The 144,179-nt window shown below is 47.0% G+C and overlaps 1 protein-coding gene and 1 pseudogene across 1 annotated transcript; one reads left to right on the top strand and one right to left on the bottom strand.

Moving 5' to 3' along the window:
- LOC142559341 (uncharacterized) overlaps positions 1-9,600 on the top strand; it is a 15,765-nt pseudogene extending 6,165 nt beyond the window's left edge.
- A 79,769-nt stretch (positions 9,601-89,369) lies between these two features.
- Prp38 (pre-mRNA processing factor 38) lies at positions 89,370-127,789 on the bottom strand. Its single transcript, XM_075673203.1, has 6 exons — positions 127,633-127,789; positions 127,412-127,571; positions 122,317-122,438; positions 111,893-111,978; positions 98,896-99,006; positions 89,370-90,094 (listed from the first exon to the last, which is right to left on the bottom strand). Exons 1-6 carry the CDS (start codon positions 127,760-127,762, stop codon positions 89,441-89,443), a joined length of 1,263 nt encoding a protein of 420 aa, XP_075529318.1. The 5' UTR covers positions 127,763-127,789; the 3' UTR covers positions 89,370-89,440.
- Positions 127,790-144,179: the final 16,390 nt, after the last annotated feature.

The following is a 144,179-nucleotide window of genomic DNA, read 5'->3' as shown; positions in this document are numbered from 1 at the left end:
GATTGCTTTTTCGAGCTGTTACAGGGGCTCCTGTCCGCCCACTATAAATATGCCTAATATGCACTAAGTTTCACACAAGAAAAGCGACGCCTTTTACAGTTGTGAACGCAGCTGTATTCACCTCTTTTATAATATTTCGTTGGACGTTATATTTTTATGATCTCCTTTGGCCGACAGCGCGAATCTGATACTTCATACGAGTTTTTTAAAGAAATGAAGCATTTTATTAAGCATGAATAAACTTGCTCGAGTTCATCATTCAATTAGACTACATGATAGAGAAACAAAATTCACACGAAAAAATGCTGGGTACATCCACCTAGAAGAAGCACCAAAAGTCACAAGAACTGAAATAGCCATCCTTTGTGCGCGATACCCAAATTGCCGCGATAATCCGTTTTCTACCGACCATCTTGATGTACCGCCTTCTTGTCTTATTGCGAAAATGGGCTGAGCAAAACATCACAGTGTTTTGTGGAGCAATTAGTAAGGAGATCCCTCTATATCAGTGTTAGTTTCCGAATTCCTGAAACTACTGGTTGCAGATCCAGCACTGTCATTTCAAAGTGTTCCTTGAAGCAGCTATTAAAAAAATATTTTGCGTCGCTGTATAAAGAAATTTCACTTTCTCAGTGTTTTTCATATTCTAAATGTCTTCTGTTCCTGGCAGCTCCAAGTGCAATGTATTTTGAGTTGTCACGAAAAGAAGCGGTAAAACTTTTTTGCATATAAATTAACAAATACGAAACGTTCATCAACAAAGCCAATGTTAATTTCGCTGACGTTGTATAAATACAAAATGCGTGCTGCATTACCAGTCCAATAAGTGCTAGGAATACGATTTCAGTGAGGGCGGTCCGCAGTGTTCGAAATATGTAAAGGCTTGTAAAGACTGTGGGTCATGACATTGTGATACCGGGGACCGCATGACTCGGGAAGTGGCTGCAGGCAGCAGTGAAGTGCCAGCATAAGCAAGGCCACCAAAATGCTCCGCAAAATTACGCATTTGGCGCTTTCGACCCTTCATCGTTGACAATGCTCGTGCGGCCTGTCTAGAAATGTCCTGAAGCGGCATGCTGTCCTCATTATAGACAGGCTCACTAAACAAGTCAGCATTGCTCCAAACTTTTGAATTGCTGCTTCGGACCAACAATCGCACCAAGTGGTTTTAGTGGCGGATATGCACGTGCACATGGAAGATCTAGACGAACATACGGATTACAACGATTCTCTAGTGTTGGATGTGTGCGATGAACAGAACCTTATGGTAGTTGACAGGGACAATAAGTGTCATCGACAGATACGTGGCAACGTGCGCATAGGTAATCATGTATCGATCACGCCTTATTCTCGCGCATGCGGCCATGAGCGACTATACAAAATGATGATTGATGAACACGGAAAAGATAGCTTTGGTAGCGACCATAAACGTTTAACCTTCAAATTTAGGAGAGATACTGAAGCAAAACACGAACTAGTAGCATCAGTGTTTCGAAAAATGAATGAAAAGCAAATAACAGAGATCGCAAAAAGAAAACGTAGAGAATAAAATGGAGACGTTTCCTACAACAGTCAGTGAATATCAGAGTTATGCAGATGGAGATAAAATAGATAAGGGAGAAAAATTATTCGATTAGAAAGAGGAAACCACATAAGTGGTGGAAGAATGAAATATGGCAAGCTATAGAATAAGGGCTACAGGAGTAGGTGTCAGGGGACCGTCGAGAAGCCAAAAAGCTGGTATTACAAGTAGAAGAGGGGCTCCTTATATGAAACAAATAATGGAAAAATAAAAGGGTGGCAGGTGAGCTCGTGCAAGGGAAAATTAAATGCACAGTTCAGCGTTGGGTGCATGACATACGCAAAAAAAGACAAAGGTGCAACAAAAAGATTATAAAACCATGTAAGATGACGCAGAGCTCCAACCAAAGATTTTCAAACGGCTGCAAAGGAGGAAGAAGATAATATCTTCGAAGAAGACGATGTGCTGCGATACATCAGCAACGTCATTACGGATTACTTCGGCACAATAGGAAGGATGGCTCAGTCTCAAAGAGATGCAGCAACAGCAGAGAAGCTCAATAGATCAAAATTTAGCATATTAAGTATTAAGCAAGAATGCGGTAGAAAAGGTCCCTAATAACATGACCGGAGGACCCGATAACGCAGTACAGGTAATCAAAAACATCGGTCTAAATAGCTACGCGCTGCTGACTACTGCCACTGAGCAAGTGATTTAAGAAACGAAATTCCTGTTGGATGGTATGAAACCAAGATAAACCTGGTCCACAAAGGCAAAAGTAATAATGATAGGACGAGCTCATGGAGGCCAGTTAAATTCGTGTCGGTCGTAAATATAATGGCAATGGAAGCCATAAAATTAGAACTGTGGAAATGGGTGGAAAAAATTGTGCACTAGGGGAACTATAGAATCCGTTCATACTACGCAGATACGAAGAGCGTAAGATGATTGCACTAACTCAGTGCATAGTTATTTCAGTAGCTCAGAAGTGACCTTTACTGATAGCATTTCTACATATTAAGGGAAACAACACTACGACAGCGTAGACAGCGTATTGTTATTGGATATCCTCAAGCACAAAGACATATATGACGAGTTTGTGCAGCTGTTGAGCGAGGTATACAGAGACAACCGAGTAGAAGTATGGGAAGATCAAAAGGTAATGAAGTCGTGGAAATTCACGAAGGACTGAAGCAATGACGTCCTCTTTCTCCACTGCGGTTCACGCTTCGTGTTAAGGGCATAGAAAGACAACTGGAAAACAGTCAATTAGGATTTGCTTTATCATGTATGCGTAACGCACAAATGGCGCATCAGCAGTTCCCCAGATGATGTATGACGGCAACATAGTGCTACTGGCGGACAATGTGGGAGACTTACAGGCACTTGCGAATAAGTGTGGCAACGCAGCGACAAATCTAGTTTAGCATAGAGAAATTGATCCTTGATGAAGGAACGAGTACCTACGTGGTTTTGATTCAACAGTAAGTCGTACCCATAGCCAAACAATATAAATACCAGGGCGTATTAACGAAAGAAACATGTACTGAAGCACCCACCAAGATAATATGAAAATAAAGGGAAGCGGAATTCAGCAATTATGAAACATAGCGCACTTTAGGGCCACAATAAGTATGAGGTGGTGCATGGAAGCTCTAAAGGAGTCCTGGTGCCAGCGCTAACGTGCGAAAATGCATTTCTGTGCTTGAAATTCGATACCTTCTCGTGGCTGGAAATAAACCAAAGATCGGTAGGCCGGTTGGCTACGGGAACCCACGGCAGAACCACAAATGAGGCAGTGCAGGGTGGCGTGGGTTGGGCCTCGTTTTAAGTCAGGGAAGCGCAGAGCAAAATTAGTTTTGAAGGAAGACTCGGGAACATAGATCGAAATAAATGGGCACCTAAAAGACGCAAGCATCTCTACGTCAAAAGCGTGGACACAGAATGAAGGAATAGCTCAGGAACACTCGCGCCCAATCACAAGGTAATTTAAAGTGTAAATAGACAACCAGGAGTCACCAGAAAGAAAGTGAGAGAAACAGAAACAATGAACTGGATGCAAGGAGTGGAAACAAAAAGACCGTGGAGATTCACAAGAATGAGAAGAAAGAAATGAGAAATGTAAATCTGTACGATAACACGAAGGAAAGTGCTTTGCCACGTGAGGCTGGAGCTGGTTGGCTAAGTACAAAGACATACCGGAGCACACATTCGCAACTAGATGAGGCATGTGTATGCTGCAGCAAAAATCCGGAGACAACTCAGCGCATCCTAATGAAATGCGAAGGCATTTACCCAGTGAGACCCGTTGATTAGGCTCACCTTCCCCAAAAGCTTAGATGAAAGTGAACGGAAGCCTCTTCCTGCCAGCAGTCGAGCTAAGCAAGAGACGCTTAGAGTGTTGGTGCAAAAAAAAGGTAGGGAAGAGATACGACCGGATCTGTTACACGAATGCGTAGCGGTACGAGGCAGATAGAGAACTTTTGAGAGGGAAAGAAAAAAAGTAAAGGAATGTATACAAAAAAGCTAGAATGAAAAGCCCATATAATAGACCTGAGTAACTCAAGCAGGCTAGGTGATTATTTGTCACCACCCATTTCAAAGGGGGCGCCAATAAATGTAGTAGTAGTAGTAATCATCATAATAATAATTATTATTATAACAATAATTCCGAATATAAGCACTCATACGTATTATGCAAGAGCTGAAAATCAGATGAGTACTCGTACACTGCAGCGAGGTTTCAGCGCTTACTTTTCGCACCATGCAGCTTTTAGATGTCTCAACAAATGTGTGTCATAAGCGTGAAGGAGAGAAAATTCTTCAGTACTGTAAACATGTTTGCTAACTCTGTTTACTAAATGAGCCATTTATTATGCGATGCTTATTTTTTTACTTTTTACAGATAGTAAAACAGAATGCGAACTGCGCTTGTGGGGCAATCAAGTTGAGGGACCCCAAGAGCGGGCCTGCGAAAGAAAGTACGACGAATACTGCGACTATAAACACAAGGTTTGCGAAAGTTATTGCAGGTCTGCAAGCAGTTAGATGGTGCATTATATTCTTTATTCGTCTTTCAGCTAAATGAACGAATTTTTAAATGCGGTCCGACGTTTCTATGTCGCTCGCTGTTGCGCTTGGGCTCGTCTAATGCCACTCAAACAATTCACGGGAGCGAACGCTTCGGGCGAAGAATCACACGAGGAACGGCACGTTGGGTTGTGCCACCTAGCTTTTGCTATTATACTGCCTAATGTCCTACCTGGGTTAAGAAAAAAAGAAAAAGAAGAAAAACCATGATGAGTTCGAATAACCAAGTTTTCTAACCCCCTATTGTGAACTTTGTTTTTGTTCGTCTCCGTTGTTGGTCGTTTCTCTACTTTACTTTCTCTACTTTACATTTCCCTATCTTCTGCTGCACAGCAGAAGCAGCACCCTCGCAGGCATAGGTGACGAGGAGCGCCAGAAGCGACGTAGCAGGCGTCGTACCTCAGCAGATTAGATAGATAGATAGATAGATAGATAGATAGATAGATAGATAGATAGATAGATAGATAGATAGATAGATAGATAGATAGATAGATAGATAGATAGATAGATAGATAGATAGATAGATAGATAGATAGATAGATAGATAGATAGATAGATAGATAGATAGATAGATAGATAGATAGATAGATAGACAGACAGATAGACAGACAGACAGACAGACAGACAGACAGACAGACAGACAGACAGACAGACAGACAGACAGGCAGGCAGGCAGGCAGGCAGGCAGGCAGGCAGGCAGACAGGCAGACAGACAGACAGACAGACAGACAGACAGATAGATAGATAGATAGATAGATAGATAGATAGATAGATAGATAGATAGATAGATAGATAGATAGATAGATAGATAGATAGATAGATAGACAGATAGACAGACAGACAGACAGACAGACAGACAGACAGACAGACAGACAGACAGACAGACAGACAGATAGATAGATAGATAGATAGATAGATAGATAGATAGATAGATAGATAGATAGATAGATAGATAGATAGATAGATAGATAGATAGATAGATAGATAGATAGATAGATAGATAGATAGATAGATAGATAGATAGATAGATAATCAGAAGAATCGCTAATGAACGGTGACCCAAGTCGTGGGCTCCGCTGGCTCTTGCCATCTTCTCAGCTCTCTGGATCAGCTCGAGCTGGTCGTCGAAGGCCGAGCTGGACAGCAGTGCCTCCCATTGTTCCCTCGTGGTGTTCGTTGCAGGTTTTCTATGCGTGCACTCCCACGTAATGGGCCACACCGTGGTGCACTTCCACGCTGTGGCCCCGCACCACGGGAATTTGTCCCGGTAGGCTGTGGAGTGCAAGCGATGTAATGTGTAGGTTCGTGTAAGTGCCCGTCTGGAGCCTACGCCAGGCAGTGGTCTCGCCTTCATCACTCAAACCACGTTAACCGAACGGCTCAACACACTCGAAAACTTAGGCAGCGATCACTATATAATAAACATAACACTACAGACTCGACGCCTGCGCACATAGATCGGCACAGCTAAAAACACTGACTGGAGAAAAATCAGGGAAGCCCAAGAACACAACGCCGACCCAATCACGAACCTGGAAGACTGGCGCGACAACCTCCGTCGACATAAACAACACCACACGAAGGAAATCGCCAGAACGGAAGAGACCCCAGAGGTGGATCCCCACTTACTACACCTGTGGAATGCCTCACCCGCAGCTGGAAAAAACAACAACAACAGGAAACAGAAGACACGCATAGCACAAATAACAGCGAAAGCAGAAGAATATACCATGCAACTGGTTCCACAATGGCGCACGCAGTGAAACCAGCAAGAAAGCCGACGGCGTTTGTCCGCCCCCATGCAAACATTAGATAGCCTTACGTTGTAATTTACTGTCAGTTTTGCTCAGACCACAGAGTAAGAAAATAGTTGAGGTCTTCGGGCTCCGACCGAAAACATGACCACATACTGCTTGGTGGAAGCCTTAATAGGAAATTATGTTCGCCGCTCGCCCTGCGTTCCTTCCTGCCAGGACAGCTGGCGCCACTACAAGGAGTCCCATCATGATCATCATCAGCCTCTTTATGTACACTGCAGGAGGAAGCCTGCTACATCGTAATGACGTCACGCCAGCTTACGGCAACAGTTATTGCCGCTGTTCCGCCTCCTCACACTCCTTCTCTAACCGTCTCGCACAACGCCTTTATTAACACGCATCAAAGCAATAAACGTTGTCTTGGCCCAGCCACCGCCCTGTATGGTGCGGATTCTTTAGTGGCGACGAGGGTGGGATGACAACGGGCCGCCCTCTTATTACGCCGCAGCCTTCGCTACCATGGGAGGATATGCCAGCCGCCGCAGTTTGACGAGACGATCGACAAGTGGCCAGCTTACCAAGTTCGACTGGAGGCCTTCTGTGAAGGCAATGGCGTCACGGACGACAAGAAGAAGCGGGCCCTGTTGGTTGCAGCACTGGCGACCCACACCGTGGATGCACTTAGTGGTCGATGTGTGCCAGACTAGGTGATGGAACATTCTTACGCCCAAGTGGTAGCTTTGTTGCAGCAGCACTATTCGCCGCAACTAAACGAAATAGCACAGTCTTACAAGTTCTTTACACGCGAACACTGCCAGGCGAACCGGTCAAATATTTCATAGTTGCCATTCGTCAAATAACGGACGCATGCAATTTTGGTGTAACATTGGATCGAATGCTGCGAGATCGCATCGTTTGTGGGCTGCAAAGCGCAGGAGTGTGTCGACAGTTGCTTGCGAAGCCTCAGCTGACGAGGAGGGAAGCAGAAGAAATCGTGCTATCAGCAGAATGGTAGAAGCGAGTGCGCAGCAGATGAGCCACGCCGCTGAAGGAAGCGTACATGCGATGGGAGGACAGTCTTATCGCCCAAGAAACTGGTCACGGACTAATTCGTGCTACCGCTGTGGAGCGAAAGGGCACGAACCAGAGGATTGCCGGTTCCGTTCGGCAACATGCTTCACGTGCCAACAGCGGGGTCATATCGCCCGAGCCTGTTTCCGTCGAGAGAGAGAGTTCACTGAAGGGTCACCAGGGCTGCCGTGTCAGGTAAATACCCTATCTCCTCGGGAGGAGAGCACATCTGTGGGCACGGAGGGTATATTTGCGTTGGAAGCAGCAGACATTCATTTCAGCCACGTCGGCATCACGCAACTCATTGTACGCACATTGAGTTGTGGGGACGTTCCAGTGGACATGCAGGTCGATACAGGGTCACCAGTGTCGGTCATCACGTGGCCCACCTGTGTGCAAACAAAGCAACGTGGCCCAATATGCGTGATTCGCCATTGAAACAGACTTGCTTCCTGGCACGGCTTCCCGTTCGGAGACAACTCAAGTTCAAGGTTTCGTGCGGAAACCGGTCGGAGGACGGTTCCCTAACAGTCCTCGGTTGCTCCGGCCCCAACCTGTGCGGACGCGACCTGATCCAAACGTTCAACATGCTGGAGGCGCCAGTAATGAACATGAACACGACAGGTGAGGGCATGCCTTTCGTCGGGACGGAAGATGTTAACGTGAACCGTTTGGTAACAGAATTCACTGACGTGTTCGCGCCAGGCCTAGGTCTCATCAGGGGTCCGCCGGTACACTTTGAGATGCAGGACAACGTGGTACCGAAATTCTGGAAAGCACGCGAAGTTCCGTACGCCTTTCCTGCAAGGATAGACGCTGACCTTGAGCGCCTTTTGGCCGCGGGCATTATTGTCCCTGTGCCTCGTTCTCAGTGGGCCGCACAGGTGGTACCGGTAGTAAAGCGTAACGGCCACAGCCGCCTCTGCGGTTATTTCAAACACACGGTAAACAAAGCTTGTCACACTGAGCAATATTCTTTGCCTCAGATAGAAGATATCCTGGCAACGTTGAACGGTGGTCAAGTTTTCACCACGATAAATTTGCGGGAGGCTTACAATCAGCTACCGTTAGACGACGAAGCCATGCTACTTAGGGCCATAAACACTCATAACGGACTGTTTAGCTTCACTCGCCTACCATTTGAAGTGGCTTCCGCACCAGCAGGGTTCCAACGCCACATGGAGACCATCTTGCAAGGACTTCCTGGGGTTCAGGTCTACTTAGACGACGTGATTATCGCAGAGAAACACAATGACTGCACCACACTGCACGAAAGTATTGCAGTGGTTTCGGGAAAATGGCGTGCGCTTAAATGCGGACAAGTGCAAGTTCCGTCGAGCACAGGTAGATTACCTTGCACATCAAATTAGTGCTCAGGGATGGCAACCAATATAGGAAAACGTGGAGGCCATTCTTCAGATGCCGGGGCCGCGAAACCTCACAGAATTAGGGTCGTATCTGGGCATGGTAACATACTACCACAAGTTTCTTCCCATTGCATCGACGGCCATGGCACCACTGTATCATCTGCTCCGCAAGGAAGCTAAGTGGCAGTAGGGTCCCAGTCAACAACAGACGTTCAGCAAGGTGAAGGACCTCCTCAAGTCCGCTCATTTCCTGGTGAATTTTGACCCATGCAAGCCTCTTGCCCTAGAATGCGATGCCTCCCTGGATGGGATCGGTGCAGTGCTTTCTCACGATGTCGGGGACGGGGTGCGTCGGCCCATAGGCTTTCGTTTTCGGGTACTGACTCAAGCCGAGTGAAATAATTCACAGCTGGAGCACGAAGCTCTGGCTCTAGTTTTTGGGGTTTCGAAATTCCGAGAGTACCTACTCGGTAAGCCATTCACACTGCTGACTGACCATAAGCCACTTGTGGAACTTTTTCATCCAGATCGGGCTGTACCTGTGATGGCCGCCGCCCGAATCCAGCAATGGGCCCTGCTGCTGAGTGCATACGACTACGTCATCAAACACCAGCCGGGAAAGGACAACGTTCCAGCATATGCCCGCAGCCTACTCCCGACGTCCGCAACGTCTCAGCCAGAGACCCTGGAAGAAACCGGGGACGGCGAGTATGTGTTGCTGACTGAAAACCTCAATGACAGTGTTATGACCGCAAAACAACTGGCCGCTCTCACCTCACACGATGACGACTGAGCAAAGCTGCAAAAATAGATGCGGGAAGAATGGCCAAGAAACTTGGGGCCCAAGGACCTGCATTTGCGACCATACTTCAATCGGAAGGCTGAAATAACGTGGAGCCATGGGCTTCTATACTGGGGCCATCGCGTAATCGTGCCTAACAGCGCAAAAGCGGGAATGTTACGCCTGCTGCATGATACTCATCAAGATATTTGCTCAACGAAGCAGCTAGGCCGTTTCCTGCTTTGGTATCCCGGGATTGATAACGAGATTGAGAACATGGTTAAGTCGTGCCCAGTTGAGTACAACCAGCGCCTCTGGCCCCCAAGAAAATCCCGGTCACATGGCCAGAAACGGGCGAGCGTTGGTCCAGGATGCATATTGACTTTGCGGGGCCGATCGATGGACACATGCTAGTGATCGTTGTGGATTCGCATAGTAAATGGATCGAAGCAGTACCCTTGAAAAGCACCACAGCCCACGCCACCATAGAAACCCTGCGCACCTTGTTCGGCCCGTTCGGATTGCCCCGGACGCTGGTTTCTGATAATGGCCCACAATTTACAAGTGCTGAATTTTGAGAGTTTATGAAGCTGAATAACATAACACATCTCCGGACACTACCGTATCATTAGCATTCCAACGGGCTGGCGGAACGCGCAGTGCGAACTGTTAATGAGTTTTTGAAGAATGTCCATGGACCCTTGAAAACACGTTTGGCAAGGATTCTGCACAGGTACCGAAGGACGCCGCAAGCTGGGAGCAGTACCCCAGCGAAACTCCTTATGGACTACGAGCTCCGTTCCAGACTTGGCAGCGCAGTGGCACCACCTGGGCCTCTCGCCCCGCAGTCTCCAGTTGACCGCCACGTTCCTGGTGTGTTGCAGCCGGGGGAACCTGTCTGGGTAAAGAACTTCGGGCAAGCCGAGCCATGGATACCCGCCCGAATCACGTCATCGGACGGCACTCGCATGGTGAATGCCGATGGTCCAGAGGGGAGAACATTCGTCGACACTGCGACTAGATCAAGCAATGAGTGGGGGAGCGCGACATAGACGACGGAGCCCGTGACCCTGATCGCCAAGAAGGAACCGCCAGTCCCCAGGTAGTTGGGACACCAGGGCAGGGGCCAGGAATACGCGAGGCCGCCCCGAGCACCTCGATGCCAGCGCTGCGCCGGTTGGGCCGGACACGATAACCCCCAGACCACTATGTACCGTAGGGTGAACGAGATGCTACATCGTAATGCCGTCAGGCCAGCTTACAGCAACAGTTATCGCCACTGTTCCCCCTCCTCACACTCCTCTAACCGTCTCGTACAACGCCTATATTAACACGCATCAAAGCAATAAACATTGTCTTGGCCCAGCCACCGCCGTGTATGGTGCAGATTCTTCAAAGGTCTCCCCCTGCGATCTCCAATTACCCCAGTCATCCGCCAAACGATATCGTCTAGCGCATGCAAATTTCCTAACGTCATCGCTCCGCATAGCCTTCTGCCGTCCTCGACTGCGTTTCCGTTCTCTTGGTACCCATTCTGCAACCCTAATGGTCCACCGGTTATCTAACCGGCACATTGCATGACCTGCCCAGCTCCATTTTTTTCTCTTAATTTCATTTAGAATACCGTCTATACCTCTTTGATCTCTGATCCAAAGTGCTCTCTTTCTGTCTCAACGTTACGCCAGCAAGCTTCGTTCCATCGCTCTTTGCGTGGTCCTTAACTTGTCATCAAGCTTGTTTGTCAGTCTCCAAGTCTCTGCCCCATAAGTCAGCTCTGGTAAAATGCAGTGATTGTACACCTTCCTTTTCAATTATAATGGTAAGCTTCCAGTCGCGAGCTGACAACGTCTGCCGTATGCGATCCAATGCATTTTTATTTTTCTATGAAATTCCCTCTCATGATCAGGGTTCCCTGTCATTAATTGACGTAGGTTAATGTACTCCTTCCGAGACTCTAGAGGCTGACTGGCGATTCTGAACTCTTGTTCCTTTGCCCGGCTATTCATCATTATCTTTGTCTTCTGCATATTAATCTTCAACCCCACTCTTACACTCTCTCTGTTAAGGTCCTCAATCATTTGTTGCAAGTCGTCTGCATTGCTGCTGAATAGAACAATGTCCTCGGCAAACCAAAGGTTGCCGAGATATTCGCCGTCGATCCTTACTCCTAATTCTTCCCAGTTTAATAGCTTGAATACTTCTTCCAAGCACGCAGTGAATAGCATTGGAGAGATTGTGTCTCCTTGTCTGGCCCCTTTCTTTATAGGTATCTTCCTGCTTTTCTTGTATAGAATTAAGGTAGCTGTAGAACTTCTGTAGATATTTTCCGAGGTATTTATGTAAGCGTTCTGTACTGATTTATTACGTAATGCCTCTATGACTACTGGTATCTCTACTGAATGAAATGTTTTTCGTAATCTGTGAAAGCCATATAGAGAGGCCCATTGTACTCTGCGGATTTCTTGATGACCTGATTATAGACATGGATGTGATCCATTGTAGAGTATCCCTTCCTGAAGCCAGCCTGTTCCTTTGGTTGACTAAAGTCCAGAGTTGCCCTTATTCTATTGGAGATTATTTTGGTAAATGATTTATATAATAAGGGGAGTAAGGTAACGGGCCTATAATTTTTCAATGCTATAACGTCTACCGTTATGTGGACTAGTATAATGTTTGCATTCTTCCAGTTTCCTGGGACCCTTGCAGTCCATAGACACTTCGTATAGTGAGCCGCCACTTTTGAAAGCAGTATGTCTCCTCCATCTCTGATTAAATCGACTGTTATTCCATCTTATCCTGCCGCTCTTCCTCGTATCCTGTCTTGCAAGGCCCTTCTGACCTCATCACTAGTTATGGATAGCAGTTTCTGTATCCTTTTCATTACTCTTTATAATGGAGATATCCTGACTCCTCTGGATATTGTACAGGTCAGCATAGAATTCTTCCGTTTCTTTTACTATATCTTCGAGATTGCTGCTGATATTACCCTGCTTATATTTCAGTGCACATATCTTGGTTTGTCCTATGTCAAGTTTCTTTTTCACTGATTTCAGGTTGCGTCCATATTTTACGACTTCTTCAGTCTTCCTCACGTTATAGTTTCCAGTATCAATTATTTCCGCTTTCTTGATCAGTTTTCACAATTCCGAGAGTTTTATATTATCTCTTGAGTTGGACCCTTTCACATTTTGTCATATTTTTAACTATATTTCTTTCCAAGCACCAGCCTGAATTTGTGTGCTTTTACCCTTACTGCCTTTAGGTTGACCTGTTTCTTCTTGACCAATTTTGCTCTTTCTCTCTTCAAATTGAGGTGAATCCTATCCCTCATTAACCTATCATCACTGCACTTTACCCTACCTATCGCTTCTACACCCTGCACTATGCCGGGATCCGCAGAAAGTTTGAAGTCAATTTCATTTCTTGTTGCACCATTAGGGCTTTTGCAGGTCCACTATGTTTTGCTACGCTTCCTGAAAAAGGTGTTCAACATTCGAAGCTTATTCCTTTCTGCGAATTCTACCAGCATTTCTCCTCTAGCGTTCGTAGAATGAACGCCATAGTTACCGACTGCTTGTTCACCAGCCTGCTTTTTCCCCACTTTTGTATTTAAGTCGCCCATTACTACAGTATGCTGAGTTTGCACTTTTCTCATCGTTAATTCGACATCTTCATAAAACTGATCTACTTCCCGATCATCGTGACTGGACGTTGGAGCGTAGGCTTGTACTACCTTTAACGTATACCTCTTGTTAAGTTTGATTACGACCTCAGCTACCCTTTCATTAATGCTGTAGAAATCATCAATGTTGCCCGCTATGTCCTTATGAATTAGGCATCCTACCCCGTATTGCTTCTTATCTGGGAGACCTCTAAAGCAGAGGACGTGTCCGTTATTAAGCAATGTATAAGGCTCACCAGTTCTAATCTCACTAAGGCCAATGATATCCCTAACAATGTCTGATATTTGTTTAGAGTCCTGTTAAGCTAGCCTCACTCGAGAGGGTTCGGGTGTTAAACGTTGCAAGGGTCAGTTTCCATTGGTAGCCTGTCCGGATCCAGAGATTCTTAGCACCCTCTGGTGCGTTACAGGTCTGCCGTCGCCTCGGTGAGGTGCTCCGCAGTTGCTGGGCACTGAAGGTCATCGGGTAATTGAGTGTGTCATTTGGGAGGGAGTGGCCGAATACTGCACCAGGGAGGCGAATTGCTGTTCTGGTGAGGGAGTGTCTTGATGAAGATTAGTGGGACTTCTTAATTTGGTTGTACCTGGATTACTATAGCTCCACTCGCTCTCGGCATCTTTTGCCGGTGACAGGTGTCACTCCCAGTCTGCAGATGTTGTGCACTGGAGGAGGCGAATTACCGCACCGATCTTTGCGTCACTTGGCATCACCCCCCTTCCCCAACTGCATGAAAATTTACTGTTAAGGCGGTATAAAACAAGTTTAAGACAGAATAATACATTCATCTTAGACCTGGGAATCTTGAAATGCAAGGAACTCAAGTATGCTACCCGCACTGGCTTCACGTGGTTTGTGCCTAAAACGCGAACGAATTATGGTCGCCAAATGCTTAGCTACATTCTTCCACAGACGTTAAATAACGCGCTGTGAATTGATGTTAATTTATGTACTGCTGACACTTATGTCATAGTGCTTTGTGCTTGCTTTTGTTTTTGCCTGTAATGTTCAAATACCGTTTCATTTGTGTCAATGTTGTTATTGCGAATGCTTTACACATGCTGTATGATACACTGCGATACTGTTGCCAAGTCATTGTAGGGTGCGTCGCTCTCTGTCAAGCCTTTCTTATGGCTTTTTGTCGATGCACCCAACATCTTCATGACGATGTTGAATAAAGAATTGAAGAATGTTCAAAAAAAGCTCATCATCGTAAAAAAAATCTTATAGAGCGATTCGAATTTCCGACTATGGTAACCGAGCATTCGACATAGCTCAGTCAGGTAATCCGATAGGGGGCGAGGCTACCTTATCGCCGACAACTACAGCCCAGAGGGCCCTGCATGCCTAAAAACTTCTTTGATTTATCCGCGATACAAATGTTTAAGCACTTAAAAGTGGAAAAGAAGTGTGGGGAATGAATAAAATTACAAAACGAAAGAACTTTCAGCGCTTACCGCAAATTTACTAGTCGCGTCTGGAGGGACGTGCATGAAACAGTTGACAGTTTCGTCTATCTGTCTCATGCATTGCAGAAGTCTTTCCAAACGAGAGGGCACTCGTAAGGCAGAGACGTCGGCGGATACTTTCGCTAAAAGGCAAATTCTCAGTTGCGAGACGGGCCGCCAAACTATAATCTATGAAGTATTAACCGGACATCAGTTGAGATAAGCAAGAGATGTTTAGAGTATTTGTAAAAAAAAAGCAGAGGAGACACTGTTCAGACCCCATTCCTTACAAGCATAGGTAACTCTACAAAGCAGACATAGAAGTATAAAAAGACGTTAAGAAAAGGAAGACGAAATATCAGACTAAAAAGCCAGCAAAGCATACCTGATTAGATGAAGCAGGACACGTGACTATTTCTCGCCGCCACGTTGGAAAGTGAATACCACTAAACATCATCATCATCGACAAATGCTAAAGCCACCATTATCCCCCGTAATCGATATTTCGCTACAGCACCGCCGCGGTATCTGTTGCGCGGTACACGTACGGTATTTTTCCCTAAAAGCGTGGACACAAAATGGTGGAGAGAACGAGAAAGTGGACAACCAGGTACGGGGCAATTGAAAAGTGAACATAGAAAACCAGTCGCCATCAAAATTAAAGTGATCGAAACTGAGATATAGTACAGTGGACGTAAATGATGGGAACAAACACCACGGAGATCTACAAATGTGGCCAGAAAGAAACTAAAAAAGAGAATATCTGAACGATAATACAAAGGACAGTGTCTTGCTACTGGAGCCCCGAGGCAGATGCCTAATGACAAAAACATACCAAATCAGATATTCAGAAGGGTGGGTCTAAAAATTAATCTGCAGAAAACTAAAGTAATGTTTCACAGTCTCGGAAGAGAACAGCAGTTTACGATAGGTAGCGAGGCACTGGAAGTGGTAAGGGAATACAATACTTAGGGCAGGTAGTGACGGCGGATCCGGATTATGAGGCTGAAATAATCAGAAGAATAAGAATGGGCTGGGGTGCGTTTGGCAGGCATTCTCAGATCATGAACAGCAGGTTGCCATTATACCTCAAGAGAAAAGTGTATAACAGCTGCGTCTTACCAGTATTCACGTACGGGGCAGAAACCTGGAGGCTTACGAAAAGGGTTCTACTTAAATTGAGAACGACGCAACGAGCTATGCAAAAAAGAATGATGGGTGTAACGTTAAGGGATAAGAAAAGAGCACATTGGGTGAAGGAACAAACGCGAGTTAACGACGTTTTAGTTGAAAGCAAAAAAAAAAAGAAATGGGCATGGGCAGTACACGTAATGAGGAGGGAAGATAACCGATGGTCATTAAGGGTTACGAACTGGATTCCAAGGGAAGGGAAGCGTAGCAGGAAGCGGCAGAAAGTAAGGTGGGCGGACGAGATTTAGAAGTTTGCAGGGATGACATGGCCACAATGAGTACATGACCGCGGTAGTTGGAGAAGTATGGGAGAGGCCTTTGCCCGGCAGTGGGCGCAACCAGGTTGATTATTATTATTATTATTATTAGTAGTAGTAGTAGTAGTAGTAGTAGTAGTAGTAGTATTACGATGATGATGATGGTGGTGGTGGTGGTGGTGGACCGATATGACGCAGTGCCTGCAGTATCTAAAAGCATGAAGAGTGCATTTCAGGTGGACAGTTGAAGAGGAACAAAATGTGAATTTGATTTGATTGTGGTGTAGCTGTTCATTTTTGTGGTTCAGAATAACACGGTGTCCATATCGCCATTTTGTCAATGTAGGAGACATCACATCAATATTATTACAACGTTTATGAATATAAGCACAGACTAATTACCGAGTAGGTTAATCAAATACTTCTTCCGCACCTAAGTTCTTCGAGGGAAGCGATCTGGTGCAATTCCAACAGACAGGCACTGTATCTATCAATGCTTTTAGGTCTGCCACAAGCCTTACTGTGCGACACAGACGTTAATTTGTTCAAAACTGGTCCTTCCAAGACCCATATCCTGCACCAGAATGCCAAAAATATTATGCACACAGGGCGTTCCCGTGCTAAGTCAGTGTACCTAAGCAACGGAAATAAAAAGACGCATCACAACTAAAAATTGTTACCATTGCGTGAACTTGAAAGCACAGCTTATGGAACGTGCATCACATGCTACCACAATTCATAATAAAAAAGGTAAGGCGAAAAACACAAATGTTGGAAGTGAATTTTGAGAAGAATAAACACTGCGTAGCCTATATGTGAAGTGAGGAAGCACTGGAAATGCAGGCACCAATGCTGGTTCATGGATAATATGTGCTAATTTGAACAAACCGGCTAACTACCACGGCTTCTAAAACAGATTACAGGACTCGAAAACGCTTTTCTTCAACCTGCCGGTGCTACGCACTCAACGATATGCCATTCTGCCACATGTATACTATAACTGCTTCTCCTCTATGGCAGATTTCATACGCGATACTGGAATGATCTGAAGAAGAACGGCAGATTGGGCGAGTTGGTGGTTTTCCATAACGTTTAAATAACAGCGCTAAAAACGTACACGGCACAACAGAATAGAGGATGGGAAACACACGGCGTTATTCTTGTATGGCAAGATACGACCTAAAGGGTGCAATATTACTTAACAGTATACACTAGCTCTTAAACAAAATTATACCCTTTAGGTCGTATCTTGCCAAACAACAATAATCGTCATCTGTCCTGTCCACATTTCCTTTCTTTAATGCTGAGAACCCTGTACTTCCAAGTCACGGACGGCATGCGCGTTATCAGCATGACAGCGCATTCTCGACAAGCAGCAAGCGCCGAGTTTTCAAGAAAGGAAACGAAAGCAAGGTCGATGACGATTATTCTTCCATGGCAAACATACACCCCAAAGGGTGCACATTTGTCTAAGAGTGTACACTCTTCACTCTTAAAACAGTTGCACCCTTTGGGGTGTGTATTTGTCCCACAACAATAATCGTCATCTGCCTTGCTCGCGTTTCCTTTCTTGAAAACTCGGCTCTGGCTACTTTCCTGTCGAGAATGCTGCGTCACACTGATAGCGCGCATGCCGTTCGTGACTGGGAAGTACCGGGCTCGCAGCGTTAAAGAAAGGAAACGCGGGCAAGACAGATGACGATTATTGTTGTGGGACAAGATACGCCTCAAAGGGTGTAGCTTTGCCTAATTAGGCAAAGCTAAACCCTTTGGGATGCATCTCGGCCACACAACGATAATCGTCATCTGCCTTGCTTGCGTTTTTTTTTTCGTCAAAACGCCGCGCCTGCTACTTTCCTGTCGGCAGTGCTATTTCATGCTGATAACGCGCATGCCGTTCGTTACTGGAAAGTACCGGGCTCGCCACGTTAAGGAAAGGAAATGCGGACAAGACAGATGACGATTTTTGTTGTGTGGCAAGATACGACTCACATGGTGTAAACTTTTATTAGAGTGTAAGAGTGTAGAGTGTTCTCTGGCATGCTGCAGATATGCGGTGACGTCGAGATTCTCTTTGTCAGTGACGTGGGGCAGCATGGCGTCGAGAGTTGTCTTCGGATTCCTGCCGTAAACCAGTTTGAACGGCGTGATTTGTTATTATTATTATTTATTATACCTCACGGGTCCCATGAGGGACATTACATGAGGGGTGGGTACAGGAGATATAATTACAGTAAAAATAGGTAAATACAGGTCAAATTAGTACAAGTCACTTAGTGAATACAAGGCGTGGTAAAGTAATAATGATGCGTAGCAGTATGCACGATAATCCTATGGTTTAACGTGAATAAATGTGATTTATTCGACGGTAAATTTTAATTCTGCAAGGTCGGTGTCACGCGCAGTACGAATTAAAAATAATTGACGAAATGTTGAGGTGTAGGACGCGTGGAGGGACGACGGCGTTTAGATGGGTCTTGCGTGACGTGCGATGGACGGGAATGATAAGTTCATTTTTAGGAAACAAATAGTGAAAGAAGTTGTGATAATGAGTTCGTCGAGAAATTTTGCGGCTATAAGCCAGGGCTTGTAGATCAAGTTGCGATTTTAGTGCTGTGATGCTAGGAGTTGTAAGAATAACCACTCAAGATGAATCTGGCAGCTTGGTTCTGTACTGCTTCGAGGGTTTTAAGTAACTTCAATTGCAAAGGGTCATATATTGCACTAGCATAATCTAGTTTTGAAAGGACTAGTGTGCTGTATGCCAAGAGCTTAACAGAGAAAGGCGGAAGGGTGAGATCGCGGTGGGTGTAGCCCAAGACACGGTTTACAGAATTAGTAACTTGATTAGCACTATTGTTCCAAGTTAGGTCGTGGGAGATGTGAACACCGAGGTATTTGAATGAGTTATCGGGAATTATAGAACAATTGTCAATGGTTCATTCCGGAGTCGGAAAGTTGCGAAGGTGAAATGAAATCAGTACAGATTTATTAACCTTGAGAGACACTAGCCAAGTTTTAAACCACTCTTCTATGTGATGAAGATTGTTATGGAGGATAGAAACATCGGACGAGTCTGTTATAAGGCGGTAGATAATACAATCATCGGGGAAGTGGCGCATTTTCGATGACATATGAATGTATAAGTGGTTAATTTATATTAAAACAGAAGAGGCCCGAGAACCATGCCTTGGGGGACAGCGGATAACGCTTGTGGGGGTGATGATGAATAGGTATTAACATAGACGAACTGATGACGGTCCGTTAAGAATGCTTGAATCTAATTAAGAACTGATTTATTTAGATTAAAACATGGGAGTTTGAGCAGTAAACGAGCATGACGTACTTTATCGAACGCCTTTTCGATGTCAAGGCCAAATGCATGGATAGATAAGTTACTATTAAGGGATAAGTTGATGTCGTGCAAGAATAACGCGAGCTGCGCCTCGCAGGAATGCCCTTTACGGAAACCGTGTTGGTTAGGATAAAAAAAGTTGATAGATGATAGAAATTTCGCTAGAGAAATGACATATTCTATTAATTTGGAGCTGATGCATGTGATTGAAATAGAGGGGTAGTTTTTGCGACAAGACTCCGTATCTTTTTTAATATCTACGAATACTTTTCCAACATGCCAATCAACCGGTATAGTACCCCTATTAAGAGATTGCTGGAAAATTTTGGCAAGAATGATGCTGGAATGGTGCTTAGTATTTTTTGCTACCTTGGCATTGATTCCATCGGTTCCGGTTGACGACGAATTTTTTAGTGAATAACTTTAACGGTACCAGGCGAGTCAAACGTAATGTTATTCATATGGGTATCAGTGTATGGTAAAATATCGGGCATGTTGTCAGTGGATTCATTAGTAAAAACCGAAGAGAAAGTCATGTTTAGGACATTAGCGACCTCGCTTTCCGGTATAATACTGCCCATTTTATCAGAAAGTGAGATTATACTCTCACAATGAGGGTTGATGGTTCCCTAGAAACTTTTTAAATGTTTTCGATAACTGGGGGGTGTAGCATCGACGAGAGTCTAAAGGAAAATAAATTACGTTTGCTTGCAGTTTTAGGTGAGTTATAATGCTTTGTTGCAGCGTGATATTTTCCCATGCTAATTAGGATCCCATGGTAGAACCCAAGGCCTTAGCTGAGCAAAGTATACACTGTTTCTTATTTCGTAAGTTTCTCAAATTTGTATTTAACCGTGGAGAGTTTGCGCGTTCAGTTATATTTATAGTTGTAATATGTAATTTTATTAAACGCAGCATTTCAAATTTGAATAGTTGACAATTTGACTCGAGGATCCGTGAGTGAAAAACTGATGTAAAATGACCACACAACTTTGCCAGTTCATTATTTATGCTCACGTATTCACCTTTATTGTAAAAGGTGGATGTTTTTTCAGCTCCTTTACTCATGAGATTACAAAGGAACATGCTGTGGATGACTACATGAACGCTAACGTCTGGCTAGTATGTGATATCGGAGAAGTTATCGGGATGTCTCGTTAATATAAGGTCGAGAGGGTTATCAGAGTGGGGAGTTGTTTGAGTTGATTTACTCATTGTTTGAGATAAGTCGAAATTTAGACATACACTTGCAAACTCGCTAACCAAGTTGCTCTTGACAATGTGATTGCTATATCAGGCCACTCTAGGGAATGAAAATTAAAATCGCCGAAAATCAGAATGGGCAAACTTGGATAGGCAGTGGTAATGGTGCACATAGAATCATGAAACACTGATATAAACGACTAGTCAGAGCTGGACCGATGATGGCAGCACCGAGTAGTACATGTGGAATGGTAGCTTTACGACACACCCAGAACATTTCTAATGGATTTGTTAATTCAACGGGAGAGCAAAGTAATTGGTGATAGGCTGCGATAAGAACACCACCACCACGTATATTGCTCTTGTATTTGCGAAAGGTGCCGCAAAACGGTGTAGCGGTTGTGTAGAGGTAGAACACCCGCCTCGCGTGCAAGATCCATGATTCGAATCCCGGTGCCGCGCAATTTTCCACCGGATTAAAAAAAAGAAAAGAAAAATCCGCGTGTTGACAAAATTGCATAAATAGGCCTGGAGTGTGGCCTGATCCCGGTGACTAAAACCGGTAACGCACTCCCTCACAAGAGCAGGATTGGCCACCCTGATGCAGTACTTGGCCACAACCTCCTATATAAACACAACAATCAAACCCCGGCCCTCAGTCCCCAGATGCCGCGAAGCATCTGACCACGGCGGCGGTCAGACCTGCGACGCAGCAGAGACTGCTAAGAATCCCTGGCTCCGGACAAGCCGCCTTTGGAATATGAACCTGGCAACGTTTAACGCTAGAACGTTATCTAGTGAGGCGACTCTCGCAGTGCTATTGGAGGAATTAGAAGGCAGTAAATGGGATATAATAGGGCTAAGTGAAGTTAGGAGGCCAAAAGAAGCATGTACAGTGCTAAAAGAAAGCGCGCACGTCCTGTACTACCGGGGCTTAGAGGAGAGACGAGAACGAGGAGTCGGATTCCTGATTAATAAGAACATAGCTGGTAACATACAGGAATTCTATAGCATTAACGAGAGGGTGGCACGTCTTGTTGTGAAACTTAATAAGAGGTACAAAATGAAGGTTGTACAGGTCTACGCCCCCACATCCAGTCATGATGACCAGGAGGGCGAAAGCTTCTATGAAGACGTGGAATCGGCGATGGGTAGAGTGAAAACAAAATACACTATACTGATAGGCGACTTCAATGCAAAGGTAGGCAAGAAGCAGGCTGGAGACAAGGCAGTGGGGGAATATGGCATAGGCACTACGAATAGCAGGGGATAGTCATTAGTAGAATTTGCGGAACAGAATAATATGCGGACAATGAATACCTTCTTGCGTAAGCGGGATAGCCGAAAGTGGACGTGGAGGAGCCCGAACGGCGAGACTAGAAATGAAATAGACCTCATACTCTGCGCTAACCCTGGCATCGTACAAGATGTGGACGTGCTCGGCAAGGTGCGCTGCAGTGACCATAGGATGGTAAGAACTCGAATTAGCCTAGACTTGAGGAGGGAACGGAAGAAACTGGTACATAAGAAACCGATAAATGAGTCAGCGGTAAGAGGGAAAATAGAGGAATTCCAGATCAAGCTACAGAACAGGTATTCGGTTTTAACTCAGGAAGAGGACTTTAGTGTTGAAGCAATGAACGACAATCCTGTGGGCATCATTAAGAAGTGTGCAATAGAAGTAGGTAGTAACTCCGTTAGACAGGATACCAGTAAGCTATCGCAGGAGACGAAAGATCTCATCAAGAAACGCCAATGTATGAAAACCTCTAACCCTACAGCTAGATTAGAACTGCCAGAACGTTCGAAGTTAGTCAACAAGCGTAAGACAGCTGACATAAGGAAGTATAATACGGATAGAATTGAACATGCTCTCAGGAACGGAGGAAGCCTAAAAGCAGTTAAGAAGAAACTAGGAATTGGCAAGAATCAGATGTATGCGTTAAGAGACAAAGCCGACAATAGTATTACTAATATGGATGAGATAGTTCAAGTGGCTGAGAAGTTCTATAGAGATTTATAAAGTACCAGTGGCACCCACGACGATACCGGTAGACAGAATAGTCTACAGGAATTCGAAATCCCACAGGTAACGCTGGCAGAAGTAAAGAAAGCCTTGGGACCTATGCAAAGGATGAAGGCAGCTGGGGAGGATCAGGTAACAGCAGATTTGTTGAAGGACGGTGGGCAGGTCGTTCTACAGAAACTGGCCACCCTGTATACGTAATGCCTCATGACCTCGAGCGTACCGGAATCTTGGAAGAACGCTAACATAATCCTAATCCATAAGAAAAAGGACGCCAAAGACTTGAAAAATTATAGACCGATCAGCTTACTGTCTGTTGCCTACAAACTATTTACTAAGGTAATCGCAAATAGAATCAGGAACACCTTAGACTTCTGTCAAGCAAAGGACCAGGCAGGATTCCGTAAAGGCTACTCAACAATGGACCATATTCACGCTATCAATCAGGTGATAGAGAAATGTGCGGAATATACCCAACCCTTATATGTAGCTTTCATTGATTAAGAGAAAAGGTTTGATTCGGTCGAAACCTCAGCAGCCATGGAGGCATTACGGAATCAGAGTGTAGACGAGCCGTATGTAAAAATACTGAAACATATCTATAGCGGCTCCACTCCCACCATTGTCCTCCATAAAGAAAGCAACAAAATCCCAATAAAGAAAGGCGTCAGACAGGGAGATACGATTTCTCCAGTGCTATCCACAGGGTGTTTACAGGAGGTATTCAGAGACCTGGATTGGGAAGAATTGGGGATAAAATTTAATGGAGAATACCTTAGTAACTTGCGATTCGCTGACGATATTGCCTTGTTTAGTAACTCAGGGGACCAATTGCAATGCATGCTCACTGACCTGGAGAGGCAAAGCAGAAGGGTGGGTCTAAAAATTAATCTGCAAGAAACTAAAGTAATGTTTAAAAGTCTCGGAAGAGAACAGCAATTTACAATAGGTAGCGAGGCACTGGAAGTGGTAAGGGAATACATCTACTTAGGGCAGGTAGTGACGGCGGATCCGGATCATGAGATGGAAATAATCAGAAGGATAAGAATGGGCTAGGGTGCGTTTGGCAGGCATTCTCAGATCATGAACAGCAGGTTGCCATTATTCCTCAAGAGAAAAGTGTATAATAGCTGTGTCTTACAATTACTCGCCTATGGGGCAGAAACCTGGAGGCTTACGAAAAGGGTTCTACTTAAATTGAGGACTTAAATTGAGAATAATGATGGCTGTAACGTTAAGGTATAAGAAAAGAGCAGATTGGGTGAGGGAACAAACGCGAGTTAATGACATCTTAATTGAAATCAAGAAAAAGGTATGGGGGCATGGGCAGGACATGTAATGAGAAGGGAAGATAACCGATGGTCATTAAGCGTTACGGAATGGATTCCAAGGGAAGGGAAGCGTAGCTGGGGGCGGCAGAAATTTAGGTGGGCGGATGAGATTAAGAAGTTTGCAGGCACGACATGGCCACAATTAGTACATGACCGGGGTTGTTGGAGAAGTATGGGAGAGGCCTTTGCCCTGCAGTGGGCGTAACCAGGCTGATGATGATGATGATGATGATGATGATGATGATGATGATGATGATGATGATGATGATGATGATGATGATGATGATGATGATGATGATGATGATGATTTAGGAAAGATCACATAATTATTGAAGGCAGGTCGGATTTCTGAATAGTTAACTGACGAGTTGAGCCGTTTCAGTTAGCGAAACTAAGGTAGAACTATATGAATGGGTTAGATCACATGAGATCAAGCTTATGAATGACGCTGCGTATCTTGGTCCAAAATAAAGATAGGAGAACGTGGTTCGGTTGAGGGCAATGGTTGAGTGTCGATTGTTTGAGAGTCGTAGGTAATTGAAAGTTTGATTCTTCAACAACTTTTTCTGCAGCAGGGTCAAATATATAGGTTGTGTTACCGCATAGAAGCTTGTTGAAGCGCAGCTCGAAAGGGGCTTGCATGGATTTACCGAACTGAACCAACTGCCTTAGACTGAGACGGACACGAGGCGAGAAATCTTCGCTGATGCCATTAAGTTGTGCCCTCTAGCTTACTTCCGAAAGACAGCAAGCGTTATTTTTCTTTGGAATGGGCAGGATTAGCAATATATGGTCTTGACTACTCCTGGCAAAATGTGCCTAGTCTGTGAGAGCGCTCGAAGTCACGTGGTTGCACAACAGCCCCAAGGTGCAACTTGCAATTTTCGATTAACAGTTTTTCTGAATCCTGCCAAGTTTCGTATTGTGCATCTTCCAGCCTGTAAAATATACGATTCCACCGCCTAGATCTATTTTCTTGCGTCATCCATACGGGCCACCAATCTCGAGACTTGATACATGCAGTCGGTGCTAATAGTCTGTATGCTATCCACTTGTCTCTGCAATGTTGCATGAGACGCACAATCCTATTCAATTTTAGTTAATCTGCTCTTCAAGTCCCCAAATGTATTTTCATGGTCAATAACGTGTTATAAGCGAAGGTTACGTATGTAGGGACGGCATCCCACATCTTGTGCTCGACGTCAACGTACATTGCCAGCATGTCGGCGAGGGTCTTGTTTAGCCGCACCGTAAAAGCATTCGTCTGCGGGTGGTAGACAGTTGTCCTCCTGTGGCTTGTCTGGTTGTGTTGCAGAATGGCTTGGGTGAACTTTGCCGTGAAGGCCGTTCCTCTGTCGGTGATGAGGACTTTTGGGCACCATATCGCAGAAGGTTATTCTCGGCAAAAAATTTCGGCAGTTCAGCTGCACTACCTTTCGGCAGAGCTTTCGTTTCAGCGAAGCGGGTGAGGTAGTCTGTCGACACGACGATCCACTTATTTCCGAATTTTGACATTAAAAAAGGTCCCAACAAATCCATACCGATCTGCTGAAATGGTCGGCAAGGAGACTCGATCGGTTGCATTAATCCCGCTAGCCTTGTCGGTGGTGTCTTGCGTCGCTCACAGTCTCGGCATTTCTTGACGTAACTTGCGACGCCCGCGGTAAGGCGCGGCCAGTAACACTTTTCCTGTATCCTCGATAGCGTCCGGGAAAATCCGAGGTGCCCAGTGGTTGGATCGTCATGCAGGGCGTGCAGTACCTCTGGACGCAGTGCTGAGGGAACAAGAAGGTAGTTGGCGTGAAGGAGTAAAAAGTTCGTCTTTATGAGTAGATTATTTTGCTGCGAAAACGAGTACAATCCTTGCTTAAGTGCTCGAGGGACAACGCCGGTGTTGCCTTCAAAATGCTCGACGAGGCTTTTTAGGTTCGGGTCTACTCGTTGCTGTTCTGAGAAGTCTTCCACACTTATTACTCCAGTGAAGGCGTCATCGTCCTCGTCCAGTCCATCATCCTGTCGGATCAGAGTGCTTCTGTTCGGACTTGTGGATGACGGTGATGTCAAATTCCTGGAGTCTCACAGACTCCACCGTGCGAGGCGTCCTGATGGGCCCTTTAAATCTGCCAGCCAGTACAAGGCACAGTGGTCACGTACGACTTTGAAGGGCCTGCCGTATAGGTCAGGGCACAATTTCGCTGTAGCGCAAGTGATGGTAAGGCATTCCTTTTCCGCCGTCGAATGACTTCCGCTTTTGACAGCGACGGCTAGCGTAAGCAATGACCCTTTCAAATCCGTATTTCCTTTGGACTAGCAAGGCGCCGGCTCCTTAACTAGTTCCACAGGTGTGGATTTCGGTGTCGGCGTCTTTGTCACAGTGGTCGAGCATTGGTGATAATTACAGGCGCTGTTTAAGCTCTTCGAAGGCTTCGGCTTGCGGCGCTTACCACTTGAAATTCACGTCCAATTTTGTAACAAAGATTATTGGCTTGGCGGTGTGCAAGAAGTTCTTGACGAAGTGCTTGTAACAGGAACGCAAGCCAAGGAACCTGCGCAGTCTCTTCTTGTCGGTGGGCTATCGGAGTGTAGGAATGGCACTCCGATAGTCTTCTCCGAGTCAAGGCGTACTCCAGATTTGCTGATGGCGTGGCCCAAGAACAGGAGCTCGTCGTAAACGAAGCGGCACGTTTCCGTCTTGAGAGTGAGCCCTGATGAGATGATGGCCTCTAGCACTGTCCCAAGCTGGTGATCGTCGAAATTCCCTGAGAAGACAACGACGTCATCTAAGTAGACGAGACAGGCCTGCCACTTCAATCCTGCTAACACCGTGTTGATGACGCGCTGGAACGTAGCAGGCGCCGAGCACAGTCCGACTGACATGACCTTGAACTCGCAGAGGCCGTGGGGCGCAATGAAGGCGGTCTTTTCGCGATCCCTCTCATCGATTTCTATTTATCAGTAGCCTGACTTGAGGTCCATCGACGAGAAGTATTTAACGTTGCAGAGCCAATCCAATGCGTCGTCTACCCGTGGGCGGGGGTATACGTCCTCCTTCGTTATCTTGTTGAGTCTACGATAATCGACGCAGAAACGTAGGGTTCCATCGTTTTTCTTCACCAGGACTACAGGAGATGCCCACGGGCTTTTCGACAGCTAGATGATGTCGTCGCGCAGCATTTCGTCGACTTGTTGTCTAGTAGCTTCACGTTCTCGCGTCGAAACTCATTAAGGGCTCTGGCGGAGAGGTCGAGTGCAGTCTTCGGTTATTATGCGATGTTTTGCAACTGGTGTTTGTCGAATCCTCAATGACGTCGAAAAGCAGTCTTTATGTCGTCGGAGAGGACTTCTGAGCTGTTGCTCTTTACTCATGGGGAGACTTGTATTTAAGTCAAAGTCGGGTTCGGGAACTATGGTCGGCGAGGTAAATGTGGCAAAATCCGAGAGGACAAATGCATTGCTGGCTTCCACGATTTCCTCTATATGCTATCGTGGCGGCGTTGTCGATGTGCTTGAACTCCTGGCTGAAGTTTGTCAACACCACTTTCGCTTTCCCTCCGTGGAGTCGAGCGATCCCTCTTGCGACGCAAATTTCACGGTCGAGCAGTATACGTTGGTCGTCCTCGATGACGCCTTCTACGCCAGCTATTGTTTCGGTGCGACGGAAATCACAACGCTGGAGCGAGGCGGGATGCTGACTTGTTCTTTGGGCCTGCTCAAGGCATGCCGACTACGAGCGTTCTCCGACGCTATCGCTTGATCTTCAGATAGTGTTATCGACTTCTACTTCAAGTCGATGATTAGGCCGTGTTGGTTCAGGAAGTCCATGCCGAGAATCGTGTCTCGTTAACACTGTTGGAGAATAACGAAGGTGGCAGGGTAGGTCCTATCTCGAAAGGTAATTCTTGTCGTGCAGATTCCAGTCGGCTTTATCCGGTGCCCTCCAGCAATACGAATTTGAGGGGCTTCCAATGCACTTTTAACTTTCTTCGGCTTGGCGGCGAATAATCTACTGATGACGGAGTAGACAGCTACAGTGTCTACAAGCGCGGTGACTTTGGGGCCATCGAGAAGCAAATCAAGGTCCGTGGTTCACTGCCTTCCGTTGTAGTTAGGTCTTGGCGTCGGATCACGGCTGCGTCGCGTTGACCTGTGGCTGGTTCGTGGCTTCGTCGGGACGTCTTTCTTCGGTGTATTCTTGGCTCCCAGGCTTCGTGGGTATGGCGGCGTGTCGTTGCAGCGTCTTCGAAACGGATCTTGAAGCGCCATCGTCGGCGACGAAGGATCTTCCTTATTTCGACGTGCAGCAAACCACACCTCCATCGATTGCCGCTTTTAGTTTTCCCGAGTGGGATTTACGGGCCGATCCCGGGCTGGACCAGTGTATGGTCGGTGCTGCGGCTACAAGTAGCGTCGTGGTGACGACGAACGGGCTGTCGTCAAGGGCTCCACTGAGTGGCGGCGAGGTAGTTGGCTATATCGCGAGGGCATTCACCTCGCTGCGGGCGCGGAGCGTTCACGGCCAACCATCTCAGTCCCATTTCGCATTACGGGAACGGGCGGTATACGTAGCCGCGGGCGGTGATCGGGGGCGCGCCATATGTCTGTCTTCCACTGGGTGTTTCGTTCGCCGACAGCTGGATGGGGCGGCGGTGGTGGCGGCGTCTGGCAACGGAATCGTGGCCTCACGGGACCCTGGCGCGGGCGCGAAGGTAGAATCTGACGCCGGGCGACGGCGGCGCATTTGATCACTTCCGGCTCGGGTTGTGGCGATAGCGGTTGCGCTTCAGTAACAAGTGATCGTTGAACGATTGACGATGTCGGCGGTTGAGGCCACGTGGGGCTGCGACCTTGGGAAGAGATTCTACAATTTCTCGCAAACGACCGCTCTGATGGTCTCTCGCATGTAGTAACTGCCAAGTGCTTGAACATCTGTGTAGTTTCGACGGTTTAAAGTCCGCATATCGAGTGTCTTCTCAATGGTTGTTGCTTAGGGAACAAATTCAGCAACATTCCTAGGCGGGTTGCGTGTTAATCCGGCGAAGAGCATTTTCTTTACCCCGCTCATAAGGAATCGATTTTTCTTCTCCTCCGGCATATCCGGGTTGGCGTAGAGTAACAGGCGCGTCATCTCGTCGGTGAAGATCGTTATGTTCTAGTTGGGTAGTTGTACTCGCGCTTCCAGCATAGCTTCGGCGCTTTCCTTGCGCACGACGCTTTGCGCACGACGCACGACGTAGGTCCGCAGGAAGCCGCTACGGAATAGTTCCCACGTTGTCAGGGTCGACTCCCGGTCCTCAAAACACGTTCTGACGGCATCTTCTAAGGCGAAGTATACATGCCGCAGCTTGTCGTCGGAGTCCCATTTCTTAAAAGACACGATTCGTTCATAGGTTTCCAGCCAGGTTTCTGTGTCTTCAGACGATGTGGTAGGTTATTTATTATTTATTTATTACATACTTCCAGCCTGGATGTCAGGCTTAAGGCAGGAGATGGGGTACATAGCAATACAGTATATAAGAATACGATATACATTTGGTCGAGCAAGTACGGCATTGGAAGAACCAACATAAGATGTACTCATGTAATGTAATGTAATGTCCTATGTAATGTCCTATTTTGGACCCTTGAGGTATTAATTAAATAAATAAATACAGAGCGAAGTGGAAACACAATGCCACGACAATGTGAAGCATCGTTAGCTATTGCGAAAGGCACTCAAGAAAGAAGACACCGTTGAGCACTCAACCACATTGGCAGGTAGGTTATTCCATGTGCGAATCGTGCTCGGCAAAAATGAGGCTTTAAGCACATTTGTTGTGCACAATAACTCGCTCACCTTCTTTCAATTGAAAGAACGGGTTTGTCGCTGGGTAATTGAATGTAAATATGCATTTTTTGTTTATTCCAAGTTGGTTATAGTAAATTAAGTAGAACAGTTTTATTATTTCTTGGTCTCGCCTTACCTGAAAGGTCTCTAAAATTGGCTGTTTGCAAAAGGGCTAATGGGGATTTTTTCCAACTATAACAATTATCTATGAATGCGACACATTTGCGTTGGGCATTCTCAAGTTTGGTAACATTGCTTTTTGTGTGTCGATCCCAAACAATTCTTGCATATTCTAGAACTCATCAGATGAAAGTTTTGTAGGCGAGTAGCCTCATTTCTGTTGAGAATTTACTAGGGGTTCTTCTTAAACATCCAAGTTCCTTTATTGCCTTATTTACAGTGTATGTTATGTGGTCATTCCATTTCCGATCTGATGTAATTATGACTCCAAAGTATTTGTATTTTCTAGCCTGGGATAAGGTATTGTAATCGATGGTGTAGCGGAACTTCAAAGGGTTAACTGTGCGTGTCACAGTCATAGCTACTGCTTTTTTTTTACAATTAATGCACATTTGCCAAGTGCATTAATAATTCCTGATCGTCGTGGCACAAAATTGCATGGTAATGTATACAATCATCGGCAAACAGACGTATTTTAATTTATATATTGGCAGCAATATCATTTACAAAAAACCAAGGAAAGTAGTGGCCCCAAGACGGAGCCCTGAGGAACACTGGACTCGACAAGGGCAGAGTCCGAACTGCTTCCATCAATATCTACTGCTTGATGCCTGAATGATAAGTATGCCGCTAGCCATGCCAGCAATGTATCGTTTTAAAGAATAGGTTTAAGTTTCGAAAGCAGTTTTTGGTGGCACATTCTATCAAAAGCTTTCTCGCATTCCAAAAATATCATGTCCGATTATCCCTGTCTAATGCTGCTGGGAGATCATGGACAATTTCTAATAGTTGCGTCACCGTGGAAAGTTTGCGACGGAAACCATGCTGTCGGATATCAATAATCCAGTTTTCCTCAGCAAAAGTGGAAATATGTGCGAGTATAATGTGCTCGAGTATCTTCGCACCTCTACATAATAAGGAAATAGGCCTGTAGGAAGAGACAAGAGACCGGTTGTCGGTTTTCGGTATCGGTGTGGTTTTAGCATGTTTATCAAATATCAAACATAAGTACTTTGCGCACCATTCAGCGCAACGGAAGAGAAAGTCTGCAGAAATGCCATCAATTCCCGGCGATTTTCTGATATCTAGATTAAGCACAAGTGTCAGTACACCATCTTCACTAATAGATAGATTATTTCATGCAAGAATTTTGTCAGAAGCATTTAATTGTGGAGCTACATCATCATCCCTGGTGAACAAGGAACAGAAGTAAAGGTTTAAAGCATCCGTTACGGCAGTGACATTTATTAGAAAGTTCGAAGCTTGTTTGGCGACAAGTGACGACAAAATTTTGCTGGCGACGCAACAAGAAACTCTTTTAAACGTACACTTTGATGAAGGTTTTATTTTATTTTATAGCACTCTTGAGAAGCAGTCGCAGTTCAGATAACTGGGGCGCGATCGGAAATCTTTGTTCGATACGCGTTCTGTTCGGTTGCTGCAACGTCACAAAGTTGCAGTATGCAAAATTTGCTAGGACGGGGCGGAGAGAGCAGTCAATCCGCAAGCGGTGAACTCCCATGAAGTTTACTTCCCTCGTTTGTCGTCTGCTTGCAGACAGTACACTACAAAACGAAACATTTCTCGTCTTCCAATGAATGAAATCTATACAAAAAATGTATTCTTTTCTTCTCAAGCTTAAACACGTTGTCAAACAGTAGTATGTGTGTCTGCCACAATTTGTAACTATTAGTTTCTCTGCGTCGCCCCTACGTGGTGTCGCGCACAGCGAGAAAAAAAAAGGAAAAAGAAACGACGGGACCAGTGGCGCACTTTTCAAGAGCCAGCAACAACATTCCAGTGGCTCGCTGGCATCCGTTGATGGGGTCGATTTCGCTGTACAACCTTTGTTTTCGATTTCGCCGTACAACCTTTGTCTCTTTGCTTCGAGAAACGAAAGCGACGCCCGAATTCGCTTTCTGCCGTTTCTTCAAACGCGCGTCGCGGTTCCACTCGCTCTTCTTCCTTGTCGAGCAAGGCCAGCGCAACAACCAAAGTTCCCAACACAAGCACCATTTTCTCGAATTAAACTATGGGTTGGCTCCAAGCGTGCCATTCCACTGCCGCAGCCGCCGGTTGGATCCAATCCAATCCACCAGACGCGCCGTGCAAAGCCGGTCTCGTAACGAGCGTATGATCGCTCTAAACTTGCCAAATGCCATCTGGTTCGGCGCATTGCAGAGGACGTGCTCGGTTGCAAGATGATTGACAGGAGCGGGTCGTCATTATGACGTCACCAAAAACGTGGCCGCCCCCGCGGCTGGCGACGTCGGTGCGGAGTAGGTTAAGCGGGCGCGCCGGTAACCGAACGAACGCACCGAACAACCATCTCCGATCGCTCCCCAGGGGTGCGATCGGAGATGGTTGAAGAACTGGAGTGCGCCCGCAGGGGAATGGCGTTGTAGCTACTGTCTCCTTGCTCTTTTAGAGCGCAGCTCTTTGGCGTCCGTTTCTGGGTTTCGCGTCGGCGTCGTCGTCGGCCTCGTAACCAGCTCCGCCCCCCTTTCATCCCCCCAGCGCTAGCAGCGACCGACTGATACCGCTGGATGCCGCTGACGCCGCTAGAGAGTCAAGATAACGTGACTGCATAGAACACCGTCGCCGCCATGCAGAAAGAGGAGGAAAGGGTCCCCCCCCCCTGTTCTTGTGTGGCGGATAGGGTGCTCTTCAGTTGCCGACGCGCCGGTTATTCGTTGTCCCTGAAACCAACTCCGCAGCTGGGGTTGACTCACTATCGGCGTCAGCGGCATCAGTCAGTCGCTGCTATCTCTTCCCTCCTCCCTTTATCGTGTTGTCCGCTTGCTGCGCGCGCTTCTGCCCCCATCGTTTGCCGCTGGGTGTACACGCCGCCCCCCTCCCCCCTCTTCCTGCGAGTCTCCGGTTGTCAAAGCGCCGGCTCGAACTTAATTCCTTTCTTCGCCCCTCCTCCAATGCAACCCCTGTGCGGTGGCAATCAGAGAGCCAGATCGGTGGCGGCGGATCTGTATATGTGCACCGCCCGAGCCGAAATTGCCGCTGCCGTTCGCCCTGTGCGGTGGCAATCAGAGAGCCAGATCGGTGGCGGCTTGACATAAAGACAAACAGCAATTTCCTAACACTTATGCGGGAGAACATCCCGTTCCTCTCGCACGTAACGCGTCCCACGGCTGTGACAACCTCGCGAGGCACTTGTATAGATCTCGTCTTTGAGAATCAAGCATTGGTGTACCAAGTCGAACATATATCAGTCTATTTCTCCGACCACAAAGCTTCCTTCATGACTGTCAAGAACTGTTAGTGGAGTCTTTGTTAAAGGAATATGTGTAAAAAATAAAAAAAAAATTCTGTGATAGCGCATACATGTGTTGCTCGATTTCTTTGCCTCAATCCATCCAAAAGGCGAAACAGCTTATTTGCTGCGCTCAAATTTCGCATTAGGAAGTAACGTAATCGTCGGCAATTTTTACCTTACGGCCTGCATTGGCTATTCCTTTAGTCATCCGAGGCTTGTAAGTACGTTTTACGACATTTTTATGTGGAATGAAGCGTTTTGTGCAGTGCATGACTAAATCTTTGAAGAGCAGCCATAACGCATCAATGGATATGCTAGTGCATTCATATTGGGAAACAAAGGAAGAGAATGAGTTGTCCAATGTATCGAGTACAATCACACCACTGGCGCTATCAAAATTGAGTGCAAAGGTCTCCGGATATTTCAGTTTGGAAACTTTCGGCAATTCCATTATAAAGGATACTATTTTGCGGTCGGAAATCCCTTCAAAAATGTGCACGCTCGGGCTCACACTAATGACCTTTCATTGACGAGGACTAAATCTAAAGTTGACACACTTCCACCGTCAACACGAGTAGGCATTTTCACTAACTGCGTTAAACTGTGTAGCAGAACTATGTCAACAAAAGACTCCACAGTAGGAGAGCGCGCATTTGCGAACTCATTAGCCCAATCGACATCTGGAACGTTAAAATCACCTGCCTACAAAATGCTGCAAGATTGGTTCCTATATTCGCATAAAAATTCATTCTTATATTCAAAAAATGCAGGGCTGCAGTTTAGAGGGCGATAACATCCCGAAATTAGAAGATGAAAATCTTCAAGGACAACCTTTAAAACAACGCTTTCCATTCCAACAGGGTCAGGTAGTTTGGGCAGGTTCAAGCACTCCTTCAGAGAGAGAGAGAAGTTTAACGATACGAAATCCCGAGAGGTCGGCCTGAGGTATATTCCTCTAGCCAGCTACTCGGCATTGGGGGAAGGGGAAGAGCGACAGAAAGAGGGAAGAAAGAGGAGCATGATGGGTGACGATGATGATAGAAGGAAGATGTAGAACATATGGCAAGCAATTTGGCATGCTCAAAGTCTGCAATCCAGGCCCGTAATTTTTAAAAAGTTCAGTAAGGCCTGGATGGCCTTGAAACTTGATTGAGCATCTGGCCAAGGGCCTAAAATAACGTCCGACGACGACGGTGCGCTGTCGAGACGCGTAAGATCGTTGTCCAACCTTTCACGCTCTTCCACGTACTTAGGGCAGTCACAAAGCACATGACCTATAGTCTCAGTCACATTGCACACCTCACAGTGTGGAGACTCGGTGCGTCGCATGAGGTGCACGTATCCGCGCGTCAACGCTACCCCCCGCCTTAGTCTGTGCAGAATACTGGCACAGCTGCGTTGAATTTTCGGTGGTAGCCTAAAATTCATAGTAGGGTCCAATCTCTCGAGTCGTCTGTGGCGATTATCCGGATTGTACCAGTGCTTTGCTGTCAATTTTCGGATGACACTGGAGAGGAGACAGTTGGCGTCCGCTCTTCAAAAAGGAATTGGAAGCAGTGACTCTCGTTCTTCTAGTGCTTTCTTCGCTTCGGCGTCGGCCAGTTCGTTGCCCTGTATACCACAGTGACTGGGAATCCACTGAAATGTCATGTAGTGGCCGTTTTCTTGCGCTAAAGTGTAGAGCTCGGCAGTCTCAAGAGCCAACACTCTGTAAGCGCTTTCTTTCAACACCACTCTAAGTAGTTGAAGAGCCGATTTTGCGTCACTGAAGACTGTCCATATTTGAGGAGGTTGTCACGAAATATATTGAACGGCCTCTCTGATTGCCACTAGTCCCGTAGATGTTGTAGTCGTCTTGTTATGCAGAAGAAACCGTCGAATGATTTGATGCGCAGGCACGACGAAAGCCGCACCAGACGCATACGACGAGACCGATCCGTCTGTATACACGCTCACCGAGGAGTCATATTCTTTCGACATATATTCAAATGTTAAATGTCTGAGGCCGACGGCAGGTATTCGCGATTTTTTAGAAATTCCGGGAGTAGATAGACGTACCGGTATTTTGGACATTACCCATGGGGGCATAGGTGGAAGGTCAGCCGGGGCAAAGTATGCTGGTATGGCAGATTCTTGGCATTTAACGGCTCTCGAAAAAGTGGAGTCTGGCCGTATATAGGGTAGTGTCGATAAGGGATGGCGTCCATGACGGCACAGCAGCCGCAGGAATACTCGAAGAGGTTTGCATCGTAGACTCCTTAGAGTACTCCTTGAAGTGCTCCTTAAAAGTACTCCTTAAAGCACTCCTTAAAAAGTACGGCTACCCTACCACCTCGGGAATCTCTGTCGTTACGGTAAGTTCCATAACCTGCTGGAGTGATATCGACATCGTTCATATCTCGATGTAACCAAGTTTCAGTAATAACTATGATGTGTGGGCTATGGACGATAACAATACTTTCCATATGTGCTGTCTTGTTAACTATTCTACGTGCGTTCACGTTGAGACAACAAAATGTGCTTTTAACAGTAGGGTCGCGTCATGTCTTTTCAGACGCGAGTGAACGTACAACTGTGGCACTATATTCAGTTGGGTACTGTCCCACTGGAACATTTGTCAATTCGAACTTTTCGTATATCAACTTGACCTTTCCTCCCTGCCTTCTAATGTCAGCCGTATTGTCCCACAAATATTTTCTTACTTGCCTCGTGGCTACTGAGAAGTCTTCTCCAACAGATATGTTCTTTTCTTTTTTTTATCTTGAAACAGCTTTGAAGAACGTTCACTTTTTCACGGTGATCAATAAGTTTAAGAATTACTGGTATCGGTGTATCTGGTTTCTTCCGGCCAATCCTGTGTGTCCTTCCTACGGAAGATACCGCCGAGTGTAGTTTGGAACAAGCCATCAACCACATCTTCCTTAAGTGAGGTAGACGTTTCATAAGGGCACTCATGAATGCCAAACACAATTAGGTTATTTCTCCTACTTCTGTCTTCAATGTCAACTAACTTTCTTTCCAGAGTTTTAACTGTTCTTTCCATATCAGCGATCCTCGTGCCTACCTCCTTTACCATTGCTGCTGATTCCACCATCTCCTTAAGCTTTGCCTCGATTGCGTCCAGTCTTTCCTGCAAACTCTTTTGACCACCCAGAAGTTGCAAAAGGAGCTCCACAGTTTTCGGCCTAAAATAAACCTCAACATCGCCACAGAGCATCAGCAATGAAACCAAAATATCATGTACGTACAGGTACACCGCACAGGCACTTTTGGGGCACGCCAGCAGGACCAGGGCTAGTTTTCACTGTGGAAAAATTATTACTGACCTACGCAAAAAGCAGGAACGGGTTTGCCATGGCGTTGACCGGTGGCCCGCTGAAAAATTATGGGGTTTTACGTGCCAAAACCACTTTCTGAGGCACACCGTAGTGGAGAACTCCAGAAATTTCGACCACCTGGGGTTCTTTAACGTGCACCCTAAATATAAGCACGCGGGTTTCTCGCACATTTCGTCCCGATCGAAATGCGGCCGCCGTGGCCGGGATTCGAACCCGCGACCTTGTGCTCAGCAGCCTAACACCACAGCCACTCAGCTACCACGGCGGGTGGTGGCCCGCTCACATGCCCACTGAAGTGATCAGCGTACAACGAGCTTCTTATATAGGTCATGGCCGTGGAACTTGAGGGCGGTGCCGTCCAAGCGTCGACGTAATGCGGCCGTTTTGGCGCGCAGACTCCGTAAAGTCTAGCAGTGCTGACACGTGTTGCTCCATCGGATACGCGTGCCGGTCATGTCAGGCTGAGTATAATGTGCGCAAAAAGCAGCAACTGGTTTATCATAGTGTTGACCGATGGCCCGCTGACATGCCCACTGATCAGCGTACGACGAGCTTCTTATATAGCTTAGGTTAGGTATAGGTCCCGAGGCTGTTGCAGCACAATGGGGGACGCTGGGATAGCCATTGGGGTTGCTGACTTGGGCTTTATCTCTGTGGTCTTCTCGGGAAAAGGTCCGTATTTCGGTACTAGACCTTGCTGCCTACAGCTACTCTCTGGCCTTTGGAGACGTTGGTGTTGCCCTCAGGTCTCTTGCTTATATGGCGGCTTTGCGGGGGCGTTGGGTACATGAACGCACTAGCACTTCCACCAGATGTCGCGTAGTAGTGACGGGGAAGAAAGCGGCGAAACCGGGAATTATGAAACTAGCGTTTTGCTGGGCGAACCTGTGCCCTCAAAAACAGGCTACACTCAAAGAACGGCGATAGCGGCGAACACACGCGGCGATCGTCGAAAATCTTATCTTCGGGGCAAGCGCGTCGGCTTTTATACATGAGTCATCGAAGGTTCCAGAACAATCGCTGGATTACGCGTCTTCCAGCAAGTTCTAAGCAATTCGCGTCGTGCATACAAGCAATCAGATTACACAAAGGTTTAGTGACAAGGAAGAGGTGGAAAAACATCGATAACATTCGAGAAACTTCTATAGATGCAGATGCGCACCGCGCTGAGCGATAACATTTCTTACACCGGTCACCGGTGAAAGATAAGCAAGTACACGTGCCAACATCTGCTTTGCCCTTTATACTTCTGCAATTTATGAGTTTATCGAAAACTTTTTTCATATGTGGATAACTCGCTGTTAAATTCATTGACAGCATACATCTTAGGCAAAATTACACCCTTTTGCTACACAACAATAATCGTCACCTGTCTTGTCCGCATTTCCCGGTACTTCCAAGTCACGGACGGCATATCCTTTATCAGCATGACAGAGCGTTCGCAACAGGAAAGTGGCGAGCGCAGCTTTTCAAGGAAGGAAACGCAAGCAAGACAGATGACGATTATCGTTGTGTGACAAATATGCATCCCAAAGGGTGTACATTTGTTTAAGAGTGCAGTATCTGCAGTTGTCGATCAGTTCAGTCATACTTCAGCACAAACGGACAAACGGACAGAAACAAGTTCAGCACAAACGGACAAAGAAACAAGATTAAAAAACTATTCCTACTAGTCGTGGATTTGCGCCAAATCTGGCGTATCAGCGATGTGTATACTAGGGAGTGTACTTTTTTTTTCAAATACCCTGCCTGCGGTCGTCCATAAAATTTCCAGTGCGCTTCCTTATTTTTGTCAATCACAGCCGCAAGTAAGTTTTTCTTTTTGTTGTTTTTAGGTAACAAGCGTTCATTTGCAAAGACCGGTCGTCTTTCTTCCATGCCAAGCAGCGAGCTGTTCAGCCTTTGCTTTCTACTATTCGACAGCAGAGTATTGCGCTTGCTTCTTAAGCGCGCAATTATGTAGATGAGATCCTTGTGATCTACTATATGCTGGACGCCCGTTCGGCGTGAGAACTCAGTGACGCGTATCAACGTCGTCATCTTCGACACATTCGCCCCCACTCTCGCCTATTTTTCATATCGTGGTCAGTGGGTTGCTACGAGGCAGGGGCTTCTTTCACCTCGAGGTTGTTTAGCCACTGATATTGCACGAGTTCCTCGCATTTTCGCGTTAGCTTTGCATTTTCGGCCTTCAGATCCATGTTTTGTTTCAGCAGTTACTGCATTTCTATCCTAAATTTTTGTTTATGTAGGCGGCCGCACCTTTCACTTTGTTGCAGATATCAGTGCAGTAGGACACGCCATCCTTCAGCGTTGAAATACCATTATATTTCTCGCATCTCCGCTCTAACATCACGACTGAAAGTTTCAAGTGTCATTGCTAAGTCACCAAGCTCTTTTAAGCTTTTATCTTGGTTTCCAGCATCCTCTCCCGCCAATTCCAAAACAAGCAAAGCACTAGAGATAGACACGTTGTTATGCACGAAGTGCACAACAGTGCACACAAGTTTCAGGAAAATTGAAGAAAATAACTCAGGCCGAAACCTCTCACCTGCGAAAGCAGAGAGTCAAAAATTAGCCCTCTGCAATTACGTGCACCACTGCCGAATTGGTAGGTCCGACAACGAAGCTGGGCTTTATGTCCTTTGCTGCCAGGCCAGTTTGGTGACGTCTCGACCATGCGATGATCCCTCGCAGGCACCGTCCAAGAATGTACGACACTCGCGGCGTTGTGTACGCAGTATGGGTCTCCATATTGATTTTGTCAGACTGTTGTCGATTGTTGGTCGATGTTGCTACTGCTTCTAATGTCGGGTGATATTGAAAAAAAAACCCTGGGCCAACAACCGCCCAGCTATTGCAGATGATACTAGATAACCAGACTGCGGCTGATAGTGGTTTGAATGACATTAAGGTTCAAATTTGCGAACTGAATGCAAAGATAAACAAAGTATCCAATGCACTAGATGGTGTCCAGGAAATAAAAGCCAGAATAGATTCTCTTGAGGATACCGTGCGGTTACAAGCCAAAAAACTGGTCGAATACGAAAACAGGAGCAGACGCAACAATCTTCTCGTTTTTGGTGTCGAAGAAAGTGCCTCTGAAACAGACAGTGATTTGAAAAAATTAGTCATGGAAGAGGTATTTCAGGACAAGTTCGGCATCGAGGTAAAGACGATAGAAAGAATACATCGCCTAGGCAGGATTAAAGACGGAAAAAAGAGGCCGGTTGTCATGAGATTCTATGACTATAAGGAAAAGGAGCACGTGATGAAAAACTGCTACAAACTTAAGGGATCCTCCTACTCAGTCAGCAATGATTATGCACCAGAAACGGTGGAAATTCGAAAGAAGTTATGGGAAAATGCTGCTTCGGAAAGAGCTAATGGGGTGAAGGTTTCACTGATCCATGAAAAACTGAAAATAAAAGACAAATGGTACGCTTGGGACCAAGCACGAGGACAGCGTCGGGAGATAGCGCAAAGCAGGGACAAAACTGCTCGAAAATTCCACTGCTTATCTGCAACTACTGCTTCGGAGGGCGCTTCTAATTCTAAGCAGCACGCATAGCTACGTCTTCTTTTGTTGAATGCACGTAGTATATACTGCAAATAAGATCACAGAACTTGAATCTATATTACTCTCTCATAATCCACACGTAGTTATTATTACAGAGACGTGGTTGAATAGTTTAGTTCCCGATGACTGTGTTGTTCCTCCAGGGTATAAAATATTCAGATGGGATAGGGGCTCGAGAGGTGGGTGCGTAGCTGTAGCTGTGAAATCACCAGTTAGGGCAGAAAGAATAGACTGTAGCCTTTCAGAGGCAGTGTGGTGCAAAATCTCAGTAAACGGCGTTCTGTTCATAGTGGGAGGCATATACAGGGCCAATGCTACCACGCCTGAGTTCCTGGACGAATTAAACGCTTTCTTGTGCACGCATTTCAATAATAATACAAGGCTAATAATGACTGGAGATTTTAATTTACCCCACATAAACTGGAAAACTCTCTCGCCCGGACATACGGCACTTTCGAGTGCTGAAAAATTACTGTAAATTACGATTTATCATAACTTACGGCAAATCATTGAAGAAAATACACGAGAAACTTTATATTCTAAGTCATTGTTAGACCTTGTGTTCCTATCTTGCAAAATAGCTGCTAATAGTGTGTCAGTTGAACCAGGAATATCGGACCACAAAATGATATCTGTCGATATAGCAATCGATAAACCCAGTCGCCGGCGATTACCTGCTTTTAAGCTTATAAACGACTACGCACGGGCAGACGATACAACAATAGTAGATAACTTAAGTCTATCATTTAGTGAATTTGAACTTGCGTCATCTAGTGAATCTGTAGAAGAATTGTGGCAACGGTTCAAGGGAATCGTCAAGCACTGCGTAGACAAATTTATTCCTACCCGCATGAAAAAAACAAAGCAGCATAGCCCATGGATAACTCGGGAAATAATACACTTAAAACGCAGAATAAAACGATTACGCAAAAACAAACAAAACCCCGCCAAGGTGTCCAATTTGCGTGCTCAACTAAAATTAGTGTTACGGGAATCTAAGCAAAATTACTTTAACATAACGCTCCCTGGGTTCCTGAAATCTTCGCCACAAAAGTTTTGGATGCACTTAAGGGATAAAAAAGAAGAGATACACCAGATAAAAAGCCGATCTCAAATGATAACGGAAAAAACGCAAATAGCAGACTGCTTCAACGTATTCTTGCAGTCAGTATTTACGAAGACGAGAACAGAGCAAAGAAATAATGAGCGCAGTGAATTGGGCGCCTGCGCAATGCGCCCCCTAGAAATCACTACGGCTGGCATATTTCAGCAATTGCTTACGCTTGATGCCAAAAAAGCAAGCGGGCCAGACGGGATCCCAAGTAAATTTTTACGGCGATATGCTGAATGGGTGTCATTTTACTTAACCATAATCTTTAGAAAATCCTTGGAAACCAGTTCACTACTTCAAGATTGGCGTAGCGGTGTTGTGATTCCGGTTTTTAAATCCGGCAGTCGAAATCAAGTTAGCAACTATCGTCCCATATCGCTTACTTCTGTGACTTGTAAGCTTATAAAGCATGCAGTAGCAAAGCATATCATTCTTTTCCTTGAAGCCAATAACTTTTTCTTTTCATCACAACATGGATTTCGAAGCGGATTATCCACTATATCGCAACTCATTGAGACGGTTCATGATTTTTATCTGGCTTTGGATGCCTGCGAACAAATTGACGTCATCTGCATAGATTTCGCAAAGGCCTTTGATAAGGTACCGCATGGTAAATTGCTTTTTAAAATCCAGAACGCTCCAGACATTGTGAACTGGATTGCAGCCTGTTTGAGTGGTCGTGTACAATCCGTCCGGATTGAAAACATCATGTCTGATCCACTAGAAGTATTGTCAGGGGTTCCACAAGGGTCGGTATTGGGGCCGCTATTGTTCTTGATTTACATCAATGATATTTCCAGTGTTCTGGAATCACCTGTTAAAATGAAACTTTTTGCCGACGATTGTTTGCTTTATACGACTGTGGCAGATAAAACCGACCAAAGGAAAATTAATCGGTGCCTCCAAGGTTTACATGACTGGTGCATAAAGTGGGGAATGGTAATAAATTATTCGAAATCGACGTTTGCTCATATCACAAGAAAGAAAACTGTGCATTCCTTTGACTATAAAATTGGTGACAACTTTTTGCTGAATCTACGTAGCTTTAGGTACTTGGGGGTGATCATTAATCATGAGTTGTGCTGGCGCCCCCAAGTGGAGGAGGTCTGCTCTAGGGCTTACAGGAAACTCTTCTTTTTGAGATAAAAGTTGCAGCACGCACCAACACATTTGAAGCTCATTGCGTACAAAACATTTGTTCGCCCGGTTTTGGAGTACGCCTCCTCAGTTTGGAGCCCTCACCAACTGTACTTGCGAGATAAACTCGAAAAAATTCAGAGAACCGCGGTGCGTTTTGTTTGTTCGCGTTATCGGAGAGCCGATTCTGTAACACACGTGTTGAAATGTTGTGACTTGGAATTGCTAGAAACACGACGAGAGAAACAGCGCATGAAATTATTTTTCCAGATAACCAGAAATCAAATAAGAATAAACAAAGAAACATACATTCGCCCCCCTTTAAAACACAGTGCGCGTTTAAACCACAGTGCTAGTATACAGCCTTATAAAACACGCCTTGATGGTTTTGAATATTCGTTCTTTCCTTCATGTATTAATATATGGAATGGCCTTCCGGACTGCACTGTAACAGCAGAAGATGCTAACGAATTTTATAGTCTATTGGAATTGTATTACAAGCAACGGGTTAATTAAGAATTGATCATGATTACTGTTATTCTGTGTATATTTGTTCATCCTGACTGTAATTTGTGTTTGACAATGATGTATAACGTTGTATTGTCGGTGTTGAAATTTTTATTTTTTTCCTCTCCTGTAATGGGGGGGCCCTCAGGTGAGGGCTACAGTATTCCTAAATAAAATAAATTAAGATATTCCAATAGTGCGTGAACCACCAGCGTAAATTAGTATATCTGTGAAAGCGGAGAGCCAAAAATTAGCCTTGTGCAATAGCTACACGCTGCCTAACTCACTGACCCAAGCTGGCGAGAGGTTCATTGAAGAGCGGCAGATGCCCAGTGAATTCTCAGCGCAGCTCGCTAAAGCGTTTGCGTGAAAGGCTTCATTGAAAAGCGGCATATATGCAGTGCGCTTGTGGCACAGCCTGCTAATGTGTCGGTAGGTGTCCCTGAGGAAGCCCTGTGACGTGCATTCGGTTCTTCTCAGCATCGCAGAGCCTTAGAGATCTCAAGAGCCCAGTTTGCCTGTGATGGATGTGACTGAGACGTGACAACATGCGCATAGTTACCGCCGTAGCGCGTCCACGCGTCTTAGCAACCCTGAATGACGTTAGCGTGCAACCACCCATTACATTTTGTAACGCAGAGACAGTTTTCCTCCGTCGCGTTCAAATTGGCACGCCAGCCAGGCTTAGCCTTATAAATCCAGAAGCCTATTCAAGCCCCCAGTTCCCAGCTTGTGCGCCTAGAACACCCGAACATCTACGGTCACGCCCGGCATTTGGAGCCGTCCGGAAGAGGGCGCTCGGTGCCCTCAGCGCACAACGACCTTGGACACCACGAGACTCTATCGATCCTCCTCTGAACCTCGGACATTCTGAGGTAGAGTAATTGATGTAAGCTGTTCTACAATACCTCCTGGAACCAGAGGGACCTGGCCGGTTCTTCGCCGAGGAGATGACAGTGCCATCACACATTGATGAAAACCGCGATCCCCTTCACTGCACTCTCCAATCCACATTCCTTGAACTTGTGCAGCGAGGCTTAGGACTACTATATACCGAAATCAATATGTATTTTAAAAAAATTACCGACGATTACGTTACTTCCTAATGCGAAATTTGAGCGCAGCAAATAAGCTGTTTCACCTTTTGGATAGATTGAGGCAAAGAAATCGAGCAACACATGTATGCGCTATCACAGAATTTTTTTTTTCACACGTATTCCTTTAACAAAGACTCCACTAACAGTTCTTGACAGTCATGAAGGAAGCTTTGTGGTCGGAGAAATAGACTGATATATGTTCGACTTGGTACACCAATGCTTGATTCTCAAAGACGAGATCTATACAAGTGGCTCGCGAGGTTGTCACAGCCGTGGGGGAAGCAGAGGCTAAGCGCCGCCGCCGAGAAGACCCTGCCGTTCGCGCCGCCGAAGCGGAGGCTCATCGCCGCCGTCGAGAGCAACCAGCAGTAAGCGAGGCTGAAGCAGAAGCTCATCGCCGCCGCCGAGAAGACCCTGCAGTTCGCGCCGCCGAAGCGGAGGCTCATCGCCGTCGTCGAGAGCAACCAGCAGTAAGCGGAAGCGGAGGGGGGCGGCGTGTACACCCAGCGGCAAACGATGGGGGCAGAAGCGCGCGCAGCAAGCGGACAACACGATAAAGGGAGGAGGGAAGAGATAGCAGCGACCCTTTCCTCCTCTTTCTGCATGGCGGCGACGGTGTTCTATGCAGTCACGTTATCTTGACTCTCTAGCGGCGTCAGCGGCATCCAGCGGTATCAGTCGGTCGCTGCTAGCGCTGGGGGGATGAAAGGGGGGCGGAGCTGGTTACGAGGCCGACGACGACGACAACGCCGACGACAACGCCGACGACGACGCGAAACCCAGGAACGGACGCCAAAGAGCTGCGCTCTAAAACGTCTCTTGCTTATCTCGACTGATCTTCAGTTAAAACTTCCATCCGCTTTGAGTCCCAGCGCTTCCGGAACAAGGACGTTCTCTACGAGTCTTTCTGAGAGAATATCTCGGCATTCCATTCCGATGTGCCGAGTCATTCCCCGTTTTTTGCTGCACACAGACACATGCTTCATCCTGTTGCGAATATTCGCACCGGCATTTTTTTTTTTATCCTCAGACAGCCAGCCCAGGCCTATAATAGCAGTGCACTGCCTTTTGTGTTGCCGACATTTTCACTCATTATTTCTTTCTGGCCACCTACCCAAATCTTCATGGACTTCTTTGTTTCCACCATTTGCTTCCAATTTACCGTCTCTATTTCTCTCGCTTAATTTTCAGTGACTCCTGGTTGTCCGCTTACACTTTCCAATTATCCTGTATTTGGTGGTCAACTTTCTTGACCTTTTCCTTAATTGCGTGTCCACGCTTTTCAGGTACAGATGCCTGTGCACTTTAGCCGTCGATTTCATCCATGTTGCTGAGTCTTTCTTGAAAATAAATTTTGCTCTGAACTTCTTTGATACCCAAGCATTTATATTTTTTTATTTTTTTTTATTTTTTTATACATACTGCAGCCTCGGTGAGGCTATTGCCGGAGTGGGTAGTGGAAAAAGAAGGAAAGCAAGAAAACTAGATACAGGCACAAAAAAATATGAATATCAAGTATATGTAATTGCTTTCAGAAATTCTTGCATAGGTAAAGAGCGGATGCTTCCAGGCAGTGAATTCCAGAGTTCAATGGCCAGTGGAAAGAAGCTGTGCTTGAACATCTCCGTACGGCAAAAGAAAGGGATAAGGTTGAGATTATGAGAAATCCTAGTGATAGAAGGTGGACTAAAGTTCAAATAATTATTTAATGTGTCAAGGCGCTCAGAATGAATCAGCGTGTGTAAACATTTCATGCATTCTAAGCGGCGGCGAGATGAAAGAACTGTAAGACCTGTAGCATTATCCAATATCACCCTTCAATGCCTCATTCGTGGTTTTATCACGGGCCCCAAATGCCATAGTGCCCGCCCACCTATGGTGAACTTCGACCTCAACAAGATCCCCAATTTTACGCACAGAATTGTATTTCCCAACGTTAGCGCTGGCACCATTACTCCTTTCCAATTCCTCACACCACCTCGTACTTACTGTAGTCGTAAAGTGGTCTATGTTTTATTATTGCTCCATTCCGCTTCCCCTTCATCCTCAGATTATCAACGGATATTTGAGTAGGTCCCAACACACCTGTTCGCAACTCTCGGCAAATAGCTTTTATTGTCCGCCAGATGCACTATACCACCTGCATACATCAGCCCAGGCACGCTCTGTTACCTTTTGCCTCCATTATAGGTGTACGATAAATGAAAACCTAATTCACTATTTTCTAGTCGCTTTTTATGCCTGTAACATAACGCGCGAACTACAATGGAGACACAGAACATCCTTGTCTAAGTCTTCGGCGAAACTCTACTATTTATTTGCATTTCCTGCCTTCCCATACGATTTGTGCTCGGTTGTCCCAATATATCTCTCTCAAATATGTTGCAAAAAAACTACTCGTTGGCATAGTTGGTACGCGATAAAGCACATGTTTTTTGCCGCCACTTAAAACATACACGAAAGGAAGACAAAGAAGACCACACGGGCGGCACTTCCAACTGATTTAGTTTAGGCCATGACCCAGGAATATATATACACATACACGCATGCACAGGCTGTTCACGAACTTATGTTATCCAGCGGTCAAACAATCTCGTTTCCGATTTGTAGAGCAAAACAGATGTATCGCTATTGCAACTTGAACCTTTCTTTTTTATATAAGCTTCTATTAGCTCACGTGCTGTTTCATTCCTCCTTCTACCAAGAACCTTGTAAAGAACACAAAAAGGAAACGTTGGGGGAAGAAGTTAGAACAAACAAGGATGGCTACCATGTCATACTGACATATCTCAGTTTTATTACAAATTTGGCGCAGCCAACAGGATTCGAACCTGCGTTGTGCACGTCATCCGCTTCGTTTCACCGAGGACCATGTGCTTGGACGTTGTTGAAATCTGCGCGTACAGCAGCAGGCACGTGAGCGTGGCAACCCTTTTTAACGCAGGACGCTTCGCTCTTGCGGGTGAGCACTGATTCCTTGTTAAAAACGCTCACTAACGACATTTTACTATTAGTGGTACAACGTGACCGTGTACGACCAGCATGAGTGACCAAGACTAATATGAGAGTGCGCAACATATTTTTCATTATATAATGAAACTCGAGGAGAGAAACAGTGCACACCAGCAACAAATGTTAGAGCTCGTGACGATAAAACCGTATCTTTATGACGGTTCGTCACCTGCAAACGCTCAAGCTTCGCTGAGTTTCTGTGAGTACGCGTGCAACTAAAATAGTTGGCGACAAGACCTTGACACGGCTATGAATATGCGCTTGTACCTACGAGGCAAAGCGAAAGCCTGGCATGACTTGAGAATCACCCAAAGAGCGCACCGGCCGTGGGCTGAGCGGAGAGACAGTTTTTTGACGTCTTTCTCCGAGAGTAAGTTCCAGAGCTGGGACAGCGCTATAGCCTTCAAATATAATTCCGGCACTCTGGTAGAATATTTTTTTAGAAGAGAAGGCTGCTACACATCGCTGACTTCATTTTATCGGACTCTTCGCTCATACCTCTGATTATATTAGGATTGCCGAACAGCATGCCGCACGGCGTCCAACTACGAACACCGCATACTGTTGATGACTTGCTTACAAATATGAAATATTCTTACGGTGGGAAAAAATAACAAGGTCGTCGACGGGGAAGAGGACGAAGTGGCAAGAGCCTCTCGGGATTCTGGACAGCTGTGTATATACGCTTTATAAATACAACGTATAAATAGTGTTATACTCGTGACATTTTGGTGGACGTGCATTTGGTGGTAGGCGTCTTCGCCACGGAGCTCCACAGCGGACGTCTCACCCAGCCTGGGATGATGCTTCCAGTGGAAGGCACCGCATCTGCAGCTGAAATGCCGACTACGCATACCCAGTGCGTTGCTCTACCTCAATCGCAAGACCCCGGCAAGTTCACCGGCCTCGATGGTGTTGACGTGGAAGAATGGTTGAAGATGTATGAGCGTGTCAGCAAGGTGAGCAGGTGGGATCCGACCATAATGCTGGCCAATGTCGTGTTGTACCTCAACGGAACAGCGCGAACGTGGTTTGACACACACGAGGAAGAGCTGACCAGCTGGGACTTGTTCAAAGAAAAGCTGTCCTACGTTTTTGGTAATCCGACCGGTCGACAACTAGCCGCCAAGCAACAACTCGCCACATGTGCCCAAACTGCTACCTAAGTCGTATGTCTCCTACATTCAGGACGTCCTAGCCCTCTGTCATAAAATTGACACGTCCATGCCAGAGGCAGAGAAGGTTGGACACGTTATCAAAGGCATCGCGGACGACGCATTCAACCTCCTGGTCTTTAAAAACTTATCTACTGTCGATGCCATCATGAAGGAATGCCGCCGTTTCGAGCAGGCGAAGAGTCGCCGTATATACAATCAGTTTACACGGCTTCCAAATACTGCAGCGACCTCTTCCTGTACCGACCCCACCGACCAATCTAGCTCGCCACCTCCAAGCGAAAACGTGACCCGCATTGTACGCCGCGAACACGAAGCAGCGTTTCCTGCCTCGTTTCAACAGACGTCTTGGAACAACACTGCTGAGACGATATCGCTGATCGAGACCGTGGTTCGCCAGGAAATCGCTAATATGGATCTTCCCAGTGCCTGCTCATTGAGTTGCCCTGACACCCGCCCTGCTCAACACCCCACCGATTCTAGGACACTTCGCTACTTCAGCCCCTACAGAGTTGCGCACCGGCGCCAGTGGCCACGGAATCGGTGCCGCCTTGGCACAAGTTCAACACGGCCATGAGCGTGTCATCGCATACGATAGCCGTCTTTTGTCACCTGCGGAGCGGAACTACTCTATTACCGAGCGCGAATGCTTGGCCGTTGTGTGGGCAGTGGTGAAATTCCGCCCCTATTTATACGGCAGGCCCTTTTCTATTGTAACGGGCCACCACGCCCTCTGTTGGCTTTCGTCCTTAAAAGATCCCACAGGGAGGCTTGAACGATGGGCTCTGCGGCTGCAGGAGTATTCCTATTCGGTGGTATATAGGTCTGGTCGCCTACACAATGACGCCGACTGCTTGTCCCGCTACCCTGTACACACGCCCGCCAACACCGACACGGACGCTTCCGCAAGTGTTCTTTTCGTTTCCCAGCTTTTGGACATGGCCAACGAGCAACGCCATGACGCTACTTTGAGGACTCTCATTGACCGAATGGAATCTGTTCCTACTGATCCATCATTACAATGCTTCGTCCTCAACGACGGGATATTGTACCGACGCAGTTTTCATCCTGACGGTCCTCCCTTTCTTGTCGTTCCTCAACACCTCCGCTCCGCCATGCTACAGGAGCTTCATGTCGCCCGAACTGCCGGACACCTTGGGTTTGCTCGCACTTACGACAGCGTGCGCCGCCGCTTCTGCTGGCCCGGCCTCGCTCGCTCCGTACGGCGATATGCATCTTCGTGCAAGCCCTGTCAACATCGCAAAAAGCCAGCAACGCTTCCTTCCGAGTACTTGCAGCCGATCGACATTCCACCTGAGCCTTTCTTTCGCGTGGGTTTGGATCTCCTTGGCCATTTCCCCGAGTCCAGCTCTGGCAACAGGTGGATCGCTGTCGCTACTGATTACGCGACGCGCTATGCCATCACTCGAGCACTTCCCACGAGCTGTGCAACTGACGTCGCAGATTTCCTCCTCCGCGATATCATTTTAGTCCATGGCGCCCCACGACAGCTCCTTACTGACCGCAGCCGCACTTTCCTCTCCCAAGTCATCGCCGATATACTACGCTCATGTACTACCAAGCGCAAACTGGCTACCTCCTATCCTCCCTGGACCAACAGCCTTCCTGAGCGACTTAATCAGACCATTACAGACATGCTCTCAAGATACGTTCCACCCGACCACACGGACTGGGATGTGGCTCTCCCTTATGTCACGTTCGCCTATAATTCAACACGCCGCAATACTGCTGCGTATTCCCCCTTTTACTTACTCTTCGGTCGTGACCCTGTCTTACCACTGGAAACTTAGCTCCCATCGATAGAGGATTCGAGGACCGAGTATGCTCACGACGCCATCGCCCACGCTGACCATGTGCGCCAGCTTGCCCGAACTCGTCTGTTGGCATCGCAGGAATCTCAACGGCACGCTTACAATCGCCGCCATCGTGACACCTATTTTTCACCATGCTCTGTGGTGCTATTTTGGTCCCGTTGCCGCTGAGTTCGGCTCTCCGAGAAACTTCTTCCGTGCTACAAAGGCCCTTACCGCGTTCTACGTCAAGTGACCAATGCCACTTACGAAATAATCCCCGTGACCTCTGACATGCCACCAGGTTCCACATCACCTGACGTCGTACATGTCTCTCTGCTTAAACCTTACTATGCCCGTACCGACGGCCCCGTTTTCTGCCGAGGTCGTGTTACGGTGGGAAAAGAGAACAAAGTCGTCGACGGTGAAGAGGACGAAGTGGCAAGAGCCTCTCGGGATTCTCGGCAGCTTTGTGTATACGCTTTGTAAATACAACGTGTAAATATTTTTACTCGTGACAATATTAATGCACTCTGCAGCATCAAGAGAGTGCTTCTAACGGATCTAGTACTTCATCCAATGAAGACCACGCACTGTGGTGTAAAAGCGAGATCAAGTTGTCATAGGGAGGTCACCCTCTCTCATTTCAAGAAGCCGTCTTCTTTACCGATCGTGCCAAGCTTGTGTACATTTCTGTGCAAGCAAATGGGGGGACGTCAAGGCTTTAGTAGATAGTGAAGCTTCGATAACAGTTGTAAACAACAGCGAAATTCCTGACGTAAGCGCCGTGGAAGGTTGTCCTGTGACGGTGTATGGCTACGACGGAAACAGACGCATAATGAGTGGGCGAAAGTGTTGATCAGGCGCAAAGGAAAAAGCTCCTTAACTAAGACGCTTGTACTCGATGGAGTAAATTATCAGTTGCTCTTGCCTCACCCAGTCATGCAACAGCTACGACTTAACCTCTACTGGGATGGAGAAGTCACTACTCGAGATAACCGCCAAATGTTTTTGGTTTTCCCTTGCTGAACATCAACGGAAGCGCACTACAGCGGCGGACGTTATCAAGCTGTATACAGAGCTAATATGCGTCGAGGGCTATCTGCAGGCCACATAAAACTTTGAAGTACCGTTTGAACTTCGCGACAAGACTGTAGCGAAACGCAATGAACTTCGCGAAAAGACTAGTGAAACGCAAGGCTTACAATATGTCGCGAGAGAAGAAACGTTCGTTGAAAGAATAAATACAGAAGATGCTCGACGCCGGTGTAATCCGCCCATCGACCTCTCCATTCGCTTCTCCGATCGCCATTGTTCCTAAAGGAGATGGCACATTTCGTATCTGTACTGATTACAGGCAGCTAAACAAACAGACTGACTTATTTCCCTTTACAATGCCACTTATTGACGAAGTTATGGATGAAACCGGGGGCTCCAAGATCTTTCCTCGCTTGGACTTATGCAAAAGCTTCTGGCAAGTGTCACTGTCAGATGAGACTAAAACGTTTTCCGCCTTCGTGACACCATTCGACATATACGAATAGACTACACTTTGGCTGGAAGAACTCACCTGCACGGTTTCAGAAGATGATGAACAATGTTCTAAAGCCATACATCAAAATTTTTTGCAATGTTGACATTGATGACATCATTGTGTATTCTAGGTCTGAGAAGGAGCACACCGAACACCTAGCGAAGGCCTTACAAGCACTAAGCAATGTGGATCTGAAGATGAAGGAAAAAAAGAGTGATTTATTTTAGCTCAAGGCCCTTTTTCTCGGTAGAGTGTTCGACGGTGCTACGAAAAGTACCAAACAGGAGTCTGTACATCGGATTTCCACACTTAAGAAGCCGCATGACCTTCATTCGCTGCGAGTTTTTCTTGGACTAGCAGGACACTTCACGGCTTTCATTAAGGATTTTGCAAAGATGGCAAAGTGCCTGACCGAGCTGACAAAAAGGTGTTCCATTTATATGGTCCGATGGTTGTGAAGTAGTCTATCAAGAACTAATGCGCCGCATCTCATCTGATCCAGTACTAGCGCTACCTGACTTCAGCCTGGCTTTCTAAATGAACAGAGATGCATCACATTATGGTACCGGGGCAGTGCTGTATCAGAGAGACTGCAGTGTTCCACTAAATTGACAACTTCTAGTCGTAGGGTACTATTCCTACAGCTTTAACACTTCTCAGTTCAACTACTCTACGACGGAGAAAGAGGCCCTTGCCGTCCTCATGGCAGTGCAATACTTTACATCCTACATAGACGGCAGGAAATTCAAACTGCATACAAACCATCAGGCTCTGACCTATCTCCTCAATCAGTCGGAGCCAAGTGGAAAGCTAGCGCGCTGGATAACCGAACTGCAGCAGTATGATTTTGAGGTTACCCACCGGGCAGGCAGCGGTTTGACGGATGCAGATGCGTTATCTAGACTGGCGGTCGAAGTCAGACATGAAGTGTTAAACATGACGAAACTGTGGGAAGGATGCGAAAGTCTACACTTTGCCAATGGAAGGTTCGTGGTTCCGGAGACTCTTGTTCCAAAAGTGCTCCACATGTACCATGACACTTCCGACTCTGCCGGTCATGATGGTTTCTGGCGAATATATAATAAGCTTCTACAGAGGTTCACGTGGAAGAATATGAAGAGAGACATAGACAAATATGTTCGGTCATGTCACTTGTGCCAAGTCAATAAGGCAAAGTACCGGCCACGGCCGGACGAGCTCGTATTACCGCTTCACCCAGACGCATCTTTCGAAGTAGTGCATGTGAACTTTGCCGAGTTGAAAAAGAAGAGCGAAGGTGCGCGCCAAACACAGTCATTTCCAGTGGCAATCGACCAATGCACAATATCGGTAGCTGCACCCCCTGGAAAAGAAGATAAATATGCTGTTACTGCGCTTCTTGAACGAGCGATGTTTTCGAAATTGAAGGTTATAGTCTCTGACAATGGACGCGCATTCATGAGCAAGAAGTTTCACAATGGGCAGACAGTCGCGGTGTTATGCTGCGGCACTGCGCTCCATATCACCACCAAGCCAATGATTGGCAGAGAGAGTTATCCGTTATATATATCAGCTTATGTCAATGTACCCAAATTTCCTAGGAGGATGGAAGTACTGTCTAAAAGCAGCTGTTGCACACCATAACAGGACACATACCACAAGCCTTGGATGTAGCCCCCATTTCACCGCGTAACGTGAAGTACCGAAACTGTAATCTGACCAGGAGCTTGGAATTTCCTACAAACCAGCAAATTGAACGAACAAAAACCACCGAAGAGCGCAGCAGGTATCTTGAAGCGATGAAATGCCAGTTCGACAAGAGACATCGTGGACATATATCTGATATCAAGTTAAGCGACTTTGTTCTTGTCTGAAAGGAACAACCAGGAACCGACGTAAAAATTCTTCTCAAAATTCTGTGTCAGCTCAGAGAGTGGGAGGGCGCCTTCATGCCTTTTGTCTTGCCGTGCATTCTTTTGTGTCAGCTCAGAGAGTGGGAGGGCGCCTTCTTGCCTTTTAGCTTGCCCTGCACCCTTTTGTGTCAGCTCAGAAAGCGGAAGGGTGCCTTCTTGCATTTTGGCTTACCCTGCATCCTGTTGTGTCAGCTCGGAGAGTGGAAGAGTGTCTTCTTGCCTTTTGGCTTGCCATGCACCCTTTTGTGTCAGCTCAGAAAGCGGGAGGGCGCCTTCTTGCCTTTTGGCTTACCCTGCATTCTTTTGTGTCAGCTCGGAGAGCGGGAGGGTGCCTTCGTGCCTTTTGGTTTGCCCTGCATCCTTCTGTGTCAGCTCGGAGAGTGGGAGGGCGCCTTCTTGCCTTTTGGCTTGCCCTGCATCCTTTTTTGTCAGCTCGGAGAGCGGGAGGGCGCCTTCTTGCCTTTTGGTTTGCCCAGCATCATTTTGTGACCGCTCGGAGGGCGGGAGGGCGCCTTCTTGCCTTTTGGCTTCCCTGCGTCCTTTTGTGTCCGCTCGGAGAGCGGAAGGGCACCTTCTTGCATTTTGGTTTGCCCTGCATCCTTTTGTGTCAGTTCCGAGAGTGGGAGGGCGCCTTCTTGCCTTTTGGCTTGCCCTGCATCCTTTTGTGTCAGCTCAGAGAGTGGGAGGGCGCCTTCTCGCCTTTTGGTTTGCCCTGCATCCTGTCTTGTCAGCTCGGTGAGTGGAAGAGTGTCTTCTTGCCTTTTGGCTTGCCCTGCATCCTTTTCTGTCAGCTCACAGAGTGGGAGGGCGCCTTCTTGCCTTTTGACTTGCCCTGCACCCTTTTGTGTCCGCTCACAGAGTGGGAGGGCGCCTTCTTGCCTTTTGGCTTACCCTGCATTCTTTTGTGTCAGCTCGGAGAGTGGGAGGGCACCTTCTTGCCTTTTGGCTTGCCCTGCATCCCTTTGTGTCAGCTCGGTGAGCGGGAGGGCGCGCCTTCCTGCCTTTCTGGTTTGCCCTGCATTCTTTTGTGTCAACTCAGAGAGTGGCAGGGCGCCTTCTTGCCTTTTGGCTTGCCCTGCATCCTTTTGTGTCAGCTCAGAGAGTGGGAGGGCGCCTTCTTGCCTTTTGGTTTGCGCAGCATCATTTTGTGACCGCTCGGAGGGCGAGAGGGCGCCTTCTTGCCTTTTGGCTTCCCTGCATCCTTTTGTGTCCGCTCGGAGAGCGGAAGGGCACCTTCTTGCATTTTGGTTTGCCCTGCATCCTTTTGTGTCAGTTCAGATAGTGGGAGGGCGCCTTCTTGCCTTTTAGCTTGCCCTGCACCCTTTTGTGTCAGCTCAGAAAGCGGAAGGGTGCCTTCTTGCATTTTGGCTTACCCTGCATCCTGTTGTGTCAGCTCGGAGAGTGGAAGAGCGTCTTCTTGCCTTTTGGCTTGCCCTGCACCCTTTTGTGTCAGCTCAGAAAGCGGGAGGGCGCCTTCTTGCCTTTTGGCTTACCCTGCATTCTTTTGTGTCAGCTCGGAGAGCGGGAGGGTGCCTTCGTGCCTTTTGGTTTGCCCTGCATCCTTCTGTGTCAGCTCGGAGAGTGGGAGGGCGCCTTCTTGCCTTTTGGCTTGCCCTGCATCCCTTTGTGTCAGCTCGGTGAGCGGGAGGGCGCCTTCCTGCCTTTCTGGTTTGCCCTGCATTCTTTTGTGTCAACTCAGAGAGTGGCAGGGCGCCTTCTTGCCTTTTGGCTTGCCCTGCATCCTTTTGTGTCAGCTCAGAGAGTGGGAGGGCGCCTTCTCGCCTTTTGGTTTGCCCTGCATCCTGTTGTGTCAGCTCGGTGAGTGGAAGAGTGTCTTCTTGCCTTTTGGCTTGCCCTGCATCCTTTTCTGTCAGCTCACAGAGTGGGAGGGCGCCTTCGTGCCTTTTGACTTGCCCTGCACCCTTTTGTGTCAGCTCAGAAAGCGGGAGGGCGCCTTCTTGCCTTTTGGCTTACCCTGCACCCTTTTGCGTCAGCTCAGAAAGCGGGAGGGCGCCTTCTTGCCTTTTGGCTTACCCTGCATCCTTTTGTGTCCGCTCACAGAGTGGGAGGGCGCCTTCTTGCCTTTTGGCTTGCCCTGCATCCTTTTGTGTCAGCTCGGAGAGCGAAAGGGGTGCACCTTCTTGCTTTTTGGTTTGCGCTGCATCCTTTTGTGTCCGCTCGGGGAAAAGCGTGTCGTCGATTCGGAGAAGAAAGCAATCATCTCGACGTGAGGAAGCCCGCCGGAACGCGTCTCACACCCGAAAGGTCGATTATAACAGTACGCCATACGAACCGGCCACCTTCTTGAGGTTATGGGAGACCTTATGAAAATAAGCAATCACTGAAGGTCTTACGGTTCTGACACTTTCTTCCTCGCTTGTGGCGGTGGTACCATCAAATTTCCGTAAAAAAGTTACGGTGACTGATGTCACCAACGAGTCAGGGAACCGTGCTACTTAGTCGCTTGATCTGGTTATCGAACGAGGCAGATTCCAAGAAGAGCATAGCAATTTCACGCTTGACAATTGTGTAATGACAAGAATCATACGGCAGCACCCATTTCTTGGCACGTAGGAAATATTGCCAACAAGCTTGCCCGTCATGAAAGGCTAATCTTAAATCTAAATATTGCAGTGTGTTAGGCTGTGGCACTTCGTGCGTAAACGAGAGCCCCCTTTGCCATTGTTCTTTAAAAAGTTTAAAATATCATCGCAGCGCTTCAATGAGCCTTGTGTGTTAAAATTGATTAAACATCATCATCAGCAGCAGCAGCATGTTTTATCTCCACTGCAAGGACGAAGGCCTCTCCCTGCGATCTCCAATTACCTCTGTCCTAAGCCAACCGATTCGAACTAGAGCACGCAAATTTCCTAATTTCATCGCTCCACCTAGTCTTCTGTCGTCCTCTATCGTGCTTTCCTTCTCTTGCTATTCATTCTGTAACCCTAATGGTCCAACGGTTATGTAACTGGCGCATTACATGACCTGCCCAGCGCCATACTTTCCTCTTTATGTCAATTAGAATATTGTTTACACCCATTTGCTATCTGATCCAAGCCCTTCTCTTTCTGTCTCTTAACATTATACCTAGCAATCTTCGTTTCATCGCTCTTTTTTTGGTCCTTAACTTTTTCTAAAGCTTCTTTGTCAGTCTCCAAGTCCTTGCCCATACGTCAGCACTGGTAAAATGCACTGATTGTACACCTTCCTTTTCAATAATTATGGTAAGCCTCCAATGAAGAGCTGACAATGTATGCCGTATGCGATCCAACTCATTTTTATTCTTCTGTGAATTTCCTCCTCATGATGAGGGTTGCCTGTGATTAATGGGACTAGGTAAACGTACTCCTTCCCAGACTCTAGAGGCCGATTGCCGATCCTGAACTCTTGTTCCTTTGCCCGGCTATTTATCATTATCTTTGTCTTCTGCATATTGTTACGGAAAGGAAGAAGCGTGCGTCTATTTACAGATGGCTTTCAATGGCTGGGCCAACAAGCGTAGAGCAGCGATAAAAAAACTACTCTCTTCCTCGTCGTCTCTCAGACCACCATCACAGTCCTCTTCACACATTACCGACTGTGACATCACCCCCGTCGGAAAAAGCACCTTATTGGTGCGGCTCATCTGTCCGAGAAAGGTAAGGTTTGAGACGGCTGACGTGGATCATGTCAGAGAGAGGTGAAGGCACCGTGGCATCCAGCGGAGACACTTTATATGTCACAGGGGTCACCTGGCGAAGAATGCGGTAAGGGCCATAGTATCGCGAGAGGAATTTCTCCGAAAGACCAACACGCCGAGTTGGATACCAGACTAGCACAAGAGCACCTGGTTCGTAATGCACGTCGTGATGGCGCTGGTCGTAATGGCACTTCTGGCGTGTCTGTGAAGCAGAAAGGCGAATGTGGGCAATCTGGCGTGCTTGGGTCGCTGTGGTTATGACATCCCGAGTGTACTCTGTAGGCGAGTCGAGCGCGGTCGAGAGGAGTGTCTCGAAACGCAAAGTTGGCTCACGGCCGAAGAGGAGATAGAAGGGGGAATAGCCTGCTGTGTCGTGGCGCGAGGAATTGTAGGCGAACGTGACAAATGGTTGAGCAATGTCCCAGCGCGATGATCGGAGGAAACATACATTGCTAGCATGTCAGTTAATGTGCGGTTCAGGCGTTCGGTAAGACCGTTAGTTTGAACATGGTAAGCGGTAGTAAGTTTGTGTTTAGTAGCACATGATCGAAGTAGGTCGTCTATGACTTTGGAAAGAAAGTATCTGCCGCGATCGGTGAGAAGTTGACGAGGTGCACCGTGGAGCAAGATAACGTCGTGAAGCAAGAAATCAGCGACGTCTGTAGCGCAGCTGGTCGGTAGGGCTCTAGTAATGGCATATGGAGTTGTATACTCCGTAGCGACGGCAATCCACCTATTTCCGTCATTCGATATAGGGAATGGTCCGAGAAGATCAACGCCAACGCGAAAAAAAGGGTCGGCCGGTATATCCAAAGGCTGCAGCAGTCCGGCAGGAGGTACAGCTGGTCTTTTCCGGCGTTGACACGACTCCCACGCGGCAACATAGCGCCGAACGGAGCGGTTGAGACGGGGCCAGAAAAACCGTCGCCGAATTCGGTTATAGGTCCGCGTAACGCCAAGGTGTCCAGCGGTGGGAACGTCGTGCAGTTGCGGCAGTACAGTCTGTCGCAGATGAGACGGAATGACGGTTAGGAGCTCGGGCCCGTCGGGGTGCATGTTGCGGCGATACAGGATGCCATTTTGTAGTACGAACATGTGAAGGGATGGGTCAGACGGATCAGAGAGGAGGCGTTCGATAATGGGACGTAATGACTCATCGCGTCGTTGTTCAGCGCCAATGTCTTGCAAGGCAGAGAGCGAAAGAACGCAGATCGGTGCGACATCCACTAAGCCGTCCGCTACATCGACGGGATGACGAGACAGGCAGTCGGCGTCATGATGTAGACGACCCGACTTGTAGACCACAGCGTATGTGTATTCCTGCAGCCGTAGGGCCCAGCGAGCGAGGCGTCCGGTGGGATCCTTAAGGGAGGAAAGCCAACAAAGGGCGTGGTGGTCGGTTGTAACTGTAAATGGCCGACCATAAATATAGTGTCTGATCTTGCCCACCACCCAAATGAGGGCGAGACACTCGCGCTCAGTAATCGAGTAATTGCGCTGTGCGGGAGAGAGGAGACGGCTGGCGTAGGCGATGACGCGGTCGTGCCCACATTGGCGTTGAGCTAAAACTGCGCCGATGCCGTAGCCACTAGCGTCAGTGCGGATTTCTGTCGGAGCGGAGGCGTCAAAATGGGCGAGAACAGGAGGTGTGGTGAGCAGCGTCATGAGCTGCGAGAAAGCAGAAGCTTGTTCAGAGCCCCAACAGAAAGGAACGTTTTTTTTTCAGGAGGTCAGTCAGGGGACGGACAACATGGGCGAAATTTTCCACAAACCTGCGGAAGTACGAACAAAGGCCAATAAAGCTGCGAACATCTTTGGCACAAGTTGATACGGGGAAATCCTGCACAGCATGAACTTTAGCGCGGTCGGGGCGAATGCCTGACGAATCGACGAGGTGTTCGAGCGTGGTTATTTGGCGGTGACCGAAGTGGCACTTGGACGAGTTGAGCTGCAAGCCAGCGGTGCGAAAAACAGAAAGAACAGATGAAAGTCTTTCAAAATGAGTCGCAAAAGTTGAAGAGAATACGATGACGTCATCCAAGTAGCACAAACAGATGGACCATTTCAAACCATGCAGAGCATGTCCATCATCCGTTCAAAGGTCACCGCGGCATTGCACAAGCCAAAAGGCATTACCCGGAACTCATATAGGCCGTCTGGTGTGACGAATGCGGTCATTTCAAGGTCCATTTCATCCGCGGCAATTTGTCAATATCCAGAGCGAAGGTCTATAGATGAAAAATAAGTGGCACCGTGGAGACAATCCAGAGCATCCTCAATGCGGGGAAGTGGATATACATCTTTCTTGGTGATCGTGTTTAGATGACGATAGTCATCGCAGAATGACCAGCTGTTATCCTTCTTTTTGACGAGAACAACAGGGGACGCCCACGGGCTGGAAGAGTGTTCAATAACCCCTTTGGCAAGCATCTTGTCAACCTCGCTCTGGATAACGTGTCGCTCAGGAGGCGACACCCGGTGTGGGCGTCGGCGAACAGGTGCTGCGTCACCGGTATTTATACGATGCTTCACGACCGTGGTTTGGCACAAAGGGCGATCGTTCAGGTCGAAAATGTCAGAGTAGGACTCGAGGAGGCACCGCAGCTCTGCGGCTTGTTGGGTCGAGAGGTCCGGTGCAATCATCTTTGTAAAGTCGTCGGTCGGGGCTGATGTAGACGGCGGAGAATGAGCATTGGTCGAAGACGGCGCAACAGATAGAGCGGAAATGTGGCACTGGTGTGTCGGTGACAACGTGGCAAGAGACATGCCTCGAGGAACTACTTGTGGGCACTGTCCGAAATTTAGGATGGGAAGACATGTCTGATTGTCCGCAACAGAAACAATGTTGTGTGGGAAGGAGACATTGTGAGAAAGCAGGACTGAAGTCGCGGGAGTAAGGACGTAGTCTCCGTCAGGTACAGGTGGGCAGGCTAAGACAGGGATGCAGGTTGCTGCAAGAGATGGCAGGCGTATAAAATCCGCGGAACAAAGCTGAGTCGGAGCTTGAGCAGGAAGGTCAAAGGGAACAGGTAAGGGTAGGTCAAGTTGTACAACGCCGGCGGAACAGTCAATCAGAGCAGAATGGGCGGCCAGAAAGTCGAGTCCGAGGATCACATTGTGAGGGCAAAGTTCGAGCACACTAAACAAAACGGACGTGTCGCGACCGGCGACACTGACACGAGCAGTACACATTCCAAGCACAACCGAAGTTCCACCGTCGGCGACATGGAGCAGTCGAGTCGGAGCAGGAGTCAGTACTTTCTTCAGGCGCGTTCGAAGCTCCTCACTCATGATGGAAATTTGGGCTCCAGTGTCGATGCGTGCTGTAACGGGCAAACCATCCACGTCCACGTCCAGAAGGTTCCGATTAGTAGGCAGGGTCAGCAGAGGAATTTCAGGCCGGTGTTCTAGAGCAGCGTCACCTCCAGGAGCTGCCCCAGTTAGTTTCCCGTCGGAGAGCGGTGACGGTAAGCTGGGGATGGAGAGCGACGCAGCTGCGGCGAACGGGAGCGGCGACTATGGGGTGATGGTGATCGGCCGGTCGTGGTGGCTCGAGCGTTGTCAGGTGCGTCTTCAACCTCGGTGGAGAGGGATGGCGGGCGGGGATTCAGTGGGGAGCGGCGGTAGGCGGGAAAGCTTGGTCGAGAGTGGGCTGGCCAGGAGCTTCGACAGTGGCGAGAGATGTGGCCCACACGTCCACAGTAAAAGCAGATGGGTCTATCATCATGGGTGCGCCATTCGGCCGGGTTGCGATAGCCCGGATATGGACCGTATTGGCTCCGGCGAACAGGGGCAGAGGCAGCAGACGAAGCAAAGTCAGGACGGCTGGCGGAGCAGATGGACGGAAGACATACATTGGCAAGTTCTTGGCGAATGACCGACTGAATGAGTGACACAAGCGGCCTGGAATCGTCAAAGCAGTGCGTAACAGGCGGGGCAGGAGACGCTGCTTCGATTTCTCGCCGAACGATACGTACGACGTTCTCGGAGGAGGTGGGCTCACGCGGTGGACAAATGTCTTCGCACGTCGATGAAGCTGCGGTATTGGGTAGCCGCGTAAACTGTTGAACTATGCGGCGACTCTTCGCGTCTTCAAAGCGGCGACATTCGTTAATGATCTCACTGACCGTTGTTACGTTCTTATAAACAAGCAGGTTAAACGCGTCGTCCGCGATGCCTTTTAAGACGTGGCTGACCTTGTCTGCCTCTGTCATATTGTTATCTACTTTGTGGCAAAGAGCGAGGACGTCCTGGATATACGCCACGTAAGATTCAGTGAACGTCTGTACACGGGTCCCAAGGTCCTTCTTCGCAGCACGTTGGCGGTCGACGGGCTTGCCGAACAAATCTCTAAGCTTCTGCTGGCACTGGTCCCAACTCGTAATCTCTTCTTCGTGTGTTTCGAACCAGACCCGTGCCGTTTTCTTGAGGTAGAATATTATATTGTCGAGCATAAACGTGTTATCCCACCTGTTGTGTGCGCTGACCCGTTCGTAATTCTGCAACCAGTCATCGACGTCAACGTTGTCGATCCCGGAAAACATGCCAGGGTCGCGAGGCTGGGCCAAGATGACCGACAGTGGCGACGACGGGGCCGTGGTTGAAATCTCTCTCCTTCGGATGACATGGTGGCCAGGTTACGTCCGCTGCGGAGCTCCATCTTGCGCAAGTGATTACCCTGCGCGTCCACCTGTGATGTTCCGGAAAGGAAGAAGCGTGCGTCGATTTACAGATGGCTTTTAATGGCTGGGCCAACAAGCGTAGAGCAGTGATAAAAAAACTACCCTCTTCCTCGTCGTCTCTCAGACCACCATCACAGTCCTCTTCTTCACACATTACCGACTGTGACAATATTAAACTTTAACACCACTCTTGCGCTCTCTCTGTTAAGGTCCTCAATCTTTTGTTGTAACTCGTCTGCATTGTTGCTGAATAGAACAATGTCATCGGCAAACCGAAGGTTGCTGAGATATTCGTCATCTATCTTTACTCCTAAGCCTTGCCAGTTTAACAGCTTGAATACTTCTAAGCACGCTGTGAATAGCATTGGAGAGATTGTGTCTCCTTGTCTGACCCTTTTCTTTATAGGTATATGCCTGCTATTCTTGTGTAGAATTAAGGTAGCTGTAGAACCTCTGTAGATATTTCCAAGGTATTTACGTAAGCGTTCTGTACTCTTTGATTACGAAATGCCTGTATGACTGCTGGTATTTCTACTGAATCAAATGCCTTTTCGTAGTCTATGAAAGCCATATAGATAGGCTTATTATACTCTGCGGATTTCTCGATAACCTGATTGATGACATGGATGTGATCTATTGCTGAAACCAGCCTGTTCCCTTGGTTGACTAAAGTCTAGTGTTGACCTTATTCTATTAGATATTCTTTTGGTAAATATTTTATATACTACTGGGAGTAAGCTAATATGCCTATAATTTTTCAATTATATAACGTCTCCCTTTCTGTGGATTAGTATAATGTCTGTATTCTTCCAGTTTTCTGGGACCCTTGCAGTCGATAGACGCTTCGTATAAAGAGCCGACAGGTCAGTATAGAATTCTTCCACTACGTTTACTATATCTTCGACATTGCTGATGATATTAACCTGCTTATCTTTCAGTGCGTACATCTTGGTTTGTACTATGCCAAGTTTCTTTCTCGCCGATTTCAGGCTGCGTCCATTTTTTACGGCTTCTTCAGTCTTTCTCAAGTTATTTTTATTTATTTTTACTTATTTAGGAATACTGTAGCTCTCGCTTGAGGGCCATTACAGGAGAGGAATTGTCAGGATAAAAAGATAAATTTCAGTACCGACAATACAAGGTTATACAGCATTACAAACACAAATTACAGGGAGGATGAATAAGTATACACAGTGTACATAGACTAATAGTAATCATCATCAATTCTTAATTATGCCGTTGCCTGTATTACAATTTTAGTTGAGTGTAAAATTCGTAAACATTTTGTGCTGTTACAGTGCAGTCCGGAAGGCCATTCCATATATTAATACACGAAGGAAAGAAACAGTATTGAAAACCATCAAGGCGTGTTTTATAAGGCTGGCACTGTGGTTTAAACGCGCACTGTGTTTTAGAGGGGGGCGCATGTATGTTTCTTTGTTTATTCTTATGTGATTTCTGGTTACCTGGAAAAAGAATTTCATTCGTTGTTTTTCTCGTCGCGTTTCTATAGCAGTTCCAAGTCGCAACATTTTAACATGTGTGTTACAGACTCGGCTCTCCGATAACACGAAAAAACAAAACGCACAGCGGTTCTCTGCAGTTTTTCGAGTTTATCTCGCAAGTACAGTGGGTGACGGCTCCAAACTGGGGAGGCGTACTCTAAAACCGGGCGAACAAATGTTTTGTACGCAATTAGCTTCAAATGTGTTGGTACATGCTGTAACTTTTCTCTCAAAAAGAGCAGTTTCCTGTAAGCCCTAGAGCCTCCTCCATTTGGAGTCGCCAGTACAAGTCACGATTAATGATCACCCCTAAGTACTTAAGCTACGTGCATTCAATAAAGAGTTGTTACCAGCTTTATAGTGAAAGGAAGGTGCAGTTTTTTTCTTGCTTTATGAGCAAACGTCGATGTCGAAGACCTTAATTCCATTCCCCATTTTATGCACCAGTCATGTAAACCTTGGAGGCATAGATTAATTTTCCTTTGGTTGCTTTTATCTGCCACTGTCGAATAAAGCAAATAATCATCGGCAAAAAGTTTTATTTTAACAGGTGATTCCAGAACACTGGAAATATCATTGATGTAAATCAAGAACAATAGCGCCCCCAATACTGACCCTTGTGGAACCCCAGACAAGACTTCTAGTGGATGAGACTTGATGTTTTCAATGCGAACAGATTGTACACGACCACTCAAATAGACTGCAATTCAGTTCACAATGTCTAGAGCAATACGTGCGTTCTGAATTTTAAAAAGCAAATTACAATGCGGTACCTAATCAAAGGCCGTTGCGAAATCTATGCAGATGACGTCAATTTGTTCGCAGGCACCCAAAGCTAGATAAAAATCATGGGGTCGTCTTAATGAGTTGCGAAATAGTGGATAATCTACTTCGGAATCCAGGTTGTGACGAAAAGAAAAAGTTATTGGCTCCAAGGAAAAGAATGATATGCTTTGCTACTGCATGCTCTATAAGCTTACAAGTCGCAGAAGTAAGTGATATGGGACAATAGTTGCTAATTTGATTTCGACTGTCGGATTTAAAAACCGGAATCACAACACCGCTGCGCCAACCTTGAGGTAATGAACTGGTTTCCAAGGATTTTCTAAAGATTATCGTTAGAAAAAAAGTTAAAACGACACCCATTCAGTATATCGCCATAAAAATTCACTTGTTATCCCGTCTGGCCCGCTTGCTTTCTTGGCATCAAGCGTAAGCAATTGCTGAAATATGCCTGCCTGAGTGATTTCTAGTGGGCGCATTGCGCAAACGCCCAATTCGCTGCGCTCATTGTTTCCTTGCTCTGTTCTCGTCTTGGTAAATACTGACTGCAAGAATACGTTGAAGCAGTTCACTATTTGCGTCTTTTCCGTGATAATTTGAGATCCGCTTTTTATCTGGTGTATTTCTTCTTCTTTATCCCTTAAGTTCATCCAAAACTTTTGTGGTGAAGACTTCAGGAACCCAGGAAGCGTTATGTTAAAGTATTTTTGCTTAGATTCCTGTAACGCTAATTTTAGTCCAGCGCGCACATTGGACACCTGGGCTGAGTTTCGTTTTTGTTTTTTGCGTAATCATATTATTCTGCGTTTTAGGTGTATTATTTCCAGAGTAATCCATGGGCTATGTTGCTTCGTTTTTTTCATGCGCGTGCGAATAAATTGATCTACGCAATGCTTGACGATTCCCTTGAAACGTTGCCACAATCTATCTACAGATTCACTAGATGACGCAAGTTTAAATTCACTAAATGATAGACTTAAGTTATCTACTATTGTTGTATCGTCTGCCCGTGCGTAGTCTTTTGTAAGTTTAAAAGCAGGTGATCGCCGGCGACTGGGTATATCGATTGGAATATCGACGGATATCATTTTGTGGTTTGATATTCCTGGTTCGACTGACGCACTATTAGCAGCTATTTTGCAAGATAGGAACACAAGGTCTAACAATGACTTAGAATATAAAGTTTCTGGTGTATTTTCTTCAACAATATGCCGTAAATTATTATAAATCATAATTTCCAGTATTTTTTCAGCACTCAAAACTTCCGTGTGTCCGGGCGAGAGAGTTTTCCAGTTAGAGTGGGGTAAATCAGATCTCCAGTCATTATTAGCCTTGAACTATTATTCAAATGAGTGCACAAAAGAGCGTTTAATTCGTCCAGGAACTCAGGCGTGGTATCAGGAGCCCTGTATATGCCTCCCATTATGAACGCAACGCCATTTAATGAGATTTTGCACGACACTGCTTCTGAAAGACTACATTCTATTCTTTCGGCCCTAACTGATGATTTCACAACCACTGCTACGCCCCCACCTCTTGAGCCCCTTATAGTTTCGAATATCCCTTATTTTTGCCTTGTTTATCAGTTTTGACAGTTCCGCGAATTTTATCCTACCTCTTTAGTTGGACGCTTTAATTTTTTGGCGTTTCTTTATTAGGTACTCTGTTACTTGGGAGAGCTTGCCTACGGGTTTCCTTGATGCCTTGCCTCCCACTTCAATAGCTGCCCCTGAAGCCAGCCACTTACACTTTCATTCATTACCTCTATGCCATGTTCATCTCTCTGTTCTACGGCTGCATATTTATTTGCAAGTACCAACCTGAATTTGTCTGCCTCTAGGTTGGGCTGTTTCTTCTTGACCAACTTTACTCTTTCTCTCTTCAAATTGAGGTGAATCCCAGCCCTCACTAACCTATGATCACTGCACTTTGCCCTACCCATCACTTCTACATCCTGCACTATGCTGGGATCAGCAGAAAGTATGAAGTCGACTTCAAGTCAAAACTGCAGTAAACAAAGCGCGATTGCTTATCTTCTCCGCAGAACAGCCGCAATCCGACCGCCGTCACTCTTGCTCGCCGTCACTCTTGCTTGCCTACTGGTTGTCTTGGTGCCTTGCCTCCCACTTCAATTGCTGCCTCTGAAGCCAACCTAGTTGCGGTCTCATTCATTAGCCCTATGTCATCATCATCTCTCTGTTCTAAGGCTGTATATTTGGTAGCAAGTAGCAGACTGAATTTGTCTGCTTTTACCTTTGCTGCCTCTAGGTCGACCTCTTTCTTCTTGGCCAACTTTACTCTTTCTCTCTTCAAATTGAGGTGAATCCCAGCCCTCACTAACCTATGATCACTGCACTTTGCCCTACCCATCACTTCTACATCCTGCACTATGCTGGGATCAGCAGAAAGTATGAAGTCAACTTCAAGTCAAAACTGCAGTAAACAAAGCGCGATTGCTTATCTTCTCCGCAGAACAGCCGCAATCCGACCGCCGTCACTCTTGCTCGCCGTCACTCTTGCTTGCCTACTGGTTGTCTTGGTGCCTTGCCTCCCACTTCAATTGCTGCCTCTGAAGCCAACCTAGTTGCGGTCTCATTCATTAGCCCTATGTCATCATCATCTCTCTGTTCTAAGGCTGTATATTTGGTAGCAAGTAGCAGACTGAATTTGTCTGCTTTTATCTTTGCTGCCTCTAGGTCAACCTCTTTCTTCTTGGCCAATTTAGCTCTTTCTCTCTTCAAATTCAGGCCAATCCTAGCCCTCACAAACTTATGATCACTGCACCTCACCCTACCTATCATTTCCACATCCTGCACTATGCTGGGATCAGCAGAAAGTATGAAGTCAATTTAATTTCTTGTTTCACAATTAGGGCTTTTCCAGGTCCACTTTCTGTTGCTACGCTTCCTGAAAAAGGTGTTCATTATTCGAAGCTTATTCCTTTCTGCGAATTCTACCAGCATCTCTCCTCTAGCGTTCCTAGAATCGACGCCGTAGTTGCCAATTGCTTGTTCACCAGCCTGCTTTTCCCCCCCTTTTGGATTGAAGTCGCCCATTACTACAGTATATTGAGTTTGCACTTTTCTCATCGCTAATTCAACACCTTCATAAAACTGATTACTTCATCATCATCGTGACTGGTGGTGGAGCGTAGGCTTGTACTGCCTTTAATCTATACCTCTTATTAAGTTTGATTACGACTACAGCTACCCTCTCATTAATGCTGTAGAATTCGTCAGTGTTGCCCGCTGTGTCCTTATGGATTAAGAATCCTACCCCGTATTGCTTATTATGTAGGAGACCTCTATAGCAGAGGACATGTCCGTTATTCAGCAATGTATAAGCCTCACCAGCTCTAATCTCACTAAGGTCGATGATATCCTAAACAATGTCTGATAATTCCTCAAAGAGTCCTGCTAAGCTAGCTTCACTCGAGAGGGTTCGGGTTTTAAACGTTGCAAGGTTCAGTTTCCATTGGCGGCCTGTCCGGATACAGAGATTTTTATCACCCTCTGCTGCGTTACAGGTCTGACCGCCGCCTTGGTCGGGTGCTCCGCAGCTGCTGGGGACTGATGGTCATTGGGTAATTGAGTGAGCCGTGTGGGAGGGGGTGGCCGAATACTGCACCAGGGATGCCAATTCCTGATCTGGTGAGGGAGTGTCTTGTTGAAGCTTTCTGGGCCTTCCTAATTTGGTTGTACCTGGATTAGTATAGCCCCACTCGCTCTCGGCATCTTTTGCCGGTGACGGGCGTCACTCCCAGCCTGCACAAGTTGTGCACTGGAAGAAGTGAATTGCAAGCTCACCAAACTCACCAAAAGGATTAAAGAGTCGTCCATATATCTAAAAACATTTAAAATATTTAAAGTGATGTACCGTTAAAAGCCTCATCGAGCAGGCGATCAACACTAGATGGGAATATGTCAAAGATGGCGTGGCACATTTGCCAGCGCACTGCAAGGCCTGCATGTGGAGACCAGCTTTTTCTGAGATTAAGATTCTTAATAGAGGCAGAAATCAAACAGCACGGAAGCTAATGGAAGCTTATTATATAAAAAATAAAGGTTAAAGTTGAATAAGCGATACATCTACCTTGCTCTACTAATGCGAAACGAGATTGTTTGACCACTGGATAACATAGGTTCGTGAACAGCCTGTGCATGCGAGTATGTGTATATATATTCCTGGGTCACCGCGCAAACTAAATCAGTTGGAAGTACCGCCTGTGTTGTCTTCTATGTGTTTTCCTTTTGTGTGTGTTTTAAATTGCGGCAAAAAACGAGTTTTCCTGAGCAGCTCTACGAAATTATCACCTGCCTTCACACTCCCGAATATGCCAAAGCAATTTTCTGTCTTTGTTGTGGTAAGCCCCCTAATATCTAGAAATTCTAACGATAAATGTCTGCTCCGAGCTCCCGAAATTTCTATGCAGTGCGTATGCGCAAATATATTATCCCCTAAAGCGCCTGCCTTGTTTAACGCATTCTGTACTTCCTCGAATATATAATTTTTCTATATAATTTCCCGATTTTCCCAAGTGTAAATGTATGACCTGCGTTGCCATCCTATATGTCACAGACGCTACGGTAACTGCTGCGTACGGGATCGCCTTATCCTTATCACCTCTGTACTAATTTATACGGTTCCTGCTGCTCTTACGCTACCCAATCGGAATCTTCTTTCATTTAACGAAGTGCCTAAAGCTACTTCCGACAGTACGTTTAAACAATCCAGTTTGTTCTGGAGATCCACAAAGTTGAATGCGCTTCCACTCTGTGAACAACGATGACCAGCGATGCTGCGTATGTGGGCCCCTTAATGGAGAACTGCACCTCCACCGCGGGTCCACCCGGCATTGCATTATCTTCGGGATCGGCCCACGTATCGGGGGTTCTTAACGCCTGCGACACCTAGCCCACGGGTCGGGCCCGTATTGCACTGAGTTCGGGATCGGGCCACGTATGGAAAGCGTTTATCGTCTGCTACACCACCGCCGCGGGTCGGCCCGGTATTGCACCAACTTCGGGATCGGCCCTTGCATGCGGAGTGCTTAACGCCTGCGCCACCTACACCGCAGGTCGGCTCGGTATTGCAGTATCTTCGGGATAAGCGCACGTATGGGGAGTGCTTAGCGCCTGCTTCACCTCGGCCGCGGGTCGGCCCGGCATTTCACCATATTCTGGATCGGGCCACGTCTGGGGAGTGCTTAATGCATGCTTCACCTCAGCCGCAGGTCGGCCATTGCACTATATTCGGTATCGGCCCACGTCTGGGGAGTGCTTAACATCAGCTCACCTCCGCCACGGGTCGGCCCGGCACTGCACAATCTTCGGCATCTGCCCACGTCTGGGGTATGCTTAGCGCCTGCTTCACCTACACCACGGCTAGGCCCGGTATTGCACCATCTTCGGGATCGGGCCACGTATGGGGAGTGCTTAACGCCTGCCTCACCTCCCCCGCAAGTCGGCCCGGCACTGCACAATCTTCGCGATCGGGCCACGCATTGGCAGTACTTAAAGGGACACTAAAGTGAAAAATGATTTCTGCTGCATCAGTAAATTACCGTTCTACAGCACCAGAAAGCCCACTCTTACAACGATAAGACGTTTGGTAATCCATAAAAAGCGCAAGAACGAAATACAGGTGGCGACGCCTACTTATGTTCCCGCACCTGGGGGCTGTGACGTCTTGCATTTTGATGGCGTCTTCTAGGGCCTACTAATTATATATAGCAGTACAGAATGACTACAGTGTGTTCTAAAGGAACCAAATATTAAGCATGGCAAGTTTCGGGAACCTTTATTCAGCCAACGCGGCCCAAACGCGAAAACATACTTTGGGATCCCTGATGTCACGCTGATATAGCGGCGCCGGGGTTTCGGCGCGAAAATCAAATACTGATACTTGGACCTTCATTTGCTCATCTAATAATCACACTATATTTTAAATGGCTGCTTGCGGGGTTCTTAAAGAATGCTTCATTAGTCTAAACTGATTTATTCTTTCGCTTTAGTGTCCCTTTAATGCCTGCTTCACCTCCGCCGCAGGTCGGCCCAGCATTGCACTATCTTCTGGATCGGTCCACGTCTGGGGAGTGCTTAACGCCTGCTCACCGGACAGGCCCCCATTGGAATATGAACCTGGCAACGTTTAACGCTAGAACTTTATCTAGTGAGGCGAGTCTAGCAGTGCTATTGGAGGAATTAGAGGGCAGTAAATGGGATATAATAGGGGTCAGTGAAGTTAGGAAGCCAAAAGAAGCATATACAGTGCTAAAAAGCGGGCATGTCCTGCGCTACCGGGGCTTAGCGGAGAGACGAGAACTAGGAGTCGGATTCCTGATCAATAATAATATAGCTGGTAACATACAAGAATTCTATAGCATTAACGAGAGGGTGGCAGGTGTTAATTGTTGTGAAACTTAATAAGGGGTACAAAATGAAGGTTCTACAAGTCTACGCCCTTACATCCAGTCATGATGACCAGGAAGTCGAAAGCTTCTATGAAGACGTGGCATCGGCGATGGTAAGAGTGAAAACAAATACACTATACTGATGGGCGACTTCAATGCCAAGGTAGGCAGGAAGCAGGCTGGAGACAAGGCAGTGGGGGAATATGGCATAGGCACTAGGAATAGCAGGGGAGAGTTAATAGTAGAGTTTGCGGAACAGAATAATATGCGGATAATGAATACCTTCTTCCGCAAGCGGGATAGCCGAAAGTGGACGTGGAGGAGCCCGAACGGCGAGACTAGAAATGAAGTAGACTTCATACTCTGCGCTAACCCTGGCGTCGTACAAGATGTGGACGTGCTCAGCAAGGTGCGCTGCAGTGACCATAGGATGGTAAGAACTCGAATTAGCCTAGACCTGAGGAGGGAACGGGAGAAATTGGTACATAAGAAGCCGATCAATGAGTTAGCGGTAAGAGGGAAAATAAAGGAATTCCAGATCAAGCTACAGAACAGGTATTCGGCTTTAACTCAGGAGGAGGACCTTAGTGTTGAAGGAATGAACGACAATCTTGTGGGCATCATTAAGGAGTGTGCAATAGAAGTCGGTGGTAACTCCGTTAGACACGATACCAGTAAGCTATCGCAGAAGACGAAAGATCTGATCAAGAAACGCCAATATATGAAAGCCTCTAACCCTACAGCTAGAATACAACTGGCAGAACTTTCGAAGTTAATCAACAAGCGTAAGACAGCTGACATAAGGAAGTATAATATGGATAGAATTGAACATGCTCTCAGGAACGGAGGAAGCCTAAAAGCAGTGAAGAACAAACTAGAAATTGGCAAGAATCAGATGTATGCGTTAAGAGACAAAGCCGGCAATATCATTACTAATATGGATGAGATAGTTCAAGTGGCTGAGGAGTTCTATAGACATTTATACAGTACCAGTGGCACCCACGACGTTAATGGAAGAGAGAATAGTCTAGAGGAATTAGAAATCCCACAGGTAACGCCGGAAGAAGTAAAGAAAGCCTTGGGAGCTATGCAAAGGGTGTAAGATTTGGAGTCGGGCTTGTAGGACGATCGGAGGAACTTGGGGCGACAGGACTAGGCGAGCAGGATTTATTTACATGTTATGTACATTTGAACACGGGATACATTTACACTCTAGCGTGGCTCCCAAATGGAGCCCGCAACACGAAGCATACAGCAAACGAGCACACAGCTCACGAGTACATTGACGAGCACACAGCACGACGACGAGCACTCTAGCAGCCGACAACTGCTGCTTATAAGCACTCCGTTCGACGTCATCGCAGACTACACGCCTTTTTGGAGGAGGAGGGCTCACACACACGTGCCGCACAGGTTTCAGTGCTCTCTCGAGGGCAGACGAGCCTTGCAGCGCAGTCGTCGTGGTATCCATTGTCTTGCGTCCCCGTAGCCAGATGGTCACGCCCGACCCCAGTCAGCGCCTCCAAATTCCAGAGCGGACGCAGTCCGCAGTTCTTTAAAGAGAGTTCACGGTTGGTCAGCGCTGTCCTCGCTGGTTCTCTGAAGGGCGCCACCACCCCAGATCGATCGACGCACCTACAGCGGGCTGAAATAGCTGCAGGCCCATCCTAACAGCTCCTCCATGGCCCGAAAAATCTCGCCTGGCCAGTGCTGGCAACCACTGGGCAGGACGAAAATGGCTGGCGAGCAAGACGATGGCTTTGCTCTCTGCAACCCCTGCGCACTTGGAATGACTTCAACCATCTCACAACAACTGGCACAGAAGAGTCGATCCCGGCAACACAATACCACTCAGCGTTCAAACGCCGGGAATCTGCTGTTAACCTACCAGGCTTCCCATCAAAATTTCAATGCAAGCCACTCAACTGGGAACCCCAAATTATGCCCCAAAATGTTCTGCCGCCAAAGCGAGCGCTCACGTTCCCCCTGAGTTTAACCAGATCTGACCGTCGCAATGCACAAGAGTAAAGGTTTACGCAGAACTAAACCGAAACTCTCAAATACCAACACCCAAACTTAACTTAAGCAGCCTAACTTCACGAACAGCCTGTTCTTACCTTATCACAGTGGCGTACTCATCTCACGTACTCTTGCCACTGAACAGTCTGGCCAACTCCACAGGTACGTAACCACAATCGCGCTAGCTTCGTGGTCCCTATTCGGAACACGTGCTTGCATCATACAAAGTTTTCATCACGCTGACTCACATTTGTTCCTTTAGCCCCTACAGGACACGTTCCTTAAACGAACAACCCAACTTGCGTAACTTACGCAACACAGGGGAACCTTCGAACAAATGTGTCTGCTAATAACTCGTTCCACGCACGCTCACTGGAGAAGTCAGAATACGGCTACCCTCAACACACACGAGCAACCCAATCATAAACCTTCTGCTTCCTGCCGTCTGCACAGGGCACGCGCTAATGGACCAAAGAGCTCTTCTCAGTGCAAATGATGCACTAACTGAAAATCTACGCGCTTAACCTTAGAAAATAAAAAACACATAAAAAAGAAGGTTAACTAAAACACACGCGCGTTACGATAGGCCTCTTACCGATAACCTTGACACTCAGGTTACTCATACACGCAAAAAAGAAAGCCTATCTATTCATTAATGAAACCTCGCGAAACTACATGTTTACATAAAACACCTCTTTCAAACCACTGAGCTTCTCGAACGAAAACACAAACAAAGCTCATACTTTTACATATTGAAAGAAACTTAAATCGCGAAAATTATCTTATGCTCAAAAAAAAAATAAAACAAAACACGTTTCACTTCTGCGGAAGCTCTCTTGGCCTCCCGTTCCAAACGTTTTCGACTGACTCATACTTTTGAGCCTTACTCGAGGTGGTCGTAGTTCGAAAGCTATTCTGACTACCCAGGAACAACAAAAGGGCTGACTCACTATCAGCTCCTCCAAGACGTTACAGTCTCCTGACAATTTGTGTCCTGGCGTCATGCTTTCTTCACTAACTCGACTGACCGCGTCGCGACTCCTTATCACCTCATCTCGTCCTGCCACGTTGCGCTTCATTGTACTACACGCTCAACTTCGAAAAGAACGACAGAACGATGAGGTACTTTACTGCCCCTTCCCCTTTGTCCGCGTCCGTGCAGAACATGTTTCTCTGTCTCTTTTCGACCTGTGACTCGAACGTCTTTGATGCGTCAACATCATCAACGACGACCCCACCTTTCTTTTCCTCTCGCCCGGGCTTTTGGAGTCTTTCGCCGTCTTTGGATGCGCTACATTACTCACCGCATTCTGATCTTTAGCGCGCTTCTTTCTACGGCGCTTTTCCTTTGACTCCCTCTCATGCCGCCTTCTCGCGCCTCGTGCTGGTCGGTACACATCTCGTCGGCCCGAATCGGTCTCTTACTCGCACAGTCTGAATGATTCATAAGTAAATCATCGCTCTCATGGCTACCTAGACTGGCGGAGAGCCGCACGGATCCCTGAACAATGCAGTGGTCTTCCCTTAAGCTACGGAGATCGCCATCCTGAGAATTACTCTCAAATGCATCGTCCAGCTCGCACATCACTTCGGCACGCAGATCTGACTCGACATGGGTGCTCGCGTCTGTCAAGTCCGTAGTATTCTGTACCTCGCTAACGACTTTGCTACCACGAGATGCGACGCACACGCGCGGTAACTGTGCCAATTTGTTCGCAGCTGGCCTAGCTGTCTCTATAGTCCTCTGTTGGCACAGTACCTCGTCGCTCTCACTCTGGTCTTTAACGGCCTCTGCTGCCACTAAGGCATTGTTAGCTGCTGGCACTTCGAGTTTATTTGTGAACGTGCTGCTAATCTCGCAGGTGCTACTACTTTCCTCAGCTTTCGACTGAAATCTGCTATCGACTTCCTCCCACTCTCGCTTGCGTCCAGCCTACAAATTTCTCCAGCCGTTGTTGACTTTGCTCGATTAACTGCTCCAAACCTTCAATCTCTTTGTTCAATGCCTCAATGTACTGCCTCGTTACTTCTGTTAGGCCTTCTTCCTGTGAAATGTTTTTCATTTTATGCCTAGCTTTTTCCTGTTCTTGCTTAAATTCTTCCTGTTCTTGCCTAATTGCTTCCTGTTCCCGTTATTTACTTAGAATTCGTTTTCCCATTTCTTCTATGATTTTCAAATCATTGTCACTTTCGAGAATTGTCTTACGAATCTCAGATTCCGTCAAGTCTTCCTCTACGTCTACCTCGACCTCTTCACGCAACCACAAGAGGTCAGCTCTCGTCAAACACATTAGGACCATGGTCGCTACTTTAAGCTTTGGCTCTGCTGTCACACAATACTTGCTGCGATACTCACGCAAATCAGTATACAAGTAAAAGATCCCCAGCGAATAAAATCCAAGAAAACAGAGAAATTGAAGCCTGGTAAATCTTACAGCCAAAACCAAACGCTTACCCACTGAAGCAGCGCCATATCACCAGTCCTTCTCCGCCGTACCCACTCAGTTGCAAGAGGTGGTCAAGCCCAAGTCGCCTCCCACTTGATCAGGATACCGCTCGGTCACCATGTGCCAACGTCCGTCAGCTGCTGTTGCTTCTCCGAGTCGTAGGCCGATCTACGAGCTGTAGGCCGATCTAGGAGCCGTAGGCCGATTTCACCGCTGCCATTCAGTTGTAAGATTTGGAGTCGGGCTTCTAGGACGACCTGAGGAACTTGGGGCGACAGGAGTAGGCGAGCAGGATTTATTTACATTATTTACATCAAAACAAGAGATACATTTACACAGTCTAGCGTGACTCTCAAATGGAGCCCGCAAGACGAAGCATACAGCAAAAGAGCGCACAGCTCACGAGTACTTTGACGAGCACAGAGCACGACGACGAGCACTCAAGCAGCCGACAACCGCTGCTTATAAGCACGCCGTTCGACGTCATCGCAGACTACACGCCTTTTTGGAGGAGGAGGGCTCACACACGCGTGCCGCACAGGTTTCAGTGCTCTCTCGAGGGCAGACGAGCTTTGCAGCGCAGTCGTCGTGGTATCCATTGTGTTTCGTCCCCGTAGCCAGGTGGTCACGCCCGACCCCAGCCGGCGCCCCTAAATTCCAGAGCGGACGCAGTCCGCAGTTCTCCAAAGGGAGTTCACGGTTGGTTGGCGCTGTCCTCGCTGGTTCTCTGAAGGGCGCCACCACCCCGCATCGATCGAGGCACCCGCAGCGGGCTGAAATAGCTGCAGGCCGATCCTAACAAGGGGGAAGGCAGCTGGGGAGGATCAAGTAACAGCAGATTTGTTGAAGCATGGGGGGGGGGCAGATTGTTCTAGATAAACTGGCCACCCTGTATGCGCGATGTCTCATGACCTCGAGCGTACGGGAATCATGGAAGGACGCTAACATAATCCTAATCCATAAGAAAGGGGACACCAAAAACTTGAAAAATTATAGACCGATTAGCTTACTGTCAGTTCCCTACAAACTATTTACTAAGGTAATCGCAAATAGAATCAGGAACTCCTTAGACATCTGTCAAGCAAAGGACCAGGCAGGATTCCGTAAAGGCTACTCAACAATAGACCATATTCACACTATCAATCAGGTGATAGGTAAATGTGCGTAATATATACAACCCTTATATATAGCTTTCATTGATTACGAGAAAGCGTTTGATTCTGTCGAAACCTCGGCAGTCATGGAGGCATTACGGAATCAGGGTGTAGACGAGCCGTATGTAAATATACTGAAAGATATCTATAGCGGCTCCACAGCCACCGTAGTCCTCCATAAAGAAAGCAACAAAATCCCAATAAAGAAAGGCGTCAGGCAGGGAGATACGATCTCTCCAATGCTATTCACAGCGTGCTTTCAGGAGGTATTCAGAGACCTGCATTGGGAAGAATTGGGGATAAAAGTTAATGGAGAATACCTTAGTAACTTTCGATTCGCTGATGATATTGCCTTGCTTAGTAACTCAGGGGACCAATTGCAATGCATGCTCACTGACCTGGAGAGGCAAAGCAAAAGAGTGGGTCTAAAAATTTATCTGCAGAAAACTAAAGTAATGTTTAACAGTCTCGGAAGAGAACAGCAATTTACAATAGGTAGCGAGGCACTGGAAGTGGTAAGGGAATACATCTACTTAGGGCAGGTAGTGACGGCGGATCCGGATCATGAGACGGAAATAATCAGGAGAATAAGAATGGGCTGGGGTACGTTTGGCAGGCATTCTCAGATCATGAACAGCTGGTTGCCATTATCTCTCAAGAGAAAAGTGTATAATAGCTGTGTCTTACCAGTACTCGCCTACGGGGCAGAAACCTGGAGGCTTACGAAAAGGGTTCTACTTAAATTGAGGACGACGCAACAGCTATGGAAAGAAGAATGATGGGTGTAACGTTAAGGGATAAGAAAAGAGCAGATTGGGTGAGGGAACAAAGGCGAGTTAATGACATCTTAGTTGAAATCAAGAAAAAGAAAAGGGGGGGGGGGCATTGTTCGGAATGGCCGGACGGGGTGGCAACGTGCCAGCTATTTCAGCCCGCTGCACGTGTTCCAATCCAACCAGACGGGGCGCACTTCAGAGAAGTGCGGATAACCGGCAGCCACGTGGCTGCCGGGTCAGCTCAGGAATGTGCTACCCGGCGTGCCACCTGGGACGGAGCAGAGTTCTACGAAGCCCCTCTGACGTCGGCTCCGGACACCTGTGTGTGTGTGCGGCACTAAAACCTGTGCAACGCGTGTATGTGAGCCCACCTCCTCCAAAAGGGCGGGTCATCTTCGGTGACGTCGAACGGTGACGTCGAACGATGACTGGACGAACGTTTCCGTTCGCTTGGAATCAAGGGGGGACCAAGTGCTTATATGCAGCGATTGTCGGCTGCTAGGGTGTGCTCGTTGTGTGCTCGTTGCGTGCTCGGTGTCGTGCTCGAGATGTACTAGTGATCTTTGTGCTCGTAAGCTGTTTGCTGTATGTTAGCCTTGCGGGCTCCATACGGGAGTCACGCTAGACTGTCGATGTATGTCTTGTCTAAGATGTAAATAATTTAAATAAACCCTGCTCTCCTAAGTCCCGACGAAGAGTCAAGCTCCTTCCTACAGCTACGACTGCCAAATCTTACAACTGAATGGCAGCGCTGAGATCGGCCTACGGCTCGTAAATCGGCCTACGACTCGGAGATAGCAACGGCAGCTGACGGAGGTTGACACATGGTGACCAACCGGTATCCTGATCAAGTTGGAGGCGACTTGGGATTGACCACCACTTGCAACTGACTGGATACGGCGGAGAAGGACTCGTGATATGGTGCTGCTTCGGTGGGTAAGCGTTTAGTTTTGGCTGTAAGATTTACCAGGCTTCAATTTCTCTGTGTTTTTTGGATTTGATTCGCTGGGATATTTTACTTGTATTCTGATTTGCGTGGGTATCGCAACAAGTATTGTGTGACAGCAGAGCCAAAGCTTAAGGTAGCGGCCATGGTCCTAATGTGTTTGACGAGAGCTGACCTGTTCTAGTTGTGTGAGGAGAACGAGGTAGACGTAGAGGAGGACTTCACAGAAGCAGAAATTCGTAAGACAATTCTAGAAAGTAACAATGATTCGAAATTCATAGAACAAATGAGTAAACGAATTCTAAACAAAAAGCGGGAACAGGAAGCAATTAGGCAAGAGCAGGAAGAATTTAAGCAAGAACAGGAAAAAGCTAGGCAGGAACTGAAAAGAATTTCTCAGGAAGAAGGCCTAACAGAAGTAACGAGGCAGTACATTGATGCATTGAACGAAGAGATTCAAGGTTTGGAGCAGGAAATCGAGCGAAGTAAATCTGTAGGCAGGACGCAGCGAAAGTGGGAGGAAGTAGACAGCGGATTTCAGTCGAAAGCCGACAGAAGTAGTAGTACCTGTGAGAGTAGCAGCACGTTCACAGGTGAACTCGAAGTGCTAACAGCTAACGATGCCTTAGTGGCAACAGAGGCCGTTAAAGGCCAGAGTGAGAGCGACGAGTTACTGTGCCAACAGAGGACTATAGAGACAGCTAGGCCAGCTGCGAACAAATTGGCACAGTTACCGCGCGTGTGCGTCGCATCTCTTGGTAGCAAAGTCGTTAGCGAGGTGCAGAATACTACGGACTTGACAGACGCGAGCACCCATGTCGAGTCAGATCTGCGTGCCGAAGAGAAGTGCCAGCTGGATGATGCAGTTGAGAGTAGTTCTCGGTATGGCGAGCTCCGTAGCTCATGAGAGAACAACTGCATTGTTCAGGGATCGGTGCGGCTCTCCGCCAGTCCAGGTAGCCAAGAGAGGAATGATTTAGTTAAGGTTCATTCAGACTATGCGGGTAAGAGATCGATCCGGGCCGACGAGATGTGTAACGGCCAGCACGAGGCGCGAGATGACGGCATGAAACAGAGTTCGAGGAGAAAGCACCGCAGAAAGAAGCGCCGAAAATATCGGAATGCGGTGGCTAATGTAGCGAAGCCAAAGACGGCGACAGGCGCGAAAAGGCAGGGCGCGGAGAAAAGAAAGCTGCGGTCGTCGTTGACGATGTTGACGCATCAAACACGTTCGAGCCACCGGTCAAAGGGGGACCGAGAAGCATGTTCTGCACGGACGCTGACAAAGGGCACGGGGCAGTTAAATTCCTCTTCGTTCCGTCGTTCTTTTCGAAGCTCAGCGTGTAGTACAAAGAAGCGCAAGGTGGCAAGACGAGACCAGATGGGAAATCGCGACGCGGTCACTCGAGTTTGTGAGGAAAGAGGGGCGCCAGGACGCAAATTGGCAGGAGACTGTAACGTCTTGGGAGAGCTGATAGTGAGTCAGCCCTTTTGTTGTTCCTGGGTAGTCAGAATAGCGTTCAAACCGCGACCACCTCGAGTACGGCTCAAATAGTATGAGTCAGTTGTAAACGTTTGAAAAAGAGAAGTCAAGAGAGCTTCCGTAGAAGGGAAAAAATGCTGTTTTGTTTAATTTTTGAGCATTTGGAAAATATCGCGATTTAAGACTACAGTTTGTTTCAATAAGTAAGGTATGAGCTTTCTTTATGTTTTCGTTCAAGAAGCTCCGAGAGTTGAAAGACGCTTTTTAAGTAAACCTGTAGTCTCGCGAGATGTTCATTAACGAGTACATAGGCTTTCTTTTTTGTGTGTGTGCGAGTAACCTGAGTAAAGGTTATCGTTGAGAGGCCTATGGTAACGCGCGTGTGTTTTAGTTAACCTTCTTTTTTTGTGTTTTTTTTATTTTCTAAGATTAAGCGCGTAGATATTCAGTTAGTGCATCATTTGCACTGAGAAGAGCTCTTTGGTCCATTAGCGCGTGCCCTGTGCGGACGGAAGGAAGCAGAAGGTTTATGACTGGGTTGCTCGTGTGTGTTGAGGGTAGCCGTATTCTGACTTCTCCAGTGAGCGTGCGTGGAACGAGTTATTTGCAGACACATTTGTTCGAAGGTTCCTCTGTGTTGCGTAAGTTACGCAAGTTGGGTTGTTCGTTTAAGGAACGTGTCCTGTAGGGGCTAAAGGAACAAATGTGAGTCAGCGTGATGAAAACTTTGTATGATGCAAGCACGTGTTTGGAATAGAGACCACAAAGCTAGCGCGATTGTATTTACGTACCTATGGAGTTGGCCAGACTGTTCAGTGGCAACAGTACGTGAGATAAGTACGCCACTGCGATAGGATAAGAACAGGCTGTTCGCGAAGTTGGCTGCTTAAGTTATGTTTGGGTATTGGTGTTTGAGAGCCTTCGGTTTAATTCTGCGTGAACCTTTACTCTTGTGCAGCGCGACGGTAGGGTTTGGTCGAACTCAAGGGGAACGTGAACGCTCGCTTTGGCGGCACAAAATTTTGGGGCAAAATTTGGGATTCCCAGTTGAGTGACTTGCATTGAAATTGTGGTAGGAAGCCTGGTGGATTGACAGCTGATTCCGGGCGTTTGAACGCTGGGCGGTATTGTGTTGCCGGATCGACTCTTCTGTGCCAGTTGTTGTGAGATGGTTGAAGGCATTCCAAGTGCGCAGGGGTTGCAGAGAGCAAAGCCATCGTCTTGCTCGCCAGCCATTCTCTTCCTGCCCAGCGGTTGCCAGCACTGGCCAGGCGAGATTTTCAGGGCCATGGAGGAGCTGTTAGGTATGGCCGGACGGGGTGGCAACGTGCCAGCTATTTCAGCCCGCTGCACGTGTTCGAATCCAACCAGACGGGGCGCACTTCAGAGAAGTGCGGATAACCGGAAGCGACGTGGCGCGGGGTCAGCTCAGGAATGTGTTACCCAGCGTGCCACCCGGGACGTAGGAGAGCTCTACGAAGCCCCTCTGACGTCGGCTCCGGACCTTTACACCTGTGTGTGTATGCGGCACTAAAACCTGTGCAACACGTGTATGTGAGCCCGCCTCCTCCAAAAGGGCGGGTCATCTTCGGTGACGTCGAACGATGACTGGACGAACGTTTCCGTTCGCTTGGAATCAAGGGGGGACCAAGTGCTTATAAGCAGCGATTGTCCGCTGTTAGGGTGTGCTCGTTGTGTGCTCGTTGCGTGCTCGGTGTCGCGCTCGAGATGTATTAGTGAGCTGTGTGCTCGTAAGCTGTTTGCTGTATGTTAGTCTTGCGGGCTCCATATGGGAGTCACGCTAGACTGTCGATGTATGTCTTGTCTAAGATGTAAATAATGTAAATAAATCCTGTTCACCGAGTTCCTCTCTACGACCTTCAACTCCTTCAAATGGTGGCAGCGGCGATATCGTCCGACGATTCCTACATCTGGTTGACAGCGGTGGGATCGTCCGACAACTCTGACAGCATGGGCAGGACGTGTAATGATGAGGGAAGATAACCGATGGTCATTAAGGGTTACGGACTGGATTCCAAGGGAAGTGTAGCAGGGGGCGGCAGAAAGTTAGGTGGGCGCAGTGGCGTAGCTAGGTCGTCTGGCACCCGGGGCCCATAGGTCTTCTGTCACCCCCCTCTCCGGGTGTAACCGGCGGAAAGAGGGGTGTCTTCAGACGTATATGACACCCCCCCCTCCCTGGCCCCTTGCACCCGGGGCCCACGGCCCCCCGGCCCCCCCTGTCGCTACGCCACTGAGTGGGCGGCTGAGATTAAGAAGTTTGCAGGGACGACGTGGCCACAATTAGTACATGACCGGGGTTGTTGGAGAAGTATGGGAGAGGCCTTTGCCCTGCAGTGGGCGTAACCAGGATGATGATGATGGTAACGCCTGCTCACCTCCGCCGCGGGTCGGCCTGGTATTGCACTAACTTCGGTATCGGCCCACGTCCGGGGAGTGCTTAACGCCCGGTTCACTTCCACCGCGGGTCGGCCCGGCATTGCACTATTTTCGGCGTTGGCGCACGTATGGGGAGTACTTAGCGCCTGCTTCACCTACACCACGGGTGGGCCCAATCTTCGGTATCGACCCACATATGGGTAGTGCTTAACGCCTGCCTCACCTCCGCCAAGGGTCGGCCTGGCACTGCACAATCTTCGGGATCGGGCCACGTCTGGGGATGCTTAAGAGGAAGCTTTAGTTGGGTGGCTCCCATCTAAATACATGTAAAAGAATTCGTTTTTGGCGGCAATCACTGCACCAAATTTGACTAGATTTCTAGCATTTAAAGGAAATGCTTAAGGTCTAGTGACTTTTGGTTTCGAATTTTTGACATACGTCGTCAATTTTTTATAAAAAAATGGGAAAAAATCGGAAATTTTTCGAAAACGAGACTATCAATTTTACAACTCTAACTCAGCAACGACATATGATATAACAATTCTGTGAATTGCATCTGAGAGTACATCTACAGCGGACAACATTGATGTTACACATGAATAAAAAAAATTCAGTAATATGGAAATAACGTTTTTCAGAACCCTTGTACACACGTAACAAATTCATGCAAGATATAAATTGACATATCGAAGTTGTCCGCTTTGAGTGATCTAATGGATGTCATTTACAGAACCGCGATATGTGTTCTTGATGCAGAACTATTAAGTTATAAACTTCATGCGCCTGTTTTTCGAACTTGCGAATTGTTTAAAACTATCTTAACAAAATTCAGGCCCTAAATCGAAATTCCGTTTCCAACAGTCACTAGAATTTAACTTTCCCTCTGAAATGCAACACATTTTTAGTAAAATCTGTCCAAGGGTTATCTCAGAAAAGCGTTTTTGCGTTTTACATCTACTTGAATAGACCGCGTCGGAGTTGGGCCCCAGCTAAAGCTTCCTCTTAACGCCTGCGCCGCCTTTACCTCGGGTCGGCCCGGCATTTTACCATCCGCGGGATCGGCCCACGCATGGGGAGTTTTGTGTCTACACACAGACACGATCCTGGTGGAACTAGCCCTTAAGAGCTTAGCTGTAGAATTGGTCACGCATTTGCGTTTCTTAATTACTGACGACGACGAGCACTGGCACGAGCGCGTCCGCGCGGCAGCGCCGAGTGGTACCAACGAGCAAGCTGTGGAAGACGAAGACGACGCTGGAGCCAATCCTGATGATGATAGTTTTGTGTTAACACACGGACACGATCCTGGGGAAAGTAGCCCTTAGCAGCTTCGCTGTAAAGATTAGTTACGTTTCACTTCGTGAACGCGGCTTGCGCGCAAGCCTATCGGTGCTGTTCTGGAGTTTCTAAGTCATGTCGCCTTGCCTGACACCGTACTATCGCAAACCGCCTAGCGCGTTCTTCGAGTGTCCTAGACATGCCTAGCCCCCCGCGCCTTTTGCCGGTCTTGTTCAGCTCGTGCCCGAAGCTTGCCGGCGACTATGAGGTCCGTCGACTCACGCTAGGGTGGCCGCTGCTTGCGTTGCAGCTCTGTCCTTCTGGCTCAGCCTCTCGATCGCCAGATGAACCCGGTACATCCATAGCACACACAGAGCCTGTTGCAACTGCCAAAGGAAGTGAACCCAGCGCGCCTCCACCTACCCTCCTCCTCCGCGATGATTGGCTTCCTCCCCCCTACGCCTCCCCATCTCGCTCACGTCCGGCGTGGGCAAAGTGATGGAGCACGTGGTCCTCAACAGGCTTCAGGAGTATGCGGAGGACAAGGAGTTCCTGATGGGTTCGCTTGACGATGATTGGCTTCAGGGCCAATTTGTCCACGCAGGACGTCATGATACAGCTGACAAAGGACATGGTTCATCCTGGGTACGACTTAAATAAAGCTTTTGACAATGTTGCCTATGAGGCAATATTCAGGAACCCATCGGATACAAGACCGGGGTGTAGAACCTTCCGCTACATATCAGATCATTCTTGGAGGGCACGACTGCGGGGTTTATAGTCGGAGAAGTGAAATCGGACACCGCAGGGGTCGGTTCTTTCGCCGTTCCTGTTTAACCTCGCCTTAATTAAGATAGCACCGAGGCTGGAAGAGATATCGGGCCTCAAACACACATTCTGTGTGAACGACATTACTCTATGGGTTACCAGGGGTAGTGACGGACAAGTGGATACCCTAGCTGCAACGGGCAGTGGATATTGTGGAAGACTTAGCCAGGGAGGCGGGACTCTCGTGCTCTCAGCCCAAGTCCGAGCTTACTGTGCTTAAGGACAAACCAATAGGACTACATGCGCGGCACTATGTTCCACCACCCCCGCTAGAGTTGAAGGTGGGGGTTATGCTGCTCGCTGAGGCCCAAACGATTAGGATCCTAGGTCTGTAACTGCAGACTAACAGGAGGCAAAGAAAGGCCCTGGGCAGGCTTAAAGGGACCGTGAAACGATTTTGACGATATTGCACAAACGTACCCAGTCGCTAGAGTAGGTCCTTCTGATCATTAATTGACGTACCTAAGTGCTCCACGTAAAGCGTGTATTATAAGGTTTTAAAAATGGATATCGCTTCCGATCGCCGCACACCGCTCGGCGAAATTTTCAGCCCATATGACGTAAATCACCCAATTGACGTCATGTGGGCGAGTGATCCGACTGGCTGCACAGGGCGCGTCATCTCTAATTCTTCCACCTTTATGATGAACAAATGATGTTCGCCATAATTGGAATGATAATTAATTTATTTCTATAAAAACAAAGTAACAGAAAGAGAATGCACAAGAACAATTTCTCACTACACTTAAGCTCTTACGGCACACAGCAAGCGTCGTCAGCTTGTGTTACGTGCTAGATTTTGACGAGAGCTCCACGGTCAGAGTGTCTCAGTATTCTCGCGAGCACCGTGATTCGACTTTGTTGTGTTGTGGACTGCAAACGTAGCGACTGGCAATGTGTCAAGCTGCGACATCGTGTCCCTCTGCAAGGCAGCAGACGAGCGGACTGGCTGCAGCGCATCGAACTGCCGCTATCCGATCGGCGCCAGGATTTGCGCGCTTGCGGCCGTCACATTACACTGGAAGAGTACTAACGCAATAGCGTTTCGCGAGTCCGGTATTAGGGTAAACGCAAGCGCAAGGGGACAGGGCCTGGCCGTGTCCCCTTGCGTGTCGTTTCACGGGATGAACAGAAGCGCAAATGTGAATGGTCTGCACAGTGCAGTCATCTGGTGGCACAGAGCTCTACCATGCACAGTAGCGGTAATAAAATCTATTTTTTGCTGCTGGTGTAAATTTTTCGCAGGAGTGTAATCGTGAACAGATTTTTTGGAAATGTTTAAAATGTTCTACACTTGCTTAGAGCAATATTAGCTCTTTGTTTGGCTGGTTAAGCTCTGCGCCAATGGGTGGCTAAACCATGGAGACCGATCAGGCAGCTCACGTGTGTCTACGCTGAAGGTGCTTCGTCAGCTTGAGTTTATGCCTCCACCGTTGCGTCGAAAGGCCCGGCTAGCCTGTGGTTACCGGAATACCAGACATGTGCAGCGTTTCAACAGAATGCTTGCAACGCACGCCACTTCGATAGCTCTCGCTTGGGGTCGACTGCCAAGCAGCTGGCGGAGAGTTTGGAGAGGCTTCGCGCGCGCGCTCGTGGAGAACCGCAAGTCGACAACACGACGTGCCATCATGACGGAGAGCCAGTAAAGGCGGGGCTCCGACCACTCGGCAAACGAGTTGAGGAGGAAATGCATGAGTATGGAGGAGGGTAACTTGCAATGATCCGTAGCTCTCTTAATATGAGACGTTTCAAACAAATTGTGGTGCGAATGATTAACTTTAGCTGTACCTTATGCGTCTACAAAATTTGTCCGAACCGTTTCAGGGGCCCTTCAAGAATACAGTCAATGCTCCCGTGAGATTAATCAGGATAATCGCCAATCGTAAAAGAGGGTTGAAAGAAAAGGAATTGTGTAAACTAGTACACGTGTTTGTGCTCAGTGGGATAGTTTATGCAACGCCTTATATGAAGTATGCAACGAAAAAAGGCAAGGTGGATGCTATGAATAGACAGGCATATAAGGCAGCCCTTGGGCTGCCTAATAATGCGTCTACCGAAAGGCTGCTGAGATTAGGGGTGCACAACACCCCTGGAAGAACTACGGGAGGCATACTTGGTGATGCAGCTCGCTAGGCTTTCAAAAACGAAATCGGGCAGGGACATATTGGAGAGAATCAGCATTGGGGTTGAGGTTCCTGCCGGGGACATGAAAACTCAGGTGCGGCGGGAGCTTCGCAAGAACTTACATATAAAGCTTTTGCTCAAGAATATGCACCCGATCCATCATGAGCAACGCAAGAAGGCAAGTCCCGTGCTTAGCTTTACATGCTAAGTACGGGAAGTACAATGGAGCAGTCTACGTAGACGTCGCGGAGTATGACAAGGAGGCATTTGCGATTGCGGTGGTGGACAGGTGGGGATGCTCGGTCGCCTCAGGATCGGTCAAAACCCACTCCTCAGAAACTGCAGAGGAAACGGCGATAGTGCTGGCTGTGACTAATACTGAATCTGACCTGATTCTCAGCGATTCAAAAACAGCCATCCAAAATTTGGCGAGGGCCAGAATATCTGTCACGGCGGCACGACTGCTGGATCGGCCGACGAGGCGAGGAACTAGGGAGGTGGAAATTGTCAGAGTACCAGCACACTTTGGGAATCCTGGGAACGAGGTGACTCACATGAATTCTTGAGGTTTCATCAGCCGAGCAGGTGAGCCGGTCGTTCCAGGGAGGTCCACGAGAGATGGGCTGGTGTCCTTTCACGACATTACAAACCATTATATACTGGAGCGGAGGATTTATTCGCCCCCAGGCAAGAAGTTGACTAAGGCGCAGGAATGCATATGGAGAAGGTTGCAGACTAGATCTTTTACGAATCCATACGTGTTAAGCAAAATATACAGGGAGGAGATTAAGCCGGAATGCAGATGGTGCCAGGAACTGGCAACCTATGACATCATATGGGAATGTAGCATAGTGTCACCACCGGCGGATATTATGCATGATCTTTCTCTCGAGCAGTGGGAGGCCATGTTGGCCAGCTCAGACTCGGTCGTACATACCAGCGTCATGGAGTGGGCCACCCAGGTCGCCGTCAACCATGGGTTGATGGCCATCTAACCTGGAGCCGTCTGCACATGCTCTTTGACGAAATAAAGTTTTATCCACCTCCTCCCCTCCGCCGCACACTGCATCTCATCTTCGTTCCTGTGACAGTTCACACTCTCACAGATGGTGTTAGACTGCGCTAGGTCCGGGACTGGTCTACTTTTCTCATAGAACGCTTAGCAATTGTGCAACATTGTATACTGACCTCATGCTCACACAAGTTAGTCATGCTATATTTTTCCCCAGAGTACAAATGTCATTGTCGTATTAAAGGGACAGACATCCGCTAAGAACATGAATCAACATAACACCACTGATGGAATGATTCCTTATCCTAGTGGCTAGAACGAGCCATGTTTTTCTCATTAAAAGTGGATTTACATTTTTACTTCATCACTAAAAGTCGTAAAAAATCACCTTTGGTGCCCCATGTGGCAAAAACATGAAGCTGCATAAGAGGTCCACCATGTGACCTTCTACTAGTGTACGCGCTTCTTTGTCTTTTTTTTAGTAGTATTGAAATGCAGTAGTTTTTTTATCAGTTTTTTCTGAGTTACAATGTGCAGATAAGCCTTCGTTTTAGATGTGTATGCTAGACTCGTCTAATAACAGAATGACGACGCAGTGGCCCAGCCAGCTATGACGTAGGCGTTTACTTGAGGGAAAACACGGTGGAAATATCAGAATGTCTGTACAACAACGCGAAATTATTGCACCCGATTTTTATTTTCAAAAGTGGTCGAAAAGGTCAAAATGTAGTTGGTTAACCACAGTTACACTCGTTCCTGTCAAAGCAGAACGATGGGCGGCTTTCACAATTTGCGAGGCAGGCTATCGACATCACTCTCACTTCTCGGCGTTGTTGGAGGAGGGATTACTTTTTTAGAGGCTGCTCCGATCGGAAAATTCTGCTTACTAAATATTCATGCACTTTTGGAAGTAACCGCTGCAGATGTAAACATTACCGTGGGTGAGCTTTGCGTTGCACCATGAAAAATAGGTGCTTAAGAATCGGTTGTCAGTCCTTTTAACATACACCACAAGACCACCTAGGTACGTACGAATGCACAACATACAGTCACTGATGGCGTCACAATCCGCATTTCGCTTGCACTAGTCCACCACACTCCAAAAACAGTAGCACCCTTCCGTGTGTACATTTGCCACAGAAAAATAATCGTCATCTGTCTTGCTTACGTTTCCTTTCTTGAAGCCACTGTGCTCTCTACTTTCCTGTCGAGAATGCTGTGTCACGCTGACAACGTGCGAGCCGTTCGTGACTTAAAAGTACCAGGCTCGCAGCGTTAAAGAAAAGAAATGTGGGCAAGACAGATGACAATTATTATGTGGCAAATATACGCTCCAAACGGTGCAAATGTTTTTAGAGTTTACATACATGCGGAAACCAACAATTACCATGTCATAAGCTTACGTCGAACGGCCGGCGTAGAATCATGCCGTTCCGCCAAACGATTGTCTTCAACGTTGTCATCGTCATGCTGCTGTCCTTACAGACACGTACGACCACGACCCACGAACACTGCTCAATTTACACTAACACGTTGGTCCACCTTTCACCTAGTATCATTTTACATAACCTCGAACAATACTAGCTAGCCAGGTACGTGGAAAATGCCTCGCATAACATCGATTCCCAGTACCAGGGATCTGCACAATTTTTTTTCTCTTCTTTTGGCTGTGCAATACGTTTCCACTAACGATACTGCGCATTCTGCATTGGATTATTTACCGAGCTCACGTACCATATTTGGCGTATAGGCGCATGTGACTTTGACTCACTGGCTGAAACCGGGCTCCCTCGAGGAAAAAGGGCCCACAGTCTTGTCTTATGAAATTTCATGGTTTCGCATAGTGCAGCCATTTAATACTTTGCAGACAAGATTGTCGCCGCGTGATCTGCACATCGCACTAGTCTGTTTGCAATTTTCAAACTTTGTGAGGGGCCCTTTAACACCATTATTCTGCAGTACTGCAAATACATTAACACAGATGCTACCATGTGACAAACGGGCAGGTGGAGACTCAAATTAAATTGTGGGGATTAACGTCCCGAAACGTTATGATGCTGTGGGTTATGAGGGATGCCATAGTGAAAGGCTCTGGACTTGATCCCCTGGGGTTCATTAACATGCCCTCAAATCTAAATTGCTAAGCTGTTATGCATATCAGCCACATCAAAGTGCAGCTGCCACCGCTGGGAATCGAAGTCGCAACTTCATGATCAGCAGGAGAACGCCATAGCCACTGAGCAGGGCTCAGCGTACACACCCACATGGCGGCACTTGCGGAAATCAAGCCACGAAATGTCAAAACAATAGATCACCCTTTAATAAGCATATGTACACAATTTCACTTGCACCAGCAACACCAAAGCTTTACTTGTTCGATTTTCGTTTCTCTCCTTGGTCACGATGCCGGCGGCTATGGTGGTCCCGGCTGTCCTTGTCCCGGTGGTCCTTCTCGCGATAGTCCTTGTCCCGGTAATCCTTGTCCTTCTCCTTGTCCTTCTCCCGGTAGTCCTTGTCCTTTTCTCGGTAGTCCTTGTCGCGGTAATCTTTGTCCCGGTAGTCCTTGTCCCTGTGGTCGCGGTGCTCTTTCTCACGGTGTTCTCGGTAGTCCTTATCCCTAACCTCCCGAGAGTCCCTAGCATCGCCCCGGCCATCGTTGCGAAAATCACGAGAGTCTCTGAACTCCCTCGGATCTCGGAATTCTCTCGAGTCACGGAAGTCACGCTGATCTCGGAAGTCACGCTGATCTCTGAAGTCGCGCTGATCTCGGAAGTCGCGTTGATCTCGGAAGTCACGTTGGTCTCGGAAGTCACGTTGGTCTCGGAAGTCACGTGGTTCACGGAAATCGCGCGGCTCACGGAAGTCGCGTGGCTCGCGGAACTCACGGTGCTCTTTTGGTGGGCCCTTTTCACGGTGGTCTCGAACGTGTGCCGAACGACTAGTACCTTTGCTGCCAACTGACGCATGCTGGGACTGCGACGAGCGGTGTCTCTGGGCGTCCTTCTTTGGCTCACTAGGTGCCTGCATGATAGAAACACACAATTCAGAAAGCATGATTACTGTAGTTTGGCGATGATGTATGCACATTAATAACGGTTGGCCTTCAACACCCCCAAGCTTCTGTCAAGTATATCAGCATTTGCATTCTGCATTTTAATTTTGCATTTTGCCACTACTAACTACTATGGTGAGACACAGTGTCTCCCACAGAAACTGCAATTCCACGAGTATGATGCAGATACATGTGTACATCTCAATGTTGAACAAGCTACAACATACACCCAGCACACACTTTTCCAGACTTCCCTGGTCGCCCCCAGCGTGTTCCGCACAATGCGAACTTCTATGAAATTTCAATGGACTTATGATGCTTACAGTAAGCAACCTAAGTCTATAAAAATGCTACATTCTTTGTTTTTCATTGCTCTATGAGGCTCGATCTACAGCACAGCGATGCTAATGACTCATGCCATTTCAAAGAGCATCAGAATGGACTTTGAGAGCAGGTTTATGAAAATAATTCTAAACTATATTATATGGAGCTTTTACAGTGGGCAAGTCATGTAAAAGCAGTAAGTGTTCGCTGGTTCATAAACTCAATCCAAGCACTCAATTTATTGCCCTCATTGCAGTCCTTACTATGGACTGGGATGAAGCAGTGTTGCCCTAGACGTGCTTAAAAAGCACTTCACTGACTTAGAAAAGAACAAAAGCATTTGGACAGGCTGCATGCAGACTTCGGAAGCATCTTCAGAACCTTCAGCACAATCTTGTTGCTCGTATAAATGTTTCCTTTAACATGAAGCACTCCTTAAATAATAAAAGGCATGTTAATAATACAGCGGAGCTTAATAGATTAAATGCACTCTTCTGCTTTACTTCCCTAAATGAAATTGGCGATGCTATATTTATTTTATTTTGGCACTGTTCTCACAATGCTGTTATCTCCAGGTTATACATATCCTCTAATGTTAAAGCATTGGTAATTTTGATAAAACTATGCTACCTATGTGAATAGTTGCTTGCATAGCTAGTCTATCTGCTTCGGCAAACACAGTTTTTGCAAACAAGTAAATTATTTCACAATTTATGGTACACAGCTAAACCTCGGTATAACGAACCTCGATTTAATGACATGCTCAAGGTAACGAACAATATTGATTTCCCGATTTCAGCTACATTGAAAATTACATTTTATTTCACCACTCGACGAAGTAGTATTGTGACACGACATTAATGCAACTAAGTTTTTGGACATTTAAAGCACGTACTTGGAGCCTGTATGGCTCCAGCAAAACACTATAAAAATGTCGGCCGAAGCAGAAGTTATATTAGACGTCAAAACTGCACGAAAAGCTTGAGTGGCAAAAACGCTGTCAAAGAGTGCACCCCGGGACACAGTAGGCCGGAAATGCCACTGCATCATTTGTCGCATTGGTAAACAACTTGCAGAGGGATAAGGACGGCAGCTCACAGCACTCGAATAAACATGAGAGCTGATGATTCCTTCTGCGCAAGGGCGATGCGGAGGGAGTGAAAGTACAGTAAAGTTATCAAGCATGTGGTGTATCTCAGAGCTAATCTTCAGCAAGTGCAAAGCACAAGCTGAGATAGTTGGTGGTTAGGTATGCACTCGGTTTCCACGTGTCTAGGGTTGGTGGCAGCATAAACTCGGGTTTCCAGGACACGGTGCGAAGCATTCGCTCGAGTTGTGACAGTGAGTTCGTGGGGATGGAATGAGATCTGCTAATGTTTGCCCCAGTGCGCGTGACACGGTTGAAACTATGACCCTTACATTGTGTAGTTACCTTTCTGCTATCGCCATCAATGCTCGACTTTTCTGGCAAAATTTTTTTTTCTCAGGACGAATATCCCTATCTGTTTACACTTTTGTTTTTAATTTGTGAGTACTAGCTGTGGGCACTAAGTGCTATCAGCCATGGCATCCAATTTTTAGAGTGCTGCGCGACACAACACACGTAATCTCTGACACCGTGAGCCACATTGATCGGCGCGATCTGCACTGCACACGCTGGCACCTATACCCGCGCTATTATGGCATGACCTTCTTTCGATTCCTTTATAAGTGCTTACCAACAAAATACTATCTGCCAGGAATGCGCTGGTAACTTGTGAAATTGTTTTTACAGCTGAAACTTTAAAAGATCGAATTAACGAAGCTCGCGACTTAACAAACATTTTCACTGCAAGTACAACTTTGTTATATCGAGGTTTAAAAATTAAATTAAATTATGGGGTTTTATGCACCAAAACCATGATCTGCCATTTTATTTTTTTTTTTCCTTTTGTAACCCCCCTTACACAATGCCCCCTAGGGCCTGTACGGTATTTTAAATAAATAAATAAATAAATAATGAGGGACTCCGAAATAATTTGGGCCAGCTGGGGTTCTTGAATGTGCACCTAAATCTAAGTACACGGTTGTTTTTGCTTGTCACCCCCTTCAAAATGCAGCCGCCATGGCCAGGATTTGATATTGCTACCTTGTGCTCAGCGGCCCAACACCATAGACACTTAGCAACTATGGCGAGTCATATTGTCACGTAGTAGTGATTGTCACATAGTAGTGTCACATAGTGTGATTAATGAAACTCGCATATTATTGGACGAACTTGTGCCCTACAAAGCAGGCTACACTCAAAGACCAGCGGCAGCGGCGAGCACACTTGGCGATCATCGAAAATCTGATGAGCGGGTCAAGCGCGTCGATTTTTATACATCAGTCGTCGAATGTTCCAGAGTAATCGCTGAGACCCGCATGTCTTCCACAAAGTTCTATACTATTCGCGTCGCACATACATGCAATCAGATCACACAAGGTTCGGTCACAGACAGCGGATGGAAGCATCGATAACATTCCAGAAACTTCCGATACTTGCAGGCACATCCTGCGCTGTGTGATAACATTTGTTAGGCGGTGAAACGTGGTCACCCGATAAAGATAAAGGAGTACACGTGTCAATACCCCCCTCTTAAGAAGCATCTACCCGATGCTGCAAACAAATAAATGAAAGAAATAAACAAGAACACCCGTAGCAAAGAAACAACAAAATAAAGAAGTTCGTCAGCATGCGTAAAAGCGCTTAAGATGCGCCACAAAGACACCTTCAGATCGTGCACGGCGCCGCTGTGAAGGCGAAATGCCGTCTGGCATGGCCTCATAGTCCAGTTCGCCAATACATAGGATGACCTTGTAGGGTCCAAAATAGTGTCGCAATAGTTTCTCAGAGTCCCCGTCGGCGTATCGGGCTCCAAACCCAAACACGGTCGCCGGGCTGGTACTTGACGTAGCGTCGTCGGAGGTTGTAGTGTCGGCTGTCGGTATGCTGCTGGTTCTTGATCCGTAGGCGGGCAAGCTGTCTGGCTTCCTTGGCGCCTGGAGATAGGTGGCGACGTCAAGATTCTCTTCGTCGGTGACGTGCGGCAGGATGGCGTTGAGAGTCGTCGTCAGGTTCCTGCCGTAAACCAGCTTGAACGGCGTGATCTGTGTTGTTTCTTGCACCGCCGTATTGTAAGCAAAGGTTACGTACGGCAGGACCAATGTTACTAGACTAGCTTCAGTTGTAAAACTCTCCTCCCGCGCGCCTACAGCCTCTGTCGCCACTTCTGTGACAGCCGCCAGATGGCAGCGCCCTTCCATCGCGCTCCACTGCAGACGCCTCGCCGCAGCCTTGAGCTCGTGCGGACGGGCAGTTTGCGCGTTTCACGCTCAATGGTGTTATCCCTTGTCCTAATTAGTGATACCATGAGAAAGCGGTACCCGCACTACAGCAATAAGATTTATCAGGCCAGTTGGTTCATACTGAAAGAAGGGTAAACTGCACGAAAGGAAGCAACGCATACAGCGAAGCGAAGAAGCTGCGTTTCTAAATATTGTGTGTTTCTTCCTGTCGTCTTAACGTTTCGCGCAGTTTCTTAACGTTTCGCACAGATTAGGCTCAGGAGCCTGAAGATCTGACCAAAGTGCATGATTGTAGGATGATCTTCATCCCCACAGAAGCTTCCCACCACGCCAAAGAAGTGTTACAAAAAGAAAGCTGAGGTCAGTCTTTGAACACACAAGCCACAAAAAAATAATAAAAATAAATCGTCGGCTCTTCTATTCCGTGAATATTGTTAACCAGCGAAGCTGGAACGTGCGGCCCCCATGTTTATCACTGGGTTAATCCCGAGGGTTCGTTAAAATATTTCTCAATTATGAGGTCACACGGACAATCGGCTGCAACGGAGAGAACGACGTCACTAACGGTATGCCCGCAGTCCGTCGCAGCAGCCTTCGTCCGCCATTGGCCGCTTGTGCTTCTTCGAAATTAAATTTCTACAAAATTAAATCTGTCCGTTACGTAAGACAATGAGTGGCACATACTCTCTTAAGCAATGGCTCATACCCCCGTAAACGTGGCCTCCCCATTACGGCGACAGAAGTGAAACTCTACACTGGAATGATGAACGGCAACGCAGCCAGCTGTGGAAGACGACGACAATGAACGCGGGAGCAGTGGCACGAGCGCATGCTGTGGATTTCACAGAGAGTTCCCGGTCGGCACGAGGGATCGCTCTGTTACACGCCGAGCAAATCGTCGCATTGCTGGGAGCACAGAAAAAGTGGCGTGCCGAACTGTCAACATCGTTCCAATAGGCGCCTATGCAGCCAGTTACGCTGCACGTTGGCATCGCCTGCTGATATTCTGAACAAACTCGGCAAAGGCTACAGTTTCACGGATGACATGCTTGCTGAAATTCGCCGTCAACAACGAACCACAGAATACACCAACGCTGCACCGCGTGCTTAGTCCGGCCGGCCCACGTAGCCGTAGTGAGGAAGTGAAGCTGGGCGTGACTGCAGCGCTACGAAGGCGCAGGCGGGTGGCGGTTCCGTGCAACGGCGGCGAGTTTGAAAACTGAAGCTAGTCTAGTAACGTTGGGCAGGACCGCGTCCCACGTCTTGTGCTCGACGTCGACGTACATTGCTAGCATGTCGGCGAAGGTGTTGTTCAGGCGCTCCGTGAGACCATTCGTCTGCGGGTGGTAGGCAGTTGTCCTCCTATGGCTTGTCTCGCTGCATTGCAGAATGGCTTGGGTGAGCTCTGCTGTAAAGGCCGTTCTTCTGTCGGTGATAAGGACTTCTAGGGTACCATGTCGCAGCAGGATGTTCTCGACGAAAAATTTCGCCACTTCGGCTGCGCTGCCTTTCGGTAGAGCTTTAGTTTCAGCGAAGCGGGAGAGCTAGTCTGTCGCCACGGCGATCCACTTATTTCCGGATGTTGACTTTGAAAACAGTCCCAACAAATCATCCCGATCTGCGGAAATGGTCGGCAAGGAGGTTCAATCGGCTGTAGTAATCCTGCTGGCCTTGTTGGTCGTGTCTTGCATCGCTGACAGTCTCGGCATGTCTTGACATAACAGGCGACGTCGGCAGTCAGACACGGCCAGTTATACCTTTCCTGTATCCTCGACAGCGTCCGGGAGAATATGAGGTGCCCAGAGGTTGGATCGTCATGTAGGGCGTGCAGTACTTCTGGACACAGCGCTGACAAAACAACAAGAAGGTAGTTGGCACGGACTGGTGAGAAGTTCTTCACGAGTAGGTTGTTTTGTAGCGTGAACGAAGACAATCCGCGCTTGAATGCCCTAGGGACAACGTCGGTGTTCCCTTCCAAATACTCGACGAGGTGTTTTAGCTCCGGGTCTGCTCGTTGCTGTTTAGTGAAGTCTTCCGCACTTATTATTTCAAGGAAGGCGTTGTCGTCCTCGTCTTGCGGCGGGGGATCGATGGGGGCACGTGATAGGCAGTCGGCGCCAGAGTGTTTTCGTCCGGACTTGTAGATAACCGCGGCGTCATATTCTTGCAGTCTGAGGCTCCACCGCGCCAGCCATCCTGAAGGGTCCTTTAAGTTACCTAGCCAACACAACGCGTGATGGTCACTGACGACTTTGAATGGCCTGCCATATAGGTAAGGGCAGAATTTTGCTGTAGCCCAAATGATGGCGATGCATTCCTTTTCAGTCGTAGAATATTTGTCTTCCTTTCGCTTTTGACAGCGACCAGCTAGCATAAGATATCACCCATTCAAGTCCATCTTTCTTCTGGACTAGGACGGCACCAAGGCCTAGGCTACTGGCATCAGTGTGGATTTCGGTATCGGCGTCCTCGTCGAAGTGCGCAAGTACGGGCAGCGACTGCATGCGTCGTTTAAGTTCTTGAAATGCGTTGGCCTGCCGAGTTTCCCACTTGAACTCGACGTCACATTTCGTTATCTGTGTCAGTGGCTCAGCGATGCGTGAAAAGTCCTTCACAAATTGCCTGTAGTAGGCACACACACCAAGAAATCTTGTCGATGGGCTGCGGGAACTTTGCGATGGCAGATGTTTTCTGCGAGTCAAGGCGTACTCTAGATTTGCTGATGACGTGGCCCAAGAACAGGAGCTCGTCATAAGCGAAGCGGCACGTTTCCAGCTTCAGAGTGAGCCCTGATGACTTGACGGCCTCTAATACTGTCGCAAGCCGCCTAAGGTGATAGTCGAAATTTCCAGCGAAGACAATGACATCATCCAAGTAAACAAGACACGTCTGCCACTTCAATCCTGATAACACCGTGTCCATGATGCGCTGAAATGTTGTAGGCGCCGAGTACAGCCCAAATGACATGACCTTGAACTCGTAGAGGTTGTCTGGCGTGATGAAGGCGGTCTTTTCATGATCTCTCTCGTCGACTTCTATTTGCCAGCTGCCAGACTTGAGGTCCATAGACGAGAAGTATTTAGCGTTGCAGAGCCGATCCAATGCGTCATCTATCCATGGAAGGGGGTATATGTCCTCCTTCGTGATCTTGTTCAGTCGACGATAATCGAAGCAGAAATGTAGGGTTCCGTCCTTTTTCTTCGCCAGGGCTACAGGAGATGCCCACGGGCTTTTCGATGACTGGATAATGTCATCGCGCAGCATTTCGTTTACTTGTTGCCCAATAGCTTCACGTTCTCACGTCGAAACTCGGTAAGGGCTCTGGCGAAGTGGTCGAGTGCACTCTACGGTTATTATGCGATGCTTTGCGACTGGTGTTTGTCGAATCCTCGATGACATCGAAAAGCAGTCTTTGTATCATCGGAGTAGACTTCTGAGCTGTTGCTCCTTACTCATGGGGAGACTTGGATTTACGTTGAAGTCTGGGTCGGAAACTACGGCCGTCGGGATAGATGCGGCAGAATCCGAGAGGACAAAGCCATTGCTGGTTTCCACAATTTCCTTGATGTACGCGATTGTCGTGCCCTTGCTGATGTGCTTGAGCTCCTGGCTGAAGTTGGTTAGCATAACTTCCGCTTTCCCTCCGTGGAGTCGAGCGATCCCTCTTGCGACGCAAATTTCACGGCCAAGCAGTAGATGTTGGTCATCCTTGATGATGCCTTCTATGTCAGCGGGTCTTTCGGTGCCGACAGAAATAATAATGCTGGAGCGCAGCGACATGCCCACTTGATATTTGAGCATACTCAAGGCAAGGTGACTACAAAAGCTTTCTGGCGGTATTGTTTGGTCTTCCGAGAGCATTATCAATTTCGACTTCAACTGTCATGTTGGTTCAGGAAGTCTATGCCGAGAATGACGTCTTGTGAACACTGTTGTAGGATAACAAAGGTGGTAGGGTAATTCCGGTCATGAACGGTAATTCTTGCCATGCAGATTCCAGTCAGCGTAATGAAGTGCCCTCCAGCGGTCCGAATTTGAGGGTCTTCCCATGCAGTTTTAACTTTCTTCAACTGGGCAACTCTGTGTCCACTCATTACGGAGTAATCAGCCCCTGTGTCCACTAAGGCAGTAACCGCGTGGCCATCGAGAAGCACGTCAAGGTCGGTGGTTCTTTGTCTTGAGTTACAGTTAGGTCTTGGTGTTGGATCACGGCTGCGTCGCGTCGACCTGTGGCTGGTATGTGGCATCGTCAGGTCGTCTTTCGTCGGCGCATTCTTTGCTTTGAGACTTCGTCTGGACGGCAGCGTGTAACTGTTACGTTGTTGAGATGGTCTCTTTAGCGTCTGCAGTGGCAGCGGATGATCATTAGTTCGCCGAACAGCAACCGCACCTCCATCGGTTGCTGCTTTTAGTGTTCCGGATATGGGCTCACAGACCGGCCCCAGGCTGGGCTAGTGTATGGTCGGCGCTGCAGCGACAGGTAGCGACCTGGTGACGGCGAACGGGACGGTCGTCGAGGGCTCCACTTACAGGCTTAATCGTAGAGGCTTGACTTGGTCCACAGAGGAACTAAAGTAGCCACAGGTCTATGCCACACCACTTTCAATTAATTACGCAGAGAAACGGTGCTTGAGAACTTAGTTACGTTTTTCAAGAAGCCTGAGCAACGCTTTTTGCACGAGATGGGTGCAGCTGTCTCATACTTTGCTGAAATGTAGCAGGATGCAGCAGAATTCGCCTTGCCACAGCTCAGCACAATTGGTGCAGCAATCACATCACTGAGTAAGGCAAGTGATTCTGTGATAACATTGACAAGGTGACGCTGGGGGCTTGACGGTGCCGATGGCAACGGCATAATGCTGATGGCAAATTGACGACGGTATGACAGCAACTATGATAGCATGATAACGCTAACAAAGCTGACAATGTGTGTTGCACTGTTGCTCTCTCTACTGCCTACAGACATAATGCGACGAACCATGCGAGACTGGTGGAAACCAAACTACGGCAATGCTGCCGGGGGAGTCAAAGAATGCTTCACATTAGGACCATGCTCGCACATGCAACTAGTCACTGCGAATAGCTGGAGAGTTCAAATAAAAAAAAAGGAAACACAGACCTTGGGCACGTCTTCAATTTCATCTTCACCCGAGTCAACGTCATCCAGGTCGTCCTCGAGTGCACTCACTCGAGGCTCCAGCTCCCCACTTTCCTCCAGCACTTGCCGCTTCTGCAAAGTTGGTTAAACTCATTTTTAAGAGCATGCCAGAGTTTCAAAATCCCTTTGGAAATACCATGTAAATGTGCAGCCATGTACTACACGTGTTTTTAGCTCCCATTCACTGTCACATTCGATATATTGAAAGCTACGATGCACTGCACTCCAGCAAGTGCACTTTTCATAAAAGGGCCGCGATCACTTGCTTCATCCGAAATATTTAATGCCAACAAATTTGAAACAGCCCTGTTTTGTCAGATGTTGTTAAACAGGAGATTGAACCTGAAGGGCAGTACATGACATGAAGCAAAAATGAGGAGTGCTCTCAGTTATGCTTGCTGCGCATATGGAGCCATCGCTCGTGCGAATGGTGGCCGTTAGTTATCAGCAAGAGGAGATCACCACTCTGCTTCATGAACACGGACAGCCTCGCCATCCGATACGCATTGCACAAAAAACTGTGAATGACATTCAATCTTTACACCGAAAAGGGGCGGGTATAGGATGCAGAACTAGAGATATTTGTGCTGTCGGGTTGGTTTACTCGTAGACAAGGACATTCAGCAAATTACACTTTAGCGTTCCGTGAGCGACCAAAAGGAACTTGAACCCAACCTTCACTTGGACAGATCTTTACATTACATTTGAGAATTTAACGCCACATCCACAAGCCACATCTGCACTTTTGCGAAAAGCCCATTGCGGCATCCGCATGCAAGGCTCATCACTGCGCAATTCGGGGGCCCATACTGAATGGGTTTTATTCATGCTCGCATGGTTCATGTGAGCGGAAATGGATTCAAATGTTCTGCAAGCTGAAGGCCACTTTCGAGACTAACAGCGTGTATGTAGCATCGCCAGTCACCAATGCAGCAGCTGAAGGGAAAAGGCCAAGAATGAAGGAACTGTGAGGCATTGGAACACTAATCGTCATGCAAAATGAGATGCAGGGACTCTTTTTTTAAATGGTCGAGAAGTGAGAACTGGCTCAAACAGGAAGTTGGTTCCGAAACCCAACACAACAGCATGTCTGGCTTGTTGCCCACAAATGACAACTGGCCCTTTAAAAGGCTCATTGCTGGTATCGTAACACATACACAGCTGGGCACATTCACAAGCAATTTGTGCATGAATGTGCCGACAAGTGTGCTCATGGTGGTACAGCATGTAGTCAACAGGCCGACTCATTTTCGCAGTGCGTTCATTCCAACATTACCTTGAAAACACGAAAACCCGCTGAGAGTCTGCGTTGCTCAGCTCGAACCTGCGGCACCAACTCTGGGCCGCCCAGCGAGCCAAGGAAGCCGCCAAGGGCCAACAACCCTTGGTCGAAACCTAGGCAGAGTCCAGGTCCACCCCACCAAATCGCAGGCCACTCAATAAAGTTATTTGAATGAATGAATGAATGAATGAATGAATGAATGAATGAATGAATGAATGAATGAATGAAAAGCACTTCAATGCATGCTAGGCACACCGTACTCACACGTCCGATCAAGCCATGCAGGCTCTTGGGGTTAGCATTGCGATCAGTACCTTATATACAGTAAAACCTTGTTAAACCGTACCTGCTTAAACAGTAGTGTCCTTTTAAAGGTAGTAAAGTGAAATCCTCGATTCAGCAGCCATTTAACATAATGTGTTTTGTATCCGCATAAACCGTACCAGCTTATTGTTAACACGTAGTGTTTCCACTTTTCGTCGTGCAAACACGGCAGTGCATCGTCTCCATCGGGCGGCCTGGCAGAACAAGCCTCAGCGATAGGAACAATGGCCTCCAAGCACCCTGTGCGATTGCGCGTAAAGCCACATCAACATCAACATCACTTCGGCACCGTGCCAGAGAGCGTTGTGGCGTCATGCAACCAAGGACTCGCGTCATGCCGAAGCTCGGATAAAAAAGACGCTAGGTGCTCAGCAAAGAAGAAAAATTAGACATCGTTCGCGCTATCGAACGTGACACGAAGAAGTCGGCATTGGCACACGATAGGGATCTGCTTTTGACTACAGTGTGTGGCATTTGGAATGCGAAGAAGTTGCTCGGCGGCGCTGCTGCAACCGCGAAGACATGTCGGCTACGAGGTTCGACTTTTCGCCATCGTTGCCTCTGTTGATGCCGAAGTGTCAACTAGCGACAGTGACCCGGATGACACGGAAAGCGACAGGACAGGCGATTCAGGCCCGACAGTGTCAGAAGCTGCGCGATACGTCAGCCCCACAAATGCAATCGTCGCGACGAGAACAGCACCCCGCAATAAAAAAAAGGCGCTCCGCGACTTCTGCAGCGCTACCGTGCACGTGCACAGAGAATACGTAACGCCAACGAGGAATCTGCCGTGCAAGTGTTTGCCGAGAAGAGGGGGCTGGCTGAAAAAGCTGGCACGCAGCTTCAGAAAGTTTGAGGCCGCTGTCGTCGCTGCTAGGCCATCATGGCATCAAACGAAAATAGCACTTTTGCCGCGCGAAGTTAATAAATACTGCATGTTTTTTCCCTTTCATCGCACTCTCTCCGAGTTCCGTTTTTGACAGGTAAACGGGCGATCTCACGTTATTTTGGTTAAGCAGTACTACCGTTTAATATGCACTTTTTCCGAGCTCCGGCCAACTACTGTTTAATGAGGTTTCACTATACAGTAGAACCCCGCTATTACGTTCCTCACTGCTGCGTTTTCCCGGCTGCTACGTCGTTTTCATCCAGTCCCGGCATAGCTTCCATAAGGTCCAATGTATAAGGAACCCCGCTGTTATGTAGTAGCTGTGAAAACGTTCCCGCACGATGCGTCGCCACCCGAACCCGCCTGGGCTAAAGTAGGCAATGCGCTCCAACCGCCATTTTGGCTTTTGACGAGTTTTGACCGGGCTTGGCCGGGCTTGGCTATGGAACTGGCTGCAAGAAGCCGCACGCCAGTTCGGGAGGCTGCTACTAGGTGGCCATTCGTGAAAAATGCTCTCACTATCATCACTGTGATTACGGTTACCGCATGGTTTGTTGACCTTGGTTTGTTGGACGGGTCAACTCACGGAGGAAGGAAACTCAGGAGAGGCCCTGACGTCACTCTTTGCGAAGCTATAGCTAAAGGGAAGCCGGAAGTTGGCGTTGCTCCGCCTATTGGGCCAGCTCTCCTCTCTCGTTTACATTTCTCGCGAACCACCAGGCTTGCGCGGACGCGTGCGCTCTGCAGCAATACTAAACAATCGTTACCACGTTAGCATGATTACGCCAAAGAGGGCAAAACTTCCCGCGGGTATTCCTTCGTCCGTTGCCATTGCCATGGCGCGGTGACGACGAGGAGCACGAGCCGCATGATGCCGGGGAGTTGCCAAATCCTAGCTTTGGAGAAGCGGTCGCGGCTCTGGACCTCCTCCGCAGATACGTCGCACCTCACAGCGACGCTGACAGTAATGCGGCCTTCCAGGCTATTGAGAGACGTGTGGTGATTTCTAGCGAGCGAAAGAAACGGCAAGCCACCATTCTAGACTTTTTTAAGTCCTAAGCGCACTTTGTGGAAATAAATTGTCTACAGTTGAAGCTGCACTTAAAAAGCTTACGTTTTTTTTCCTCGGTCCGGTGAAAAACGTATGAACGGGGTTTCACTGTACAGTGTACGGGGTTCTACTGTACTCATGCAATGAACATGCCCGCATAATAAATGCACCCCCAACTATTTTCTCAAGAATTTCAATTTTTTTGTCCTCGCATAATAATCACGCTACCAACTTTGCAATTGTGTAGTGCAACGATTGAACAGCCACGCTGTAATTTCTTCTGAGAGACTACAATCTTTTACTCTCGCACATCTGTTTAAATTAAAGCAATCATACTTAATCTCAATGCCCATCGCTGTGTTGGAAACACTTTAGAATGATGCCACGTGAGAAACGCCAAGATCATGTAAACAAAATTCTGCAGCTAACTTATGTATGCTGCACATCTACACTAGTGGCAAAAAAGTCGTGGCGGCACATCGTCAGAGGTGGTGGATTTGGTGACTGAGATGCTGATGGCAAATCCATGACGAGACAACACTGGCGGCAAGCGTGCAGTAAGAACAGGCTGTGAATTATTGCAGATGCTTGGGATCCGATGAAAAGAACAACCACGATAATGGTCAGCCTGTTTTTGCCGCACGCTTGCGATCAGTGCCGGCACCAAGGAACCTCGCAGACTCGAGAGAGAAGAAAACCGCAACTGGCTCTCTGCAACAGTAACTTTACGCAGTTAGCGGACTTTATTATGTCGTAATTGGCAACTAAGGAATATGTTGCTTGTGCTGGCAACACTGTCCAAATAAACAAAGATGGCTACGACATCCAGGTTCACGGCGGCTCTTTAGCTTCTTGCTGCACCCAAGTTTCTCATTTGTGGCATAGAATGGTGTTTCGTCATAGCCAAAAGCATCCTTGCTGCCGATTACCTTATTTTGATCAGTCACAAAGATTTCAGCAACAAAAGCACAGATATTGTTGTGGTGTGCATGCAAACGTCCGACCTGCCTAGTGAGCCGCATCAGTCTTCTCTAAAGAACAGCCTTTCAAGCGAGCCACAGGTTAACGGAAGCTTTTGTGCACAGCGGACCTCCGAAAGGTACAAGCACTTGTTCACAGTGTTGCTCCACTACTACAGCTAAGATACTTGACCGTTTTTGACCTTCATAGGCAACTCCGCACTGTGATTCGTGTTGCTGTATATTACAAATAGCATCTCACAATATATATACGATGTAACGTTTGTTGTGCTTTCAGAAGCTAAATATGGATATTATGCACTGACAGAACGAGGCTAAAGACTGTAACGTTAATTGGTCAGAGTGCCTTGGGATAACAAGAAGTCAGAGTTCCATTGGGCGCCTCCAAACAAAAGTACACTAGTGAGAATATTCCTGCTGATTAAGGCATTAGTAACAGTAATGCTGGGGCAGAAAACTGAACTAACCAAACTAAATGAAGTTTAAGTGTGCATCACTAATTTATCAAAACACCTAAACAAAGTAAGTGCAATGTGCAATTTGAAACGCCAACGATATATTTAAAATACGTATTTATTCGAATCTAGGCCGATAGTTTTTTTTTTTTTAAATAATCATATTCCAAACTCTAGGGTTGGCTTAGATTCGAGGATTTAAAAAAACGCGCCAGTTTTTCATTGAAACTGCTAAACATGGTGCATAGCTAGCGCCATCGAGGAAAGTCAGTATCGCAGCAGCTACTAGCCGTGCCAGTAGCCAACCGTACACAAGCGAGGTTGCCATTTTGACCTGTGTCGTGTTGGCCGTATCGGTGTGCAGCGTGGTGTCATCGCGATGGCACCAAGCAGGAGATGCCACTACAGTGCCGCTTTCAAGCGAAAAGTTGTAATAGCCACAGCAGCATCGTCGAACCTTCAAGCCGGGCGGGACTTCGGCATCAACGAGAAAAACGTACATCGTTGGAGGGGACAACGACAGCAGCTTTTTGCGTGCACCACAACAAGGATGGCATTTAGCGGACCAAAGAAAGGCTTTCACCATGAAGTGGAGACAGTTTTGGCCGACTTTGTTCGTTAGGTGCAGCGTGGGACGACATCCCAGGTACTTTGATCGTGCACGCCTTTAAAAAGTACAGCATATCTAAGGCGCTTGATGGCACTGAAGATATTGCACTGTTTGAAGGTGACAGTGACAAGAAACACAGCGACGAGTCTAGCAGCGATAACGACGATGAATGAGGTCTGCACGTTCGGATTCAATAAATGCTGTTTGCATTTTGTGAATGCTGTCCTCACCTTATTTGTTCGGCCTACATTCGAGGTAATATATATATACATATTTTTTTGGCTTCAGACTTTAGGGGGTCGGCTTAGAATCGGGGTCGGCCTAGATTTGAGTAAATATGGTATATAAAAAAAAAGCAATGGGTCTACTCACTGGAAATAAAGAAGTTGTCCCAATTGAGCTGTTGTGAACAAACCACCACAGTGTCAGTCACCTATTACCTAATGCACGAGTTCCTTACGCATGTCGCTCTCCGTTGTGCATCGTCTGCTACTTTTGGGAAATGATGAAATGATGAATTGCTATCTTTTCACCGCAATGACACGCCATAATGGTAAACAGCTAAATTCTTTCAACATCCATTTCTTTCTTTTTTTTAGCACTTGTGCGCGGCAGCATCATAACTATTTGAAAATTACAGTGGAACCTCGATTATACGTCCCCCAGTCATGTGACAATTCGCACTTTACAACGAACTGATTTGGTCCCAGCAAAACCCCCAGAGAAATAATACGTTAAAAAACTCAATTACAGTCAAACCCGGCTATATCGAACTCGCAAAAAAATGCCTATCAGTTCGATATAGAGCATAATTCGATATAAGCCTGCTAAATAATTGGATGTCATAAAAGCACATACCATTTATAAAATCACTTTATTGATTAAACTAGCTTAGTTTCGCACAAAATAGTCCTGCATTTTCTTCTGCTTTGGCAATTTCACTGCCTGCGACGCACACACTTTTCCACATTAAGGAGTCGGAGCAGCTGAGGCCGGAACTTTCCGCATTCGCGCAGAAGCACCGGACTAGTGCGAGCGCACCAATCATTTAGGAGGATGTGGGACCGTCGTTGCTTTCCTCATTGTGCCCACTTTCACTTGTGCTAGGTACGATGTTGGCACTGTAGTCTTCGTTTTCGGGCTCTCCCGTGGTCGCGACACATCATTTGCACTCACAAACTCATCCACCGTTAATTCGTTAACAGCTTCCGGAAATTCTGACAGTTCGCTCCAAACTTCGGCAACACTGGCAACGGCTTCGTCGCATTTATCAGAATTTACGGTCATCACTGAGCACGCGGAAGTCGGCACGGCTGAAGCAATTTCAGATTAACCACTCGTACTCGGCCGTGCGTACGGGTCGGGCGCCACGAGCACCGGGTCGAGAGTTTGGACGCTTTAGCCCTAATCTCCCCCTTATTCTTCAACATCGTGCCGAGAGTGCTCTTCGGAATCTTGTGCTCTGCGGGGACATCCGACTTCTCACCGCGTTCGACACGATTTATGATTGCGAGCTTCACGACGAAAGGCAAATTTTGCCGCTTCATCACGGCAACACTGCGGGAGAAGGCCCACAAGGCGCACACAAAAACAGCGAGACAAGTCGCACTATCACCATCTTGCACGACGAGGGCACAAGAGCATCTGATTGGCTGTCTGAGCAAGCGCTGTGGGCGAGCCAGGATCATTTTTTGCAGGGGGGGTGCCGACGGCTCGTCCGAGGCAGCGCGGTCGGGCGCGGTCACGGTAGGGAGAGCGGTTGGATGGAGCCGCGCAGCCGGATTTTCTCTGCCACCGCGAGGAAAAGCAAACTTCCGGGGGCACTTTCCGCCGCTTGACGTTCGATATATCGGGTGTCGCTGCTATGTTTTTATTTTTTATTTTTTTTTATTTATTTCAAGTTCTTTATTTGCATAATAATCAGGTTACAAATGGGGATTATACATACATACAGAGGGAGGTCCCATAGTCAATAGACTGTACAGGGGACCTCCCATTACAAATGAGTAGGATATATGAATACAAAGCAGCTATGTACAAAGACAAAAGACACCATGTTAAGTTAGTCACTAGCTTACGCAGTAAAATATTTAACGAAACAAAGCACTTATTAATATAATGATAACGATCAAATTGTTATATTGAGTGCAAAAATTTACGAAGTTTTGATTTGAATGTGTAAAAATGAGAGAATATCCTAATATGACACGGTAATGAGTTCCAAAGTAATGTGGCTGAAAAGTTAGTAGTAAATTTACCATAATTAGTTCTAGGTTTTGGTAGTAAATAGCTGTTGGTAGAAGCGAAACGGGTAGACGTGGAAAATGGATACTGGCTGGTAGTAATTATAGGGAACGGGAGCTTTCCGTTAACAGATTTATAAACAAGTATTCCAAGTGAGTATTTATTTAGTTTCTGTAACGATAAAATGCCGTTAGATCTGAGCAATGGAGATGCTTCCGATGTGTAGCTGCTACGTGTAATGATGCGAATTGCTTGATTTTGGGTATGCTGTAGTGGAGATAAATGTGTAGAATACGTGTTTCCCCATGATGATATGCAATAGTTAATATGCGTGTGAATAAAAGCGTAGTAGAGGGAGATGAGTGTCTTCATATTAAAGAAATTTCGAACTTTAATTAATATTCTAATTCCATATGCTGCCTTCTTTGTTAAGGATAAAACATGCTTGTCAAATTTTAGGTGTTTATCTAATATGACGCCAAGAAACAGTGCACTATCAGTAGGATAAAGTACACCGGAGGCAAAGGTTAGCGATGGATACACTGAGATATGTTTTTGTTTAGCTGAGAAGATGACGAAGTTAGATTTGGCAGTATTAATGTGTAGTTTGTTAAGTTGGCACCAGGTTATAGTATTTGCCGCGTCGTGATTAAGCTTACACATCAGTGAATCAAGACTTTTGTCTGAGGAGAAGATGGTAGTGTCGTCAGCGTAAAGGATTGCTCGATGTAAGCGTAATTTTTGCAATATATACTCATTGTAACTATATCGTGTCCAGAAATTGTTTGATATATAGAATAATTCTATGTAAACGGGTTCGATATAATCGGGTTCGACTGTATATGACTCAATTTTACGCCGACGCCCTTTCGTACAATGCCTCTTAAAGGGGCTGATAACTGGCCAGAATGTGTTGTGAGATGATGGAAATGAAATGACCATACTTTATAGTGATAGAATCCAGCAAACTGTTCGGGATTGAAGCAGGAAGTATAATTTTAAATGGACAAAGAAAGTAAGAGAAACCAGTAAGTGGCGAGGCCTGGCGGTGAAATATTGATACTTCGAAATGTAGTAAAGAGATTACTGTATGTAAGTCGACTGTCATTAAGTACAGTATAATTATCGCTCGTATAGTATTATTATGCTTTGACTTTGCTTACTCATGATGTCATGGTAATGTAGAGCAACGTAACCCCCGCTTCAAGAGATGAGCAATTTCGATGGCCAAGAAGACGGCAAACCCCGCCTTGGCTTGGCAGCTCGACGTCAACGATTCGCAGATGACAAGACCAGCGGGAGGCACTCTTTAAATGTGTGGCTCATCAGAAGGACTCTGTGGACCTCATAGTAGCCTGGTACCGTCCCAGAATGAAATAATTATACTTATTCTCAAACAAGCTCGAAGGAGACGTGATCTCGAGTTTCGCTTTCGCGGGACTCTGCTCGTCATGGCACTGAACACCTTGAAGTATTTGGCCAATAGTGCTCTTGGCAGTGCTAATGAGCTTCGCACAGCAGCAACAACACTCATCGCCCAAGAGTACTGCCCAATGAAAGCTGTCTACACTTCAGACAACGACGATAAGTGAAAAGAACTTGTTTCCGAATTATATATTCGTTCTGACTCTCACAGATGCGTTGTTGCACAGCGTTGACATTTGGCAGCTTGTTTGTGCAGGCTACAATGTCGGCAACTTGCTGCCAGATGTTGCAGTGCTAAAGAGGAAGCTGATACATCACAGCTGGGCAGATGTCCAGAAAAAGATCACAGATATTTTTTCTTAGAGGTGAGGATAAAGATTCGTTTACACCTCCTCCAATTAAATGCTTGGTGTCATTTATTTTTAGTAATTTAAAATAGTTTCCTTGGAGCAGTGCAGGTTCGCGCTATAGGCTTATTCAGGCAGTCTGTAGCTGTTGTTTTAGAAAGACTGAGTGTCACTGCCTGTATTCTTAGTTTTTCAATTATACGACACCCTGATTATACGACGGTTTTGCACGGCCCCCTCAAAGTCGTATAATCGGGGTTCCACTGAACAAGGCAATGTTGCAGTGCACACTGCAAGGTGAACCTGCGGCTGCACCTAGATTGGCTGTTTCTTGGCACGGCCACTTGGGGACGAGCATTTAGTTGGAGTCACGAATAGGAAAGTGTGCATGCACCATGCACGGCTGGGCACAGCTCACAGGAGAGTCCAAGTGAAGAAGGGGCTGCCGGCATTTGGTCGGCATAGTAAGCATACTCGGGCGCAGTGAGGAGCTCGCATGTCTGTTGCTCGCTTTTCTTCTTGTCTATGGTTTTGCTGTGTGCGATGGGCCCTAAGTCGAGTTACATGTCTGCATGCTGGACAGAGAGTTTAGATAAATTTTAAAATGCTGATGAGCAGGATGTTCAAGGGAAGAGATGAACACAGCGTGATTGTAAAAAAAAAAAACCACAGGTGCCAAAAAGCAGTGGTTCCACGTGATGCTTGGGATAATGGCAGATGGCCAGAAGCTGCCATAAGAACAAGCTGTTGCGGATCCACGATGTGGATGAAGTGACCAGCGACTTAGACAACAGGTCTGGTGGTACTGATGAAGTGTGAAGTTATAAAAAAATGCTGTTATGGTTTGCAAATAGTATAGATTTATTTCTACTGCAAACATGAGTTATCTAATGCATTTTTCAAATCATTACTCTCTTACTTTCTGATTTCTGCCATTTTCATAAAGTTCCCATAACATTTACCCTGGATAATAAATGCACCCTCCGGCTTTGCTTCGTTTTTTTTATAGAAAGAGTGTATTCATTACGCGAGTCCATAAGGTGTATCAACTCTTTGGCCACACCTGGCCCTTGCGCCATAAAACTCCACACATCATCAAGGTGTATCAAAGGCCCCGTACTGCGCCACAAGCGAGATGCGCCATTCATGGGAAAAAAATAAGATCACTTTTTTGCGTAGAACATGGCCTTCAAGAGGCAAATCGGTAAATTCCCGCTTTTCAGGATGTTGAGAAACCGTTTGAACCATTCAGAGGTTTCGGATAAGCGTAATTTATATTTGAAATTGTCGCTAGATCAAACTATTTTACTATCCTGTGCAATATATACACAAGATCTACTCTAATCAAGTATGAGGAGGCTTGTGCAGGCTCCCCAACCTGAAAACCATCGATTCAAGAGCCTAAAGAATGCAGTAAGGCAGGACACAGGTGCTTGCTAGAACGAGTAGAAACAAATTATTCCTGCACCATTGGCACTTGCCTGTTGTCACATTCGTAGAGCCACGGCTTTCCCGCTTAGCATCGATGGGCATCAGTATGGCTAATACGCCACCGAATTTGCATATTTCTCTGGCACAGTCTAACTTACAGAAGTTGGGAACTAGAAACAAAAAGCATATTTCATATATTTCCTTTTTTTTGTACTCTCGGTAATAGCAAATTATTAATTTCATACATGCTTCTTGCCGTGCTTCTTTGAAGTTTCTCAAAAGAGTTCTTGAAAACTCTTTGAGCTATTACTTCTGCTTTACTTCCATTCAAAACACTAAATATCAGTACCGCATAGACTCATATAAGGGCCACACCTTCAACTTGGCAGCCCAAAATTCTGGAAAAATATTTCCAACAGAGAAGCAATTGCGTTCGGTTCCCCAATGCAGTGCACAAGCATCGATGAATTTTCGCACACTTAATACTTCGGTGTGCTACTACTAGATGGTGAGAGCCGGGCATGCACAAGATCCAGGGTGTGCACAAATCACCAGCTGCGCCGACACCATTTTGACCCTACGGTTCAGTCCCACGTAAGGGTCCCACCTCGTCAAAATTGTGAAAGTGCGGCCTTTACATGAGTCTATACGGTATACGCTGCGACTAATGCGTCTTGAAATAAAATGCTATAACGTGAAAGCACTGAAAATGACCACATTTACAGTGGTAAGGAAAGAGTTCACGAATTAAAGTAAAAGTGAAACTGTAGCCAATGTTTGTGTCACCAGCAGCAGTGACACACTTGGGCTGAGAAGATGGCATGGCATGGGGGAAGCTAGCCGGCTCCCCACCATTGTGCAGGTGTTTACGTGCTCTAGTGTAGGGAAACTGTCATATTTTAAAAGCCAGCATCCGTTCCCATGCCATGCTGCATGGTTACACGATTACCATGCAAAGTATTTTATAAATTATCTTAAGTTTGCTGTTTTTTATCATTTCTGCCATCACCTTCAAGTTAGAGAGCAGTACATGCGAAGCTCCACCACTGCACACCGTGGCTCAAATTTTGGATAGAACAAACTTGGGATATAACAAACCTTTCTCACTAGATTGTTATGGTCCAGTGTAACGAGCATCAACTGCATTACCGTATTTATTCAAATTTAGGCCGGTACTTCTTAAAGTAATCATATACCAAACTCTAGGGTGGCTCTGATTGGAGGATTTTAGTATATGCACCAGTTTTTAACTGAAATTGATAAATCTGGTGAATGCCTAGTGCCATATAGAAGTCAGTATTGCAGCCGCTACTAGCTGCACCAGTAACCAACTGTAGTACATGAGCATTTTGATCTGCGCCATATTGGCATGCGGCGGGGCACTACTGCACAGACGATGCTACTATAGTGACGCTTTCAAACGAAAAGTTGTGCTAGCCGCAGAGGCATCGTCAAACGTTCAAGTCGGGCAGGACTTCAGCATCAATGAGAAAAACGTAGGAAGATAGCGACGAGGCTAGCAGTGATGATGACGTAGGATGAGCTCAGCATGTTCATATTCAATAAATGCTGTGTTCATTTTGTGAACGCTGTACTCGCTTTTTTGTTAAACCTACATTCGAGGTAAGCTTCTTTTTTTTTTCCTGACTTCGCACTTTCGGGGGTCGGCTTAGAATCGAGGCTAGCCTAGATTCGAGTAAATACGGTAGTTCACCAATTTATCACAAGTCGGCCCTGCCGTGAGGTCTCGAAGCCTCTTGAGTAATGGGATCCTATGCATATTGAGCATGACAGTGCTATGCCCAAGTGTGAGCAAAGGGATCCCAGCACAAATTTCATGCACGAACAGAAGACTGCCACGTCTATTCTATGTCACCACATCTTTGAGTGTGTACGTGAGAGAAACATTTTTATCCTCACCTGTATTCGAGGCATGATGATATCCGCCACACGCTCCTCTCGCAGCAGCTCGTCTATGAACTCGTCCATGTGAACGATTGTGTATCCTGCACAACAGAAGAAACTTCTTAAAGAAACACCAATGAAAATGCTCGTACGAGGCTTGAAAGATTCGACTCTTAAAGGGCCCTTCAACAGGTTTGGCCATTTTGAGCTGACAAGCGCAGAGCATACATTGCACGATAACGATTGTGTCTGCAAAGTGTTACATTGCTACTCGCCGCAAAAAGATGCGAAATTTCAAACCAAACACCGTTTTCCTTCTCCTCGCAGCTGCCACGCTCCAAGCCGGAGGATGACGTACTCGTATGCCTGTGCCTATGCACTGGTGTCCGCAGTGTGACATCGCTCGTGGTGACACGTTACTTCGAGAATTATTCGAGACATCTGTTATCTGCGCGATCTGTTGCTTGAATTGATGAATTGAAGTTTAGAGAAATAATAAAACACGCAAACAGAATGTCTGCGTGTTTTTTTTTGTTTTACTTCGCACCGACGCAATAGAGATGTACTGCCGCTTCGTCTGCTTGTTCCCACGGTCATGCGGTCACATGCACCGAAACTATGCCATTTTCTACCGTGTTCCACGCGTGATCATGCTCCGAGATCCGCTTGTTCTGCCTCGGTATTTGTGTAGCACTGAATTATACTGCTAGTCAGGTTTCCATGTACACAGCACGCAAAATTGTGCGCTGCGCAAATGAGACATCAGCTCACATGTGACGCCGTCAGCGGAAGTGCATAGCGCCGAAAAAAAAGAAGCGAGAAGAAATAAAAAATGAAGGCGGGGCCTGTGACGTATGCGTCACGCAATCCCCGAGGTCCAGCATGGGAGAACGCATATAACCAAAATTTGTTATGGGGCCTGGTAGGGGACTTTAATAATTCATCCTAATATGTCATGCCATGATAGAATTTTCACTGAAACTTGAGCTTTGGTTACCCAGCAAATAAATAACATAAAAGAAAGGAGCTGAAGGTGTCACCTTCAAGAGAGAAAGAAAAAATTTGTTTATAGTGTTTCTTCGTGGCTAACCTGCGATACGAGGACCCAATTTTGTGCACTTTTGCTGACGCGTGTCGTGGCAGAAGAAGAAGCGTATGGCAAGCCATCCACAAAACCAAGGAATAATCTGGAGACCACATTGAAACGAAGAGATAAATGTGCTATTCGGAAATGTACTTCGTGAAGATGTCATAGATGGCACAGTGCATGACACTGGGGCGCAACACTCCAAACGCCGACAGTTGTGACTACGCTTGCCAACCATCTGAAGCAGCATCCGGCCACTGTTAAGGAGTACCGGAAGAGCGCTGCAGGTGTGCCTGGGAAAGATCAGTCAACGATAAGTGACTTTATGCACCGCACTGAGCAAGTGTCAGAAGAGAAGACTCAAGCACTACATAACAAGGTGGCTGCCATGGTAGCACCTGATTTACAGCCTTGCAGTGCTGTTGAAGACTCCGTATTCAAAGGACTTATGTGTCAGGCTGTTCCGAACTATCGCCTACCATTGCACACTAGACTTTCAAGCACATTTGTTTGCTGCTTGCATGACGACACACAGAAGAAGGTGAAGGCCAAAGTTAGCAGTGCTTTTGAAGGAGGAACAACAGCTGTAGCCTTTATAAGGGACACACAGACATCCCAAACCAACAAAAGCTATGTGGGCTTTACTCACCACTTTTTGACACAGACTTTTCAAATGAAACGATTCACGCCCAACACTCACCTTATTGTCACGTGGAGTGACGTATTACGAACACAGTAGCAATACTGTGAAAGACGAAACTAACTCTTATTGGGCGAACCTGTGCCCACAAAAACAGGCTACACTTAAAGAACGGCGACAACGGCCAACACAGTCGGCGACCATCAAAATCTGATCAGCGGGTCAAGCTTGTCGGCTTTTATAGATCAGTCGTTGAATGTTCCAGAGTGATCGCTGGGACTCGCATGCCTTCCACGAAGTTCTACACCATTCATGTTGCGCATACATGCAATCAGATTACACAAGGTTCGGCGACAACAGACTGCGGACAAAAGCATCGATAACATTCTAGAAACTTTCGATACATGTAGACACGTCCTGGGCTGAGCGCTAACATTTCTTAGACGTTAAAAGCGCTCATCCGTAAAAGATAAACAAGTTCATGTGTCAATATGGCCGCCAGCCACAGCACAGGGAACATAGCAGAATTGCTTAACGAGATGTGCGCAGAGAGGGAGATACCTGTTGACTGCCAAAAGTACATCGTGACAGATAATGAATGTAACATGCATGTTATGGTCAGAAGGCTCCCGTGGAATGAGCATCGTGCTTCGCTCACAGCCTGCAGCTTGCTATCATTGATACAATATCCTGTACGCCGCCTACTGATCATTTGTTCAAGAAAGCAAGATACACTGTTGGTCATTATACATACAGTTAGTCGGCACAGAAGCAGCTAGAGGAATACCAAAAATGAACAGGCAAGGATCCCTTTCGTCTGCTGCAAGATATGGAAACCACATGGAGCAACCAATACCTGATGCTGACCCACGTCTTGACTTGAAGGAAGCAGTCACTGTTGAGCTAGCCAAATCGAACAACAGCATTGATGGCCTAAGCTCACCAGAATGGAAGGAGGCCTCTGATATGTCAAAGCACTGAAAGCATTCTATGATGCTAAAGTAAAAGCTTGTTAATTCACAACTCGTCAATTCGAAATTTCGAATAATTTAAAGTAGGCGCCGCGGTCCATCCAACAACGTATTGAAAGCAATATGTAACACATACCACCAATTCATACTGAAATCTGCACCACCACCTATAATTCGAACTCCGCGCCATCGTGGATGGGAAAAGTGCTAGTGAGCAGGAGCCCGTTGGCGATACTGGCTTCGCCGCATGGGCCGCGCAGCCTTGCTTTTTCCATCAGCAGCAGGAACGATCACACCGTCACCGCGCGCCGTGTTCTTTGCGTACGAGCAGAAGCGTGCGAGAATGAGCTGGCGAACGCAGCTCAATCTCATCTGCGCAAGCAATGAAGGCGGGGCAGAACGCGCACTCTCCTGTCTCACGCGAGGCACAACGGTGAAGCAAGGGAGGGACGGGGGGACATTCTTCTCCAATGGCTGCTGCTTACAGCACGGCCATGCGAGCGTCGGATCTTGAAAGCCATCTGCGACGTGGCCAAAGTACGCGCCCGTGTGGGCCTCATCTTCAAAGCGATCTGCGATGTTTGCAGAGTGTGCATAGTGCCAGTAACTTCGTATGCGATGCGCTTTCTATGTTTTGTTCGCATTGAAGCAAGAGCTGTACGAACGTCAAGTTGCTCACATCTACTGCCGTGTTTCCTCACTCCAGCTTTTTTCTGCGAATTTCCATGCTGTGCTCATGCTTACCTGTGCGCGTGTGACATCGTGCTTGTTAATTTAGTTAGTAAGCGAATGTTTACAAGTTTATACGACCGATAAAACTACAATTTTTACTTCGCATAGCTATCTACTAATTTGCTATCGCAATAGATACTTCACTTTTCACGCGAAACTGCAACATTTTCTCTGCGCCAGTCTGCGCAACAAACGCGCAGATGGAGCAAGAGCCATCTTGATGTTAGGCACGTCGGACCGCATTGGCCGCGTCCAGTTATGTTGGCTGCGCCAACGCTTCGAAGTATAGATGTCATTCATGCCAATGTGATGTAGAGTGTGTGCGCGCGTGCTCATGCCAAGTCAGACTGTATACGTGCCTTAACAGAGTGATTTTTTTCTCTGACTTTCATTAGTTCGAATTTTGTGCAATTCAAATTTTCATAGCATCACCGTGCAATTCGAATTAATTAGCTTTTACTGTACTGTAATTGCTAGTGTAGAAAGATGTCCATCACTTTCTGCTCGAGCACCAATTATATTTGAATCCTTAACCGTCTCAGCAACATCAGTGGCATAACTGAATTCCCTAGAGAACTGGCTAGTTGCATCATAACAATGTTCCCTTTGTATGAAGAGGACAAGGAAGCGTTCTTGGCCATGTTTCTGGAACCACGTTTCAAGTCCAAAATATTCAAAACCAACAAACAAGAGATGATGTTAAAAGATCTGGTGCTCCGTGGCCTTGTGTCCTGCTGTAGATACGGCTATCCCATAAGCTAGAAAGCAAGACCCAAAACAATTTGCGCGGCCTTCCTGTGATGTTTCGGAGGCTTTTATGGCATGGAAATTAGCCAAGCGGGAGACAGAACACTTTTTTTATCAGAATGGGAAATCGCTACATATTCAAAGGAGGCATTAATAAAGAAGAGAGTGAACCATGAGGCTGGTGACAGACTACGGGCTCCTTCAGTTATCCCAGTGTGGCCAAGCTTTGCTTTAAATACCTGGCAATACCAGCCAATTCAGTCCCAAGTGAAAAGAGCGTTTTCTGTGACAGGGGAAGTTGTGTCTGCAAAAAGGGAGTGCCTGCTTTCTGACCATGTGGAACAACTCATCTTTCTGCATGACAACCTTTAATGTTTGTTGCCACTTGTTTTAAACTGTGAAATTTCCTGTGTGATACATCTGTGAACTGAAAAGTAATCTGTCATAACAGTAACTGTTTTGCAGATATTTATATTTTTTGTGCAATCGCACTAGTTGCCCATGTTTCCAGCTGCAAGTTACGTCACAAGCTTGTCAACATCAAGGACAAACTAAGCCCTGGCGCTGTGTATAAGGTACCATGCGCAGACTGCAATTATGTCTACATTGGTGAAAGTGGCAATTTTCAGCAGTGCCTAAAGGAGCACATGAACAATGTGAAAAAGAAAAAAGTCACTTCCAGTGCAACTCACTGAACAAGCAGAAACCAAGCAACACGATTTCAACTGGAGCCGATCTTCAGTCATCACCTAAGAAAAGAACTGGATGTAGCAACAGTATCTCAAACCTCTGACTATCGAGAAGCACACGGTGAGGGGCTAGTTGGTATGACATTATGAGAACAAAGAAAAACTGCGCAAAAAAGAACAAGACAGAGAAAGAACCACACGACACAGGCGCAGACTAACAACTGGTTTAATGTTCCAATGCCACCTTCCTACAAACAACAGAACGCATGCGCACCAACCGCAAAGACCAATGCCGCTATCATGTAGTCAAGCCTAGAAACGCCAACTCCTTGCGGTACAAATGTATGGAAGCCTCGCTAACACATTTATCCGGCCCTAATCTCGCGATTTCTAAAGCTTCGATTACTTCACGCTCTTTCTTATCACTTGCGCGTCCGACAATCTTAGTCCTGCTGAAAAGTGGAGTACAGCCATTGCCGTCATGCCTGCAGGTCTTGCAATGCTTAGGAAGATGCTGTCCTCTAGAATCATCTAGTGAATTGGCATGTTCTAATAATCTAATATTAATGCAGCGGCCTGTTTGTCCAACGTACACGTTGCTACAACTCAGCGGAATCTCATAGATGACATTCGCTCTACAAGGCACAAACTTGTTCCTGTGGTTGGTGCTGCACTCGACTTTCTTTTTCTTATCAGGTCTAGCTAAATTGCACAGACTGTACAGCTTACAAGGTGCCGAAAAGAGAACCTGTATGCCGAATTTACCCGCCACCTTCTTCAGGCCGTGCAAGACCCTGTGGACATAGGGCATAACTTCATACTTCCTCCTCTCCTGTGGATCCGCCCCACGAGGCTTTGAACTTGGACGGAAGGACTTCAACAGGGACTCGGAACTAGATGATTCTAGAGGACAGCATCTTCCTAAGCATTGCAAGACCTGCAGGCATGACGGCAATGGCTGTACTCCACTTTTCAGCAGGACTAAGATTGTCGGACGCGCAAGTGATAAGAAAGAGCGTGAAGTAATCGAAGCTTTAGAAATCGCGAGATTAGGGACAGATAAATGTGTTCGCGAGGCTTCCATACATTTGTACCGCAAGGAGTTGGCGTTTCTAGGCTTGACTACATGATAGCGGCATTGGTCTTTGCGGTTGGTGCGCATGCATTCTGTTGTTTGTAGGAAGGTGGCATTGGAGCATTAAACCAGTTGTTAGTCTGCGCCTGTGTCGTGTGGTTCTTTCTCTGTCTTGTTCTTTTTTGCGCAGTTTTTCTTTGTTCTCATAACTCTGACTATCCAAGCAATCGCGCAGACGCTTAATCAAAACTATGGCAATTTCCCGCCAACATACGCAAGATGCCTGAAGCAATTATTGACGTGGATTTAAGCTCAAGGTTTTATGCCTCTCAGCTCAGTGAACAAGGCTTCCGTGTGGAAGCCAAAACATTTACGAATTTTTAGACAACCCCAATTTGGTCGGCATTCCATTTTTTTTTTTTTTGTGATGACGTTACTTTTCGACCAGATGAGATTTCGTCAAACTCTTGATTTCAATCACAAATTTTGTTCTAATAGTAGTACGTTGTTTTCAACATAAATATATGGTGAAATAAAGGTATATTAGTGAAAAAAAGCTTTTGGTTTTGATTATTCGATATTTGATTCAATATTCCAATATTCATATCTGACTTGTATACGAAAAATTTGGTATTCGCACACCCCTGCTAAAAAGCTACATGAGCTGTTTTTGCACTTTTCTAACAGCTTTCACTTGCAGCCAGCATGTTTTTGTTGTTCCATATGCTATGCTGCATCGACAATTTCAAAGCTAAATCTTCATGGTTAGAACAGTAAATATACATGCCCGTTGGATTCATACACTTCCTCTTTTTCTACTGAAGTCCCATAGATTCCGTTGAAGACATCATAGCTGCTTGTTCTTCTGTAGATAAATATTAAAATTCTAAAGGAGTGCGGCTTAGTCAAATCTTTGCAGTTAGAGCTATCCGTGCTGTTCAGCCATCCATGCTACATTGTATGAAATACAGTTAAACCTGCCTATAACAGACCTCCGTACAATGAATTCCTCGATATTCCGAAGTTTATCTATTCCCCGCCGTCACTCCATAGAAGCACATAAATTTGTTATTTCTATGGAGACGCCTTGGAAATCACAAATTCCCTTCGCCAACCACCTAGTGGATTTCGCCCCAAATTTTGTCATTTTAGCGTGAGCAGCAGCCGCATGCATCTCTCGCGGTTGCCCCGGCGACAGCAAGGCTTCTGCAGAGTGCCGTTGGCTCAGAGAGTAGGGAAGGACGATGTTTGTCCGCGCTTGCCTACACACGCATTGAGGTTCCCCTTGCGTCACTTGAGCCAGCCGGTAACACGATTCTTGATGATAGTGATCTAAGGAAGGGAAAGACGAGAATTATTCTTTTTCCGGTTCAGATTTAATTAAAAATGTCGGCTCGGGTTCGGGTTCAGTTCCACCCAGAAATGAAGTTGGGGCACAGTTTCTGGTTTAGGTTCGGGTTCCATTCGACACCCTGGTTTTCACTGTATATAACCCTTCATTGTAAACGGTGGCACGCCGCACTTCCAAGCTGTAATCGGGCACTTTGATTATGTCCCCTACCACTTTCAACAGAAACCCGCCACGTGCACTCTCAGGCAAAGTTACACTCTTTGGGGTGTATCTCTACCACACAACAATAATTGTCATCTGCCTTGTTTGCGTTTCCTTTCTTGAAAACGCCATGCCCGCTACTTTCCTGTCGGGAGTGCTATGTCCTGCTGACAATGCGCATGCCGTTCCTTACTGGAATGTACCAGGCTCGCCACATTAAAGAAAGGAAATGCGGATGAGACAGATGACGATTATCGTAGTGTGGCAAAAGGGTGTGATTTTGCTTAAGAGTGTGGCTGAGGCGTTGCGCTGCTAAGCCCGAGAGCCACGGGATCAAATCCTGGAGGCGGCGACCACATTTCGGTGGGGGTGAAATGCAAAAGCGCCCATATATTGGGTGTGTGTGGAAAGGTTAAAGGGCCCCTCACTAGCCCCATAGCAAACTTTGGTTATACACTGGACGTCGTTACGCATCCTCTAGAAAACGTTCTGCCGCAAAAATTTTTCAGATCGGCTTATTAATAGCCGATAGAAATATTTCAGTGCCGCGAACCCATGATTTCAGGAGGTGAGCTCCACTGCATAGCAAAACGCTCTCTCCACTTGCCCCGTCTAGCCTCCACAAGCAAAATTCTTTCCCTACGTTCTCCCATGCCGGACCTCGAGGATCGCGTGATGCATACATCACGGGCCCCGCCTTCACTTGTTCTTTCTGCTTTCTTTTCGGCGTTGCGCACTTCTGCTGGTGGTGTTGCGCGCGAGCTGTTATTGTTTCGCACAACGCACGATTTTGCACACTGTGCACAAGGACACATGACTAGCGGTATAATTCAGTGCTACACGAATACTGAGGCAGAACAAGTAGACCGCAGAGCATGATCACGCACTGCAACACAGTAGAAAATGACATAGTTTCGGTACCTGCGCACGTGACTGCACAACCGTGGGAACAAGCAGACGAAGCAGAAGTACATCTCTCATGCTTCAGTGCAAAATAAAACAAAAAACACGCAGACATTCCGTTTGTGTGGTTTATTATTTCTCTTAACTTCAATTCATCAATTCAAGCAACAGATCACACAAATAACAGATGGTGCCTGGAATAATTCTTGAAGTCATGTGTCCCCACAAGCGACGTCGCACTGTGGACCTGAGTATGTAGGCGCAGGGACACAAGCATGCCACCGTCCGGCTTGGAGCGTGGCCGCCACGATGGAAAGGGAAAACGGCGTTCGGATTGAAATTTCAGACCTTTCCACGGCGCGTAGCGATGTAATTCTTTGCAAACACGATAATTAGCACACGTATGCTCTGTGATTTTCAGCTCAATATGGCCAGACCTGGTGAGGGGCCCCTTAAGGGTTACACTGCAGTATATACAAAGTTTCGCCATTTACCAACATACCATGACCCTGATTTTGGATAGAGCAGACTTTGGACATAACATACTTTTTTCTTTTTCACCAGATCATCACAGTCCATTGTAAGAAGCGTGGACTGTCTTAATAGTTGCCATGTGGAGTCATTCAAAAGAACTGTGGTATGTCGCAACACCAGGAGACCAAGCACGGAGAGTGTACATTTGGTCTACCAGCCTCGCTGGCAAGAATGATTGCTGCTGTTATACCTGCGTTGGACTGTTCGCCTCTCATGGGATAAGCAAGAGATATGCAACTCAGAAGTTCTCAACGAAATAGAAACGTGCTTCAACGGACATGGTGATATGGCTGCGATTATCGCATATGAATGCATTGGAACGCAGGCTGTAAAAGTGCGAAACTGTACGACTGCGTCGACTCCAGATGTCCAGAGGAGAAAGTTGATGAAATACCTTGCTGCCATTTCCATCTGAAACTGGCTTGAACACAAGACCTTGGCGATCACACTCAGTGTTTTGGAGTAGCTCAAGTGCAATTTGAGCCATTTTTACGGTTTCAGTGCAGCAAGTCACAAATGCAGCACTTTGGCACAATTGGTGCAGCCACACCACCCCCGAACAGTCCATAATTTCTTGGCAGTTGCCCTTAAACATACCAAATATAGAGGGTCCATGAGAGATGCCGTAGTGAAACTTCAGGCAATGGTTACCTGAGGTTCCTTTAAATTCACCAAACACTCTGTGAATGTTTTTACAGGTAGCCACCAAATCGACACTCTAACCATAGCTGGGTATTAAAAGCTCACAAACTCCTGCCGAGTATGTGCGCAACGAAATGGAAATACAGTCATCGACCGATTTTTCGGACCGTCTAAGGAACGAACGAAAATGAACGTCTTTCAAACGTAAAAATGTCCAAAAATTCAGGCAGTCTGAAAAAATGAATGCATGCAAAAAATCACACCTTTTTTCTTTTTATCTCGGATCTAGAGGTAAAGGGCGAAGTACCAGGCTTCCAAAACCCTGCCAAAGCATCAGTGAAGTGGCTATAAAAAGAGGCGCTCAAAAACTCTGTATGCAGCCGAATGCCAGTTTATTATGTACATGTGCATCATCGGGCAGCCGGTGTTATAGCTGCAGTGGCTTGAAGAACTTGTTGATTGTTGTTTAGACGGAGTAGATTCGGCTAGTTGTGGTTCAAAGCGGTGATATGATTCGGGTGCAAGTCGAGTTCCTTTGCAAGAGCGCTGCGCGAGGAGCCAAAGGAATTTCCATCCCGTCAAAAATTGGACGGCGGGGGGGGGGGGGGGGGGGAGGGGGGTTCGAGCATCTGAAACTTATGCATTGATTATATGGGGCTCGTGGCGGTGCCGCGAAGACGCCCGAAATATCAGGCATGTCGGAAAAATCAATCGTTGACTGTACTACTAAGCCACAGCTGTGCGGCTTTTCTCATTGAACTGCATGTACTTTTCCTGACTCTGTTCACACTGATCCCCACTGGGCAGAAAGAATGTTTCATCAGAGCCTTGTGCCAGCAGCCCTCCCACATGTAGGGGATCACTCACCCCCATCCCGATTTTGACGCCGGAGCTGGCGGTAGTCGTTGTACAGGGGCTCCAGGTACTTGTAACAGTCGAGAGAGCTGCCCACAAGACGCATGTAGTTGGCACCCAGGGCACGCACGTACCTGCAAGAGCAGCCACACAATTACAAAGGCGCAAATAGCAGTTTACATGCTCCCTTAAAGGGACACTAAAAACCAACTTTGCATAACATTGGACTGATAAAGCGCTTTTGCAAAACTCTATATTTATTAATTCAGCAGTAGAAAGCTGATTATTACTGATAAAAATGAAGGCCACTCTTGCATTTATTTACTTATTTTAATTCCCTGCCATAGCCTCAGCACCAGTAGTTCAGTGCAATGTCACAAATCAAAGTATCTTTTCATATATAAACATTTAGGTGCAGTATAAGGTTTTCAAACTGCTACATTGAGCCTACTGTTTCTTCAAAATGAAATATAGTCCTTATTTAGCTAAAAACACTCGAGTCGACTTCAGCAAACACTGTCAAAATCCATGACATCACAGCCAGGTGGTACGGGATTTTCCAGGTGACACTGACACATGTCTTTCCTTTTTGCGTCTCTTCCGACTTACTAAGCCCCAATCGACAGTGGCTGCACTGGTATTTCAAAAGCTTAACTAAGCAATGCAGTTGAACATTATACAGCAGACTTCAATCAATTCGACTTCTGTTAAATGAATTTTCAGCTAATTCAATCCCAATCGAAGGTCCCGGCCAGTGCTCGTGCATTTCTACATACTTTTGTTATTTCGATCCTGAAGTTAGCCTCTGCCAGATAATTAAAACATGGCTGATCAGCACGCACGCGCCAGACCCCAATAGCAGCAGCATCTGTCTTGGCAGCGCTTAGGGTAAAGTGAACGTGTATAACAGCCACTGTCTCCCACCAAAAACGCATATCTTTGGCCTGCTACACGAAATTTTAAAGCAGTAATGGTAGCTCACGGTGAATTATTACACTATTCAGCCGACTCTCAAGTGCACCTTCTTTGTGCAAGAACAGTCATCGGAAAATTGCCTCTGCAATGCAATCTCATACGAAACTAAAATTAAAACCATGTTTGTGACATTCGCAACAGCCTACCGTCAAAGTCAAAGCCAGCCTGGCAAGCACCATCACCACTGTCATCACAAGATCGCGACCATGGACGACAAGAGAAAAAATACGATGCCTTAGAAGAGAAAGACCTCTTGCATAGCATGATAAAATAATGCACTACTTTCAGTCTGATTATGAAAGCAAGTTCGAACAATAAGTTATTGTACACATTAAGCTGGTGGCAACAAGTCACAGCCCATCATTTTGGCATTCTGGAGAATTGCATGTATTGCAGGATGAACTAACAAAGCGGCTAGCCTAGGTGTGGGCCACCATCCCATTTGCGACTGTTGGGGAGTTGTCCGATAAATGTAGAATATCAAGTGCGCTAGACCGTACACAGGGTGGCATGTTGTGGTTTGTCATGCAGACCTGCTAACCTTATAATTAAAGAAATGTGACAGTGGAGGCCAAAAATACAATATTTTGGCAAGAAATACGGAAAATAATTTAATTATCCAGTATGTTCAATCTCTACTAAAGATTAACAGACACCGCTCTATAGGAATGCTGCGAACAGCCACTCTGCTCTAAACAGGGAGTCCCAACTATCGGGCACCAACTTTTCAATATACGCAAATACCACGCTGCTGGACGGAAGCAAAGTAATGCTGTTTGCCATTGCTTGGAGATACACGGATTATTATGTTTCATTCCACCTAATTCATCATCATCATCAGCCTAGTTACGCCCACTGCAGGGCAAATGCCTCTCCCATACTTCTCCAACTACCCCGGTCATGTACTAATTGTGGCCATGTTGTCCCTGCAAACGTCTTAATGTCATCCGCCCACCTAACTTTCTGCCGCCCCCTGCTACGCATCCCTTCCCTTGGAATCCAGTCCGTAACCCTTAGTGACCATCAGTTATCTTCCCTCCTCATTAGATGTCCGGCCCATGCCCATTAATTTACATAAATGATAATTAGTCATAATTAATTATTCACGTTCTAAAATATTATAGCTTAATGAAAAGTGTCAACAAGAAAATTGTAGAGCAACATTAAAAAACCCTCAATGCAGCTTTCTGTAACTCACTACGTGCTACATAAAAGTGTTTTTCTGAACATGAAAGAAGCCCGGGAATACATGCTGAGTGCCTCGAGCGACCAGTCGCACGACAAGTTTTCGTGTATTTGCGGGCTACTTTCACGCATGGAAAATCTCTTATGTGTATTTTGTGTGTTATGTGTTACGAGTGCACGCACTTCAGTGCTGTTGTGCTCATAGTTAGCCACTACAGTTGCATGTAGCCACGTCTGCGGCACAGTGTAGCTAACACGGCCACCGCAGGGTGCCGCGACGGGCCCACTCGCTGTGGCTCACTTAGAACAGCGTGCTATGATTGGTATCTGTAGGTGACGTGACTCAAGGCGCAAGCGCCAACATCTGATGAACACGTTGTCTGCTCCCCTCGAGTTACGTCGCCATCATGGCCAAAGCTTGTTACCTTAGGAATCCTTTCAACACGAGTCCAGAGTGCGTCATCTATCGCTTAGTCGATGCGCCTGCTCCCGACGTACTCGCACAAACGAACGCGAAGATGAAGTTTGTTCGATGCTCGGAAATTGTGTGATTGTCGTAGAGATAAGTGTGAAAGTAAGTGTGCTACTCTTGTCAGTCAGTACAAGAATAGCCACGCGTAGCTATCTAGTACATTGTAGCACAGCAGAAGAATGAGGCACTGTGAACTCAACCGTAACCTGGGATAGACAACCTCAGAGTTTGGCGCATCATAGGCGCCAAAATTGGAAGCAGTGCTGTTTATGCGAACATTCAAAGTCCAATTTTAACTGTGAGCCACGGTGACATTCAGTAGGCGGAGCGCTGTGATCCCTGCTCTGCTCCGCTGTAGCCTTCGCAGAGGAGGGCATTGAAGGTGCAGAAGCAACGCAAAGGGGATCACAGGTGATCTTTGATTGCTAATAACTGCACTTCTGCTGAACACTTCAAGTCCTTTTTGCTGCAAGGTATTCTAAAATAGTCTATTTTATTGAGAAATGCACTTCTCGACTTCTATAAACATGGTTCAGGACCCCTTTAAAGGAACACAAAGGTAAGACAGATCGATAGATTATACTTATGGTACAATAAACAGGTCAATTTTATAAGTGGAAGCTTCTTATGCCAGAAAGAAAGCAAAAGACTGAACAAAGGTGGAGAGCCCCTGGCTTAGTAGCACTTCTTGATCATTTCTTCCATTTTTGCATCTGTTTTGCATATGTGCAAGACAAACTTGTGTTGCGTTTTTGGTGCTACTTTTTCCTCACAGAACCACAGAATAATCTGCTTTTCTGGTGCGGAAATTAAATGACATATCACTCATCTGTGCCTTTTGAGGTCACTAATTGTATGTTCCACTGGCAGCTTTAGACCGCTCTCGCCATTTGATTTACATTTGGGTGGTTGAAATCGAGCACTTGGAACACATTCACCTGGTTCACTCAGAGCGCCATGTTCCAGTTTAGAGCGCTCGGCGGTGCTCGCACTTACAAGCTGGGAGCATGACTGACAATCTCAGTCACATGACTTTCCAATTCATCTGGGAGCAGCTGAACGTTCGGCTTGGCCTGTCTTTCTCTGGCTCCAATCTTGAGAGGGTTCCACATCGCCGCAAACCTAGTTGGAACATGCTGAGAACCAGTCGAACACACAGTAAACCGTAGATGTTTTGCGGACCATGTCAGCGTGTGCCAAACGCTCCTTCCGTGACACATCTGGTGTGCCAGCAGCTGTCAAGAGCAGGACTAGGCAGGAAAGGTTTTCTTCGGTTATTTGCCACTGAGCAAATTTTCTTGCTCAGTGTGAGGCTTCTCTATTTTTCTCGTTCTTAAACAATGCACCCTTCGACAACCGTGGTGACATGCTTCTGTTTTTTGAGAGTAGTATCACTGGAACTGATGTTGCTGATACCAGCAGAGTGCCGCTAGACTGATATCATTTCGTTTCACTGGGCTGCGAACTTTGCACATGTGGCAAAGAAAGCATTGTGCGGCACAAGAAAATTGATATGCCGCCAAAAAACAACTCATTCCAGGCCTAACGCTGCTCTTGACGGCAGGTATTGCACCGCTAGGAAGCGCAGAGAGGCAGCTTAGCAACGGCTTCCGTGATGTGTAAATTTTTGGAGTCTCACCCATGTTCCTTGCTATTGTTTAACCACTCAAATCTGTTGACTTTCTCATTTGCGAGCCATTGGGGCAGTTCAGACTTGATCAAAGACGTAGATGAACAGCGTCACATTTATTATTCTCCAACAGGTGGTCTGCACTGCTGTTGCTGTCATGGCAAGAATGCAGACAGTGGTGCTAGCATAGCAGGATTTGTTTCAGGAGAGGAGAGGCCCTACAGAATCTGAAATCGTTACATTTGTTGCACTAATAAAGCACAGGCCTTGCACTTAAGGTGCTGAACTTACTCACAATATGCATAGAACATGCGTAACACTTGTGCAACAATCCTTATAGAGTGCCCAATGTATTCAATACGCACTGCAGGTAAAAAGGGGGACTGCGATCGAAAGTAAAGAGGGGCAATCATTCACGGGCACCGAACGGCGCAATTCAAAAATTGGAACACAGAGCTCCGAAAGATCAGTGGCAACGCGGTGGCTTGTGTTAACGGTTCCGTGGTCTGCACACTGTGACCAAGTATTGCTAGAGTGCATACGAAACAGCTGGCCCAAAGTGTTCCATAACTAGCGTCACCTATGGCACTACCCAAACCCGTGTCAGCGGCATTTCGTGCAACGAGCGCAGCACGAAGCCAGTTCTGGCAACATTTCGATCTCATGAACACTTCATGACCTAAGCATTCACCATACAGACAGAAAATCTCTTAGCCAGGAACACGCTTTCTCAACCACGGATTGCTAATTACAAACACCAAAGCCAGAGAGAGCACTTCAGTTATGCCGTTGGTGGCACTTTAATGATACGAATGCTAACTCAGCACGAGCCGCGACAGCCTTACTTGAACTCATCCTGACGGATGAACTCCACAACGATGTCCTTCTCGGGTTGGATCTGCAGCATTTTGAGCAACAAGCAGAGGAACGGCGCTGGCTTCACGTTGCCGCCGAAAACACCACCAATGAACCTCAGCTCCATCGCCTTGTCGACCAGCAGTTCGGCTGCAAACACCGAAACGCGAGTTGTACAACGTGACGCATTTACACTGGCGAGCAAGTGTACCTGTTAGGGCGAAGCATTCTTCTTTCCAGTATCGGGAATCGTAGATGCGCGATCTGATTATCTTTTCCACCAAATACTGTGGGTTAGTACCGCGCACCGATTGTGCGTCCTTTACCGTGCGATTCGCCATTTTGTTTGGCGTGCGTTGTGTTTCGGCGACTATCCGCTACGCTACCGGCGCGCGGTACTCTCTAGCGATGTAACTATAAAGACAGAAATTTTTATTTTTATTTCGTTTTTTTTGCTGCTTGTAATTGTTTTTGGCGTCGGTGGTACGGAACAGCATGACCTTAGAGTTCTGTTAGAGAAACGTAAGAAGGCGCACGTTTTTCCTTGTACATTCACAAAAAGTTTCGCGCTTACCACAACTCGGTTCTTCCACAAATTTTGCAGAAAGGTACGTTATTACTTGCTTGAAGTGGCTATTTCTGACTAGAGTGTTCAAATACGGTTGAGTGCATGGTTGAGTGGGACGAGCGGCTGGGGTAGCGCATGCTTTTCACCTATACTATGTTCAGGATGCTTTTCAACGAGACGCCCGACGACGAAAAGTGGAGTGTCAGCGCTACGATCCAAGTGGATTTAAAACCCCTCAATGTCTAAAAGTAGCGCCAACCATTGTCCTCCTCGTCCTTTCCACTCCGCCGCTCGGCGCGGCTTCGACAGTGGCGCCGACTATGCCGACCCTGCGTAGCAGTCGACGGTGTTGCATTTGGAGGCGATCCCATTGCTGGCAACCAGCTGTAGGAGTTGAGGAGGACGTCGGGATGAAAAACTTGGGAGATTTTATTTACATTATTTACAGTGAGAGTCAATTAACAGTCTTAAAAGTCATTACCAGACAGCAGCAACTCGGACGCTGCGGCCCACGGCAAGAAGCTCGAAAGAGATGAATCAAGGAATGCTCTAGGAATGCTCTCTTAGTGCTCCCAGTCTGCGTCCTTTAAGCCCTTCGGCGTCTCGAAGATATGTCACGTTCGGCCAATGGGCGAGCCCGCTCAGATGACGCCATTCTCGGCCAATCGGCGAGCCCGCTCAGGTGTCGTCATTTTCGGCCAATGGTAGGCGCCCGTGCGATGGTGTCGCACCCGGCGGAGAGGGTCGCTGTTTGGTCCTCAATTGTCCGAGGGCTTACTTCTCCCTGCGGTCTTGCCTTGCTGACTTGCAATGCGCCGTCACAATAGGCGGATGGGGGGCGACGCTGCCATGTTTTCACGGCGCATTACAGCCGTCTTGCTTCAGGACCCACTTTACCAGCAACAGTGCCAGGCTCCCGCTTCACTTTCGGGAAGAGTCAAGCAGTGAATAGCTCCACCTGCGGCACACGAAGTGGGGGCCGCCAACTTGTTTGCACGTGCCGCGCCTCAGAAATTTGGTATCCGTGCCTCTGCGCTCCTTAAATAGCTGTGGTGCGATTCGATGTGGTCTGGTGAACCCGAAGTAGGCTCAGGAAACGGTCCCGTATCTAACAACGGCTAACGCGGTACCGGAGTAAATCCGCGAAAATTTTCGTGCGAGCCCTGCTAAGGAATTTTTGAGGCGAGATTGTACTTCCATCAGTCAGTAACTGGCCTCAATAATGCCGTGTTGTAACTGGGTAATAGAATAGAGGAAATAACAATTATTTCAGGTGTAAAGCATCCGCCCGTTGAGAGTTCGTGTTGCTGAAGCGCGACGCACGCACGCGGTGTGCGCAAACACGAGCGAATTACCAGAATTTCGAGTTTTTACTGCTGCGCTTCGGGACGTCAAAGATGTAAAACACCACAAACCAATTTAATCCATGCGGGCGTGCATTGAAGCTGAACGATTGCATTTGTAAGCCTTATTGAAGCTTGCAAATACGTCGACAATGTGCTAACTTCTGGTGGGGCTGCAAAGAGTTGCCTGAATAAAGTCGCTTCTATGCCACATGCCTGCTGCGGATGCGAGCACTTTCGTGGCAGAACAAAACCACGAAACAAAGTGAGCACTTTCGAAAAAGGTCAACTTAAACGCGCTAAAAACCGCGAACAGCATGGGCACATATGCCAGCACTTTTTCAAAGAGGAAGGCGTAAACTAGGTTCAAGAGAAAAGGTAATAAAGAACCGCGGCACTTCACAAAGCCGTGCATTTTTTACAACCTCCTTGAAGTCAGCCCGCCCGACGCTCTTCTTCTTTGTGCGGTGCTCTCGCCGGATGGTTAACAAAAAAGCCTTTTGCACTCGTCTAGTCAGTTGCGGCAACCGAAGGCGCAGCAGCACGACATCGCAATGAAGTACTATTCCATAACACACTTGACCTGGTCCGCTAACGAACTCGTTCAATCGGTTTGCGCGTACTTTCGTCGTAGTGGACTGAAAATGACGGTCGGAGCGCGCTGTAAAGAAAAAAAAATTACAAAAGCGGAACGCGTGCTTCCGCGTGATGCGGATTGGCCAATGGGGGAGCGAAGGAGGCTGGGGCGACAGGAGGTGGCGAGGATGCAATGCCGGGGAGAGCGGGGGGGTGGATAGATCTAAGAAGTGCGCTATTTTGAAATATTACGGGGTTTTAAATGTATCAAGGTCGCGCCGTTGAAAACGGTTGCCGATTATGCTCGGCGGTGTCGTTAGTAGTGCTTCGCGTGCTGCTCTTAGCGATTAGACAGCTCAAATTGTGTTCCTAATTACATTGAACGTGTATTTATGCATTAAGAATAAATAGCTTTGTGATTTTATGCTTCACGATGATTGCGTGTGCATTGCGGCCATAGTACCGGCACTGAATATAACTGTTGTCAACGTCGGAGGCCGTCAAGTGACAAATCATTCCCAACTACAACCACGCCGGCCCTCCGCGTGACGCAGAGTCGTTACTGAATTAATTGATATCCTCAAAGTAGAATGCGGCGCCAGAAAAATCCTAGAGTACGACCTAAGCACAACTTAGAGACATGATAGCGTCGGAGTTTAATTTGAAAATATACCGGAAAACATAATTCTGTTACGTGGAAACTCAAACACATACCTCTTTTCTATAGCGTTTCTACCGTTCATAGAGAGGCGCGGCCGGCTCGGTTCCTTGCAACACCATCGCGCTCGCCTCCACGCATCCGCAGGATAGCTGCAGTAGCCGGGAAGCGTCACAAGCAGTCAGGGATCTTTGAAGGCTATGGCGTTCCATTCTTAAAGTCGAAGCTTAAGCGTCCTCCAGATTTTTGTAGTTGCCTTGAAGGACAATTATTTTGCTTGTTCTACAAGCAGCATGTCTCTCGTGTGCATTCTTGCGCATGTAATTTTCCATCAATAGCTCATGCGAAACGCAGATGAAAAAAAAAAAACTGTAAGCTTGCTGCATGCCGCTTTCGCAAACGAAAATTCGGAGGACGCTTAAGCTTCGCCTTCAAAGGGCCCCTCACCAGGCCCGGCCATATCGAGCTGACAAGCGCAGTGCATACATTGCATGCTAACGATCGTGTCTGCTAGGTGTTACATCCCTGCGCGCCGCTGAAAGAGCTTAAATTTCAAATCAAACGCCATTTGCCCTTCTCACGGGCGCCGTGCTCCCATCGCAAGAGTCGACGTATATCGCACAGAGGGTGAGGCGGTGGTGGGGCTTACTCCACCCGGCCGGGCCGCTGTATCTGCAAAGCTATCTGGGACGGGTACAGAGTCTGCACTGCGCTGTGTTTTCACAGCATAGTTCGTGTTGATGAGAGCGGCTGCACGAAGGTCAATTCACACGCTGCTGCTGCCGCGCTTCCTTACTGCAGCGTTTTGACAGCGTGTTTCTGCAGTGATCGAGCGAGATGTGTTAATGTTGGCTTGTGCGCGCTTGACACCTTGCTTGTTAATTTAGTTAGTATGCCTATGTTTACAAGTTTATACGGCCGATAAAGCTACTATCCTTACTTCGTATAGCTGTCCACTAATTTGCTGTCGAAATCGATGCTTCGCCTTTCGCGCGAAACCGCGACTTTTTTCTTCAACAGCTTGGCTAACATGATGATGATACCGTGTGGGTGAAGCAGCGCACTGAAAAGGAAAAAGCAGAGAGAGCACAAGGAAACACGACACTCGCTGCACTCGCAGCTGCTTTTTTCAAGAGCAAATACTTCATATTTATGTACTGCTTGTACGAGGTGTGCTCAAAAAGAAACCGAGCTTTTGTTATCACTTGCAACTTTGTAACAGAACAAGTGATCAGGCCAACAAGGCGGCCGTCATTCTTTATTACTGTTAGACGATGGTGATGGTCCTCTGTACAAATAGATCATACCCGCCGTGGGGGATTGGCCATAAATTGGTTGGTTTGGAGCAAACTAATCAAAAAAATTTTTTCTGGGAAAAAACTGAAAAATGGCGAATATGTATTATTCTCGGTTTTCTAATTAATTATTATATTTGACTATTTTAGGAAGGCAGCCGATTGAAATCAAGAATGAAGCTTTTTATAGCAGTGCAAACATTCTGGTGGATGTACGTACCCCAATGTGATCAATCGTTTCTGGTTTCCTGCACTGTATACACAAAGGACACGGCGTCAAACCAGCCCTGTGTGTATAGAAATTTAGTGTCGGGATTACTGTTGCTAAAGACCCGCTCACTTCGTCTTCAGGAGCACTTTTCTCGCGTATTCGTCCTCGGCTAGGTTACACTTCCCCCCTTTTCGGCGTCACTCCTCTTGGGGCGATAACGAAGAACGTTGCTTATGGCCGCAAGCTCCAGCTGACCACTATTCATGTCTCCCACAGTGTTGCGTACACCTTGTCACACTTCACTACTTCAGAAGGTCCAAGAACCTTTGCTTCACTGGCCTGTAGTCCCTTCCGAACAAGCATAAGGTCTTCTAGTTTAACGTCTGGTATACGGCCTTGGCACCGCGCGCCAAAGTGAAACTTCATGGTTTTTCTATGCCTGTAGCGCTCCTCGTATGTTTTTCAATGCTCAGTCAGCATTAGCCGCCATTTCAAGCTCTCAATTGTCTGCAGTTAGCTTTGAAACTTCACCATAGGCATCAAAATATGGGCTGCACCCAAGGCTACTTGTATGTGTCAATTTATGATGAGCCACAACCGCTTCTAGGCAACATTTCCAGCCGCGGTTAAAACCTGGATGCATCGACATGAATTGTTTCGAATCGCGCGTCACCCCCTCTCCGTCATTCCATTTCCCTGCGGGTGATAGGTCGCACGACGTCGCAATATGACGCCACAGTTCTTTGCCCACTCCTGAGTCTTTATGCTAAGGAATGCAGGCCCATGACCGATATTACAACCTTCAAGTCGAAGAATATTCCTCTGTCAAGGAGGGCTCTCACACTGTTTGCATCTTCCTTGCCGGGCCGTGCGGAGTGTTTCAGAGTCTTTCTTCAGGTGCAACGTATAACTAGTGCGTGATAATGTAACTTGTTCCTGGTAAAGCAGGAAGTCTTCGCAGCAAGGGTAATAAAGGACACTTTTCCAGTAAACGGAATATTCTAATGCTTAATAAGACATGCGGCAGCTTCGTTTTTTCTCTAAATGCAAAGTTCGAAAATTTACAGAAAAACTGCTAAAATTGCTGTAATTACAACGGCATGTCATTTGGTGCCGTGTGCAGAAGCCAATATCATGGCCGCTGGTTAAAAAAGGTGCGGCTTCTCGCATGCATCGAAAACGATGTCCTCCGCCGCGGCGCCACCAGCCGGAACTGCTTGTCTGGGATCGGCACAGAAAATACGTTAGGAACACGCTTGGAACACCGTCGCCCGACGCCTCCTGTCCGTCCTCCGCAACTAGCGCCGTTCGGCCCAGCCAAGCGGCCGAGAATCCAACTACGGCTGTCACGTTCGCTCCCATTGCAGCCCGGCCGCAGCGGCAGGCCGCATACTTTATTTTTTTTTTATGCAGCGGCCGTGCCAGTATGTTTTACGTGCAATTGCTGCAAATATGACGACCCTGTTATTTCGGCGCCATGGAAGGAAGTTACAGACTTGTATGTTTTACGGGAAATTCTCGTAAATGTGGCGGCCTGTTGAGACCAGTAAAAAACAACGGCGCATTTTTTATTGTGGTTTCATTATCGTTTAACCGTCCTTGTTGCACGGCGTTTTCAGCGGCTAATTATTAGTAGGTCATTCGTCACGAAGAGCAAAGCGGTAAAATTCTGGCGTCCCACCTGTCGAAGATGACTTAAGTCTGCCTTGCCACAACACGCCGCGGTAGCCCATTGACTATGGCGTTCTGCTGCTGAGCTCGATGTCGAGGGTTTGATCTCGCTCATGGCGGCCGCATTCCGTTGGTCGTGGAATGCGAAAATGGCCATTCACCATGCCAGATGGTCAAAATTAATCCGGAGCTCTCCACTACGACGCGCTCTACACAAGCAGTTTGTGCTTTTGGCACATAATATCCAAGAATGACATTTGTGGCTTACCATAGGAAGCCTACAAACACTGACACCAAGGACAGCATAGGGGAAATTACTTGTGCTTAATAAATGAAATAAAGAAACGATAAATTAATGGAAATGAAAGTGGGTTAAAAAAAACTTGCCGCAGGTGGGGAACGCTCCCACAACCTTCGCATGGAACACTTGATATGACTAATAAAAGCGGGCCCCTCGGTTAACCCTCTTTCTTGTTATTACATAACGAGGGTCTCGAATCTGGCAATATTGATGGCATCAGGTAGTGTGTGTGGGTTTATTGACCGGTTGCCTTCACCCAAAAAGATCACGTTCTCGTGACGCCTGCGGCAGAAAGAATGTGGATCCGCCGCCAAGGTCTGTGAGTGGTGGCGCTGGCTAGCTCTCCCAGGGTTCTACTAGGAAACATAAATACCCAAGAAAGTGGACGGGGTAAACGGCGCCGCGGTTGCTCATTTGGTAGAGCATCGTACGCAGAATGCGTATACGCTGCAGATGTCCGGAAGCGTGAGATGCAGTCAGGGATCTTTTAATGCTGTCGCGTTGCACGCTTAAAGGTGAAGTTTAGGTGACGTATACGCTGCAGCTGCCCGGAAGCGTGAGAAGCAGTCAAAGATCATTTAATGCTATCGCGTTGCACGCTTAAAAGTGAAGTTTAGGTGACGTACACGCTGCAGCTGCCCGGAAGCGTGAGAAGCAGTCAGGGATCTTTTAATGCTATCGCGTTGCACGCTTAAAAATTGGAGGACGCTTAAGCTTCGCCTTCAAGAGTGGAACGCGACAGCGTTCCCGTCGACCCGCCAAGGTGTGTAAGACAATGGGCTACGGCGCAGCGACTACGAGCCCCGCATCGGACGCGGTGAGCGTCGAGCAACGCAGCGTTCGGCGCGACAACGAAATGTGCGCCTGAGCAAGCGACGCACGCCTGAGCCTTAGAAACAGCTCGTTTCTAAGGCAACACCGCGTTCACTAGAGGCGCTTTTGTACCGCTTTGAAGCATCGAACTCGTGGCTCAGTGGTCCGGATAAAAATTTCACATTCACAAATAATCAAAAGGCACACTCACAATATGTTGAAAACAACCGCAGAACTTGCGCGGCTGCGCTTGTGCTAACATTCCCTTATCGCCAATAATAATTCCACTCGTGGCAACCACTCTGGGATGCACTCCAGCAACTTTTGTTCCTCCGGGCCAACGACCGGCAATAAAGAAAAAAAAAACTCGTGGCTCAGCGGTAACGTCTCCGTCTCACACTCCGGAGACCCTGGTTCGATTCCCACCCAGCCCATCTTGCAAGTTGTTTTTTATTCATAAGTGCCTGCTGGGATTTATCGCTCACGGCCAACGCCGCCGACACCGACGCCGACGACACCGGCTTTTCTGCGACACGAGCTCCTTAACGCTGTCGCGTTAAAAGTGAAGTTTAGGTGACGTATACGCTGCAGCTGCCCGGAAGCGTGAGAAGCAGTAACGGTTATATTAATGCTATCGCGTTGCAGGCTTAAAATTGAAGTTTAGGTGACGTATACGCTGCGGCTGCCCGGAAGCGTGAGAAGCAGTCAGGGATCTTTTAATGCTATCGCGTTGCACGCTTAAATGTGAAGTTTAGGTGACGTATACGCTGCAGCTGCCCGGAAGCGTAAGAAGCAGTAAGGGATATTTTAATGCTATCGCGTTGCACGCTTAAAAGTGAAGTTTAGGTGACGTATACGGTGCAGCTGCCCGGAAGCGTGAGAAACAGTCAGGGATCTTTTAATGCTATCGCGTTGCACGCTTAGAAGTGAAGTTTAGGCATCCTCAAAATTTTATCGTGCTAGCGCCAACTAACTCTTAGAAATTATCGCGGTGTGTGTCACATTGCTAGCAGATGCGCGCGCGCCAGCTTTCTTTATGCCAAAACAGGACGAGAAAGTTGGGCAACATTATAGCATTTAATTTACCGCATCACATAAATCAAAGCACTTACATTGGATATCCGTAATCATTAAATTTGTAGAATATTAAAAAAAAAGATCTTCGAAACCCGTTACATGGTGTTTCGCGTATTCAAGCACTACACAGGTTCTAAATAATCATGGGTGATTGTTTAGCACCTGGGAACACAGTACCGTGGGAACACAGTGAGACACAGTAAAAAAAACGCAGTCTTATTCAATAAATAAAGGTGAATGACACTTGATACAAGGATAAGGTTACCACAGCATGAAAGAGGAAATAACCATTAACGTTATTTTGCAAGCAAACGTTCCAGGAACAATAAATGTAATCCGAGAGCTCGTAGAGGAAATATTCGTCGGTCGGGCTGTTCACAAGGTCATTGAAGAGCACGTTCCATTCCCTTATATTGCACTCGGGGAAAAAAATGATTGCCTCAAATCATTTCAATAATGCTCGTATTCTTTAAAGTGTTAGGTATGCTTAGCTCGAGTGCTTCTTGTGGTAGACGAGGATGAATAACTGCTACTGTCGATTTGTAAGGCCTACGGGCGGGCGTTCCGGATCTTCTACATAGCGTCGCGCGGGCACATTGTGCTCCCATATTCGTGCCAGTGCCGCCGTTGTTGCGTCCAGCCAGCTGACGCCATTTTGGACGGCCCGACTTCGAGGAGCCCGTCTGCACTCCCCCGACGATAGATCCGCCATCTTATCGGTAAAGCGAGCTGACGCTTGCGTTTAGCCGAGGCTGCCGAGCTCGGTTTGCCGTCAACCGCGATTAGCGTGCTAACTGCCGTTGGCCTGAGCGGTTTAACTGCTTTAATCCGAGTTAACGGCAACCGCGGTCACGGTCACTAAACAGTCGTTTCGCTTGCTGCGTAACCGTGCCATAGACGCCATTAGCGATGTCGTTAGGGATACCCTTGTCGCGAGGGTATTACGATTGAGAATGGCGAAAGTGCGAGTAGCTTTTCTGAAGCACGTCAACGCCGATTTGAGGTTAGGGATGCAAACGCGCGTAACGGTTGAAAATACAGCAGCGATAATTGGTGCGTAAGCTGGCTGTGAAAAAATATTACCGCGCTTTAAAATAATGTTCGCTGCTACGTATGACATATAATCACAGGGCTTCTAAAAACAGACACATATATAGGTAGTTTAGAGTTCCGTAGTTAAAAAAGTTAGAGGGAAACCTTGCGGCCTTGCTCTTGCTGAAACGCGAGTCCTACAATGGCGCAGCTAATAGTGTGGCTCCATTCGCAATGGTGCTGTGTGACAGCGAGCGCGCTTTTTGGCAAAATAAATATCAGAAAATATGAAGCATTAAATTTAGGTCGCGGCGAAATAACGCTACCAGAGGACATTAAACAGAACGAGCATATACAAATACTAGGTATCAAATTTTGTACAAGTGATGTTTCACCTCACACGTGGCGAGACATTGTCAGCTCCATTAAAGAACAGTCGGAAGCAGTGACTGCGTCGCCACTGCCGCTGGCAGAAAGGGCTTTCTTCATTAAGAACGTATTGTGCAGTAAACTGTGGTTTGCTGCAAGGGTAGCTCTCCCGCCGTCACCAACAGTACGAGTAGTAAACTCACTTATTTTCTCATGGTTCTGGCTAAACAAGTCGCAATACGTAGCGCAGCAATTTTTGTGTCTGCCAAAATCCAGCGGAGGATGGAGCTTGCCGTGCATAGTTACATTCGGTAGGCTGTTGTGCACTAAGAGTACATGTGACCTACTTGATGATGCTCAGTACTCTGGTAGGCCACTGCTCCTTTATTTGCTGGGTCATTACCGTCGAACGCTTATGCCGCAGAGTACAGGCAACTTGCTTCCGACGGCGCTAACGCCAGCACCACAGTATGCGGCGGCTGCGCGCTTGCAAAGCCAGCTTGTACAACTAAGAATTACAAAGTGGCGTGCGACACCAATTTCCAGGCTTTGTGAAATGTTGTGTGAGACAGCTGTACCTCCACGGACAGCTACTACACAAACATGGACAGCCGTGCTTTCATCTGATTTGCCCTCTCAAGTGAAGGATTTTCATTGGCAACATCAGTGGGGCATTCTACCTACAAGAGACAGGCTTGAACGCTGGCATATGGTAGCGAACGATAAATGCATATATTGCGCACAAACAGAGACTAACGCGCATGTAGTAAAGGACTGCGTTGTAGCACGCACCTTCTGGAAGCTAGTTGCAAGAATGTTCGGAATATCCATCGTACGGCCACCACGGCGCCGAGATCGGTTTGCGAGTCTCGTCTACTACAGCGCTAGCTACGTTTTGTGGTGCTTCCGCAACATCGCAGAACGATCTCGGCAGTCAAATAGAGCAATGTACCCCAGAATGCGGAAACTACGGGTGATAGTATGGGGTCATCTTGAAGAACAGTTGTTCAAACTCGGTGAAGCCGAGTTTCTTCGCCGCTGGTCTACGCGGTACATAACCGTCTCCCGAGGCAAAGTCTTTCTACAGCCAGAATAATGCTCAATTCTGTTGCCCGAGTACAGACTGTATCTGTATGTGCCCCGGGTACCTTTCATAAATTCGAGGCTGACAATAATGCTTTTGCGTGGATGCGGTAATGAGTTTTGATGTTGTTGTTGTTGTTGTGTGTGGCAAAGCCAGTGTCAAGAAGGCACCATTTATTATTTCATTTGTTAATCTGTTTTGTTTACATCAAGTATGATGTATTACATGTGATGTGCTTTATATTGTACTTTTCGTTCATACCACAGTTGTAAGCGTGCCTACGGGTGAATAAATTTCCTTGTCAGCTTTTTGGAATACCCTTTGAAAGGGAGGGGTGATAAATCGTCACCTAGCCAGTTGAGTTACTCAGGTATACTATCAATGCTTTTCCTTCCGGCATTTTTGTATATATTTCTTTTATCCGCTCTATCTACCTTGTACCGCTGCTTTGCCTGTAATGCACCTGGTCGTATCAATCTCTCCCCTGCTTTTTCCCCACCAATACTCTAAACATCTCTTGCTTATCTCGACTGCTGACCGTTTGATATACGTCCGTCTACTTAAAACCGAAGCGCTTCATGAAGTTGTACGTTACGTACTGGTCTAGCTGGGTGAATACCTTGGCATTCTAATAGGATGTCCAAGTCTCCGGACTTTTGCTGCAGCATACACATGTATCATCTAATTGTGAATATTTGTTCCGGTATGTTCTTGTACTTAAGCAACCAGCTGGAGCCTCAAATAGCGACGCCCTTCCTTTCGTGTTGTCGTACAGAGCTTCCCTTCCAATTTTAACGCGATATCGTTAAGGTCCCCTTGGCGCGAAAAATTTGGTGTCGGGGCCGGCGTCGGCTGCGTGGTCCGTGAGCGCAATTTTTTGTATATATTTTTGTATATATCTGTATGCCACGTTTGCTAATAAAATTCGGTATATGCGGGTTATATTGCCACGCCATTCAATCCCTAAAGTTGCTCATACCTCGTCTTACATCCTTGAGGAAGTTATTCCTCGGCATTTTGAAAATGACAGCCCACAAAGAAATGTCATGTAACAAGACAGCGACAGCACATGCCTTTTGTATTAAATCTTCTTAGTCTTAAATAGTATAAGTGTGAGACAATAACAGAAGCCGGAAAATTATGTAATTTGTTCTTGGCGTGGCTCTGGGGGCACTACCTCGGGGATCGGCCCACGCAAGAGACCGCGTTTCTACCAGAAAACTCGCCTTCGCTGCCACTCCTCTTCCGGTGAATATTACGGTTACATGAGCTGTACGTCCGGGAAGCGTCAGAAGCAGTCAGAGATCTTTGAATGCTGCCGCACCCTCCAAGTTTTATTTTTTCTCATTCTCGTAAATCTCCACTGTATTTTTCGTTCGCATGATTTGCATCCAATTCCTTGTCTCTGTTTCTGTCGCTTTCTTTCTGATTACACATGGCTGTCTATCTACTTTTTCAATTACCCTGTACTTGGTTGCCAACTTTCTTGATCTCTTCCTCCACTCTGTGTCCATGTTTTCTAGGTAAAGATTACTTCTGCACATTAGCCGCCCATTTATTTTGATCCTTGTTCGTGTATCTTTCTGCAAAACTAAGCTTGCTATGCCCTTCTCTAACTTCTAACGAGGCCCAACCCAAGTCATCATGCACTGCCTCATTTGTGGTTTTGCCGTGGGCTCCCAAAGCCCCCCGGCCCACCGATCTTTAGTTAACTACCAACCCTGACAATATCTCCGATGTTAGGCACAGAATGGCTTTTGCGAACGTCAGAGCTTGCTCCACGACTCCTATCCAGAGTTCACGCACCACCTCATATTCATTGTGGCCCCAAAATGCCCTATGTTTCATTATCGCTGAAATTCACCTCCCTTCAATTTGGAGATTATCTTGGTGGGTGCTTGAGTAAGTCTTTCCTTCATTTGTGTATACGCCGAGGTATTTACTCGTATGATGCTTAACTATGGGTACGACTTGCCGTTGAATCGACGCCAGGTAGTTACTCGTCTCTTCATTAAAGATCATAATTCCCGACTTCTCTGGGCTAAATTTAAGGCCTAGATTTGTCGTTGCGTTGGCGTCAGACAGAAAGGGGTTAGACAAGGAGGCGCAATCTCTCTAATGCCATTTACTGCGGGCTTGGAAGAAGTATTCAAGCTATTAAACTGGTAAGACTTAGGATTAAGTGTCAATGGCGAATATCTCAGCAACCTTCGATTTGTCGAGGACATTGTCCTGTTCAACAACGCTGAGGACGAGTTACAACAAATGATTGAGAACCTTTACAGAGAGGGTATAAGAACGGGGTTGAAGATTAATATGCAGAAGACAAAATGATGTTCAACAGCCGGGCGAGGGAACATGAATTCAGGATCGCCAGTCAGCCTCTAGAGGCTGTGAAGGAGTACATTTACTTAGGTCAATTACTCACTGGGAACCCTGATCATGAAACAGAAATTCATAGAAGAATAAAAATGGGTTGGATCGCTTTTAGCAGCCATTGTAAGATCCTGACTGGAAGGAAGCATACCATTATCATTAAAAAGGTCTACAATAAATGCATTCTACCGTTGCTGACATATGGGGCAGAAACTTGGAGACTGACAAAGAAACTCGAAAACAAGTTAAGGACCACGCAAGGAGCGATGGAACGAATAATGTTAGGCATAACGTTAAGAGATAGGAAGAGAGGGGTGTGAATTAGAGAGCAAACGGGGTTAGCCGATATTCTAATGGACATTAAAGAAAGAAATGGAGCTCGGCAGGTCATGTACTGCGTAGGTTAGATAACCAGTGGACCATTAGGGTTACAGAATGGGTGCCGAGAGGATGGAAGCGCAGTAGAGGCTGGCAGAAGACTATGTGCGGTGATGAAATTAAGAAATTCCCAGGCGCTAGCTGGAATCAGCTGGCGCAGGGCAGGGGTAATTAGAGATCGCAGGGAAAGGCCTTCGTCCTGAAATAAACATAAAATAGGCTGCTGCTACTGCTGCTGCTGCTGCTGCTGCTGCTGCTGCTGCTGCTGCTGCTGCTGCTGCCGCCGCTACCGCCGCTGCTGCCGCCGCCGCCGCCGCCACACATATTGGCAACTGTCCGCAAATTTTTGCATTGTCCGCTAGTAGCACTATGTCGTCCACATACGTCAGTTCAGAGACTTACTGCTGCGCCATTCGTACATTACGGGTGTATGAGAAATCAAATCCTCATTGACTGTTTTCCACTTGGCTTTGCCCTTAACATAAAGCTTGAACAACAATGGAGGCAGATGACATCCTTGCTTCAGTCCTTGATGAATTTCCACCACTTCATTAACATTTCAGCCTCCCCATACAAGTTTTACTATGTTGTCCTTATATATCTCCCTGAGCAGCTACAATAAATCATCATCTACGCCTTCGTGCTTGAGAACATCCCATAGCAACTCCCTGCATGCGTTGTCGTAGGCTCCCTTAATATCTAGATATGCTATCCATAAATGTCTATTATAAGCTACTGGAATCTCTATGCATTGAGGTGAAACAAACTATAACATATTTAAGTGAATATATTTAAGTGTCTGCCTGGTCTTAACCAATTCTGTAATTCCCCCAGTACATCATTTGTTTCGGCCCATTTTGACCGGTCTAACTATATGGCTTGCATTATCCATCCTATATATAGCACGTACATTACTGTAACGGGCCTGTACAAGCTCGTCTTATCTATTACCTTTGCCTTTAACTGTAGGTGAGGTTCATCTTGCTTGCACGCCATCCAACGGGAATTTCCTTCATTTGAATCTCTTGTTCAATTTAATTAGTCAGCAGTGACTTTCTCTTTGGACCGAGGTTTTTTATTAGCTGTATTGGCACTTCATCGAGTCCTTCGGTGGTGTTATTAAATACATTTTCTCTGCTCTTTCACAGTATACGTTTTCTATGATAAATTCTGACCTCTCAGTCTTCTCTGTTGATGCTGTGTCTGTTTGAGTCGGAACCCATGCTTTCTTTTGCGCCGAAGTTAGCTGTGACGAGTCGCAGCACATCGTCTCCTTCGAAGATGTTACCGTCCTCATTCCTAACAGCCGTCGCAATTTTTCAGCTTGAGTGCCGAGTGCTCTTATATGGTTCCAGCGTCTTTCTGGTGCGCCTTTGTTTCTTCTGCAAATGTTATGCACCCAACGTTCACCTGTCTATTTAATTTCCTCTTGCACTAGCTCACTCGCCACCATTTCTCGGTACTTGTTCCACCTAAGGAGGGCCTATTTTTAGCCTAATGTCATCTTTTTGGCTTCTCGGTGATCCCTAGACGCCTGCTTGCGCTCTTCCATCCGCCATTCTTAGCGACTGAAAGCCGCGTAGCGGCGGCCGTTGGAACCGCTGGCGGGCCTCGGGCAGGAGACGCCTGCTTCCACTGCAGGCACGACTGAAGTGTGTGCTTGCAATTTGCCGCTGGTGCGCGTCCCAGATAGTTACTTCGGCGGGGTCAGTGTGCGCAAGGAAATCGCACTGTACAATAGTGGACATGTGTCCGACTTCGCGGCTGTATGGGGCGACATTGTCTCCTTACGCGCCAAGCGTTTGCCGCAGATGAGCGTCAACAAGCTTGCCTGCGCGGTGGAGTTCATCGCCGGTGCGCCGATTTCATTATAACGCCCCTTGCCGCTACTGGCTTCATTTGTTAGCCCGTGAACCAACTTTATGCACACACTTGCTTCGTTTACATGCCATGTTTTCACATAGTATAGGTTGAGGGAGCGCCGTCACGCCTGCGAATGGTTCGTACAGGTGCGGCCACGTGAGAAGCCAGCGACGGTAGAGCTTGCAAAGCTGCACGATGAGCTTGAGAAAAATAGCACATGTAGTGTTCCGGAAATAATTAAGGATTGATTCTTTTTATGCTTCACTCTTAACACTGTCTGCACAGCATGGATTTCACATGTTCCATCGTTAAACGAGCTGAGCGTTTCGATTATTTCACGGGAGCACGCGAGTGAGGTATCGGAAGACACTATAGCTGAAAAATTGCCTCCCTGGTCATTCAAGAGCATATTGGTTCTATATCCTACGTTCTTCTTTAGTGTCGCCATCGTCTTTACTAGTTTAACTCTCGCACTCAAATACAGAATTCAACCGCATGTTGTGTCACCTGGTGTAGTGCCCCTAGTCTGAACAGCCAATGCAGTGCTTTTTAATTAGTTAAAAGAGTACGTTGACACAATATTAACAGTTTGAAAGCAAATGCAAAGCATGGCAATAAATACTTCTTGTGGAGCACATGCTACAATAAAATTATTTTCAAAGCAGAGACAACTGCAGTGAAGCAACATGAACAGATATTGACACGTTTCGTGCAAAAGAAGAAAAAGAGAACAAGCACTCGCTACCAGTACTAGCAAGAAACAAAAAAAAAGAAGAAACATGAAGGTTTAAGAATTGACGACAACGAATTACAAAGCTGGGGTACAGGGAATATGCATTAGTTACAGACATCAAAGCTTCGAAGTTCAGGCGTTTCCCATTACCGCAAAGTGAAATAAAGAGGCATTCAAAACGAGGTTGAATGCCCCATCAAAAGCCTTTAATGTTCACAGACGCCAAGTTGAAGAGTCGACATACAGATAGCGGAGACGAGCGTACACCGAACATCATTCGCCGCAGGTACAATTTCAGTACCATCGATAGGTAGAGCAACAGCCGATTCTGTGCAACGTATGGGTGATTGCGTGAAGTTCTTTTGAAGGTTCTGTCGCCTCCTTTTTAACACGGAGGCCTTTGTTCAAAG

This window comes from Dermacentor variabilis, chromosome 10 (genome assembly GCF_050947875.1).
Source record: "Dermacentor variabilis isolate Ectoservices chromosome 10, ASM5094787v1, whole genome shotgun sequence".
Classification (NCBI taxonomy): Eukaryota; Metazoa; Arthropoda; class Arachnida; order Ixodida; family Ixodidae; genus Dermacentor; species Dermacentor variabilis.
Note: the sequence above shows the minus strand (reverse complement) of the source record. Positions and strands in the feature narration are given on the sequence as shown.

Bases quoted from the DNA above. Each gene is read 5' to 3' on its own strand.
- Prp38 (XM_075673203.1), bottom strand. From the start codon at position 127,762: ATGGCGAATCGCACGGTAAAGGACGCACAATCGGTGCGCGGTACTAAC. The intron at 127,572-127,632 runs GTACACTTGCTC...CGGTGTTTGCAG, and splicing joins AGAATGCTTCGCCCTAACAG to CCGAACTGCTGGTCGACAAG. The intron at 122,439-127,411 runs GTAAGGCTGTCG...CTGCTCTTGCAG, and splicing joins ATCCGTCAGGATGAGTTCAA to GTACGTGCGTGCCCTGGGTG.